At 44.4% G+C, this 103,906-nt stretch overlaps 6 protein-coding genes across 9 annotated transcripts; 2 read left to right on the forward strand and 4 right to left on the reverse strand.

Moving 5' to 3' along the window:
* Positions 1-10,970: 10,970 nt before the first annotated feature.
* Positions 10,971-46,636, reverse strand: fam207a (family with sequence similarity 207 member A). Its single transcript, XM_036545325.1, has 6 exons — positions 46,264-46,636; positions 45,988-46,099; positions 19,877-19,945; positions 15,391-15,550; positions 12,709-12,777; positions 10,971-11,563 (listed from the first exon to the last, which is right to left on the reverse strand). The coding sequence occupies exons 1-6, from the start codon at positions 46,486-46,488 to the stop codon at positions 11,437-11,439; spliced, it is 762 nt and encodes a 253-aa protein (XP_036401218.1). The 5' UTR covers positions 46,489-46,636; the 3' UTR covers positions 10,971-11,436.
* A 3,263-nt stretch (positions 46,637-49,899) lies between these two features.
* On the forward strand, positions 49,900-60,968 carry LOC118788884 (integrin beta-2-like). 2 transcript variants are annotated; one of them, XM_036545066.1, is made up of 16 exons: positions 49,900-50,159; positions 53,021-53,078; positions 53,654-53,748; positions 54,122-54,323; positions 54,573-54,743; positions 54,868-55,109; positions 55,745-55,903; positions 56,245-56,340; positions 56,453-56,542; positions 56,863-56,997; positions 57,790-57,980; positions 58,725-58,957; positions 59,426-59,648; positions 59,877-60,097; positions 60,321-60,487; positions 60,634-60,968. In XM_036545066.1, the coding sequence occupies exons 1-16, from the start codon at positions 50,028-50,030 to the stop codon at positions 60,694-60,696; spliced, it is 2,478 nt and encodes an 825-aa protein (XP_036400959.1). In that variant the 5' UTR covers positions 49,900-50,027; the 3' UTR covers positions 60,697-60,968. The 2 variants fall into 2 exon arrangements, with proteins under 2 accessions (XP_036400959.1, XP_036400960.1); XM_036545067.1 differs by having other exon boundaries at positions 50,090-50,111.
* A 1,324-nt stretch (positions 60,969-62,292) lies between these two features.
* vil1 (villin 1) lies at positions 62,293-76,507 on the forward strand. Its single transcript, XM_036545029.1, has 20 exons — positions 62,293-62,304; positions 67,068-67,170; positions 67,449-67,523; positions 67,870-68,066; positions 68,718-68,826; positions 69,251-69,361; positions 69,525-69,727; positions 69,836-69,914; positions 71,352-71,450; positions 71,800-71,953; positions 72,227-72,327; positions 72,534-72,671; positions 73,120-73,278; positions 73,573-73,752; positions 74,138-74,283; positions 74,386-74,530; positions 75,403-75,591; positions 75,778-75,846; positions 76,028-76,138; positions 76,394-76,507. The coding sequence occupies exons 2-20, from the start codon at positions 67,090-67,092 to the stop codon at positions 76,505-76,507; spliced, it is 2,460 nt and encodes an 819-aa protein (XP_036400922.1). The 5' UTR covers positions 62,293-62,304; positions 67,068-67,089.
* A 694-nt stretch (positions 76,508-77,201) lies between these two features.
* On the reverse strand, positions 77,202-80,982 carry zgc:66484 (uncharacterized protein LOC327557 homolog). Of its 3 annotated transcripts, none has more exons than XM_036545711.1 (4): positions 80,714-80,982; positions 78,769-79,960; positions 78,105-78,288; positions 77,202-77,591 (listed from the first exon to the last, which is right to left on the reverse strand). In XM_036545711.1, exons 2-4 carry the CDS (start codon positions 79,941-79,943, stop codon positions 77,469-77,471), a joined length of 1,482 nt encoding a protein of 493 aa, XP_036401604.1. In that variant the 5' UTR covers positions 79,944-79,960; positions 80,714-80,982; the 3' UTR covers positions 77,202-77,468. The 3 variants fall into 3 exon arrangements, with proteins under 3 accessions (XP_036401604.1, XP_036401602.1, XP_036401603.1); XM_036545709.1 differs by having other exon boundaries at positions 78,769-79,963; XM_036545710.1 differs by lacking the exon at positions 80,714-80,982 and having other exon boundaries at positions 78,769-80,102.
* A 2,352-nt stretch (positions 80,983-83,334) lies between these two features.
* LOC118789283 (sterol 26-hydroxylase, mitochondrial-like) lies at positions 83,335-92,532 on the reverse strand. Its single transcript, XM_036545628.1, has 9 exons — positions 92,302-92,532; positions 90,024-90,214; positions 89,322-89,521; positions 87,761-87,958; positions 87,176-87,339; positions 86,359-86,525; positions 85,009-85,090; positions 84,190-84,390; positions 83,335-84,077 (listed from the first exon to the last, which is right to left on the reverse strand). Exons 1-9 carry the CDS (start codon positions 92,527-92,529, stop codon positions 83,946-83,948), a joined length of 1,563 nt encoding a protein of 520 aa, XP_036401521.1. The 5' UTR covers positions 92,530-92,532; the 3' UTR covers positions 83,335-83,945.
* A 965-nt stretch (positions 92,533-93,497) lies between these two features.
* LOC118789286 (sterol 26-hydroxylase, mitochondrial-like) lies at positions 93,498-102,125 on the reverse strand. The gene is made up of 9 exons (XM_036545631.1): positions 101,898-102,125; positions 99,755-99,945; positions 99,048-99,247; positions 96,914-97,111; positions 96,321-96,484; positions 95,504-95,670; positions 94,598-94,679; positions 93,806-94,006; positions 93,498-93,689 (listed from the first exon to the last, which is right to left on the reverse strand). The coding sequence occupies exons 1-9, from the start codon at positions 102,123-102,125 to the stop codon at positions 93,558-93,560; spliced, it is 1,563 nt and encodes a 520-aa protein (XP_036401524.1). The 3' UTR covers positions 93,498-93,557.
* Between the last annotated feature and the right edge of the window lie 1,781 nt (positions 102,126-103,906).

Genomic DNA, 103,906 nt, shown 5'->3' on the forward strand with positions numbered 1-103,906 from the left:
TGATAATTTTAATCTGTGGGGCACTTATGATGCATTCAAAGTGTCAAAAGAGAGATGTGTTATTAAAAAATGCACAAGATGACACACATCATAACACCACTGACACATTACTATAACAAATCCACTGGAGTTTAATCTAAATTTGAATAATGGTGTTTTTATTGCTCATTCAGTAAGTTCTCTCTCTCTGCCTCTCTCTAGCTAATACCATTAGGAATCTGTCGGAGAGATTCAGGTCTAAAGAAAGGGTATCTCCATTTCTCTCTCTATTGATCTGTAAGTGCTCGTTTGGGGAGGCAATACTCCATAGACAGAGCAGCAGGGTCTCAAAAATCATTATGATCATTTGTCTGTCACAGATCCAAATGTACTCTCATTAATCTACATAATTCTATGCAAAAGCACATGGTCATAACTGAGTATACATAGCATGCACAAAATTATAGTACTGTACTAACAAATTGAATTGTGATAGGGCAGAACCATGTTCACAGACATTGCTCTTATATTAACACTTGGTTTGTCAGTATCGTTGTACCAAAAGGCACAAAAAGGTGTCATCAAAGAATGATTAAGCTTAGTATTGTATAATGGCTCGCTCATTGATCTGTGAGACCCTATGAAGTGGAAAAGAGAGGGAAAAGGATCAAATGATTGTGAAAAGAACAGATTGTGTGAGTGAGAGCACATGTTATTTTTCTTTCCCTAATTGTAGTCTCTGTTGTCTGTGATCTGCCTCAGACAAAGGAACAAAACAAGAAAGACCTGTTCTCCATTATTCTCCAACCCCGCTGAATTATAGGTAAACATTATAATCAAGTTCTTCACGCCTTGTGCAGGACAAAGAGCATTCCCCTGGAAAAGAAATGTCAATGATTTTCGTTTTCTGTTCATTGCTGCTTTGGTGAGGGGAAAAAAATGCTGTATAATTGGCTGGACACTCTAAACTGTGCAAGAGAAAATGGTCAGATGTGGAGAACGGTACACTGCACAATGAAGACATTTACTGGTGTTACACAACCTGTGTGTCTCTGGTCCAACCTCGATGAGGTCTGGACCAGAGTTTTAGACCCCCTCCAATTCCTAATTCAGACTGAAAACAGCGATCTGACATTCCACCACGTTGTCTCACACTCCAATAAGGTCATTACTAATTTGTTACATAAAATGACACCAGAACGGATGTTGACAGAGAGCAATTTGGGGTCGTTAATGTTATGAACGTCAGAGACTGCGCATAAATATTTCCTCCGTTGTCATGGCTCAGTTTATCTTGATAACTGTGTACTGGGAAGCAGAGCTTGGCTGCTCCATCCATGCAATGGCTACACCAGCTTATAATGGCAAAGATCCCTTATTGTGTCCAGAAACATCTGCCATGCCTGTCAAAATGGAGCATTTAAAATTTCAGTGGAGATTTGCCAACAACAAAGCACGTGACCAAAAAAGAAGGTTTTGACAAAAGTCAGTACAGACTACAATAAAACATTTTTGATTAGTCTCTGGGCTTCATGGCCCACTAAGGAACATTCATTTTCTGGTGGGTAAGTCCCATCACCCTATTGTTCCAGCTGACCCAATATGCCCATAGGAGTACTAATGAGTTTATGTGGTCTTTATCCCTATGTAAATACAATTACCAAATCTTGCTCTCTTAGTATGGAGTTGTCCCTAATGAGGAATCCGATTTTCTGTGGGCTGCATGTCTGGATCGATCTTGGCAAAAGATTATTTCAGGTCACCATTGATTCTTATTCACTCAATCGAGTCGTTTACAATCCCACTCGGCATGCCTCTGTGTGTCTCTGCCTCCTCTAAGCAGACTCACACATTTGGTATGTGAGCCAGCGCATGGCTAAATGCACCCTTGTTACAAGCTGCCTCCCTATTCATTATAAATGACTCCCCTGTGCATTTCCCATAACACCAATGCCCAGCACAAAACCTCTTCTTTTCAATAAGACAAAAAGGTTTCTTATCACCTGATGGTGTTATTGTGCCTGGGTAGACAGCATCCCAGTATAAACATCTCTTTGTTTTCTCAGCTCAGGTAAGATCAAGGTAAACAAGGTGACCCTGTTGCCTGGCACATTTAGAAGCTCTTTGTTGTCGCCCTCGTCTGTAGCTGATTGCGGACGGGGCCGTGACAGGGCCGCTCCTTGAGTGCTTGGAGAAAGGACAGAAGACGAAAGTGCAACGTGACCTTGGCTGTAATCTTGCAGCCATTGTTGTGCTGTTTTCTTGCACCCTTTTAAAGACCTCACGACTTCCCTTGGAAGAATGCGACCAGTATGGCTTGGCCTCCACCACTTCCTGGCACCCTGGTTTATTTATTCTCTTTTGTTCCCTTTATGTCTCCATGACTGAGGACTGTAAGCGTGATCGGTGGCAGCATGCTCAGAGCCACCAGAGTGACAATACGCCTACAGACCCTTCATCTAAACATGTGCCGATCCAGCCTCCTTCAGTTCCCCGCATCACAGCACAGAGATCATTTTCAACTCCCAGAGTGCTCGGCAAAGCAAGCAAGTGCAGCCTTGAGGAAGAGTAAGACAGGAGAGACATGAAATGAACAATGGTCTCCGTGGGCAGCAAGTATCACAGTTATATCCAGGAGGCCATTTTTAACTGAGACCACAGTCAGCTTACAGTCTGACTTCTCATCCAACCTGGGAAAGGTGCTTCAGGTATACAGATACCCTGGTAACTAAAGAGGCACTGTCATCACGATGACTCTGAGTAGATCTCTGGGTGGATTCCCGGGCATATGGTTTGTGGGCCACAAGAGAACACACTGAACTTCCTCCTATAAACACAGCCACAGCAGACAGGCTCATAACCCTAACCGCAGCTCACAGCTACAGCCAATGTGGGCACTGTGGGCATTTACTGGGGTGGGGGCAGTACAGCTGGAGGGCATGCAGACTCATTGTTGAGTTTCCCTTACATTTGAAATGTGCAAGCTGACCCCGTTGCTGCCTTGAGCTCAAATCTACCTCCAGCATCACAAAAAGGGAGGGCTTAATCAAAATAGCCCAACTTTGGCACTGAGAATGTTCTGGAAACACCCCCAGCACGAGTGCCATAACTCCTCTATTCTTATCCAGCAGCACTTCTCAGGGAGCTGTGAGATCAGGAGAAAGCTTCCTGTATTGTATACACTATTTCTTCCTAATGGAGGTGTGTGCCTTTGTGCAGTGCCTGGTTTGTCTCTGAGTCACCCGCCTAGAGGGGGCAGGTGCGTGTGCATGGACTGACGAGTCCCTGCACCCAGACAACCACAAGCGCCATAAATACTGATGAACAGGCGGATAGGTGTTTGGGTAGCATGTTCTCCAACAATGGCTTTGTGCGTGACTCACAGAGTGGGTACACTGGAGTGTGCGTGCAAGTATATACATGCCTGTGTACACGTGTGCATTTGTGCTTGTGTGGGTATGTGTATGCAGGCATACATGTGTGCATGTATGTGTGTTTGTGTGCGAGGTAACTGACATCTTCCTGAGGCAGGAGCAGATGAGGCATGTTATGCTGGACACTGAGCCCGGCAGGGGACCTCATATTGAGCCTCATAGTATTCTCGGGAATGCCTGGAGGAGTAGAAACCTGCATCTCCTCAACAGACTAATAATAATTATGCACCCTGTCCCTCATGTATCAGTACTGGGCAGTGCCAACATAGAATGTTTGCCTGTTGAAAACGGTTGTGCTGAACCTACCACAGAAAAAGTAACCAAGATAGGAAGAGAAAAAGAGAGAGGGAGAGAGGGATACAGAGATGGATGACAGGGAATTTTGGATAGGGGTATTCTGGAGACAAAAGCGCTAGGAGCATTAACACATCCTGGTTCTTTTGTGCATATTAACTGGAATGACTTTACACAAACACTAGAATTACTGGTAGTTGACTTTTGATCTTGTGCTCAGAACTGCACCCATTTGCGTGGAACGGTTTTGTGCCAACACATGAAATCTTTATTTGGTGTTAATTAGATGATTTCAAAGAGTCAGATCTCTGAACAAATGTGTGATGTCAGATGTAAAAGCAGTCACTGAGTCTCCCATGAAGGCTGCATGAGAAAACTGCACAAACAGGGTCACCCTACATAACCCAAATCACCGGAAACGAGTATAACGCATAAGAGCGCTAACAAGAACCGTTTGTTACATGTTGGCCATATGAAGTTCTGGTTCATATCAAAACCATTTGACCGCCAGGATTGCCTTTTATCTTTGGCCACAGTAACAGAGCGTTTCATTATCTCCTGTCCCGGGATGTCGCTGAAACGATATCACAGTTGCATCTCAACAAAACCCCATGCCATGACGCAACCGGGAGGATAGATTCAAAACATAAGGTCAAGAAACATAGCCTCAAGGTGGGAAACAAAAGGTTTAAGGTTTCCCATCTGCACCCTTTCTGCATGAACTAGTCCAGAGGCATTTCATGGCTTACTTAAGTAGACCTGCCCATAAGACGCCCTTTGTATTTGACCTGCCCTGAGATTGCACAGAAAAAAACAGTTGGCTTTAAAATACTGTCTTTTACTCAGCCAAAAAATAACAATGACAACAATACTGTCACACACACAAAGATTTATGAAACGGTGCTTCACAGCTCCAGAGCTGCCACTGTATCTCCTGAAGTAAAGGTCTTTCCGGGGCCCATGAAAGCAAGGGGGAGGATACAGGTGTGTTCTATAAGCAGGGTGGGGCAGTGTGTGGAAAAGTACCGACCAGTGGCTTTGATTTGTAACTTTATCATCTTGTATATGGGAGGAGATGCCCATGTGTGGACAGACATGCCTTTCCTGAAGAAGATCTGTTAAACGAAGATGTCCCCTGCCACATGCAGGGCCACACGGCGTATTCAGAATCCCAACCGCACATGAACGTTGTTTTCCGTTCTCAAGTGACACAACCATTGCTCAGAGGCATTTCCTTTGCATATGACTCCAGCAGCTCCCTCTGAAAACAATAAAAAGCAGCATGTTGTTGAGAACAGGCTGTACACCGCTGTGTTTACGAGGACATGAGGAGACACAAAGGGCGTGTCTCTGTTAGGGCCAGGTGTGGTGTCGATCAAGCCCCAACTCACCTGCCTGGAAATCTGACAGGCCACAGGAATTTAGCAGTTAGATACCACATGGACTCAAGCCAACCCACCAACTCACCACATGGTTTTACCTAAGATCAGCCAGTAACCATAGCGATTTTACTGTCTGTTTTCATGGTAAACCATGCCATCATTTGGTCTTGAGACGAGGTGTGTGTGGGCTAATGGTCAATAAAGGGTTAATCGTAAATCAGGCTGAATGCTTTTCATAAAAAAATGCAAATGGCATTGAAAGAGGGGTCTGCCTTGAACAGTCTTGTTCTTCCTGTCATGAGAAAGGTACCTGTATTCTGTCTCACAAGCTTGCTGTTACCCTGGTTTCAGCACACTACCCCGCTTTATCATGGAGCCATTTACTGGCCCGTTCACTTGCAGTTAGTATTGAAGTGTGTTTCATGGTACAAAGCTTCATTTTACAGGAGGAGGTTGTCATTATCACCTAAGAGGCAATTAACATCGTATCTTTCTGTGCTGCTGGTTATTCCATATTTGTGTGATGTGATATTGCCTCAGTCACATGCAATACCTCCATTACCAGTAATGCTAACAGCACAAACAGAGAGAAAGATATGATGTCGTTTGTGAGGAAGATTGTTTTAAAATGGATTCCACGTTTCCGTTTTTTACTCCTGAACACAAGGAGACTCTTAGAATCCATAATGATGGGAGCTTATATACCTGTTAAATAATAAAATAACCTGCACTACCATTTATGAATAATTAATATGAACCGCACATTAGTTTCCTCGCTTGATTTTAACTTGTGAAGCAAAGCTGCTTATTTCTTCATGCTAGATTTGGAAAAAAAAAACTTCCTGGCCAACAAAGCAATTGATCTTCATCAAGCATCAAGCCATCAAGCTCCCTTCCCAGACTAAACACTGTGGTGTGTCCTCATCAGCGGCCTCCACAGGTTTCCAGGAGAGGTCTCACCGCTGCAGAGAAGACACCTGTCAGCTCCCATTTCCTCACGGCCTCCGCAGTTCTGAGGACAGCAGGAGACTGCTCCTAGTTGGGCAAGACTGCTCAGCCCATTAACAGAGTCTGAGGCAGGGCGATATGTCTTACTCAACCTTCCGCCGTGAGGCCTCAAAGGTTAGAGGTGACTAAACGAGTTAAAATCACACATGCACGCACATACACGCACACACATACCCACCCCCGAGGAGTTGAAATGGCTGTTCTGGGTTGAGGAGACCACACACGGGTCTCCCTTGGGCCCCCAACTCAAAGTGGCTTGAGGAAAGGGAATAAATTCAAGGAGACGACCGCTCACACGGATCTTTTGTGACGGTCTAGGATTTCTGCTGATGTGCCTCAACCTTAATAGCTGAGCCCCAGGGCACCATTCATATCAAAGGGAAACCAGACAGCCCCCTTTGGACAAGGGCTTTTTTTGTCTACAGTCAAACAATGCCCTTCCCTCCAGATAAAGTGAAGTGAACCCTCTGCTCACTAGTGCACACCAGAGCAGCTTTGTAGGTGGGCATCTCTTGCACGGCCTGAGGCAAGAAAGTGTATAAAATAAACGGTGGAAATCTCTTTCCTCTCTACTCTCTTTGCTGCTGTGGAGGTCAGCAGTTTTTCCTCTTGTCCCGCTGCAGTGTCCTCCAGCCGGCCAAACACACACATCAACATGAAACACCAGGGAGCAAAACTCTCCAGCAGTGTGATCATGTTTTTTTTTTTTTTTTTGCAGTATCCTGGGAGACAGATACAACTAGACCACTGTACTCATCTTCCACACATGGCGAATCCAAGAAAGACAGCACTGTTGGACCGACCACACTGCCGACTGCTTCATTCCCACGGTTCTCTGGGTCAAAACAGGACACCATTGCTGCTGCTAAAAGGTCTCCAGCTGACTGCAGATTCAGCTCCATGGTATGTTTGTGTATGTGCTGTACTAGCACTAGACCCTCTACATCTCCGGACCACACAGCAGTCGATTAAATATCATTGTGTGTTCACACTGATCACTTGAGTAGAGGCATTTTAAGAGTCATGAGTTTTCTTGTTACAAAACACCTGAGGGTTCTTCACCGCTGGGCTTTTAGCACTTTTTCTGGGGAACCAGGTGCTTAAACAATGAATGTGTGATTCATTATAGCTGACCGCATATGTTTTTATTTTGCTGTTGCAGCTTGTGTCCAGGAGGTTTTAGTTGCTGGTGTTGCCAGGCAACTGGGAGTTGAAAATGTCATTTTCCTACTCGCACCCGCTCACACCTTGGGGGAGGGTCTAAGGTGAAGTCGGGATTCACTGCGAGTTCACCTCAGAGAACATGAGGCTGTGTTATTCCCCTGGTATAATGTGTGGAGAGGGAGAGAGAGAGAGAGATTGTGGAGAAAGAGCATATGATGGATGGCGTTTTCATCACCGCTCCGACCTTCAGGGCATCCGCTGGCAACGGGCGCAACCATCGGCAGGGAGAACCAACACTGCGGCAGTGTTCCACTCCATGCGCAGATCTGCCTGCCCGTGTGTGTGTGTGATGGAGTGTGTGTGTGTGCGTGTGAACGGAACCCCGGGGGGTCTCTGTGCACTGAGTGGCAGTGCCTCACCGCTTGCATCGGCCTATCCGCTTCTATGGCGATGAGATCCCCACTCCCACAGCTCCATTGCTGCCGCGGTGCCTTGAAATGCATTTTTACCCCCCCCCAAGGCCATCCTGTACTCAAGCAAGACTAAATTAAGTATAAAAAGGCTGCAACCAGAGTGGTTGGTTTCCTTCCACTTTCCTCACGCTGGGTGATCCCCTGCAAAAATAATGCTGGTCTATGTGATGGGAGTGACTAACAGAGCCCCTCCCATTAATGAAAAAATGGGGGAACCAGTCACTACAGACAAGACTATGGCCTTCCCAGCACTGGGAGAAACTTCAGGTAATGGCGACTGTACTACAGGGAGACAGTGTGAAGCCATGAGGGCTCTACCAGGCCTGAGCCAAGACAGGTGCCCTCCTCATCAGCAACAGTAATAAAACAGCAGCCTTTCAGTTTGAGAGCCCACCACTGCGCCCCGTCTGCTAAAGACAGCCCAGTCAAAGCACCCGCCCTCCCCCGATGTCTCTTTGAACGCTCCGCTCTTGTACGGCGTGGGGTTTGTTTTTTGCAGAATAAAAGACGGGCTGGTTTCTGGTATCAGAGGAACGTGTCTCCGCTGTTCTTCGGAGAGCGGCAGCCTCGCCGGCTGACATTCGCCATCAGACTTTCATCAGTAAAAAGCCACTCGATGCTAAAACGCACAGAACCCCCCCTCGGCACGGTGCTGTTTGGATGTTAGAGCTTTCCTGAGTCATGTCACAAAAGGAGCACATCAAAGACTGCACACAGAAAAATCACAGAGGGGGTTTGGCAATGGGGTTGCAAGGTATTGCAATATTTGAAACATGGATTTCATAAAAATACACGCAACACCAGAGTTTCTCAGGCGCCTGGTAAAAGTGGAATAATAAACAGCAATAAATGAAAAAATGCCCTTCGCACTGATGTGCAGCTGCCAGAATAATTCATTTTAAGGTAGTAAACAGAAAGATTTTTTGCCAAAGTCCATCTGAGAGAGACCCCACTTAGGTCAAAACATTGTCCGTTTACCCACTTAGGATGAAATCATTTCTGCTGGGAGTTAGGCATCAGAGCGTGGGTTTTTTAATATTTGAAACACAGTGCCAGTAACGCCCAGTGGCCCACGGTTCCACCAAAGTATGACGGTTAAAAGATACATATTCAGTGCAGGCTCAGCCAGCCACACTATTAGCAAAGAAGCCTCCGTACGCAGACTAAACACGAGCACACGCCCTTCGTTGTAGACACGGAGAAGGTGTCGGGGCGGGGTGGAGATGCACGCTCCACACTCCAGTGACTGCGCCCCCAAACCCCCCCCCCCCCGGTTGAACAGCCATTTTGTCGAATTACGCCTCCTCCCTCGAGGTGTCACACGCCACACGGCTGCGGGCCGCGCTCAGCCTCTGGTGTGAGTCAAACGAGGTGGAGGGCGGGGCGGGAGGGGGGCAGTGAACCGTGCTGCACTGCTGTCCCAGATAGTGCGAACGCTGTGCCCACAGCAATGCAACGCTGCTCATTTAGAGTGAGAGAAAGACAGGAGGAGAGGGAGGGAGAGAGAGAGGAGGACAGAGAGAGAGGGGAGGGAGGGGAGAGAGAGGAGGACGGAGAGAGAGGGGAGGGAGGGGGGAGAGAGGAGGACGGAGAGAGAGGGGAGGGAGGGGAGAGAGAGGAGGATGGAGAGAGAGAGAGAGAGAGAGAGAGGAGGATGGAGAGAGAGAGAGAGAGAGAGGATGATGGAGAGAGAGAGAGAGAGAGAGGGCAGAGAGAGAGGGGGACGGAGGAGAGAGGGGAAGGAAGAGAGAGAGGAGGACAGTGAGACGGGGAGAGAGAGGGAAAGAGAGGAGGACTGAGAGAGAGCAGAGGAGAGGGACAGAGAGAGAAAGGGAAGAGAGGCGGAGAGGGATACAGAGATACGGAGGGGGACAGAGATAAAAAGGGGAGAGAGGAGGACAGAAGAGAAAGAAAGGCTGTCACCATACCCTTATGATAGTCACATCAGCACTGCACAACACCTCATACAAACACACACATACACTCACGCACACGCCTTTCTCTCACTCACATACACAAGCCAGCAGGCACTGACACAAGCCGTTACGTCTTTGTTGAGTCTATCCTTGGATTCGATAATCTTCAATAAAACCTAACCGTAACAGTAAAAGATTCACACCTTTGCTTTTTATATGCTAATCTTGACATACCTTAACACGAGGCTTACTCAGACATGAAAAAAACGTGTTTAAAACCATACTTTTAAATTTACTGTGAAATTCCAGTACACCGTCTCTCCACTCTATAGACTTTTAGTACAACCCACATTTTACACTCTGATTTTTGTACTGGTGCTAGGCGCTCTGTCGTTCTCTGCTCCAGACCGGGGCAGTAGTCTCCAGACCTGCATCTGCCTGATTAAACCATAAGCTCTTTATGAAAAGGCAATAGCATGTAATATTTCCACCGCAAGCTTATCCATAATCCCCTTTAATGCAATAACCTCTCAGCGAACAGTGAAGATGACATTGTTCGTGAAAACATGCTCTATTTCACATAAATCCACACCAGTCTTTCCACGCATTGAGTTCATCTCCATTCAGGGATGACAGTATAGGAGGTAGCCTCATTAGCAGAGCAGTGGTCACTCGCGTAAAGCAGAGAGCGCTCTGAATATCCATCAGACACAGAGCCTTACTCCCATGATGCATCATTAGCGAGGACTGATGGCCCTAAGAAGGCATGGAGACCTCCGTTGTTCGGATCCTCCCAAACTGAATTTGCCAGGCCCGTTACTGGTCATCGCCTTACTGTCAGCCACCCCTCCCCACCCTCCCTGCCCCCGCCATCCAATCCCCTCTCCCTCCCTGAGGTCACCCTCGCAAGCGGACGTGTCATTACCACCACATCCCAGTTAATTAGCCGCCCGGGCCATCTAAAGGCTGGGGCCATTTTCCTGCCGTTCCCTCCCCCTCTCTCTCTGCCACTGTTGACTGTTATGTTTCCATGGCGACCCTGGACGTCTAGGGCCCGTGGGGCGTGTTTGCTCAGAGGTTAGGATGAGTGGAACTGGCACGGTGGGCGGGGCCCAGCTGGGGGGTGGGGGAAAATCAAATCCACGCAAACCTCGCCCCGTTCCTCAGCCAGATCCCGCTCTCCTCAGCGCTACTTTAAAATGCTTTCATTAATCATTCAAAATGCACTGGAGGAGCGCTAACGTATCACAAAGAAAACATCAAATGCACCAGAACAAGGCGTCGGAGGACAACAGACGGCGGGATGAAGCACTGTGCGAGGCAGAGGGTTTCAGCGCTTAGTTTAATATGGGCAAAGAAACACAGCACAACAGATGATCTAACTTATGTTCCTTCGCTCCATTATCAAAGACAGTGTTCAACACGGAGCCGTTACCATTGAGACTCCTGATGCCAAAGTCCTTGAGAAAACAGTGTTAAAAACAGAGTGGAAGACCATGGAGAGAATCTCTGATGTTAATCAAGCAATGGCCAAGATTCCCTGCTGACTAGTGTCAGGGCCTAAGAGTAAGGGGCTATAGAGCAACACAGCACTACCTCCCCTCCTCCATCTGTCCATACTTTTTTTAAAATCTACAAGTGTTGCTCTCTCAAAGCTCCAGCTTCAAAGGGGGCTTCAGGGAGCCAGGTGTTACTCATGCGGGTCTTAGTTATGTATGGCTTTTTTTTCTCTTCGGGTGAACAGAGCTTCGAGTCCCACTCCACTCCTGCTCCGGCAGCTCGGGGGTTAACTGGGGCCCTGCTCCTCTTCCTGTTTCAGTCTCTTTCGCAGGTGCTCTCCAATGGCAGCGAGGGAGTTGGATTTGAAGGCGGGGTTTTTCACAGCCTCGCTAAACCTGGAGATTTCAGTGTCCCTGAGGGAAAAAAAAATACGCATGGTCTCAGAGGATGTGACCTTGAAGGTGGAAGAGTATTCAAGAAGACACACCTCCACTGCACACATGCACCAAGGGGAACTCTGCATGAATCAATGTCAGACAAAGTACATACATAGAATTCTATAATATATGCATGTACATCATACATATATGTACCACATATGTACAATATATACCATATATTTCGTGGTATGTCAAGAAATTATTTTCTGTTTTGTTTAATCAATAAAGCAATCAAAAGAAACTTGTGGTACTAAAGAGGGGTACCAGCGCTTGAGCAGCTGGTTAAGGCGCTCCACGGCCCAGGTTTGATCCCAGCTGACAAAGGCTGGAAGCCCGCATTAGCAGAACAAATTGGCTTTGCTCCACTTGGGGACAGAGGTGGGCTGGTTGGGCTTTCACGTCTCACGGCTTTCAGGCACCCTGTGATTGTCAGGCACCCGCTCACCTGGGCGACACCAGCAAGGTGGCACCTACCTTTCAATGAACACACTGCAGTGTGCTGTGCAGCTAGTACTGCAACGAATTGGCTGTGTGAGAGTGTTTCTGCATAAGGGTTGGATTAGTTTTACCACAGCTCTCCTGCATGAGTGCAAAGGTTGCCGCAGGGAGACGAGTTTAGTACATAATTGCCGATTCCAAAAATAGGGTTTCACGAAAGGGGAAAAGAGGGGAAAAAGGAAAAGACACAAAAATGAGGTACCAGAGAAACTGGCGTAGTCACAATGACTTCCAAAAATCATGCACGTTCTTGTTGCACAGAGGAAAGTGAGGATGGAGGACAGTCTACCTGCAGTGCACTGCTCTAAATACAATACTGAGGGGACACACATTAACATCTAACTGTCCCTGGGTATGGCATTGCAGACAGAGTCCTGGAGGAGTCTGGGTAGAAGAGAAGCTTCACATGACGGAAATACATCCAGGTCTGCTGAGAAGGGAGTGTTAAACAGAACTGGCCAATGGTCTCCTGCCAGGACAGGGACAGGGACAGGGACTGGGGGCTGGGACTGTCTCATCCTCCAGGATGTCCTAACATATAAGAGTGAACATACGAGTGAAGCAAGGCCCGGCTGGCTCTGGGTGCTGCCATGGCAGAAGGATGCGCATTAATCACTTACAGTAGCTTCCGCTTCTGGGCCGGTTTCATCAAACTGAAGTCTGTGGGTTCTGGCTTCTTCTTCACAGGGCTGGGGGGGGTTGGAGAGACAGAGAAAGACGGAGGAAGATGGGAAAGAGGGATGGAAAGTAGGAAGAGATGGTGAGAGAGAAGGGGAGAGAGAGAGAGAATAGATATTGAAGTCATCCAACTCAGCACAATTGCTTCATTTGCTTTTTAAAACACTAACTTGATCAGCGGTGAATTCCCCCAGCAAGAACTCTACATTACAGACAGAGACAATCAACCACCAACCTTCTCTTTCTTTCTTGAGACAGTACAGGGAAGTAGCTCTGGAAATCCCAGAGATGATTCTTCCTGTACTCAGCTTAATTCAGAGTACAGGCTGTACAGAGGGGCATCAGTAAATCAGAGGGGCGAGATCAGTGAGTACGTGGAGAACCCAGAACATCCAGGCATGCGGAGTCCTACATCCACAGCACTTCTCCTATTCCCTGCACCAGCCACTGAGCAGAGTGCCGGCATAGAAAGCCACCAACAAACAGGGCCTCTCTGCAGAACCAACGAGATATGTGGGCGCTGCAGGCCACTCTGAGCCCTAAGTGATCTCAGTACTGTGGAGACAGGAAAGCAAAGGCACCGTATAGTGTGGAGAACAGTGAGGGATCAAAGGAAAGAAGGGACACAGGCACCTTCAGAGCTACAGCACTGCTGTTGAACCAGCTCATTAAACCACGTAACGTGTGTGTGTGTGTGTGCTGTCTGCAGGCCTCCCAGCTGCACACGGGGAATATTCCCCAAGGACAAAGCCCGCCATCATTTTCCTGCTTAGCTCTGTTCACGTCGATCAGAAAACAGGGGAAAAATGCCTTAGCCGAGGACAAACTCAGCTTTAAAGCCCCGCGTGGCACAGCCCTGGCGCCACAGAGGGGCATCTATTTTTGATGAGATTCGTGTCTTAACCCACATCATTAAAACTGGCCTCTGCGTTCAGGGGGGTCCTGCGGACGCTCGTTTGCAGCGTGACTAACAAGTGCGAGGCGAATGTATGGCTTATAACTACGCAATCAGAGAGGCGTCCGGAGTGCTCATTATCTGCTGAGCGCTCCCACTGCCGGCTAAGGACGACGCAGGCTGAGGAGTGTTTTTTAAATAAACAAACAAAGAAACACAACAAAAAGGATCAGCCCGAGTTAAGCGGTAGAGAGTGTTTCCGGAAACAAGGTGGCATTGGGTCTGACGCGTGAATTTGACAGCTCTGTGTGATTTCGGGATGCAGCGTTCCGATTTCTACGGCATTTGTGCTTCTCGACATTATCGCCTGCTCCCCCCTACCTGGAGTCGTGTGCAGTGGAGTTCATCTTAATGATGCGGGCAGAGCCCAATATATTACACTCAGGTCAGCTACAAAAGGACTATAGATCAAACTGACAACGCTTTCCCAATTTGGGAAGAGTGAGCGCTTTTTTCTGGGGGAGAAAAAAAATAATTCACTCCAGATGCTGCTCCCCTCCATTTGCATATGCATATATAAATTAACAGCCCATTTCCTTTTATTTCAGGACCTCTAAAGAAAAGAACATTTCTAACAGCAGAATAGATTCCAGATGCGCTGGCATACTTACTCTGCCTGTGTGCATGTCATTTTGGGAACAAAACAGGTCTAGAGACATTAAACAAAGGGCCACAGGAGCTGCCTACTGCCTGCGGCAGCGGGACGGTGTATTTGGCAGGACAGAATACCTGCAGGTAGTCAAGGATGGCATCCGATCCAGGGCAAAGGGATTAATGGCGGAAATGTATCAAAAACAACCTTATCAACCAGATCTTAGGTTACACAGGACGTGGTTTATTTAAGACACAACCCCGCACCTCTGCGGTTAGTTTCAGCGCTAATTTGAACAGGTGCCATGCCAGCACAAGGATCATAAAGGCCATTCACACAAATATGGACTGAGACCAGAGATAACCACCCAGAGAAACTCCATAACCATGTCCTCTTCAGGAATGCACTGTGTGAAACACTGCTCCATGGACCACACCACAAGAGAGCAGGTTTTCATGGCATATGTAGGTGATTAATGAGTAGGCCTGGATGATGACATAAAAATAGGTCCAAAGAATATCTACTGAAGAGAGGTCCCGTGGAAACTAATTTCCCCTGGAACTCAGGGGGGAGGGGCAGGAGAACACCCCCTTCATGGTGAGGTAGAGCCAGGGTAAGATGCCACTGTAGATCTGGGCTTGAATAAATAAAGTTTAAAGCTCAGATTTTCTATTCTTACATTTTCGCTCCATTGTCTGTTCTGTCTAAATCTTTTTCCTATGGCGTTCAAGTTCAGAAAGGCCCACCTCAGCGCACCCCTATAGTATGTCCTGACAGGACTGGCGCCCCTCCAGGGGGAGCGGGGGCCACAGACATGAGGTCATGCATTCCTCTGACAAAAATGCTGAGAATGACCAAGGCACCCTGAAATAAGGCATGAAGCGCCTTATAGTGCTGCCCTGAGAGAGAGAGAGAACAAAATTCCTGCACACACACACACACACACACACACACACACACACACACACACACACACACACAGACACGAGCATGTGTGTACACACACACACACACACACACGTGCACAATCCTGCCTGAGGATGTAACATGGAAACAGACCCTCCTCCATACACTCACACTCTGGCCTTCCTGTGTGTGGACGTCCTGCTGGTGGTGACCAACTGGGACAGCTCTGGCAGTGCGTCGGCCAGGGGCTGCATATCCCCCACCACGGGAGTGGCTCTCCTTCGGGCCTGTGCCACCTGCTGCTCCTTCGCCTGCTTAATGACGCTGATCTCTGAAACACAAGACAGGACAGCCCCGGCAGGGCAGGTTAAGGCGCCCTCACTCGCTGGGCAAGAGAGGCACAGCTCGAACCATGTTCTTCTCATTACTGCCACTTGGCTTCTTCCTATTTGTGCCATTTGCTGTGTGGCGTGAGGCTCCCAGCAGAGCAGGACTGAGGTGGGTCCACTGCTTCAGCAGCACTCAGACTCTTAGCTGTACGCAGTTAACTCCATGCAGCCCTGTGGAGTTGTGGGCTCCCAGTGAGCCATCTCCCAACTTCTAATACTTCACCTCTTTCACATAACAAGCCAGGTGTGAGGGGGTGACCCAATCCCTCACATTCTATTCTCCTCTTGTGGCCATTTGCCAAAACTCAAAACCATTAGACGAGGAGCCTGGCTAGGCTTCTGTGATGTGGGGATCCCATCTGCCACCCGCAAGCAGTGGGCAGCACAGGAAGCAGGCAGCAGCATCACTGCTGGAGGAGGCAGATGGATGTTCAGGTGAGTGCAGAAATCTGAAGGCGCTGCCAACCGGAGGCGTTATTGAAAGGGTTGCTTTTCTGTACATCTGTCATGTCTGGCTCAGTGTCATTTTAGCCATGGACTCTGCAGCCACTTTCCAAACACAGGTTTCACTTCTTCTGATGTTTTATGTATGCACAGTCTAATATTCCTCATGAGCGCAACACAGCGCCCCCTGCAGGCCAGGCAGAGCCAGCTGCCAGGTGTGTAAAAAAATGCATCTCATTTCTGAGGGCGCGACCCTGATGTCCTCTGCCAGGGTGAGAAGTTTACATTCTTCCAGACTCACAGCCTCTAGGTTCTATGAGCGGTGGAATGGCATGTGAGACAGTTAGCAGGGCAAAGGGAACGAATGTAAACAACTACTGACCCCCCAGAGCCCTGCAGAAGCACAGTTCGCTAGGATACGGAGGGCTTCCTTTGTGCCAGACGTCAACGGTGTCACAGGGCAACGTCTAACGAGGAGGAGGGAGCGCGGTGATGTCATAGGACAAGCTGTGGAGGCAGGCGAGGTACAACCGGGACGACCGATATAAAAAGGTCAAAAGATGCAGCACAAGAAGAAAGAGGGAGAACTTTCTAATGAGGAGAGATGCACTGTGAGTCATGAGTGCCGGTGCAAGACAGGAGCATATTTCACAATTTTCTGATGACCATCTAAAATCCATATCTTTCACATTACCTGCCCGTTTCCAGAGAATGGCTTTCCAAGCCCTAGAAGTTTAAAGATTTTATTTTTCTGTAAAAAAAAAAGCATAAAGGCATGCAAAATATCTGGACCCCGGCCATATATCTTTGGAAGTGTTTCTTTACAGCTTCAGAATAAATTTCTCCAGTTGACTCTATGACAGTGAGTTCAGGGCAGTATATTAGCCTGTCTGTCTCTATTTCAGTCTATTCTTAAACCTCTCATTTGCTGCACAGGTTAAGTGCCAATCAGCTTCACCCACACACATATGCATGCACTCCATACAGATATGGATGCTGTTCGGGGGTGGGGGAATTCGGTAGGAAAAAAAAAGAAAAAAACTTAGACTTAACAATACTCGTTATCAGTTCAATACTCAATACCAAATAGTACAAATCATGTATCGCTTTTGCCACAACACAACCTGTGCAGCATGGTGGTTTCCATCCCATCGATGAAATCACACGAGTGGTAGGGACATGAGCACAAAGGGGAAACAGGGCTGGGGGAGACTGCTGTGTACTTTCCTACAGCCCCATAAAGACCCCATCAAACAACCGGTTTCCTCTTCAGGTTCCTTCAGGTCTGTGCTACGGCGAGGCGGTGATAGACAATGAAGGGGTGGGGGTGAGAGGGAAAAGAAGCAAAAGAAAAGTAAAGGTGGTTTTTACCGGCCTCCGTTTGGGGGATGGCTGGAGGAGGCCCTAGGCCATCTGCGGCCTCAGCACACAGACAGAGCCCTGCCTTTTCACCGTGTCTCCAGGAAACCTGTCTGACGGCAGGAAATTTGGCGGCGCCTTAGCTGGTGCGGTGAGTCTGGGAACCCCCGCCGACTCGGAGACATAAGGCAGCGCACACAGCAGCCCCTGCGTTTCTTCGCTGAGCTCCGTGACCTTCAAAACACGCGCCGCGGTGCTGCACGTTTGAGATGCGCCCTGCTGACGGAGCGGCCATCATTAATCTGAGCCCTTTAATTAAGGATTAAAACTCCATGAGTCAGACACTGCTGCAAAGCTAGTTATGTAGCCGCTGATGAAAAGATATGACACAGAACAATGGCGTCTATAGAACCAGATCAGCAAGGTGAACTTTGAACTGGGGAATTTCAATACACCACCCCAGGCTCAAAAAAACATCTCGTCCCATTAGGCACTACTGAGAAACTGTAAATTACTACTATAAATCTAGTAGTAACAAACCTTATATCAAAGGAGAAAGAAACTAAAAAAAATGGCTTTCATTTTTCTTTACCCAAACAGAATAATATATTAGAGTGAGTTGAGTTATACTTTGTTCATTCAAGCGTACTAGTCTCTGATATCACAAATATATAACAAATGCTGATCAGTGGAGCAGAGCATATGATGTGATTTGATGCATCATTCCAGAAGTTGAGAGAAGAGATGGCTGATTCATTCCCCCAGCTCGTGAGCATGCTGTCAGGTTGGGTCTGCACAAAATAATGCAAGAATTTCTCTGTGGCATGTCTTCAGAAGCAGCTTGTAGCTGCATTAGCTAAATAACCCCATCAGCTGTCATGAGTACAACTATTTCTCTGCTCAGATGGATGGACATATTGTCCCTGATTATTTTTAACAGGTATTATTCATAATGAATTGGTCAGAATGTTTACAGGGCGTTTTTTTGAATTGTCTAAGAGAGTACAGTGAGGAAGTTAATTTTGCAAGAGAACAGAACGGAAAAAACAAATTGCATCACTTCATGTGATTACGAAAATCAAAAAAAAACATTCTGTAGTATAATTAGAATAATATTAGCCAAGTTATTAAGCTGTAAACCTATAAATGTTTGCTTATGAGAATTCCGGTTTTCTGGGCCAGGTGGATGAAAGAACTGTAAATTTAATGATCAAAGAGCATGCTGGGAAGGGTGCAGCTCTGTGAAGTGACACCGTCAGGGCCTCTGCTGAAAAGAGGAAGGAGTATTCTGATACAGAACGTGACATTCTGTATGTTAGGACACCCAAAAACCCCCCATAGTGACATTCTCTGTGGAGGCCTCCACAGAATGTTGGGAGAGACAGACAAAACTGATTAAACGGAAAACTGCAGAAAACCAGAAGAGAGGAAGGACACGCAGAGCTGTTTAGAACTGAGGCAAAGAGGAACAGCAGGTGTCAAAACCCGCTCCCCGTCTGCAATAATCATTCCCATTTGTGCGCTTTGGTGAGACCTAATTGCATTTAATCGCATAAAATAAACACTGAAAATGAGTTTCAACAGGAGAATAAATCATCTTCACCCCCCCCCCCCCCCCCCCAAAGTTCCTCCCAGCACTGCGCCTCAAAAATGAGCACGTCAGTCCGGGAAACGGCCGACGCCATGAACACAGTGACTTTGTTTCCCTTTACTCGGTCCCACAGACCAGTGCAGCCGCAGCCTTCCTTGGGTTTTGGAGGGGATCAATGGCACTTTCTGATCTGCTAATTATGTTCATGACGCAAACCGGCTGCCTTAGAGAGCTATCGATCCTGTCTGCGGAATTCGTCACTGGCGTGATTACGCAGATGGGCAGTGTGCTGGTCCACGTGAGGGGGCGGCCCTGGCCCCGCAGCTGAGGCCGTGGAGGTCGGCAGGAGCCAACTTTCCTCTGCAACACATCTACACACCACAGACAGGCCTTCAACGGGCCTGCATACCTAACAGCAGTCTGTTTCTAGATTCTGTAAGTAACGACAATCTGTGATGTGTCAAGGGCTCCTAACCAGTGTTGTCCTTTCAGCAGAATTAAGTAAAATGTAATGCTGAGGTAAATAAGCACTGCACTATTAGCTCTCTGTAGCTAACAGTTTCCTCATGTCATCCCCGAGGTTTTCTTTTCCCTCTCCTTCCACAGTGAAGCCCATATACCATAGAATTCCAAAGCAGGACATTAATCAGTGCTCATTCAAATCCTAGGTGCATTTGTGCCCACCCCTACATAAAGGCTGGAACTGTGGACGTCTGTAATATTATCAGTCACATGGCAAAGAAAAAAATACATACTTATATTTTGCAATAACATGCTGGGAGGGTGACATGTAGCACAGGGAAGGTGCAGATGTCACAGCAGTGCAGCACGATAGCATACCATGTAAACCCATGTCCCTGTGCCTCATACTCACTGTTCAGCCACCTCTCTCTCCGCTCCTTCATCTTCTCCTTCTTCGTCTGTTGCTTCTTCCCCTCCGCCCCTGAAAAACGAGACACAAATGCTGGGTTACTTCCTGTGCGGTGGCACGTGGGGCAGGAACGGAGTCCCAAACTACACGTCGTAGGCCATGCTGGTGAGGTCAGAGGTAACTGTCAACGGGGACCCCTCAACTAAGGCAGCTGGAAGGATGCCTCTGTGCTCCATGCAAGCGCCTTTAGGTTTTGAGGGGCAAACTATATCAAGTGTGCCGGACCGATGGACAGATGAGAAAAGGAAGCCATTATAAATAGAGGTTTAAACCACACAGCCCTGTGTATTCGTCCCATCCCTACTGATCTGTCCATCACGTTCACGGAATAGCCAATCCTGCTCTGCTTTTGACAGGTATATTGGACACATCTCCTTTGGTTAACACCCCCAGTGGATCCAGGCCCAAGGGCTGCCTCTCAAGTGAATATTTGTTGTTGCCTGTGTCATTTCTCAAAACAAAGCGGCCACATGAAGGAGACACATGGGACAGATGCCTGGATATGCTTATTATGTGAGAATAAAAACATTCTTTTCTAAAGCAGCCTCTGTATCTCACTCTCTCATTTTGGAGGGGGAATTTTTAACCAATTTCCCACTAAAACATGATCTATTACGGCTCACTCAGCACCCAGCTGATGGAGAGGAACTGCTGGGCTAAATGGTCTTTCTGATCTTTTTCAGATGCCGCATTTGGTGTCTCATGAAGACAAAACGGCCTGTTTCTAATTTTCCAAAATAGAACCACAACAGCAGGGCAGACCATGGAGCCAGGAAGCCCAAAGCCACACGCCATCTCAGCCAGAGCATCACTGTGGCTCTGCAGTGCGACTGAACCCTGACAGGCTGAGGCCACAAGAGGGAACAGCAGGAGAATGATTCACACACAGACCAGACACCACACGTGAAATCCACTGATCTCAGTCCAGCCTTCCTTAGAGAGAAAAGCACGGTCAAACACGCGAGAACCGGTGAAAACATGCTGCAGTGGATTTAGTAAACGGGATCGGTACTGATTTGCCTGAACTCCTTTAAAGAGTTCTTTGGACCTTAGTTCATGGAGGGACAATGTGCATGCCACTTACTGTTCCAATTAACCCTGGCTAATGGTTCAATTAGTTCATTTGCTATTAATTAGCTATTGGCACAAAATCATGTTGCACTAAACTATTTTATTTGCTTAAAAGACACCCTTTTCCTGGGCAACATAAACAACTCCAAAGTTTACCGAAGTAATTTACATTAAGTACTTTGCTCAAAGTTTAGGTTACAAGCCCAGTTCCTTAACCTCCACACTACACTAGCATTTTTTTTCCACACAGCATTTCCCACAATGCACCACAGTAAAATATCTGAGTAGAGACTGCAGGCTATGTCTATTAAACTGTTGTGCATCACATATACGGGAAAAAAGCAAACAAAATAAATGATTAATTAAGTAATTAAGAGCTGATGTTGGAGCGAAACCCAGCATGCATGCATGCAAGCACACACACACACACACACACACACACCCACACACAGCTGGTCATCCAAGAATTTGACACAACAAATCACACAGCAACACGACAAATCAAACGTGCCGCTTTCGCTGGGGAGGGAGGGGCCAAACTGCCTCGGGGGTGCGTGTATGTGTTTATGTGTGCGTGCATGTCCGTGTATGGGAAATGCAGCAAACGCATAACGCGCCATTTGGAAAAGGCGCTGTGAATCTGTGCCATTCGTTTCTGTAGCAATCTCTCTGAATTGGAGCATGATGATATACCACGCTCTGCTCCGCGAGTCACTCCCATCACTTAGCCCTGCAGCTTTGCGCTCTGTTGCGACTCGGTCCCTCTGCTTCCTCTCCTATGCATCATACATGAAGTGGCAGGTCAATGTACGGACACTCACGGCATTACATTTTCACTGTGGAGGGAGTTGTCCCAGAGAGGTTTGCATAACATATATAGTGTGTGTGTGTGTGTGTGTTATAGTAATAATAATGAGTGTGCTATAATGTCAGGTCGACCTCTGAAGATGAAAATTAAGACAGGGGTCTTGCTGAATTACAACTATATTTAGAGTTAGAAAATAAAGTCTAATTTTAAAACTAACTGAACACAAGAACGCCTGCAAACACGCCCTCACCCTTGCCGCTAACAGGGGAGAGTTAGATCAATGCTTCAGGATCTCTTTGACTTTGCAGAATGAAGTGTCAGGGTTCCTGCAGTCTATTTATAGAGCCCTGCTGGGAGTGGTGTGGTAATTAGCGATGAGGATCCCGGCCCTCGACTGTCAGTTCTGGATGTACAGGGTAAACTGGATCCTCGACAGGGGAGGACAGCGCCGATATGCCTGTCTCGTGAGGGCACGAGAGGCGCTCTCTGTTCTTTCAATTCTGCCTACTGTCGGAGACCGGAGCGCGCGTCGGCTTGCATTACATTCGCCCGCCCCGGCGTCTCCGCGAGGAGCGGAGACGCATTAGCATTCGCCCCCCCCACCACCCCCGCCTCTTAATGCGCGCGCTGCTGCGTCCTGCCAAACGGAACGGGAAGCGCTGCTCCGCGGCTGATCGAGCGGGAAGGATGTGCTGCGTATCTAAACGCCCTGCTCGGGCTGTCTCTCACCTGACTGATGGTTCGAACGGGAGAGGCTCGTCCTTCTGGTCCGGTTGTGCGCGCGAGCGCTTAAACACACACTTCTTTCAATGTCAGCGCTTGGCTCTAGTCAGATGATGTCATTTACTCCTTCTCAGCCATTATTGTTACATTAATGCCATTTAGCAGATGCTCTTATCCGGAGCAACTTCTAATTTATGCACATTACACGTTATCCATTTACACAGCTGGATATTTACAGCAGTGTCCCAGCAGGGACCTGAACTGGCAACCTTTTGGTTACAAGCCCTGCTCCTTACCACTATGCTACACTGCTGCCCCATCACCTGAAGCATTGTAGTAGCAGACAGCATTCAGAGGTTCATAGGTAAGAGATAGAAGGTCTCACAGCAGACCCGTCTGCAGCCCCTCCTGTGGGCCCGCCTGGCTGCTGTGCATGGTTTCCCGGGGTATGACCTTCCTCGGCACCCGACGTTCTAAAGTGGAGGACGAGCAGAGGGCGAGCGATGTGCGTTTCTGGCCCAATCGATCACGGCACGACTCCAGGTGCGTTCAAGGGCCGCCACGCGGAGCCTGCTGTGTCGGACACGAAAGCCGGGCCCGACGGAGGGGACCGGTGACACCGGTCTCGTCACACATGCCACCCCTGTCAGAGATGCCTCCTCTCAGAGCAGGGAGCAGAAGGAATGTCTCACCATCATGATGATTCGACAGGAGGGGAGAGAGAGAGAGAGAATAAAGGAAAATCGAAGAGCCATATAAAGCAGAGGGCTAACAGAGGCTCAGTGAGACCTGACTACAAAAAGCTACTACTGCCAACCGGCGCTCTCAAAGACCAGCTCAGAGCCAGCGTCTTCGCTTTTTAGAATTTCACACAGAAGGTGAGGAGACAGGGACTGAAAGGTGAAGCCTTGGAAGTGCCTTTCCCACTGCGCTGTGCTGGGACACTGTTCCCGATCTTGGCAGAAATCCAACGCAGGGCAGCGCAAACGGCAGCGCCCGAATGAAAACAGCCCACTGTTTTCCAAATGTGTGACTAATACACAGCAACGCAGTCCTGACAGGCAAAGACACTCGCCTTGTGAGATGATTAAGTGAGCTTACTGTGCCATTTCTAGCTTTCCTCTGTCCTTATACAATCATTCACGTAGTCTATGAACCGCAACCGAAAGGGGAATTATTGTACTTAAGAGGCAAGGAAACCCTGTACGTTCATCTGTGTTATTACAGATGTTAACAGGATACATTCTTAAGATGCATGTTCTTACACTGCTGTTGCAATCAAAGCCCCCAATCACAGTCTTTTGCAGCAAAATGTGCACCCACAGACCAGTGTTCAACAGCAACATAAGGCTAAAATTAAGTCAATTAATAAGTCAGAAAGTATTTGAAGATGAACACTTGAGGAAAATATTTAATTGCTCGCGCCTCTACCAAGCACCATCCCTAAGACCTTGCACACACATTAATGAATTTCTGATACATCCAGCAAAATACTTTCCCTGGACTTAATGGTCATACTGCAACAAAGGGGTTTTCTGCTGGGTCTTCTGGGTTTTCTCGTCAAGTTTTCTTTCCGTCTTGGGATTTGTTTAAAGCCGGGCACATTTTAAACAGAACAGTGTGTATGTCTGTGACCGACATCCACGTGATGCTGCAGCAGCCCCATCCATTTTCATCATGCAAAACTGTCAGTTTCGAAGCAAAACGCACAACACGGGCACATGAGCGCCGGGAAGACAGGCACACGGGCTACATTAGCATGAAGCGCGGCTCTCGCAAATGCCATCTGAACCGTGCAGAAGCACGGGAAAGCTCCCGAAGCCCAGCCTATTTCTATTTAAAATTAAGCAAACAAAACCGATCTCATTTCCAACGGAGGCATTCATTAGAGTCCTGCCCGCGGCTGCGTATGCCTGGCTCCACGGGCGTCTGAAACGGACCGGCGTGGGGGGAGCCCGGTCCGTGCAGCTCTGTAACCGACTCAGCTTTAATCACGAGACCGCGCCAGATTGGTTTTTCCCTCCTCGCAATAACCACCCCGACAAGTATATATGTGAATGCATTATTGCTCAATATGAGTTCGAGAAAGGCACAAAATTGACTGCAGAAAAAATCAGCACTGTGATGCGGGGAGTGTCTGTCAGGTTAAATGCTTCCTGGCTGGGTCTCGCTGGTGGAGCAATCGGAGGTCTGAAACTCCGCAGGACGGAGGTACGAGTTGTGAAAAGAAAAAAAAAAAAAAAAAAAACACTTGACAATCTGACAGGATTTCAAATCTTTACTGTCATCCTGAGGAGAGCCTTCCCAAGTGGTGAGGGTGCTAGAGTCAAAAACATAAACATGACCCACGTTCCTCACCAGCTGTGATCCGGGCACAGAAATACTGTTTTTGTGAAACGTCGCTGGAAAATACGCTGATGAACTGACAACGTAAACAAATACACACAGTGCAGAGACAGTATAATGGAGGGGAAAAGCATGCCTCTGACCAGAACGTGAAGGGCCCAGGATTTTAGACCCGGCCTCAAATGATTCCCGTATGCTCAGTGGTTTGGGCTCTGGCTTGGTGTCATTTCCAAAGCTTTCCTTTTCCTTACAAAAACACACAAATTACTGGAAAAAACTACAAAAATAACACACTCCAGAGTCTGAATGGCTTGATAACTTACAAGCTATGTGGCAGGACAGGAGTGTGTAGCCGCAGACCATGTGGACTCAAGCCTGGCAACAAAACTGACCCGAAGAGAACAGCCCTGGAAGGACAGGGAGAATCCAACCCAGCTTGGTCAGAGACATCTGGAAAAAGACTGAGAAAAGGGTTCTCCCGGGATTTGAGGAGCGAGACGCAGGGACTTCCTGACCGCTCCGTGTCACGTGTTGCCCGGAGCCCAAACAGTGGCGCAACATACTGGACATTCATCTCGCGGCGAATCGACTGAAAGGAACACGAATTGCTTAGAAAAACAGGAAAGAAACAACCACAAAACCCAACACTCAGCTCTGCCCTAATGACGATGATCAGCAAAGGCTGCAGAGGCCAGTCTAATTTGAGATGCAAAGAGAACGGCTTTTTATTTCATTCCACTCATCAGGACCTCATCATCGGCGACCTCTTGGCGGAAACACAGAGGCAAATACCATGGAGAAGGACATTCCCAGGGCTTCCCCGCAGCCAATACCAATTATACTTAGTCAATACCCTCCGTTGGCGGCCTTAGATACTGTACAGCAAAGGCAAGATGGCAACAATTATGGGTTTTTTGGCTTTTGCTGCTTTCTTGTCTCTAAGGCATTCATTAATGTCCATCAAAATCCTCTCATTCATTCACTCTGGAGGGCTTAGCTCCAACCCACCGAGGGGCCTGCTCCAAACAGAGGCTCATGATTGGGCCACCTGAAAATGAAATCAGACACTCACATTTTAACACAACATTCCTTCCGCCGCCAACCATTCACGCATTCTGTTCACTACAAATTCGGGTATCAGAACCCTGAGTGAACTGAGTGAACATAAACTTAACACACAGACAGGGGTGTGAAGCTCGCTCCTTCTCCATTTGATATTGTGTGTCAACAGGTTAGACAGGTCGCTACTCTGTGGAAACGACAGCACCACGCTGAGAGAGTGGTGTTAGTTACGAAAGCGCAGCTGGTGAAGGCCTGCCAGCACACATCTGTAAGTGGGTAGAGAAGACAAATTTTCCATGTGTTATGATTAATCAACAGCCTAGAGCATGTTCAGCTCTGGTCTGCATTCCGGCAGGGTTTCTAGTTCTCCCTAAACCGCTAACACTCTCAGTACTAAATCAGCTCAATCAAGATGATGATTAGTTTATACAGGTGGGTAAGCGCTCAGCCTGAATGCGAGCCAGCAGACACTGCAGCCCGGCAGGACCGACTTTCAATGGTCCTGCAGACACTGTAGACTTCCAGGACCAGAGCTGAGTGGTCCCACTAACACTATGGACTTGCAAGACCAAGGTTTAGCAGTCCTACAGACATTTTGGGCCTCCAAGACTATGGCTGAGTTTCCCTACAGACATTGCGGCCCTGAAGGACCAGGGCTGAGCAGGCCCACAGACACTGTGGCTCTTCGGGAGCGGGGTGGTGCCCATACAAACTGTACATTTCCACTTTAAATTTCCAGTGTTATGCTACTGCAACATGAGAGGCCAAAGCCACCCAGCTCCAGCAACATATTTAATTTCCTTCATTTCTATGGAGTGTAACCTCAATAGCCCTGAGAGTGTTTTTGTATAACTTGCGCCACTGGCATAGAGCCACTCGGATTCGGTTTCACCTTTGAGTGAAACTGTTTCAGGACACCAGCGGTGAGCAATCGCGCATGTTAAACGCTCCGACGACCTGCCTTCAGTTCCGCGAACAAAAGCTCCGCAAAACTTCCTGTTTTCAAAACCCACCTATGAAAAGCATCACATGACGCATTAAGACTGAAGTGCTCCCTGGGACCAGAGTTGCGGATATAAATAGCCAGGCTTTGCCCACACAGCCTTCCCACAGTTCACTTCAGAGCGTTTCCATTAAAATTCTGCCCCTGGGCGTTGCTCGCTCAGCCAACCCACTCTCTCTGTCTGCCTCTCTCTCTCTGTGCATCCATGTTATTCTCCTTGGGCCGGGGAGAGCTGCGGTGCAGTCATGGCTGGTAACTGATTGCAAATAAATCGCTCTTCCTCACCATGGCAACGTTCCTATGCCAAACCATGACCAGGCGGTGCCTTCCAAATTTTCGACTGTCCACTCAACCACATTATAAAAAGCCAGGGCGGTTCTAAGATATCCTCAGAGTGCCTTTTGAACAGAGCGCTGTACACTGTTATAGAGTGGGGGCAGTGCATTTCCTGCTGGATGGAGTTGAGAGCATTTTGCCTGTGACGGCTGTTCCAGAGCTCCATGTTCCTGCGTTTGAGCAGCTGGGTAGCTTGGGGCAGGGGCAGGTGTTGACTCTAAGGACAGACTGGCTGGGTGTCAACCAGGGTCAGATCAGGTCAGATGACCGATCTGTGTGTGTGTGTGTGTGTGTGTGTGTGTGTGTGTGTGTGTGTGTGTGTGTGTATGTAAATGAAGGGGGTTGGGCTCGTTACAGTCTGCCCAAGCAGCTTTTCCCCCCCATCTGCCAAGCAACCAGAGGAGACACAGGTCAGAGGTCGCCAGAGAGTGGTGTGCAGGGCTGGCTGCACCCTTCTGGCGAGTGGGGGAGACTGCCTGCGGACGTGAAGCGTGGCAGCAGAGGGCTGTCACCGTGAACGCGGCTGGGCTGCAGCTACAACTGTGGAAGAGCAGCCCCACTGCAACCAATAACCAGAAAAATGGAGGAGCACAAGCTGTAAAAAGATGCCCAGCCAGAGAGCCTGGCGGCTTTCATCCAGGCTCCGAGGCCTGAACCACTGACGGGAGGCTAAACGGCACAGACTGCTGTCCTTCTAAAGGCTTTGTGTGTCTCACAAGCACTTCCCTTAATTAGACATCAATTTGACACAGCTGCAAGTTTGGGGAAGGCAGTATTCTTTGCTCAAGGCCAAATCAAATCAGGAGGATTTTACTCACTCGGACGCAGGCCATAGCCACTGCCTCAGACACAATGAATCATGATCCTAGAAATATAACCCCATCTTCCTTGCAAATCTCACAAATCTACATATTCTCCTACATTATATCCTCTCTCTTAAACCATATGACTTGTTGTGGCCCCCTGGGTATTGTAGTTCATTCCAGCCTGTGGCGCTCCCGCTCCTATGCCTCACTTACCTGAATGGCAGTTTTTTAACTGCTCTGAACTCTCGTTGTGTTCTGCAAACATTTGATTTATGGAGTCTGTCATGAGAGCGCCACCTGGGTTGTGTGGCCAGAAGGGGCTGACTGAGGGTGCTAATTCCCTCTCAGAGAAATGTACAGCCTCAAACAGTCCTGTCATTCTGCCTTTTTGCAAGCCTGAAAAAAATAATCAATAAGTAATAACTGCTTAATGTGCCACTGTCATAGTCAGCAAGGCTATAATGGAGGATCCGGGAAATGCTGACACGATTCACAACTCCTAGCTTTTTTCTCACTGTACTATGTGAGATTGCAAGAAATCCAAAGGAATGAATGATAAAAAGGAGTTGCAGAAAAATCCACAGCTATAAGCAGATATACCACTGCTGATAGGAGCTTAGAGAGATCTGACTCTACTAACTGTAAACTGCAGGAGAAAGCAAGAGCTGAGCTTTAATAGGTCCCCATGTGCCATAAAAACAGAGGACTGCTGTGGCATGTTTCGGCCACCAGGGGGCCGGGAGTCCAAGCGTGTAACAACCTCCATTCTCTCCATTACTCATAACCTCAAGGGTCAACCAAAGGTCAACGACATGGTCTGAGCGCTGCGGGTTTAAACTGGACAGCACCTCCGAACACCCACGACATTACTGCAGACGGCATGCCTTTTCTGTGACCTCGCAATCATAGACCTCAAAAGTAAAGCCTGCCCAACAATAATTAGCAAACAGCACCGACAGCGGCTGTAATTACTGCAATTAGTGGAGTGCTGTCCCTACTGCAGGGCTGCACTGGCTGCAGGACTCTCCTACCGATGAATGACAGAACTGCTGTGAGGCAGAGAGACAGCTGCCAGCTGCCTACAAATTAGCAGAAGGATACACTCAGGGGTCAGGGTGAGGGAGAGGTCAAAGGTCACAGCTTCGGGACAGGAAACGGGGAGTATGCTCGGAGTGAAATTAACAACGGCACATGTCAAAGCCTGAGTGTAGTGCCATCTTCCTTTTAACTGTGACCCAAAGCCCCCCTCTTCAGCACAAACGATAGCAAGTAATTAGTAGTAGTAGTAGTAGTGGCTATCTCACTACTAAAGACTGCACAGAAAACAAAGGCAATGAATTAAACAAGCTGGGTCACTGCTTCAGGGCAAATGCTGTAGGGCACTGCTAACAACGGGTATTCGGCTCAAGCTTCTTAAACACCTATTATGATACTGCTCCTCAGAGGAGAGGAGGGATGGCTAAACGTATGTCAATCTATTAAGAATGGCAAATTAAGAGAGCCAGTGTGCATCTGGCAGACAGAACATTAAACAGTCATCCTCTGAAATGACTCACCAGCGCTAACCAGGAGCTCAGAGCGCAGGACTGAGCGTGTCAGAGGACACTGCAAAGTAAAAGAGGGAAAGGGGGGGGGAATGCTGGCAAACAAGACAGATGTGACCGCTACTGCCAAAAGACTAGCAACAGGCATTTTAGAACTGTAAAGTAATTAGCATTGTCTGATAAACTGACGCGCTTAGGTGTGGTCTGTCATTTTCTGTATGTACCTTTGCTCACGTGCCTTATATGCACTTTTGTGCCTCTTGCTTTGTAGGTCTATGTGGATAAAAATGTATTCCAAGTGACTAAATGTAAATGTGTGTAGAACAACCTACAGGATGGATAGGAACACATCAAACACTTGGAAGAGATCTTGGTTAAAATCAGAATGCGGCATTTTCTACCCCTGAAGCATAGCACTTTCCCGCAGAAAATGAATGATATAAACACCCTCCATCAGTGAAGGGAGCAGATAGCAGCAAGATCTCTCGCAGAACACAGAATTTGTACCTGAGAGAAGCGGCCGAGACAGAACATTGATTTATCATCATGCCGACTAAAAGACCGTATCCCTTCCTCCATCAAATGAAAGGGCAACGCAGTCATCGCTCTAATTAATACAGCAACCCCCTCCCGTAGAGGCAATAAGACAGTAACTCTGTTACCATCTGGCACAAGCAGGCCCTGGAAGTTCCCTCCAAATGCCCTCCTGCTCGTCAAATTTAATAAACCGGGCCCCGGGGGGCCTTTGAGACAGCAACGTGGAAGTGACTGGTGGAATGACACATCTCCGGCCTGTTCCGCAGCAAGACAGAGCAAGGTAGAAAGGTCTCATACAAAGCCCGTACACGAGGGCCGGGCAGCAAGCTACCTCCACACCTTTCCGCCAGGCGAAAAACATGACTTTCTAAACGAGACTGCCCTACTTTTACCATCCTCGGCTTGGCTCGTGACGGAAACAAGCCGCCTTCCAGACAAAAAAAAAAAATGAGCAGTTTCGTCAGAGAGGAGCAGCACCCAGCCCTCCTGTTCAAAGCCCCCCCTGAGAGTTAAAGCAGCGGATCGAATCCGGGCCCCACTCCTGTCTGTGCTCCCAAAGCAGGGCTAATTAGAGCTTCAGACAGACACGGTAATATCTGCCCCGCCGAGTCCCGCAGGGCTTAACTGGGACTCCGGTTTCACCGCCTCTCGCAAACAAAGCTCAACAAAACAGGAGACGAGAATCCAGTGTTATTCAGTAAAAGGGCCAATTAAAGCTGGCAGCGGGGAGATTAAACATGTCATTTGACCGTCGACTAGCGTTGCGCTCAGACTGTGTAATCCTGTACATCCTCTCATAAGGAAATATTTAATGCTCGAATAAATCACAAAGTTGCCATTTTAGATTATGTGAGGAAAACATGTCCGGGAATACTGATCATGATTTATGGCTGTGATTATGATTCGCGATTAGATAAGGGATCAAGCATTAGAGAGCAAGAGGAAATTTAGCACCGGTGCATTCAGGCTGGGGATGAAATCAAACCACAAAAAAAAAAAAAAAACAGGAATGAAAACACAAAAAAATTCCCACAGTGCCCTCTGTAACTGTGCTGTTGACGGCTCCCGCTAATTCGCAATTAACAACGGATGCCGGTCCAAGTCACACTGACACAGAGTTCCTGTGCCACACGCCAACGGTACTCTGGAGAGCTGAGAGCTGATGCCAGTTCCCTTCAGCGTGATAGGACTATCAATAGACCTGCAGGCAATAAACCAGCTCCTCCATGTCTCCATTACGTCACGGTGTTCAGTCAGGGAGTTCAGAGCTAAAGCGTTTGAGGGCAGGATGAAGCACATACACAGCCCTTTTTGAAATGCAGTTATCACTGAAAGGCCACACTCCTGTGTTAATTATTCATTCTAAATGTTTTGAAGCTTTTGTTAGGGCTGAACATTTAAGAACATAAGAAGAACATAAGAACATATGATGACGAGAACAGGCCATTCGGCCCAACAACATTCAGCCCATTTCTTAATTAAAGAGTATCCAAAACTGCATCAAGTCTAGACTTGAACACAGCAAGGGTCTCTGCCTCAACTACATGACCTGGCAACCTATTCCATGTATTGATAACTCTTTGTGTAAAATAATATTTCCTTACATCAGTGCGGAACTTACTCTTAACTAGTTTCCATTTATGTCCTCTTGTTTTACAGACTGAACTCACCCTAAAGAATCTATTATAGTTAACCTTATTGATTCCTTTTATAAATTTAAATACCTCAATTAAATCACCCCTAAGCCTCCTCTCGCTTAATCTAAATAGGTTCAGTAACTTGAGTCTTTCCTCATAGCATTTATATTTCATGCCAGGAACTAATTTAGTTGCCCTTCTTTGAACCTTTTCTAAAGCTTCAGTATCTTTTTTATAGTGCGGTGCCCAGAACTGCACACAGTATTCCAGGTGCGGTCTGACTAAGGCATTGTATAATTTCAATATAACCTCTTTAGATTTATACTCAATACTTTTGGCTATATATCCCAGCATCCTGTTGGCCTTTTTTACTGCTACAGCACACTGCCTAGATCCTGTTAAGCTTGGGTCAACCATTACTCCCAAGTCCTTTTCAAATTGAGCACATTCTAGTTTTTTTCCACCCATGAAGTAGTCTTGTTTAAGGTTCTTATTTCCTACATGCAAGATTTTACATTTATCTAAATTGAAAGTCATCTGCCAGGTATCTGCCCACTTTTGGATGCTGTTTAGGTGTTCCTGTATTACCTTAGTTGATTCTATACTGTTGGCTAGACCCCCTAGTTTTGTGTCATCTGCAAATTTTACTATTTTACTTCTAACCTCTGTATCAAGATCATTTATGTATATAAGAAATAGCAAAGGCCCCAACACCGATCCCTGCGGGACTCCACTTCGTACAGGACCCTGCTCCGATACAATTCCTCCCACAGTTACAGTCTGCTTTCTATTAGACAGCCAACTTTGAACCCACTCGGTGATGGCTCCTGTAATTCCCGCAGATGTCATTTTCAATATGAGTCTCTCATGCGGAACTTTGTCAAATGCCTTTTGAAAGTCCAAATAGATAATATCATAAGCCTGGTTTGAGTCCAGACATGCTGTAGCTGATGTTTCATGAACAGGTTCTGATGGGTCACAGGTCCCCAGCCTAGAACTGGTTCTGGGACCACTCTCTGAACAGGTGACAATGTTTCCTGTGGATTGGCTCCTGAGGGCCCTACAAGCTGTGTGGATGACACACGAGGCACCGCTGACTCCGCCCAGCGTTGATACGAGTCTCCGCCTTCTCCCGCACAACCCCAGCCCCCGAAGGGGAAGAGATGGCAGCCGCCGTCAGTAACAGAGCCAGCTCTCTCTCTCTCCGTTTTCCTTTTTAAATTGCTCCCGAAATAGAACGTGCCGCTCCCCTGGCGAGCCTCGAAGAGGAGACCCATCTGTTAGTGCTCCGCAGCTTCCTGTTACCGCGAACGCTCCGGCTCGGCCATTACGGCACATGGGCACCTTGTCCCCGAGGGGCGGGTCGCCAGCCAACGAGCCAAGACACACGGAGGAAGGCAGGACCGAATCGTTTCTCTGCGGGGGGAGAACAACAACATTTCCTAAATGATGAGCTTATTAAAAATATAAGATTTCCTTAAACCAATTCCCGAGTCTCCCAGCACATCTGAATAAAGCGAGATCAGGGGGAGGGTGAGGAGGCTGTTCTGTGTGCCCGCCGTTATTATTATTCACAGTGAGTCGCTGGAGCAATAAAATTGCCTCACCCACTACCTTCAGTGTGGGAGTCAGATAGTCACGCATGGAGTTATTCACGGTGCGTTCACCCTCCCTGTCTCTCCTGTCACCCAGTGCTGTTAAACTATCCACTATCCACTGTGCGTTTGCCCACACACAGACACACACGCACGCACGCACGCACACACACTATGTTTCTTGCTAAAGAGCTTCATTTGGCTTGTTCACAACAGGCACAGGCACATTTTCCATCCAATTAGAAATCTTGGCTCTTCACAGCAAAACACTAGAATTGGTTCAAATCAGCCAGTCGTTATTCACAAACATAATGGCTCAACCCATTTTGTGGTTCATGAAGCCTCAGTTTCATAATACTCACTCAGGGGGAAAAAATAAGTGGGTCACCTCTCAGACATCGCTCTCAAATTCTCATATGTAATCTGCCAATGACCAACATCACACCAGTGTGGAACACACTGGCTTTGTTTTGCTGGGAATAGGGGTGAGTGGGTCCTCCAGGGTTTCCTCATCTCGCCCCTCTTTAACACACTGTACTTCATTGGGCACCACATGCCATCAGAGGAGCAGTGACAATCCCAACGAGTGCCCACCCCACAGCAGTGCGCATAAAAACATAAAAAAATAATAAAATTCACAAGTAAAACACACCCTTCCGTGCTCGTGCCAATCATGGATAATGTTGCATGAGCTCTGAAATAAATAGCACTTCATACAAAAAAATAATGAAGGAAGTTATTGCTATGCTGACATTACTGATGTTCTGCTGCCAGACATCATATTCTGCAGTGTATGGCCTTCATTCCAGTAGACTGAGAGAGATAACACCCGCCCCTCCCTGTCCCCCACCCTGCATTGCAACAGACTTTCTAATGCCCACATCCCACTAGTCTAATACCCAATCCCCCACCCCACTCAAAACAGCACATACAGAGCACTATATTGATTTTCTTTAGGTGATTTTTTCTGCACCATCCTAAATCCTCAAGATACAGCATCTCTTTATTGAGGGAGTACTGGGGAATCAGCAGGGATGACACAAACACATTCTGACAACATATATCTTACAAACAATCATTTACAAGACCAAATAAGCAATATAAAGGGGGTTAAAAAAGATCTTTCACAATGTTCTTAAAGGTTTCCCAACTTGCTAGAACAATGCTTTAAAGTTTTATTCCAGTTACTTGCGACAGCACAGCCCAATGGAAAAGGCCCGCTGGCCACTGTCTGTCAGGGGAGTCTGGGTACCGATTCTAAGTACAATGAACTCTGCCGCATTTGGGGCCAGGCAACACCAGACTGCTGCAGATGGAAGATGCCGGATGACAGGTGCCACTCAAACCTTTCGTACAGCATGCGGGAGGGTGGCTGCAGAGGCATCTAGGGCGTGGTCACCGGAGGTGTCGTCAGGAGGACCCTGGCATGACGGCGCAGCTGGATAACTCTGTCCTTGTCTCAGTGTGTGACGCGCCCTTGCTGTGGAACAAACACCCGGGAGAACTGTCCACGCCCGCGTCCTTCGGTGACGCAGGTACCGACCTTCTTTTATTCACACCTCCCAGGCGACCTCGGTGTTCCTGCCAGGTCTGTCTTGGGACAGGCTGTACACAGGAAGGGGGCATGGTATGTGGAATGATGCACTGCGTGCTCCCAGGCTCTCTACTGCCCCCTGAAGGCCACAGCCTGTTACATCACTATAAGATGTGCGGAGTAAGATGTAAGGGGAAGTCGGTCATCAGCTGTAGATATTAACACCAGAATTATTAATTCTTGATACCAGCCCTAACTGACAAACCAGACGTGAATCAATGAACAGTCGTGCATTTCATTTAAATTAGCAGCCGGCTGAGATTTCATTACATATAACATATCTAAAATGTTGCTGTGCTGTTTAGCATGTAGTTCAATGGTTGAGACTTTGGTCCACTGTTTTGAAATGGTGATTTAAATGGCAGTGTAGCATGGTGGTAAGGAGCAGGACTCATAACCAAAAGGCTGCTGCTTCGATTCCCCACTGGGGCACAGCTGCTGTACCATTGGGCAAAGTAAATATCCAGCTGTAAAATGGATAACTTGTAAAAACTGTAACCTATGTAAGTTGCTCTGGATAGCAGTGTCTGCTAAAAGACTGTAATGTAATGAGATTAAATACACACTAAATCACTTCGCTGTGTTGTTAATTTCTGAGGTGCTGATTTCATGTTAAACCAAAAATAGAAAAGATGATGTCAATCAGCAATGAAAAGAGCCATTTCTTTCGGCAAGTTTTGACTGGCACACTTATCCACCACCTTCTGCCCTGCGCTCTTCAAGCTTTTAACGTAATTTGTTCTCCCCTACCACAGTGAGTGCATGTATAAACCTGATTCTGGTGTAGCACATTTAAGGAAGCAAGGTCAGCAGATATTCTCGATCCATCCCTTGGCAAAAGCCTTTGGAATGCTGCCAGCCACCTTGTTCTTGAGCAGTGGGTCACCTCCACAATTGCACGGGGAGCCGCAGGGGGCGGGGGAGGAGGGGCTCCTGTCATGGAGGACCACCCAAAGCCGTCAGCTTCTCTGTGGGGCCGGTGACATTGTTGGGGGGTGTGGGGGTGAGTGTATGGTGCACAAAGCAGGAAATTGACAAGAGTCAGCAGTAAGTGGGACAAAACTTGCAACCAAAGAGGTGCCTGCAGCTCATCTGGAGCTCCGCCTTCAGGAAGGGGTGGGCGGAGAGGGTGGGTGTGGCCTATAGGAAAAACACTTCTGCTTTACTCATAATGCTCACCTTCATCCTGACAGCACCAGACTCGCATGTCAAATGCGATTAACATTTGAAACCCAGTATGGCTGCGAGTGACTTCTAATTGGAGGATGACTTCAGTGGAGGTTGGGCTCTGTCCTGTGTCACCCGGGTCATAAGGACATAAGGAAAGTTCGATGGAAAAACCACACAAGGACAAAACAGCTGGCGGGTCATCTGTGGTCACTCTCACCAGGAAAAAAAAAAAAAAACTTGTCCTCTATATAGGATTTGCACAGATCGCAGCACCCAAGGACGAGCAGGCATCGGACCACTGGACCACTTCATTTCCATTATGGATACCCAGCAGACTGAGAGAAGTGTGGCAGGTCCAGAGGCTACCACACTAAGCCCATAAACACACCTGGATTCACTCCAGACCAAGCGGAGCACTTCAGATTTACCGCCGTTTAAAGTTCAGCAAAGGTGAGTTTTAGGGCAACTGTTCAATAATGTATTGATGAGCAGTGAGCCATGAATACTGATCAACCTCAAGGGACGGACAGTAGAGGAAGATGACAATACAAGGGGCTCTCTGTGGATTTGTAGCTATTTTTTGCAGAGAGACACAGACATACTCAGACAATGAAAAAGTCCTTGTGAAGAAGAATGGCTATGAAATTCATAAACACAGCAGCATACTAATAACTCAAGGGAGCTTCCACGCCATAGACTTTTCCTCTGAATTGGTCTTATTCTTTTCCATTTATGGTGTAGAAAAGAATCAGGGTTGACACAAGCAGAGGACCTTTAGTGACACAGGCAGGACTCAAGGAAGGAGGGATGACATCATTAGTTTTTCAACGCTAATTTCAGATAATGTTCAAAAACAGCACACTTCAAGGGCATTCACTACAGATCTCTCAAAGGTTCCAAGAATCCACACTGATTATGACATGGCACATCTCTCACGTTTTCTTTCCTCTCACAAAAAAAGCAAATCCTCAAGGAAATGTTTGGAAAATGAACCAAACACCAGATCAGAACAGTTAAAAATCCTAAAAACCCCCTCTGCCCTGAAAAGTAGGGGGAATTGAGCCTAACCAATGCCTCCCATGGGAAGAGGCCTTGCTCTCGCCCTCAGTGATGACTCAATATGTCGACCACAGCCTCACCTGATTCACATCGAGCGCTCCCTCGTGTGACACTTCCACAGAGAGAGAATGGCTTGTGTTGTCACCAGGCTGCCTGCACTCTTGACTAAGAGAGAGGGTCTCCTTTGTCTCATTCTGCAATTATGCAGAAGCGCCTCCTCTCTTCACAGACGACCAGAATCTGGGTCTCCCTCATCGTGACACAACTGGCTGCCCCTGCAGACAGGGAGCGGCACTTCAACCCCGTCCATCTGGTGGAGCAGCGGTCGCCATGACAACTTATGCCCTAACCAGCTCGCAAGAGACGGAGGGGTCTCTGATATCAGACTGAGGACCTCAAGTAACTGGCAAATTTCACCAGGGACCTTAAGGCTGCAGAACAACTGGCTCTTTCTCTCTCTCTCTCCCTCCATCTTCAGCTGCCACCACCGTCATCCTCTGTCTCATCCACTTGCTTTTCCAGTGTCCTGTGCCTTCTTTGACCAATACAAAGTTACAAATAACCATGTAAGCTCTGTTCTGCTGGTCCATTCCGTGCTGCATGCTAGGTAAAACACAATAAGGATAAAGCAGACTGCCTTGGTTTTACTATTGGTCCCATTACTCCAAATGTCCATGACTTTACTCTGTTACTTGTTCAGACTAATAGTATCAACAGAAACACAGTCAGAAAGTCAGTCCATTAGCAGTTGGCCGTGATACCACAAACGGGGCACCCTCCCAAAGCCCTTCAGTACCAAAGCCCTTTACCAGCTGCATTTTTGTGAGATGTTTGACTAGTTTAGCTTCACAGTGGTCAGGATGGTCATTACCATCCCCTGCTGCAGGAATAGCTATCTTTCTGTGTAAAGAGCCATGTCGTATGATTGTAATCCTGTAAAAAAAAAAAAAAAAAAAAAAAAAAAAACAAAGACCCAGCAGGGTTCCCATGACAACATTACAAAGGAGAGTGCATCATGAAATCGGCAATTCATCTGTGAAGTGTTCTTTGCTTTGTGTGAAGCACTTGTGTTAACTGATATCCGCTTGCGTGCTTTCAAATGAGAAACTTCTTTCAAAGACAAGTAGGGGAGCAGACGGTCAAAGCAGTCTGATCCAAAATGCAAAAAGCACAGCCGGCAGACTGTGGGGAGAGCCGAAATCCACTGGCTGCACACAAAGGTGGATGTCACTGAAATGCTATGTTTAAGAAGACTGCTGGAAACCAAAGTCCTGAAAGGCAGCGATGACATGTTAATCCCGCCTTTGTTTGAATTTGCTGTTATTCAGTTGCCAGGATGTTCTCATTGTGCTTATACTGTGTGGGGTTGATTTGACCTTCTCAAAAGAAATTCACTCAAAAATGTCTGAGCAACTTACCCCTTCCTCTCTTTCACAACAGGGCTTTTAAAATATAGTCAAATTACTGACATCAGTAAAAACCAAACCGGTTAAATACAACTACAGTGCCTTTAAAAGAGGACATCATGCGATTAGAAGACTCAGAAAAAAGTACCCAAAAACCCACTGTCAGACTGCAACAGTCAAGAACACCAGGAATGTTGACCAGTCAGGACGCAGGCTTTGGCTAAACACTCCATGCCTGACACACCAATCCATAACTGTGTCACCATACAAAGGGCATACTTGTCACTGCCAAGCCTCCCGGGACAAAATCACCCTGACGGTGAATGTATTGAGGACTTAATTGACCGCTACAGCCCGAGTCACGGTGACGCAGGCTTTCTGAGTCACATTAGCGTGCCGTGCTGGTGTCCAGAGGTCACTCCGATCTGTCTCACGCTCCGCTGCAGAGACCCGCCTGCGTTCACACTCCTCCCCTTGCATAGCTGGCTGCTAATTCCATTAATGAAAACGACCCTAGTTTAATCGCCCTCGCTACGCTGTCCCAATGCGCTCTTGTTCGTTTGTTCAAGGTTCATTTAATTAGGCCCTCCGTCGGTCCAAGGAGAGAGCTCCAAGCTGCTACTGTCTGTCAGGTCTGTCCCTTTCAAAAGAAGGCAGGAACTCATACCTACCTGCTTAGGTGTGAACAAACTCCTTTCCCACCCCTTAAAAAAAAAAATCATATCTATTTCTTGATGTTTATATCTCAAGAACCTCCTAGCAGTTACTGGGCTGGGAAAACCAAACAATATGCACTGTGTTGGAGAGGCCAGGGAACAGAGAGGTCTTTGTAAGAGAAGATCAGGTCTATCTGCATTGCAGGCAGGTCACGAGTGCACAGCCCTGGAGGTACTGCAAATGAATGGGCCAAATGACTTTCACACAGTGGAAATGAAAGTAAATGGATAAAAAACAAACTGCCAAGTGTATGTTTTTCTTCTCCTGCCTCAACTCAAGCCGCACACAGAATTCTGAAGAGAACGCCAGCCCTGGTCACATTAAATGATCATTACATAAAATATGCTACGCACACGATCACATTAAATGTAGGAACACAAAATCAGCTTAAATCAAAACAACCGTTACTGCTCATTACAAGGAAGGGCTGCTAGATTGCTAGATTCTGCTGACAGATGTTTAAGAGGCCAACAGGGACTCACTGAGGTCCTTCAAATGAGTAGTCTTGGCGTACAGTCATTTTTGTGAGGCTGCAACTGGCGCATGTGTGGTAGTGTTCACAGGTCCAGTCCCAGTAAAACAGTATGGTCTTTGTAGCTGTGACTTTTCAAAATGGCTGCCAAGGCAACACACACGTTGTCAGCTGCCTAATGGACGACAGGTACCCACCGACCGAATGAGGGGTCGTCCTGCAGCCCTCGAAATGGACACGCTTCAGGTCATTATAGGGTAGTGGGCAGCAGCAGCAGCAGACCCACAAAGCAATTTCTGAACAGCAAGGAAAAGGCCAGCCTTGCGTACCTGGCCCACACAGAGAGACGTGTGCGGTGTCCTAGGCTGGCCTCTTTATCAGCAGTCACAGCGCAAACCACTCAGTCCTCCTGTCCTCACAGCACACAACAGGCAGATAGGCATCTGGAAGCAGCCATTATCTGCTCCCGGGCACTGGAACCAGCCCCCCAAGGCAGGTCACACAGGAAGACTGCGGCTCTGCAAGCAAGCTAGACTGACCATGCTCACTATGTAGTATGTCACTGAGATCACGCGTTGGATATGACCTTCCTTTGCTGAAGTCCATTAAAGTCAAAAGCTGCATACTCATTCATAAGAATAAAGGATTAGCAGAGCACAAAGAAGGTACTCCTGCTGATATAACAGGTGCAATAGTGTACAAAAGAATCATTGGTAATATGCCTGGACAGGAGCAGCAATAGTGTATGTATTTGCATGTCAACCTGTCAAATAGAAACAGGCCATATTTTTTGGAATGTCTTAATCAACTGAGAAAGGACATGACACAACAGGTATACCAGGCGATTTTTTGTTTTTTTTGCAGTGTGCTTGCTGCTGTTTAATAATGCAATGCATGTTTTCATTTTGCAGGACCATTTACTCGTACCCTGTCCTGGGGTGAACTGCTTATTTTGCAACCCACTTTTTGGAAAGCTAATTTGAAACATGACAAAACAGACGAGGTGAGGTCGGCCGAGCTTATATTTAACTTCACGCTTCCTGTTGTCTGTCAGATGTTTAATGCGAAATGTGGGGCTCCTTTCACTGATGAAACATCAGCTCTGTCACAAAGCATTAGCCAGCACTCGTACTGAGCAGGTCTGACGTAACCTCAGAGGCCCTCGTGATGGAATGAGAAGGCAAGGAGCTCGAGGGATAGTTCACGAGTGAAACCAGGTCTTTACGTTATCTTTCTGTCTCCCCCACTCCAAGAAATGATCACATCCGGAAGTGCAATGAAAGCACAACCATTATCCACACAGTTCCAGCTGGCCTTTATATAGTTATAACAAGGAATCTTCCTTTGGAAAAAGGTTTTCCCAAAAAGGAAAAAATGAAGTAAACATGGTGATGTCTCACTGTGGATGACACCCTATGCTTATTTTTCAATGAGAATACCTCACCGGTGGCAATCTGAGGAGCTGTGGAGCTGGATTAGCGATGTTTACATTACCCACGCTGCCGTGCGAATCCGCCAGAAAGATCATTTCCGCGCAGCATCTCACTTTATTCTACTGCTTGCCAACTGCACGTCACGCAAACCGCCCGCTTCTTCAAATCAGACCAAAAACCCACACACTTTCCTGGCTGCCAGTGTTTTGCGTACTCTTGGAAAAAAACAATGGTGCTGCCATACACACTTGGTTGCTTTAATCCCCGTTAACCCATGTGAACATTCACCACTGACACCTCTTCTCTGAACTCACAGGGGCTTTCCAACGCTGATTCACACCTCAGGGCTCACAAGCGATCAAACGTGTTGCAGTGAGGACTATAAAGATGCAGGCTCCTTCACCAACAAGGCCGGGCTGCGGTGGTCCTCACAGCGCGATTCACAAAAACCTTCAGCGACAAGCCGCAGTTTACCCAACATTCCATGTGATCCTGGCATTCCTTACTCAGAGGAAATGGGTTTGGCTGGCCCCGAGATCCGGCTCTCATGAGGTTTACCGCCATTTTCGCCGCACTTCTTTCAGAGGACTTGGCAGCGCCTTAAAGGCAGCCACGCTCTAAAATTACGAATTCCGTTTATTTCACTGTAATTAAACTCCCTCCTGGATCCCGCTATAAGATGTGTGCGACCGGTGAGCGTGCTTGGTATGAGGGAGGATTACGCACATGAGACGGCAGCCAATCGGTGGTGGACCACAGGAATCCAAAGCTGTGGCAAGGAAAGAGGAAAAGCGCGGAATGTGCGGGAACTGCCGCTGGCAGCCGGTCCAACTGGGGAAAACAGATACCTAGGAATTATTTCATTATTCGTTCCAGCATAAAATCGATACCAATTCAAATGCGCGCAGGCAAGCCCTTATTTAGTCATGTGCTCTTCGATGTGGTTTAACTGGGGTGCATTTTATTTCGATACAACCCACGCTGTGCCAACTTATCTGGAAAAGGTGCCGGCGGAACACTGTTTTCTGCACATTTGAAGGATTCCGTCATCCTGTTCTCTGGCAAAGGCGCTGAGCGTGTTGGCTTTGACAGCGCAGTATGCGGCAGTGCGACATGGTGCAGAGCAGGGAGGTACGCGGCTGTAGTTCACAGGAACCTTCAGAGATGCACGTGGAGGCCGCCCAGGCAGACAGAGGGAGAGGTGCAAATGCATTCTATCTGCCAATAAATATGCTGAGCAATAACACTGAGACTCTGTCCGGTAATTAAATTGATCCAATTAAAACCGTCTGACAAGAGTGTATTGGCACAGCCACCAGCAGCACCCTGTGGGGAATTCAAAAACAGGGCAGAGGATGATTCAGAAAAAGCACCAGATTAAGAGGGTAAAATCTGCTACGTGGATTCGTGACCAGAGGGCCATAGGTTCACATCCCATTTTCTGCTCTTCTCTGACTCCTTGTGGAGCACTGAGGAACACCACTGTAATACTCCAGATAGGCTCCTTAGAACTTAGGCCTCCTCAGTGAAGACACAAAATCATCAAAGATGTCATCTAAGATGCCAGAGTCAAATGCACTGTAATAAAGTTGGTGCTGAACATAGTGCTCCTCCCAGTACATGTGCCACTGTGCTCAGTTAATCTGAAAAGGTTTTTTTTTTTCTTCTGAACAGCACTTTCCCATAAGATTACATGGCGGTTTTGATTGAGGAGAGGGGTTAAATCAAATGGAACAAATGGTAACAAATGGAAGAACTGTTCCTCTTTTGCTCAAGTTAAAAAACAGTTTATTAGAAGCTGTAGCACCAGGCATTTCTCTCACAAACTGTTCCCTTTACTGGTTTGAAGTAAAAATTTCAACGTACGGATTCCCCCAAAGCTTTCACCCTCTCTTGCTGTCATACTTCAGAAATGCAATGTCTGTGTTCATGAAGCTCTTTCATAAGTGAAAGTTAGCACTGAGGCTGAGGATGGAAAAACAATCCCTCCACATATGGAGTGCTGGAGGAAAAAGCACATTAATCGAGCACCTCCTGTATTAAAACACCACCCACCCCTGTCAGCCTATGGCTTCAGTTCAGGGGACCTTCTATTACAGGCTTCCTCCTGACAGAGAGGTACCTGAATCATACCATACCACTTTCCCCAGAGAGCGTTCAATTCCCTGTCAGAGAGGAGCGACCCACGCACACAGCATCCACATCTCACCTGTTTCAAGCTCCTGACAGGTACCACCAAGCCCAGTGCAACTTCTAGCTCCAATCACGACCCCATTTTCACACTCACTCTTGGAAGCGAGCTACATCTTGGACCGTCCTCACAGAGGAGTTAAACGGAAAACTGCATCGCCTTGAACTTGCGAAGACAGAGGGAGTTAGTCCTCCTTAAATCAATCTCCTTTCTCCCACTTCTTCCCTGGCTATAGAACTCCACTCCAGCTAGCTCCCAGGTGAGAGACGAGCTACATGGGAGTGTTACTTGGACAGCAGCATGGCATACACATTAGGGACCAGGGCTGCAGGTTCTACCACCTGTTACTCTTTGAGCAAGATAATTAAACTGCACCAGAAACATACAAGCTGTAAAAACTAGAAATGAGAGGCAGGGACAGTTATTTCAGAAGTGCGTCAGCTACCCCACTACAATAAGAGCAGTATCTGGGGCATATACCTCACTCTCCATGAAGGCCTGGTTCTCCTTAATGAGGACATATAATGGAAAGAGTGCTGCTGTTCCACATCTGGACATAACCCATGAAGTTACTTGCCCCAAATGTGTAGGCCAAATATATGCTTTATTTTATATGAATAAATTTTTTAAAAAATGTATTGTAAAAGTGTGTAAAAACATTATCCCGATTCCAGCGCAATGGTAAATGTATTATGCAAAATGTTCAACAAATTAAAAAAGCTAACTTAGGGAGTAGCAGGTGTGTTGGCTTCAATGTAACACCAATGGAAGTTCCAGGCCAGCTCTGCCAGTAAATATTTAGGTGTTCACTTCAAATGCTGCCAAGATCAACACTGTTGTAAAACAGTTGCTGCCACCACCTGGCTATTAGATTGAAATGCTCACACAACATCAATACTTCCCTTTCATCATGGGTAAATACGACCTACAATAATCTCCTTATTATCCTCCTCTTTGATTCTTACACAGGCTATATGTACGTGGACAGATCGTACATCACAGCACTCTCTCAGCAGCTCGTAAACAGTGCAATTATTGCACTCTCAGATTTAATGCCATAATCAAAGCAGTTAACATCATAAAAGGTTGAGCTGATTATTCACAATTACTCTGCAATTAAACTGTTTTCATAATAGGGCGAGCAGAAACACTTTGAAGCAGACTGCTCCTCCTCCTAACCTGCAAATCCCAGGAGCGGAGACATGTTTGTGTTTGTCTACTCAGGGTTAATCTACAATCCTTCATACAGGAGCACTGATCCTAAAGATGCTGAATGAATTATAACCTCTGAACAACAGGATTTGCCACACACAAATGCACTGTAACAGTTTTAAATAAATGCATCTTGCAGTCTAGCTAGAAGTAAGATCTGATTGAAAACTTTTTAATCATGCTGTGTTCCCAGTGCTTAATGTTTGAACAATGCAGCAGACCTGGAATGAGGTAAGGAGTGCTAACAGACATGCTAGAAGCACAAAAAACTCAGGGAGCAAGCAGTTAAATTAAATGTTACTACAGCACATTTAGGTGTTTGGAGTTAACTTCAGAGAAGCAGTGAGAAGATAACAGCTTTGTAGAGGACCCGAGGATGAAGAGGCAAAGAGCACCAGGTTAAATATATCCTTACACCCAACCTTGACCAGGGCAGTACAGAAGCAACTCAGATCACCTGTAAAAATGACACAGTTTAGTAACCTGTATCACCAGGATCACCAGGGGATTTTGCATGGAGAGGAGATTGCCTCAACTTCTATGACAGAACAGCGCGACTGTCCAGAGGAAGATTTTTTTTTTTTTTTGAAGGAACGACACGCAACCAATCTATAAGTTAAACAAAACATGGAAACCTCTGTTTTAAAACGCTGCCACCTAGTGTCTACAACACTGTCTTTAGAGTTAGAGATCGTAGTAAGGCACCTAGCTCTGGATCCATTGCATTAGAAATCTGTCTCTGCCCACTGTTGCGTCTTGTTCAACCACCGGATCTGCTTCGTTCAAGACTTACGCAGAGACTTTTTAGCGTTGCCGAACCAAGAACAGACTCATTGTGTGTGCAAAGGTGATAAATGATCTCTACAGAATCTAACAGGATTGTGCACAGTAGTACAGCACTGCTTTACAGTACGCAATGTTGGGACAGGACTTGGATCCTCATATCATCCACCGACCGCAAAAGTATAATTACTGACTATAAGAGAGACAAGTATATAGAGTATTGACATTAAAGTATAAACTTTATAATAACTGTAAAGTTAAAAAATAACATTAAATTCAATACTCACAATATAATGCTATACAGGCATAAACTACGTACATTACATGTTTTCCAATCGATTCTTCTCAGTCAAGCACTTAATGCCACAGCTCTTCATGCATGTCTCGTAAGTTTTGTGCAGATACTCCGAGTTCTGTTTATCTTTTAAGCTGTGGAAGTTCCTACCTAGTCAGCTAACTATTTGAAAGTCGACGTTGGCTTTTAGGTGCGAGCAAAAACCATTAGTGAAATGTATATGGGCGAAACGGCTACAACATGGTCAGACTCACCTGACTGGACTGGAGTTACACTGGGTGCATCTTCAAACTTCAACGTCTGCACTAAAGCTTCGGGACTGATTTTGGTTCCCGAAAAGACTGATGAGGGAAAAACATCGAAACGCTATGGAGAGAAAACGGTTAATTACGAACCACTGCGGTTTAACTGGATATTCTGTTTGGTCATAGTTAACTTTAAAACCGAACACACGATCCGCTAACTTCGCGAAAACAAAGCTAGCCAATGTTACTGCACGTGTCGGTAAATAGGTTAACCAACCTTCTCACCTTTTCATTGTCGTTTTCACGCCTCTGTGTCTGTTTTTCCGAGGCGTCATCTGCAATGCTCGTCTTTATAAATTTGGGGAATAACGTTGAAGATTCTTTAGTGCCCACTGGTATCGGCGCTTCGTCCTGGCCCAACAACGATGTGGACCTCACTCCGCTGTCAGAACCAAGCTTCACTGCTGCCTGGTGAAGTTTCTGTCGTGTTCGCTTGATTTTCCCGACCATTTTACTCACACTCTTCGATCTTCTAATTGCACCAAAACGGTCTTTTGTCACGTCAGATCTCCCTAAAGTTTACAAAGAATATGTCAATACGATCACATACATACCTATCAACGTGGGAAGCAGAACATGAGCGCTACATATAATAGTGACCGGGGTAGACTAGGGTAGTTGTTAAGAGTTCCGCTGCGATTTCTTGCTGCTGATTATTCATTACTGCCCATATCCGGTAGGTAGAGTAGAATACTAAAATAAACCGGCGGTGTGAACGCAGGCCGCATCTCCACAAATCTTGAAGCGGTGTAGTGAAGAAGCAGACCACAAGGCAGATTTGTACCAATCATGCTGAAATCCATAAACCCCAACACCAACGTGTCAAGTCAGTGGAGAGGGGACAAAAAGAAAACAAAAGTGGTCAATATTATGGATGGACTGTGTATGGTTTTGTTTACTGTAGGAGTAACTTCAACGACAGCTGTAGATCCTCTTACATTGAAACAGCAGCGAAAACCTACTGAAGTGAATAATAATTACACAATTCAAAGATTTCAGTTCACATCCACTCTCACATTATTAATTTAACAATTTCAGATGGAGTATGGTTACAGTGGAAGTCAGTGTGTAGCCTATGGCCTAACAAAACGTAGCTCCAGTCGTGGAAGCTGTGTTATTTGACTGTAACAGAGAGTGAAGATTGATGAATGTATTGAAGTCTGTACAGTACGTTAACATTAAGTTAAGTTAGCGGTGTTGTGTCAGAAAGTCAAGTGTATTATGGGAAGGAGAGGCAATGAAGTAAAAAGGTTTCCTAACAAAACTGATATCCGTGATAACAATAACGTAATTACATTCCGGTGCTCATAATGAATGCAGTAAGGTGGTCCACAACAAAGAGGAGTAAGCGTGCCATTTCTCCTAAAACCTCTCTGTCCAAAGCACAGATCTAGAGTTAACAAATCTTGCCCAAGAATTTTAAATACTCTGAAATGCTCTGGAATTATGCTTTACTGAAGTAATTTATTGTTGGGGCCTCTACAAGCCCACATTTACCATTAGCAGTATTCATGAGGTATTGCTATCATGCTGTCCCTGTTTAAAGAAATCTATCCAAGGAGAATTTTTTTCTTCTTTATCTTTTCTTCATTTTAATATTTTAACTCCATGCCCACCATTTTGAATAACTGAAGTAGTCAGTGATGTGATCATGCTTGTGTTTTGCATAAATAGTATTATTTAGTTAATTGAGCATGCTGTCATGTAATGGTTGACTATGCTTGCAGTATCTACAACAGTTGTAGACAATTATATAATTTGGCACTTGAAAATTTGAAAAACTGTTTTGTTCTTCTTGTTGTTGATGTTAATGTTGTTGTTGCTGATGCTGCGTTAAAAGTCAATACACAGTAATTTGCAAGCTGCTGCTTGGCAAGAAAATGTAAATTAAAAAGTCATGTCTGCCATGGTGCTTTGTTGATAAAGGACTGGTTTTAGTGTAGGGAGGGAGTTAAAGTGATCTTTATCTGGTTATAAAAAGATTTAGGTGCCAGCTGTTAAATGGTATTATTGAGATATTTGGGATGTATGTAATGTTTTTAAAAGCAAATAGTTTTCCAGTGATTCATGTAAAATGTCTCCCTTCAGCTTGATGTTCAGTAAAAATAATTAATCATTGTATACGTCTGATTGGGGAAAGGAGTGTCACAAATTTAGAGCGCCAAAATGTTTTAGAACACTTCTTGCAACTGGTGGATTTATTGCTGTTGTGCAATTTGCAGGTAACATGTAACTACTTGAAAAAAGCAAATAAAAGCAAATTTTCTTTTCAAATTAATGTTTTAATTCATTTTAATTATTATTTTTTTGTCTTTGAAAATGCACCTGTCAAAAGTCACACACCTTGAAAACCTCTGTGCTGTGAATTGTCTCTGCTAATGGTGGGAAAGCACATCTATTTCAGTAAAGTATTTTAATCTTGATGCAAAACAGGAAGTAAGAGCTATCGACACTTGCTCTGTAGGTGTCAAGAGAAAGACTTTCCGCTAAATGTGCAACAATGCAGAATCCTGAACTTGGTGCTAGAACATGTTCATTCACATGAGCTGATCACAGACATACAGCAGATATTAAACAGTGTCATTTAAAATTTAAATGTGTTGATAATCAAGAAGTATTAGATTATGTAAAAGCGATTTTTTTAAGCTCTGTCTAACAGTTCAGTACTATAATTCAATGTAACTAAAACTGTGGGAACAAAAAATCTACCAGTGCTGCATATGTGCAGGTTTAGCTGAAATGTCACCACAACCAATGAGAATGACATAGGAGATGTAGCACTGTGTTATAGTTTCATTACATATATCATATAGCATATATCCTTATTCTTTCAATACTCCAGAGCTCAGTCAGTCATATTGTTAATATCAAATGTTCACAATTTCTCTGATGATTATATACATATCTCCATAAGTGGAAGAAAAATACCTATGAAAATCTTTCATAATGGATTTTAATTACCTGTTTTACAGTATTGGCAAATAAAAGTGAATCCATTCTAAACATGAATTAATGCCTACAAAGGTCTCCACACTGTTATGGATCTAAATTTTTATCTGCTGTTGCTGTTTAATGGTTTCTTGATAATATCCAGCACTGACCAAATTTAGGTTGTGCCTCAGAAAGTCATAAAACTGGAATACTAAAAATATATGTAATACTTAATTCAAAGAACCCATCAAAATTTTTTGCACATTTTTGAAAACATTATGAGTCATCAAAGAAATGAATGCTGATATTTGGTTTAATTCAATGTTAACTTGGTTTCCTCAGTTTGTCTGACTGTATTTTACTGTCATGTTTCTAAAATGCAATGATTTTCAAATATTACATATGTTCTTAGTTAATGTTGGCTAATGTTCAGATGTGCTACATCATCCCAACACATTAAAAAGTTCAGTCTCATCTATCATATGTCTATATTGTCTTATTATTAAACATAGTGTAATATATACCATATATACTACAATATATGTTGATGGTCTATGCTAAGTTCCCATAAACATTGCACCTTTGCAGCATATATCTTGCTGTGTCGGTTGCCAGGGAGACACGGAAAGTGATCAGGGTGCACTATTTACCACTATGATACACTTTTAGAGTAGAAACAAGGCCAAACACAGGTCAAGATATATCATCACAGTGGAAATTTGAGGAAGAAATGCTATTTCCTGGCTACGAAATGTCATAATGCTATACACAAGTTTTCCTCTCGATTTGCACTCAGAATATGCGCATGTCAGGTGTATGTGGGTGTGTGGGCGGGTTGGGGGTCGCTGGAGCTGTAACGTTCAACGGAAGTTTTGCATGTTGACTCCCAGCTCCACCTGCCTAGTTTCATTTGTCTTAAGTTTAGCTGCGTATTTGTTCATTCGAAAAAAGATTCATACTGTGAAGCTAATTTTGCTCACTTTCCGAACAGCCGCCGCTCCCTACCATGTGCTAACTCATGTGTTGTTTCTCCTTCTGCTCTTTCCTGTCATGGGTGTATGAATTTCGACAGTATCAAACCACAGCACAGCCCTGTCAACCGACAAGTACGAGAGGAAGTTTGGAGCTTGAGTGAAACACTGGTGAGAGATCTTAGGGGTGAAGCGCTGACCTTCATCGCTCTAATTTTCGTGAGTACACTACATACAAATCCAGGCTGCGGAATCATCTTAAATGTAAAGGGTATCCAGCCGAGTATTACTCAATCGTCATCTTTCAAAAAAGTAAAGCAAAAAATTTGAGGAAATGCTGAAATGATGAGATTACCTCTTGAGAGTAAACTAGTTATACACATACAACAAACATAAACGGCTCGTAACAATGTAAGGCAAAGATAACAGTTTTGATCATATTACATTTAATGCAAAGAACATTGTGTACAAGGACATGATTATATGTGATGTATATGATGCACAAATAATGTATGAAATTATCTTATTTGATTGAGTAAATTTTTAATGGAAAAAGCCATTATATTCCGTGATACAGTCACAGTTGTATATGTTAATTACTGGGTGTCATTTCCAAATAGTCAGAAAATATGAGTAGTACTTTGTACGAGGATTATTCAGCCAGGCCTGTTTGAAGTTTGTGCATGTGCTGTTGTGGATCGTCCTATTCTGAAAATTTTAGGAAAAACTCAATGAAATGTGAGTGTGGAATGTAAAAATGTGGTATAACTTAATAGAGAGCTGTTCGTATGTAGGGTCATCAGAGTGTATTTAGATGCGATTGATGCTGATTTCTGTGCATGACTTGTAAGCGATTGATTTTGCTTCATTCCTATTTTGCTGAACTGTTGCTACAACACACACTGTTGGGGGAAATTCATTACAACTCAGCAATGATCAGTCGCAAGTGGCATTTCTCAGCAAGATGCAATTAGTTTTTTATTTATTTCTTTATTTGGTTTCCAGTCTCACTAAGGAGAAGGTATTTATTTTTCAGCAGATTTGAATCACTTCCAATACAGACATAAGAAATGTATTTTTACATACTGCACACCGACAAGCATTTTGAAAATGAACAAAAGTATGTACATGAATTCAGAAGTCGGTACACTTCACACCCAAGCTCAGAAACCACACGTTTAAGTGTAGAAAAATAGGGTGGCTCCCTTGTGACACAAGGAAGGAAGTCCTCAGCCTACAAGAACGCCAGAAAAAAAAATAGCGTGAGAAAAGATGTTTTTGTACTCATAAGCTTCTGTCTCCCCAAATGGGGGAGATGGACAGAACCCCCAGGCCAGGGTTTTGATTTGCTTGCTCCCTGCTTGTCCCTTTGTGATAGGGATACAGGAAGTCTGAGGATGGGAATTTCTGCTAGAGTTGATGGATACATACAAATGGAGGAACATATGACAACCAATAATAGAGTTAATATAATATACAGTTAATATTCACTGTATTCATTTGTGGTGAAGTCACTCCACTTTGTGAGGGTTTCTTGCCACATAACTGTTATGATCAGCGAGACAGAGAGAAAGACAAAGATGCTAGCCCAAGAATGAAAGAGCCAGTCATACAACCACCAGAATAATGAACAGTAACTGAAGCAGGGTGACACATTTCAAGATCCTGACAACACTTATAGGTACTTACTGATTACTCCAGAATGGACACGTAATAGTACGTCTGACAAAACGGGTGATTTCATATTGGTGCCCAACAGCAGCGTTGTGCATGAACGCGTTAAAAGAGCGCGTTCATTGAACGTACTGATTTTTGAACTTGAACTTGAACGTATCCGTTTGCAACTAAAGTACGTGACCTTGAGCTCGTTCAGGTTTGTGCGAGATTCGGAATCCTTGGGTGTGTTAAAGTTACTGCTTGATGAATAAACACGGACGGCGTTACTACTTGAGACGTTTGTATTAGCGCAACTCATCAGATACACAGCTCGACAGCTTGCAACCAACTGCCAATATCACCCGTAACAATCACTGCGCATGTAGACGTACTCATAAAATAGTCCCCGGAGCAGCTCATTTAAAAGAATAAAAGGAATGAATTGGGTCTGTGAACTTGTTCAAAATTCAGAATTGTGACCTATGTTTTGTTCATTTTAATCTGTGTGACCTGAACTTGTGAAGTGTGAACTAGCACAACACTGCCCAACAGTGAACAAAGTTAGGCTTGATAAGTGTTTGTGGTAAATGTGGTAATCTAGAACCTCTGCCCGCTATGTGTACACTGCAACATATCAAAAGATTAGAACATGACCAGAAACTAGTTATGTTACTGAAAATTAGGCCCATCTTGCTTCATTGAAAGATTCTTGCTACTGTGAAATGTCACTGTTTCCTCTGAACGCCTTCCCCTAAAGTTGTTACCAGGGTAACATTTTATCTGAATCTCTCATCATTGTTCAAGAAGATTTTTGGGTGGAGTCCTGGGGTGCACTGCGGATAAAGATCTCACTATACATTTTCTTTGGCCAGGATATGTAGTGCTGTGCAGCATGTAGATTTTTACTGACATTCAGTTTTTACTTGTGTATAAAACAGGCACTCGCCAGTAATTTTCAAAGGCAGCCAAGAGGCATGAAATAATATATATAGTTGTACTACAGACTTATTAGAGTATTTTCTTTTAATTCAGATCAAGTGTACCAAGTTCTGCAATCAGCAGTTGCTCTTGACATTTTTTCCTTTATTGAATTTTTAACTATACATGTATTTATTGTTGATCATTAAAAAGTAAGTATATTTAAATCTATAGACAATTCAGTAGATCTACAGACAGATACAAAGAGATTGGTGAAAGGATGTTAATCCACTGTCTATTAAACTCCCAAGAGACAGGGAGAACTGCATTCCTTCAGTCCTCTGTATCTGGGAGGTCCTGGTTCATAATGAGATACTAGCATACTGTCTCCACATGCATGCAAGCTTCTGGTACAGTTCTGTCTTTTGCAGGACCCCTTTCACTATGAGGTGTAGGTTGACAGAATTTTCAGTATCAAACAATATGTGCGATTTTTGTTTCATCAGGAAATGTATCAACGTGTTGCTGTCCTTCTGCAGATTTTGTTGCTGTTAAGAAGAGGTGGTGAGTTTAAAAAATGACATGTCAAAACTGTGACTTTTTTTTTTCTAAACCAAGGACACCAGGGGTGGCTTTTGAGGGGAAAATGATACCTGCTCTGTCTACTATAATTCATAATTAATACCTGTATTTAACTGAATTTTGAAATAAATACAAATTGTTTGGAAATAAGAATTCAATGAAACCAGTTAAGAGTTTGTATAGTGTTGACTTATATATTGCACACTCACTAGAAAGATGACACTCAACAGACTGTGTTCAAAGCACAGAACCAGCTCCTAGCAGCCTACACCTCGGGAAGTGTAGACTGTGATTAAACTATTAAAATACATAGTTAACAAGCTACTGCCTCTGTAGTTCAACGAAATGCCTGATAGTACTGAAACAAATTAGGTCTGGAACATTTTTAGAGATGGCCACCAAAACATATATATGTCAGAGGACATCAAAACTCTTTACCAGGGTTTCTTTTTTTCTTTTTCAGAAAATGACTATAGGTTAACTTAACAAAAAGTCATGAATTGATTGTGTTTGACTTTGGACTGTGGCTTCAGCCATGTTTCCTCTCTGTATTCTAGCCCATTCTGAGAAGGAGGAATGCCTCAAGACAATTGTCAATTCATGTGCAGATTGCATCAGATCTGGCCCGTTCTGTATGTGGTGCAAACAACCGGTAAGGAAAAAATGCTGGGCTGTGAAGGTGACGAGGTTCATTTCCCCTTCAGTCTCTCACTTCTCTTAAGTAAGCTCATCTCATAGAGGAACACTCCAGTTTTATTATTGTTAAGATTATCATTATTATTAGTTCATTCAGTCATAACTCAGAAGTGCAGTTTGCTGCTTCTCTGCTATGCCACATCACTGCCCCTTTTAAGGGAAACCTGGATGTCTGGTACGTACTGGATCATCAATGAAAACATTGCTCCAGGCACGCTGCTTTGTTCACATATAGATGAAAATGTATGCATGCATTTAATAGGAATTCCGGAACGTCACGGACAAAGCGGCTTTCCCATCACTCTCTTGATTTTGTGCCTCGTTGCTAGAACTTCACCAAGACCGGCGAGCCAGATGCAACGCGTTGCGACACCTGGTCTCTGCTGGCGGAGAAAGGCTGCCTCGAATCCAATATTATTTCACCCAAAAGCCACCATATCCCAGTTGAGGACAGGCCCCTGTCAAAGGCCACGCCTTCTCAGCAGCCTGTCCAGCTCCGCCCACAGGAGGTGAAGCTTGCACTTAGACCTGGTACGTGCTTTGAAAATGGGAACTGTTTTCATAATAGATTTTTACTGATATTTTCATAAATACACATCTGTTCAAGGGCAATGGGGCATTAAAGACAAACATACACAACCACAAAATTACTACATGCACTGAAAAAATCAGTTACTGGTAATTATTACAAAAAATATGTAAGAAGGGCATACGGTTTTTGTTGGAGTTGTGAAGTGCTGCAGCACTGCTTAAAGAGAAAACCTGGTGCTGTTTGTCTAGGCCTGCCATACACCTTCCAGTTCAACTTCAAACGGGCTGAAGACTACCCAGTGGACCTTTATTACCTGATGGACCTGTCTTACTCTATGAAAGACGATTTGTTGAAGGTGAAGCGGCTGGGGAGAGACTTATGGACAGCTCTGGGGAAAACCACCTCTCGAGCCCGCATAGGTAATGTCACTCTCCCTGTATGAAACTATAACTGTATGCTATAAACATGGCACTAAGACGTTTGTCAAAATTAACATGATTGTGTACTTAAGGTGGCAGTTTTTGTTTCTTTTTTTTTTTGTAGGCTTCGGTGCATTCGTGGATAAGACGGTCCTGCCCTTTACAGACACCAACCAGAAGAAGCTGAAGAAGCCCTGCCCAGAGGAAGAGCAGTACTGCCAGCCGCCATTCGGCTACCGGCATGTGCTGAACTTGACAGACAAATATGATCTTTTCAACGAGATGGTGGCCTCTCAGCACATCTCAGGAAATCTGGACCCACCTGAGGGGAGCTTAGATGCCATCATGCAGGCAGCTGTCTGTGGGGTAAGCTCTCCAACAACTGTCACAGTCTTCAGTTGCACTTCCCTCAGCATGAAGCTTGCTGGGAAAAGAAGCCGCGTTTCAACAAAGTGCACATTTCATCTGCTCTCATTTCCTCTGCAGCACAGATACATACTGTCGTTTTTTTTGTTGTTGTTTTTTTTTTTTTTAAATTTGGCTTCTCTAGGTTATTTGCTTTCCTTTGTCAGCTGATCACAACTGCTACTTTTCCATCCATTTCATATTGTTTAACATGACAATTTTCTTTATTTAGCACTGTTTCCCTGCAATGTTGGGAAGGTAGGGCTTGAATAGTGTTATGCTCACACTCGCTGGTTTGGGAATCTTGTTAGCCTGGTGTGATACTGTTGCTCATTCAACTAGAATGGATGTACTTACTTATGTTCTATTGTGTTGGAAGTCACTCTGGATATGAACATCTGCTAAATGAATGTAATGTAATGCAACATAATATAATGCAATAGGTGCTGTGGTTTCCTTCATTTAGCTTTCACTGAAATGTGAGCAGTTTGATTGGTCAGTGTGATTTATTCTGTGGAACCCATTATTTAGACTCAGTTTATGAGAGGCTTCAAAGAGGCAACAAAATGACAATGAGCTCTCTTGTTTCCCAACAGGATAAAATCGGCTGGGGGAACAGCACTCGTCTCCTTGTCCTCACCACAGATGCTGGTTTCCACATGGCTGGGGATGGGAAACTGGGCTCTATTCTTTTACCCAATGACTGTGAATGTCACCTGGATGAAAATTTGATGTACAGCAAAAGCAACAAACTGGTATGTAGAGCAATGTGAATTATTTACCTAGTTTATATTTTTTCTTGATTTAAGCTTCTAAAGAAAGAGTAGGCTATGGCACCAGCTACAGGACTGTGACTTTTGCTGAGCAAGGCTTATACACAAGCTTGAGTGTAATAGCCATTGACAATATTAGTCGTCAAAGCTTTCCTTGTAAAGGTTGAACAAAATGTAGCATCAGTGTTTTTTTTTTTCACAGATATGCCTTGCTTTTTGTTCAAGTCCATGTTCTGTCATTGAACCACAAGATGTCAGCATCTATAAATGTCCTGGACTCATACTAATCAATGTAACATAGATGACTTCATTTTCTTTTTTAGGACTACCCTTCTGTGGGACAAGTGGCACGCAAGTTAGCAGAGAACAACATCCAGCCCATCTTTGCTGTGACTAGTAACATGGAGCAGATTTACAGGGCAAGTCTCTTGTAATGTGTGTTTGCGCGTGTGTGTTTAAATTACACTACTTCATTTCCAGCACAACAGGTGGCACTTGGGTTGTCTAAGTTGTGTGTCTAAACATTCACAGAAACTGAAAGAGATCATTCCCAAGTCTGAGGTCGGTGTGCTATCAGACGATTCAAGCAACGTTGTGACCCTTATTGAAAATGCATACAAGGTAAAGCATTGCTTGTTTTTAGGAAGAAGGTATACGAGTAAAGAGTAAAGTAGAACAGAGTAGTTGAGTAATAAAGAGTAAATGTGGTTTTTAACATGATGACATTAAAGAACAGACTAAATGCAAGTTCCAGGCAAACAACAATGCCTACTGTTAAAGTTGCACAAATTTTCAATATCTCCTCTTTGACAAATAGAGGAATGAATGATGGCTTAATAGGATTACATACAACAGGTGCATAATGAGAGCGTATGTCACAAGGTAGCAGGTAAAATGCACACATGTATTGTTTGCACTAAGGTGGTATTCCGTGTTGCCAGAGTCTATCTTCCAATGTGATTGTGACACACGAGGCACTGCCGCAACACGTCACCGTCACATACACATCAAACTGCGCCAACGGACACCAGCCGAGCCCCCAAGGCACTTGTGACAACGTGGGGCTTGATAAGGAGGTGGGCACCACATTTTTTGAAATGTGTTTCTTTAACTATGATATGAAGTAATTCTTCCTCTTTTTATCTGCTGACCCAGCGTTGCTCTTCATTGCTCAACTTTGGTGTGACCAACCAAGTTTTTTTTTCAAAAGCAACATCACTAAACCATGATGTTGGCACCAGTCATTTTACTCTATTAATATTATTTGCATTTGTTTAGCTGAATTTTTAATTTCCACAAAACTGCCAAGTTACTGAAGTGTACATTATCTGTAAGTAATAAATAAATATGTCTGCCATTAAACTTAAACTTATATCAAAATGAACCCAACTTCCATTAAAAAACATTAATGCTTCATAAAGTATTTTGTAACTTTGTTCTATGCTTTCTCATTTTGCCTTCTGGAGAGAATGTGGCCTTTCAAACTTGGTACATCCAAGTGTAAGATTTAAATTTTAAAAAAGGCAATGTCAAATCTAAGTGTTAAATGCGGAAAAGTGTCAGCAGAGGAAGGTAACTATGATTCAGCATGTTTGTTGGGGAGAATTTTTCTAAATGTTGTAGCCGTTACTCAGACTCTTTTAGAAGAAATCGTGCCAATGTTCTGCCATTCATGTGTCTATTAAGGGAACTAAAGCAAATACGAAAAATGGGCTTCATAGTGGCCCAGTCAGCTGAGCCCTGCATTCTGGGGTTGACTGGGAGACAATGGCATTGGAACACATTTGCTTAATTCCACCAGAGATAGAGGTGGGTAGCTTGGCCAGGGTGTTCACACATTGACATGTATGTATATGTGTTCTTTTCAGGTGGAATTTAATGTGACGGTGACGGCTAAGCAGTGCATAGATGAGACGTCTTTTCTCATTGGAGCTCTGGGCTTCACGGAGAAGATGAAAGTTAGCTTGACTACTCAATGCAACTGCGAATGTGACGAACCCAAGAACGCTAGCCACCCGGGTTGCAATGGACACGGCCAGATCGTGTGTGGCATGTGCAGGTGTGTTATACCCCGTCAGAGTCTGATGACAAACCGCTTTCAGAATACACAGTGAACAGACAAAACTGTATGTTCACTGTGTATTCTAAAACTCATGTACTCATGATTGCAAAGAGCTCCATCAAAGAAGATCTGTGACTTTTAGAATGGCAGACGTGTTGGTTTTTGCCAAAGTACTTCCCCAAAATTTTAGAAGTATTTGAAACCCTGATGTAATAAGTAATATTAAAATGAAACATTCATGTCATTTGTGTGAAGTTGGCCTCATAGGGTCACTTTTCCATTTAATGTAACAGAATATATCCCTCCTCTTATGGAATTTCACTGATAATGCCACTCTGAACTATGCTATTTTCAACATGAACCTCATGCTTAGCATTACAGCCATCTTCCAAAAATCAGTGGTCATCCAGTAAAATGCAAGACATGCAATACCAACTTCAGAGTGGTTTACACCAGATCCTCAGAATATTCACTCAGACAAATAAGTCAATTAGTATCTTTATGATTATCGTTAGGCTACATCTGAAGCCTTTTCAGCACAGGATTTTCCTTCCTGTTCCCAAATGTATATTTGCTCACAGCTAGCTCTCTGATGAGCTCTTTACTTTCACATACACCTGTGTTCAAAACCCTAAAATTCCCAAACAGGGCTGACTGGTAGAACTACCGGGATGGAGATGCTTGTGCCATGTCGTTGTTATTGTTATTATTTCATCTCTCATCTGTGCCTTCCTCCCAAAGTTGCAATGCAGGCTACCTGGGTCAGAGGTGCGAGTGCCATGTCGGAGACAAGGATGAGAGCCACCTGAGGGCGGCGTGTCAGAAGGACAATGGGACAGAGTGCTCAGGGCTGGGGGAGTGTGTGTGTGGAGTCTGCCAGTGCCACACCAGTGAGGACGGCAAGACCATCTACGGAAAGTACTGCGAGTGCGATGACAAGAGCTGCGAGGTGCACCACAACAAGCTGTGTGGAGGTAGCTCACCCCCCATACCCGCACACTCCAACCCCCCCCTTAGCAGAGTGCTAAAGAGCAGGACACCTGGCCCTCAGCAATCGCATGCTTCTCCCTCTTGGAGATGATGTCAGCCAGAGTTTTTCCCATCTCCCTCTCATCTCCACTGCAGCCCTACAGGATTAGGTATATTTATCCATTACCCCATGTATGAGCAACAATGTAGTATAGTGGTAAGGAGCAGGACTCGTACACAAAAGGTTGCCGGTTTGATTCCCCTCTGGGGCACTGCTGTACCCTTGGGCAAGGTACTTAACCCAAAACTGCCACAGTAAATATACAGCTGTATAATTGATAACATGTACATATTGCAATCTATGTCAGTCGCTCTTGATAAGACTGTCTGATAAATACCAGTAATGTAATGTAACGGTGAATGGATGGCTCTCTCTCTTTACACTTTCGTTTTCCTCTCGCCCCTGCTACCAGGCCATGGGAAGTGTGACTGCGGAACGTGCAAGTGTGACCAGGGTTACCAGGGCAGCGCATGTCAGTGCGAGAAATCCACCAAAAGCTGTACGCCCACTAATGCCAGCCAGGTGTGCTATGGCAGGGGCGACTGCCTGTGCAACATGTGCCAGTGTAAGGAGGGGTACAAGCCGCCCTTCTGCAAGGAATGCCCTGGATGTCCGTCACCTTGTGCGGCGGCTGCGTAAGTCCTCAACGGAATCACTACAAAAGACAAAAAAAAATGAAAACTGTGTCAACTTCGTCTCATTGTTCATTATTAAATTTACCTATTCACATCCTATCATATATGTACTATTTTTGCATACTGTTTTTTGTGTGTGAAACCTGAAACCGCACCTGCTTCTGTCTCATGAAGGGGATAGTATGGGTTTGGATGAAAAGATGTGAAAATCAAATTTTGACTTTTCAGGAGCTGTATTGAGTGTCTGGGATTTCAGACTGGCCCCCTCAGTAAGAACTGCAGTGAGTCTTGTTCACATATACAGCACAAAATGGTGGACAAGCTGATGAAGAGACACACCTCTAAGAAGCATTGCAAAGAAAGAGATGTGGAAAACTGCTGGATGGTCTTCACCATGGAAGAGCAGGATGGTTTTAACAGCTACATGGCTGAGATCCAGACAGAAAGAGGTGCGGGCTATGTGTACGAACACAAAATGTATTTGTTCTACGTGTTTTGTGTCAAAATTTGGCCAGACAGATTAAGAGAGGGATAGACAGATTTGTCCACAGACCCTGTTTCTCCTCAACTGCTGATGTCATGCTATGTCCTTATGTTACAACCCTTACTGTACAAAGAAACAAGAAACACATTGTGTTGAATGACAGATTTATCTCTCTTTATGTCTTTTAGAATGTCCTGAGCCACCAAACGTTGCCAGAATTATTGGGGGTGCCTTCATGGGCGTGGCTCTGGTCGGCATCATCATTCTTGCCATCATCAAAGCAATTATTTACATGCGCGACCGAAAAGAATACAAAAAATTTTTAAAAGAGCAACAGAAATCAAGGTGGAAAAATGTAAGTGGGTGGGAGTCTTTTCTGAAAAAAATACAAGTTTGTCTAAAATTGTCATTAATAGGTATAATTAAATGGTACTTAAAATGAATTTTATATTGAAATTATTTAGAAACCTTTTGTTCACACTCTATTTGTTCTCCCCACAGGCTAATCCTTTGTTCAGTGCTGCCACGACCACAGTACAGAACCCCTTCTTCAGTGGCGAGTAATCTAGACAAGAGTATTGGTGTCATGTTTGTTACTGTGTCACAGCAGTCCTTGGTTACTCTTACTGTATATTTCGCAATAAAAAGTATGTTTTTTCAGTTATTCATAAGATGGTATTCCAGCCAGGTAACTATAGCAGCAAGTGTAAAGTAAAGTAAATTGTAAATTGCAAAGTAAATTGCACTGCAGGTTCTTGTTTCTTGAATGCTGTCATTTTTGTAAAGTGTTGAATTATAGCATACAATTTATAACATAATATTTATGAATAAACTCAAGCACACATTCAAATGTTGAACCAGTATGTAAAAACATTGTCAAAATAAATCAATGTTACAGTATCTTATGACTTGACTTTGCTTTGCCTGACTAAAAATACCTTGTAGGGAAGAAAGTGTTGACTAACCAAAAATTAAACCATAAAACCAAATAATCCCAGACTGCAAACCTGATATTTAGGTTTTAAAATTCAGTGTGCTAAAGACAACTGAACTAAATGGCCAAGCATGGAAATGCATATTTGGTGCTCTCAGCCAGCTGTCAGAGCCAAATTTAAGAAGTTGAAACTCCTTGAAGGTTAAAAGGTCAAAGGTAAACTACACCTGTTCTCACTGATCTCAGAGTTTACTCAGCTGTTCCTACCTGAGATGCTCTGACAAGCTGCAGAATAATATTTAAACATTAGCAAAATTCTGACTTTATTCTAAAACAGTGTGCTCTGCTCGTTGAACATTTGTGGTCCAGTTTAGGTGACAAGCTTGCTAATCAGTATAGTTTACCTGATAATATTCCTGGATGGTTACCTTTTCAACACCATCCCTTGGACTATGATTGGCTCAGTACAATGTTTATACAGTATGTTAGTTTTGGTTAAATTAATCATTTTTAAAACTATATAGCTGAAGGGCAAAGAGCTATCATTGGCTACAATGAATGTGATAATAAACATGTTTCCTGGTGATATTGAATCCATTTTACATTGACACTAATGATCAGTGGCTATTGATTTTGAAAAAGAAATGTGGCATTTGTAACATTAAGCCACTTTATATTATCTGAATTTGTCTATGTACCAGGGGATGATCACATTTCAGTGTGTCTAAAGTTCAAGCCTGTTCCCTTTGACAGGATCTAATCGTTCATAATGAGAAATGAACAATCCAGAAAGAACAGGTGTGTCTGGTAGTCTCACTATGCAAGAGAGGAGAAGCGCTCAGAAAGGAGCAAGCTCCGGAGGGAGTGGGAGGACTTTGTCCTCTTCTTTGACCCTGCCCAACACAAAAGGAGTACTCCCAAAGCCCCACCCCACACAACAGGAGCACACCCTCTGGCCCTATCTCATATAAAAGCAACACCTTGAGGCCGAACCTGCATCATGACTGGCATCTAACTCTTATCCAATCAGTTGTGCACACAGGCAGCCGGGTTAATGAGTTTAGGGAAGGCAAGAGAGGGGGCTGAAGTTCAGTCAGGAATAACACGGACAGAGGAAGAGGAGGAGACAGAGACGGTGAGACAGAAAAAGAAAGAGTGAGAGGGGGAAAGTGGGGGAGAAAAAGGAGAAAGCTTAATTTTTGCGCTACCAAGGGGACGCCCACCTTTTCCCACACCTGGTAGGTGAAGTCTCTTCAGTGAAACAAATGCATTTCATCACTGCTCTCTTCTTTAATATGGGCTGCTGTCCTTTGCTGCTTCACCTGATTTTAATTACATTTAAACAGGCAGGTACAGTCTGGTTCTGTAGCACTAGAATACGGATCAGTGGCTGAATGTGTGCAGGTGCCAGAGGGTGTCATTTCAGCCTCAAGTCAAAAACTATGAGGCTGAATTGACACCTGGACCACTGTTTATGTCTTCTTGCAGCTCCCATAATACCCTGAACACACCTTGTTATCACAGCCTTATAATGTGCTCTGGACAGCGTGGCCCTCATGAACAAGTAATAATAATTATATTAATAATAAGTGATTAATAAAAGACGGGAGCTTATAGATCAGGCAGTCTGCACATTTAGCAATCTTCATTTCTGTCTTGGATCTGATGATGCTTTGAACCAGTTGAAGATCTGAACTCTTAAGGAATCCAATAGTTTCTCAAGCTGTTTGTAAGGACAAAGAGGAGACCCCCCCTCCCTCCCCAACACACACACACACACACACACACACACACACACACACACACACACACCACACACCTCAGTTATCACATGCACTTTATCATCTACGCCCGTGGGAGGAGGGGATCTGTGCCATTCGGGCATCTTAATCAGATGAGTGCATATGGGGGCAAATTTCACCGAGCTAATTATTCCTTTAGTCCATCCAAGATTTTCACCTGCTCAGCAGACCTTGTGCATTCCATGAATTCTCTTGGAAGGTGAAAATCAGAAGAGCTTATACGCTTGGAGCTCTTGGAGTCACTGTAGTGGTCTAGAGCCCTGAGGATGTCCGTCAGTCCCTCTCTTTGTTCATTTCTTCATCTGCAACATGTTTTTAGATCCCAGAGTACTAAACTGTCACTAAACGTCTCACACATGGGGAGGGAGGAAGCAGTGGCTAATGAAGACAGGGAGCCTCTGGGAGAGGCAGAGGGCAGACATGCTTCGAGACAGCCAGTGAGGGAACGGACCGGATGGCAGTGTTGTTTATCGATGCGGCTCGCTACCGCCAGAGATGATCCGCCGCCAACTCCCTCCCTGTCCTGTTTGCACATCACCTCCGTTTGTCCTTATATGGGAGATGGGAGTGCCGGCGGGCAATCAGAGAGGGTGAGAGGCAAAGTTCAGGTGCAGTAAATAGAGAAGCGAGCGTCGTGGGCACTCACCCGCCATTCACTCGATCCCACAGCACCTCGCCCTCTCGCTCCTTTGATCCCCTCACAGGTGAGTCTGCTCAGCAGGGCCCCACCTGCCTCTAATTTGGTGGATCCGCATTCTGGATGCGGAGGTGTGGACGGAGAAGCTGGGGCCACGGCACATCGACCGGGGGGCTCGGGTTTAAACCCCTCTGGTGAGACTGTACCGGCTGCACTGGTGACATAGGGATTCGGGTTGCTGCCTGTGAAGCAGGCTCTGAGAATGGCTGGAAAAAAAGAACGGTTCTGCAATATGTGTGAGAAGGCCATGCCCGGTCTATCCAGGATGTGACCAGTATATTTTTTGGGAATAGTTTGACTAGGCCTCTTTAGCACTACCACCGATCTGTCTTTACATTCATAAAGCGTTCTCATCGTTTGATGATCAGCAGCTGTATTTGTTGAAAAGAAGGAAAGGTGCTGTTTGGTTGCTGCATGAGTCTCTCGGGCTGATTGAATGCTCATGATGCCTCTGGTGTGGGATGGTCAGATTTGTAGAGTGTTGCAGGTGCTCTGTCATTGAAAGAAAGGAGGCATGGAGAGGAAGGGTGTGGTCACTCCCAGTGCACTGTAGTGCTTTCTCATTGAACTCAGTAAAGAGGGATGAGATTATGCTGGCTAAGCATTATGTCTGACATATGAGCAGTGTAGCATAGTGGTAAGGAGCAGGACTCGTAACTGGAAAGTTGCTGGTTTGATTCTCCACTGGTGCACTGCTGTTGTATCCTTGGGCAATGTATGTAACCCAGAATTGCCTCAGGAAATAGCCAACTGTACAAATGGAGCAAAAGCAAGCATTTATAGATTCTCACCCATTTATTGACTGGGGTAATGTTTTTGGAAATTGGGGCTGGATCCAATTTTGATTCCATGTTGATTGGGGGAGGGTGAAGGGGAACACATTACTGCAGTGCCAAGCACATCCAAGAGTCAGTGTTCACTGTGGGGAAGCAGACACATGTCCCCATTACTGGGACTCACAACATGGTATACAATGAGAATGTACATACAGACACACCATCTTTGCAGATGGGCTCTGGGTGTACGTCATATAGTTGCTGCTTAGCAGATGCATTTAAGGCACAGACTTTGGGAGAGTTTTTTCATAGATTTTATAATATAATGCCAACTTTGTGCTTCACAAATTACTGTGCTGGAAAGAAAATTGATTTATTCCTCTGCTGGCACTGTAACAATGAACCCTTTGGTTGTAAAGTTGCTTGTCCGGCCTCCCTTATGATGCTGAGCCAATCACTGTCATGCAAAGAGATTGTCCCTCTCTCAGAAAAGTGTTGTCTCCAGTCAAGTTTAGGGAATGATAAATGGGAGTATGAGATAGTATTGCAGTTATATATTAAGACACTTATTGACAGCATTAAAAAATACAGCTCAGTAAACTCATAAAAAATTATTGTTTTATTCTCAGCAAAAGCAAACATTAAAAGACAGCACAGAAGGTTCTGTATGAACACAGTGATGTACAGGATTAAACAAATACTCTTTGTATTTGAACAATTGAAAATACTATGAGGATTCATTTGTTTTGTGGTCAGATGGTGGCACAAAATGCACTCAGAAAGCTTAAAGCTACTGCATTCATCAAGGTGAAACTGTAGGAATGAGAAACTGTGCCCATGAGCAACTGGGGTAAACAAAGTGTTGGTGACACACTTAACACAGTGCTCGGAAATGTACCACAGAATCAAAAGTGAATCCACTAGTGCTCTAGTCTGAGTGTGTCTGCATATCCTCTGTGTTATGATCACAATAAGCAGAAAGCAGGGATTTTTTTTTGGATGAAAATAGAGGCTGCTGAATAATAATTTCCATTTGTCACATCTAAATTGTAATTGAATTAATTACAATTAATTACAACTAATCATCATTGTTTCTCATACATGTGTAGCTCACAAAAGTGACTGAAACGGCAAGGCAAACGCTTGTGCCATTTACACGCAAGCACACATTTTCATGTTAAAGACAGTAATGTTCAAATGTCCTTTGTTTTTGGTGCCATGTATATAAAATTCCCTAGTGATGAATATGGTTTTATGATCTCATTTTAAATGGTGCTGGGTTCGTAAATTCAAATTCCGAATTTAGCACCTTTTCAAAGCACACAGATGCGAAATGCATGTGGTGTGGTGTTAATCATGCCACATCCTCTGTAAGTGTTTGTAAAAAGGCAACAGGAGGCAACACCACTCACTAAAAGATAGACGATTGGGTTTCCATGACAGTGCGATGTAGGCAATTCCACTGAGCTCCGCTGAAGGTACACAGTAACCAGGCAATAAAGGGCAGACAGGAGTCGGAGTCACCTGTTCCCTCTATCAGTAGAACAAAACACTGTTTAATTAGTGGGTGCAGCTGGGAGAAGGGGCTGTTAGTGTATTTGTGTGTGTGTGTGTGTGTGTGTGTGTGTGTGTGTGTGTGTGCCAGTTTATAAAGTGTGTACATATTTCCTTAGCCAGTGAAGGATCCTTCCTGGAGGCACTTTTCTCAAAGGCTGAATTCAGGCCCTGTGGGGAAAACTGCTGGAAGACCTAAGTTTATTAGAAAAAAACATATGAACACAGTCATAAATCAAGGATCCATAAAATGTGTAATTTACAGTATAATTCCTGGCATCTGCAGTATGGTCTCACAGTGCCCAAGTCAGGACTGGTCATTCAGACTGGTAATTATACTTAAACTTCAGTTATGAATAGCAGAATTGCGTAATGCTTTTCATATAAGCATGCTATTTTTCACAGCCCCACAGCCCTGTTTAGCTGGCGTGTCTTGTGGTTTCCCATGATGCTTTCATTGCCTGTCATGTTGGCACTATGCTCTTGGTGCTCAATTGAGATTACAGCACAGTGCCAGGTCATCGGTGGTTGGCTGCTATGTCAGTGTACAATCCATTTCCACGTGGGAGCATTACAGCACGCAGGCTCAGTTTATACGAACTTTCTGATTCAGTGCTGGAGAGTTAGAGCATGCAGACTTGGCTTGTACAAACTTTCCAATTCAGTGCTGAGCTGTTACAGCATGTGGGCTTAGTTCATTTTCTATGTGCAACCAGCTGGAATTGTAAACTCAGATCATAACCTCAATGACAAAAAGGCCAAAAGGTTAAGGCAGAGAACCAGACTGTCAATTCATTTCAGCACTTCAGCTGACATCTCATTTTGACTAGAGGAGAGGCAAGAGCTACAGGCTGTGCATGTGTGCTAGGTCCTGGCTTCAAAACCTCATTCACATTGTTCAAATGTATTAATATCTTACATTGACTTTTAGTGGTTCTTCAACTAGTCTAGTTCCTGCTTTTATTTTTGTTTCAGTCAGAGCCCCTTCTAAAAACCACTTGACCGCTGACACTGTTTTTCAACAACCGTGTATGTCACATGTGCAGCCTTCACTAGATTCTCATAATTACAAAAGACGAGAAAGCGAAATGTTTGAGAGGAGTAGACCATTGACTCATTCATCTCTCTCTTCTCTCTCTACCCTATCTCTCATTCCCTCCCTTGTCCCTAAGGTTTCTCCCAGAAGCTGGCAAGATGCCCTCAGTCGAAGTCAAAAGCCAGGTTTCAAAAGTCCTCAATAAAACCACCCCAGGGCTTCAGATATGGAGAGTGGAGGTGAGAGATTACCGTGATAGTGCTTTGTCATCACATCCCCACGCCTTCACACAGCAGTCGTCTGCTGAGGGTCAAACTCAAGCCCTCGCAGTCCAAGCAGCTAGTGTCATGTGGCATCTGCTGTCAACACGGCCTCAGTCATTTTATCAAGATATGTGGTGTGGGATTTCTAATTCATGTTTTCCTGTCATTTGCGATAGCAGGAACCTGTGTGTTTTAAAGACAAAGAAATGTTGCATTCATTTTTGCTTTCATATTCCTCTTTTTCTGTTTCTCAGAACATGGAGTTGGTGCCTGTCCCCTCAAAAACCTATGGGCACTTTTTTGAAGGAGACAGCTACATCATTTTATACGTATGTACTGGATGTAGAACCTCTTCGTCAGCACTTCTCAGGCGCCTTTGCTTTCAAAATGGCCGACACTATAATTTAAATGATATGTGCCGAATACCGAATTGATAAATGTAAGGACATAAATTCAAGATAAATTACATTCAAGTAGTAAAGTCATCTGTTTTATTCCACAATATCCCACAAGAGTTAAGTACCCACACATAAAACCAGAGTTTTCAATGTTTTTTCAACCATAATTGTTCAAAAGGTTCAAACCAAATCCACTGCCAGTGTAGGAATTTTCAATTATTTCAGTTTCATGTGTTTGAGCCTGCAATTTCAAATGCATCCCTGTGCTTTTCCATAGACCCACAAGACCAGCAATAAGTTCTCCTACGACATCCACTTCTGGCTGGGCAAGGCCACTTCCCAGGATGAGCAAGGGGCGGCGGCCATCTACACCACCCTGATGGATGAGCACCTGGGAGGCGTGGCTATCCAACACCGCGAGACACAGGGCTATGAGAGTGACATCTTCCGAGGATATTTCAAACAGGGCATCATGTGAGCCACCCTCACCCCTTAGCCCTAAATTCCATTAGTTCTCTTCAGGCTGCCTGCAACCTCTCCACCCCATAATTTCAAACCCTACTCTTATCCTTATTTGTAAATTTCAATTTTACATTATACCCCTTAGCAGACACTCTCATCAACCTTTGCACCACAAAACCTGCTCTTTGCCACGAAGCCATTCATAACATGGTATCTGCATGTTATCTTGGAGTTGTGTCCATCTATGCAGTATTGCAGTGCCCACAGATTCTAGTTTTTGCATTTGGTGGAAGCAGGGGAGAACACTGTGCCAATCAACAGAATACATATGAATGAACAATGCATTTCACAAAACTCAGTATAATAACTTCTAGGAGAGTAAGGATTCATTTACCTACTTCTGCCCGCAGACTGCATTTTTCAACATGATCATATGTACTGATTTTTATAAAATCACAATTGTAGGCATATTTTATTGAAGCATTTTGGATCAGCAGGTATGGTGTCATGATACCATTGCGCCTGTCTTCACATACATACTGAACAGCAGCCACAAGCTAAGCCTTTAAGCCTTTTGTGGCTAATAACCTGAGATAAGAGCTGTGAGAATGTGGTGTCTTCACTGTACAGTTATCTTCTGACAGTGTCTTTCATTTCCTGCAGTTACAAGAAGGGAGGGGTGGCCTCGGGCATGAAGCAAGTGGAGACAAACACATACAACATCCGCAGGCTGCTGCACGTCAAAGGCCGCAAGAACGTGGTGGCAGGAGAGGTGAGAAAGACATACCCTGAACTCTCCGCTGATCTCACGCCTCCCTGTCCTGCAACGATGCTCAGCACACCACACACCCGAGAATAAAATCCTACACCACGGCTTGGGCTTTTGTCTTCTCACTTCGCTGCTAACATGTTTGACGCGCTGCATGTGTTACGTATGGGAGCAGTAGTGTAGTATAGTGGTAAGGAGCAGGGCTTGTACCCAAAAGGTTGCTGGTTCACTTCCTCTGCTGATGTACCCTTGGGCAAGGTACTTAAGTCACAGTTGCCTCAGTAAATACCCAGCTGTATAAATGGATAAAATTTTAATCTATGTAAGTTACTGTGGATAAGAGTGTCTGCTAAATAACGATAATGTATGGTGCTACAGCATTCTGAGAGGGGGGTTACAAACGATTGTCAATTCCATATGTGCTCAGGTGGACATGAACTGGAACAGTTTCAACAAGGGCGACGTATTCCTGCTGGACCTGGGCAACCTGATCATTCAGTGGAATGGGCCCAAAAGTAACCGCATGGAGAGGCTCAAGGTATGGCAGTGATCAAATCCCAGGGAAACTCACCAATGCACCTCAGAGGTCTACCAGCCAGAAGATGTTATTTCACTAAAGGGCCTAAGCTTTCCATACATGCCCCTTTTGTGCATGCTGTTCTGTGACCGGTTGTGGTGTGTGACTGGGGCTGTCCTTGCAGGGGATGAATCTGGCAAAAGACATCCGGGACAGGGAGAGAGGGGGACGAGCACAGGTGACCGTGGTGGAGGGAGAGGATGAGAAGTCCTCGGAGGAGGCAATGAAGCTCATGCGGCAGGCACTCGGTGAGAGGAGGGAGCTCAAAGATCCAATTCCTGATGAGGTGGTCGACCAGACGCTGAAATCCAACATCAAGCTCTTTCAGTGAGTGGCCTTCAGCTCTTTCCTTGTGTTTCAACCCAGGACTGGTTGGGAATGCTTGAAATGGGCCAAGTAATCTGACTAAAGAATCTAATATGGACTCTCTCCTAGGATCTCGGACGCACAGGGGAATCTGGTGGTGCACGAGGTAGCTGTGAAGCCACTGACTCAGGACCTGCTCAAACACGAGGTGGGGGTACCGGCCAATCAGACAAGGGGAGGAATCAAAATGAGGGGCACTACCAAGGGAAGGTGGGACTAAACGGAGGGGAGACATCATGGAAGTTCCTTCCACACAAGATTAGAATCAAAAGTCTGCTCAAAGTCCCTCACCATGCTCAATCAAATTCCATAGCGCTTCCAAAGGCATTAACATATGGTGAATTCAATAATCAGTAAGATTATAAAATGTGTCTTACAACATCAGCATGTCATTTGTGAAACTAAATTGCATGAATTTATAAAAGGGGAAGCTGATAAGGGAATATAAGCCACACCTTTGTCCTTTACAATGACAACTGATAAGAAGATAAAAATCCAGTGCTGATAGCTGGAGTCATGATAATCATGCTTCACTATAAGGCCACTCCAGTTGTGGATTTGCCAGCACATTACACGCGCAGGTCTTGTTGCTCACACATGAGTAAGGCTGGCCTTTCCAAGAACAGAGCTTAACCAGAAAAGGGAAAATAAATACAGAGCACAGGCTGCAGCTGTGCTCTCAAGAAGACAGAAACAACACAAGAGCAATCAAGTCACAATGAAGCTTAAGCATTAGCTTTGCAGATGGATGATCATAAAGCCAAGTCAACGCCCTGCTTATTAGAAAGAGCAGTTTTTTCCTTTACAGAATAGTAACACCCCCTGCATGATCTGGCACCTCAAGGGCATCTAACACTATTTGCTTATCTGCAGTGCCTGACATATCGGCAATTTCATTTTTTTATTATGTATTTAATATAGCCAGATAACTACGGAAGAAATCTGGGTTAGGTACCTTGCCTTAAGGGTACAACAGTAGAACCCACAAAGTAATGGAACATCTGGGGTTACAAGCCCTGCTCCTTGCAGCTAGTGGCAACTAATGCCTAATTGGACATTAAAGGTTTTCTGGAAAAAATATTAATGTAAAATTGACCACAGGGAGAGTTTTTGGTTGAACATATCAGGTTCACATGCACCGTGCCAATGGCCATTATCAGGCTCATTTAAAATACCCAACTTTAATTTAGTTGTGCACCCCACCAGATGCCTTTTGAATCTGGTCACTTGTGTATTCTGCCATTAATTGGTTTAACAAAATAAGTTGTTGCAGTTGACAAATGATGCATCCATAAACCCATTCACCACTTTGTCAGCATGGGTGAACCCACTCTGTCACAAATGCCATGCCCTGTGTGATAAACACTTAACTTAGGGTCGGGCTTGAGTAGTGTTATGCTCGCTGGGGTTTGTGAGCAGTCTGAGAATGTTGTTAGCCTGGTCTGACACTGTTCATTCAACTTGAATGGATACACTTATGTTCTATTGCGCTAGATGTCACTCTGGATAAGAGCATCTGCTAAATGAATGTAATGTAATGTAATGTAAACACATAGGGTTGACACTGACCTTCCACATATAACAGGACTGCTACCTATTGGACCAAGGTGGAATCAGGATCTTCATCTGGAAAGGAAAGAAGGCATCCAAGACAGAGAGAGCTGAATGCATGGAGAAAGCAGAGGTTAGAGGTGTTTCCTCATGTTTTTTGTTAAGGATGCTTATCTAGGAGGATTTACACAAGTCACACTTTTGTATACTATCAATTTATACAGCTTTGCCCTCACTAAAACAATTCAGGTTAATGACCCTGCCCAAAGGCATGGCACCATCAAGCACAATGCACTGCCTGGGATTTGAACTCGTGTATCTGCCCTGTACAGTATTTTTATTAAAGGGCTTTGTAAATGCAATTAATGATTCTCAATACAATTGGTAGTAGATTTTAGGAAATGTCTTTCCCAGATATTAGAAAAGTTAAAGACAAAATGCAATTGAATCAAGCTTGCCAAACATGTCCATTTTTATTTCAGCACTACAAAAAAGCAAAGGGCTATCCGCCCTCCACCTACGTGGAGATGGTGAACGACGGTGCTGAGTCTTCTGTCTTCAAACAGCTGTTCCAGAAATGGACAGTGAAGGGCCAGACAGTAGGCCTGGGGACGACACACAGTCCAGGGAAGATCGGTGAGCCTGGCTTTCATGCTGACCACGGCAGAGTGCTCTCAGTATGGCCCTCATACTGAGCAATACAGAGTGTGCTGAGCATGGCTTTAACACTGAGCATGGCCCTCACACTGAGCATGGCCCTAACAGTGAATATGGCCCTTGTGCTATAATTCTCCTCAGTATCTGCCAAATAAATGATAATGATAGTAGTAATCAAAATACAAATGTAATGCACACCAAAACACAAAATGCAAGCACGTGACCCCAGATTTCCCAAAATTCTCCCTGCAGCCAAAGTGGAGCAGATCAAGTTTGATGCCACCTCCATGCATGCACGACCTGACCTGGCAGCCCAGCAAAGGATGGTGGATGACGGGAGCGGTGAAGCAGAGGTCAGGACACTAAGACTCACAGGGCACCTGGGAGTCACCTCTGAAAATAATGATGGATATAGACTACAGGATAAACTACTATAGTTTTCAAAAACAGTAAAAAGCTGTTTTGGGTGTTTTTTCTTCTGCAAATTTCCAAACCATGGTGATGTAGCTTGTATATACGAGCATGTGCATTTAAATATTCTGTGTTTTCTCCTGCTCAGGTTTGGAGGATAGAGGACAATGAGCTGGTTCCTGTTGACAGGAAGTGGCTGGGCCACTTCTATGGTGGTGACTGTTACCTTATTCTCTACAAGTATGAAGTTAGCAACAGGATGCATTACATCCTGTACATCTGGCAGGTCAGAGTCACTGTGAACCCCCCCCCCACCCCCCACCCCCACACACACACCATCTTAAAGCGGCTCCCTGCATCACTCATAGCACTGCTTAGCAACCACGATAACATCATGAATGAAACTGCTTTCAATGAAGATGTTCCATGATGCTCTCCCAGAAGCAGGTATTGTCTGCAGTCTTGTATTTAAGATGAACTGATGAACTGTATAAGTGCAGTGCAGTTTTTTATCTTAATATGTGTTCTCAAGACCTGGACGTTCTTCATTTTTATCATTGGTTTTACCTGATATTGTGTTACAGCTGTTTTAGTCACCCCAGATAAAGGAATCAGAATGTCTTGCATGAAAAAATATTATAACTATTATTATGATGTCCTGTGGTGTTTTAATGCTCTGCACTGACAGTGCTAGAAGTGCAGAAACTGCTTCATAATAATAATATGACCTACAGGGGCGTCACGCCAGCACTGCAGAGCTAACCGCATCTGCTTACCAAGCTGTGATCCTGGACCAGCAGTACGATGGCCAGCCGGTGCAGGTGCGGGTGCCTATGGGCAAGGAGCCACTCCACCTCATGGCCATTTTCAAGGGCAAGATGGTGGTTTATGAGGTAAACCACTTTCATAAACCCCAATTTTTTTTTCAATTGGTTTACAATAGAGGAGGTCTTCCAATAGAGGTCTTCCAATTGTGACAATGCACTTCATTTATTATATACTGGTATACAATACCAGAACTCTGCATGAACTCTGAATAAACTGATTGCAAGACAGTAAAGTAGTCTGTACCCTTTGAAGTGGAGAAAGGCTCTGCTGCCCATGCAAAAGGTTCAAAAGAGGTGCTTGGCCAGGTCTGTTTCCACTGTTACCTCCTTACCTGTGTGCATATGCCTCTTTTTTCCCAGGAGGGGAGTTCACGTGCAGGCTCCGCCAATCCAAAGAGTGGCCCAAGGCTCTTCCACGTCCATGGCACCAACGAGTTCAACACTCGCGCCATCGAGGTGCTTCCCCAGTGCTCCTCTCTGAACTCCAATGACGTCTTTGTGCTCAAGACTGACACTTGCTGCTACCTGTGGTATGGAAAGGTGAGGGGCTCTCACAGATTCCATTTTTCCACCTATCACATGTACTCTCTCACCTTAAAGTGCACCCAGAACTGATTATACAGTATGTATATGCTTCTTGGTCTATGGCAACACTAAACTTAAACCTAGAGAAAGTTTTGGATTTGCTTTCAAAATTCAGCATTGACCTGGTTTATGTTTAGTATGTTATGCTTCGTATGTACAATTATATCCATTTATACAGCTGGATATTTACGGAGTCAATTGTGACTTAAGTACCTTGCCCAAGGGTACATCAGCGGGCAAATTGAACCAGCAACCGTTTGGGTTCAAGCCCTGCTCCTTACCACTATTCTACACTACTGCTCATACATGAGGTAATGGATAAATATGTCTAACCTTGTAGGGCTGCAGTGGAGACGAGAGGGAGATGGGAAAAACTCTGGCTGACATCATCTCAAAGAGGGAGAAACATGTGATTGCTGAGGGCCAGGAGCCTGCGGACTTCTGGGTAAACCTGGGAGGGAAGTCCCAATACTCCAACAGCAAAAGGTAAAAGTACCTTAGACTCTCTTTCTCTTTCTCCCTCTCTTTCTTTCTCTGTCTCTGTTTTCTTTTTTCCTCAACAAATGTCTGTGTTCTGTACATGACAAGGCTACAGGAGGAAAACAACAACATCACTCCCCGCCTCTTTGAATGCTCAAATCAGACTGGCCGCTTCATTGCCACGGAGATAACCAACTTCACCCAGGAAGACCTGGACGAGGACGATGTCATGCTCCTGGATATCTGGGACCAGGTGAGACCCAATGGCTTTTCAGCATTATTTGCATAAAATGGCGCCTCCACACTTTGGTTGTTTGACCATTTAGAGCTTTTTGTGAAACCCTGACACAACTATAATCGCCCCCAGATGAAAATAATCACAGTGTTACCCACACCACCAAAGGGGTAGCATCTGACTGATTTCTGCCAACCACAAACTGGTATGCTTGGCAGTATGACAACAAATCTGCTAAGTTTCAGACGCAAAGATACTGCTCATGCTTTTGTTTTTTGTCACTTCTGCTGCCTCACATCTCCAAAATAACAGTGTTCTGCACAGGCAGACAAAACTATTTATACTGTTGTATCAACTGCAGTTAAAAATACAGGTATGGACAGTTGACAAAGCACTTGTCTTGACTGCAAACTCAGCCCTATGGCCTGTGTTGAAAAGTGGTCATGTCATCTGCTGACAGTAATCAGGACCTCAGAGCAGTAGAGCAAACTGGCTACTGGCTGGTGCAGACGGGGCTGGGTATGTGGGTATGTGGTGTCCTCCTCTCATCTCTCTCAGGCACTGTGTGATTTGCCAAGCAATTGCAAGTTGAGTAAAACTGAAAGTGAACTTGGTGTGAATGATTCCTTATAAACAGCATGCACACTCTCATTTCAGCCACCAGAGTGTGTGTGTGTGTGTGTGTGTGTTTGCATTAAAAAAATGCCAAGTGTGCAGCAATAAAAGATTAAAATAAATGAAATGTGGAGATTGGTATAATTGAATTTGCCGACACTGAGTCAGACCAACATGTATGTGAAAACAAAAGGCATTCTGGTCTAGCTCCAGACCAGTGCCTGGCCACAGTGCAAAAGCAGTTTATGGCATAACATTTTCTCTCTCCATTACAGGTGTTCCTGTGGATAGGGAAGGGTGCAAACGAGACAGAGAAGGAGGCAGCAATCACTACAGCACAGGAATACCTGCGGACTCACCCCGGGGGGCGGGACGTGGAGACGCCCATTCTTCTGATCAAACAGGGGTTCGAACCGCCCAACTTCACGGGCTGGTTCCACGCCTGGGATCCCAACATGTGGAGTGTAAGTTGCTCATCACCACCAGGTCCTTCCAGGGAGGTCCAGGCAGCACACTGTCTCTGTTCACTCACACATCTTAGGATAGATACCTGGGAATTCATTCCAGCTTTCAAAGCAGGAAAACAAACCTAATCACAGTAAAAAGGAAGTTACTTTACACTGTACGAATAAAGTTTAATGCATCATCAGGGTGGGAAATCTTACGAGCAGCTGAAGGCTGAATTGGGAGATGCCACTGAAATCATCAAGGTCACAGTGGTGAGTATCCAATCCAATTACATGCATATGGATGCTTTCATGGTACAGTCCCATCATGATTAAATGACCAGTGGCAATGCCATGACTCATAGACAAACTGTATGTTTTATTCATATATATATACATATGCTATACATCCAATCCCTAGGACATATCGAAACCCACCTCCACCCATACTCAGTCCCAGCCCATTGGCCTAACTCCCTCCAACCTGCCGAACTTCCCTGCTGACAAACTGGTGAACTGCCTGGCTGACGACCTGCCAGAGGGGGTGGACCCCACCAAGAAGGAGGTAAAGTCCCAGCCCTGAGATCCGGGCTCCAAGTTCTTACTGAGAGGCGCAACAGGGCCTGGAGGAAGCCTGAGATTTCATTTAAAACACGTGCGCTTCCCTGCCGGAGAGAGCCGAAACAGCAGCTGGGGTGTAAGACAAAGACCCATCAGGCCTCATGTCCAGACCAAACCCCGTCATTTGTTCTTCATAAATGATCCTCGAATAGTTCTACCTGTCCTTAATGCCTAAATGTTCCATCTTCCTTCAATGCAGGAATACCTTTCCCATGAAGACTTCGCACTGGTCCTTGGCATGTCCCGACTCGACTTCTACTCCATGCCTCTTTGGAAACAGCAGAACCTGAAGAAGGAAAAGGGCTTGTTCTAGGAAGGGGAGTGGGGGGAACCCCTGCCACTGTGTGCCTTTATTTATGAGATTCAAATCAATAAACTGATCTTAAATTTTTAACTTATTCAATTCTATCTGGACTAAAATGCTGAGAAATTCCCATACAATCAATATAAGAGCTTTAAGTATAGTTTTAGGCTTGTGCATCCTTTTAATTTTTTATGAGCAGAGTATATTTTGGACTACATATCAAAAGATAATGTGAGGTCTCTGGGAGAGGGCAGTCTTATCACACCAGCAATTGATGATTTTTGAATTGAATGTAAATAATTTATATGAAACTTATTTGTTGTCTACACTGTAATGTTTGTAATTCGGTCTTCATCACACTATCCAAGCTCCAGTAATTCAGTAAGTCAGTGAAACTATTTGTTTTGATGATTTTTGAATGCACATGTGCCTTAACTTTGGAAATATGTCTTTATGTGAACTCAACCCTGTCTACTGGGACCTTACAAGGATGGTGTTATAATCTTACTGTGAGTCATTATATGAGTTAAAACTGTGCAGCTGTGCAAATAAATGTGCCTATCAAACTACATCAAATGTTTCAGAGGGAAGGATTTATCTAATTATGTTTTGTTATACTGTTTGAGATAAGAGAACATGAGAACTTATTCATATTAATGTGTATTCCTGTTTTATTAAAGCCACTCCAGGAAATGTGCGGAGAAGAAGCCAATACAATAAATATTTTTCTGTTCAGTGCTGATTGGCAGTATCCTGATTATTTTCAGTGATTAAATCCTAGTAGGAAAGCATGTACAATGAAATACACACATTTCTACAAAAAAAAATACTCAATCAATGCTTGATCAATAAACAAACAACAACAAACTCCGCTTTCATACAAGTGGCTGGCAGCTTGAATTCCTGCATAGAGTTACATTCACTTTATAGCTCTGCACTATATTGCTTCTTCGAAGAATCTTGCTTCTGTTCAGAGGTCGATGTAGAGGTCGATGAGCCGCTGAGCTTCTCTGATCCCTGTGATGTAAGCACCATGGGTGGTGGTGTAAAACTTCACATGCGTGGCCTCACCCGCAAATAGCACCTGGAGAGGCTGGGGGGGGGGGGGGGCAGGAACATGGGACACCGTGACGCTCCAACCAAACTGACCATACATTTTTACCTGTACACCCACTCATATATGCCAACCAACACCAGAAACTCCTCTTTCAGACAGAGCACTAAGACTTTCTCTGCTAAGCTGGCCTCTAACAAAGTGATGACAATTGACTAACTGGACTCTTCATCTGCTATTCAGTTCAGTGTATCAGTATCAGTATCTCAGTATCTTACCTCCTGCCAAGGACGTCACCTTCACACTTTCACCCTATTTCCTGCCCAGGACCTTCACTTTTTACTCTCTCTAGACATAGATATTGCCTTCAAACTTATCTCTAGTCCACAACTGCACCTTTCACCTCACCTTCACTTCGCCTTTCACCTGCAGTTTCTTAAAGACAGCACCACTGCACCTCTACATGAAGAACCACTCACTGTACGGACTGAGGTTGTTGTTCAGGTCACTGCAGTGTTACAGAATAGTGGTGTGAGTTACAGAGCGTGGTACCTTTGTGCTGGTGTGGGTGGCAGTGGGTGGCAGCGGTGCAGCCAGGGCCTTGTGCTCCCTGACCCCGCTCACACCATGAGGGATGAATGTGTACGACCCCTTCACATACGGGTTACTCCACCACGTGGACAGCAGCACCTGCTTGGGCTCGGGGACCTGCCAGCCAGTAAAGGACCTCAGCAACCTGTCAAAAGGAAAGCAGCCCAGTTTACTTATGCATACTGCGAGGGGGTAAGCACATCTGACATGCTGCTTGCATCTGTCATAGGAACATCAAATTGGACTCATTCTGATAAAAATGGATGAAAATTATACTGTATAGCATTTACAGATTCCATGCAAAATACCACAGGGAATCATGGGGACAGTTTTTTCCAAGTAAATTTTCAAGTACAAATTGTCCGTGATATATAATATAGTGTAATGGAAGCACACTACACAAACAACTATACTACCCTTTAGTCTACATGGACTGCTAGTATATCCACCATAAAAACAAACTCAAGGTGTCACTGCTGGACAGCAAAACATAACTGATGCAGTCAGATGCTGATTTTTACATCAGGGAGGTGGTGGGAAGCATGTATCATTTCAGCATGTCACAAAACCTACAGAAAATATCTGCGGCGTGTTTTCTCCTAAAAAGCGTGTCACAGGCACCCACCTCACACAAACCTCGCCAACCTCCTTCTCCCCCAGGGTCTCCATATACTGGGCCTCCCGCCCTGTGATCCACCCGCACAGGACAGTGGGGTGACGGGCCACAATATCAAAACCACAGATCTTCTTGTACCATGTGGCCTTCCAGGCATCCCCCTCAGACATCAGACGGTGCACGCCCTGGTCCTCCGGCCCTTCCTCCCACACCAGCTGGATCCCAGCGCAGTCCTCCGGCCAGAACCTCTCGCCGAAGTCCAGGAAGATCTTGTCCACCGTGCCGAAGCCCAGCCTCTCGATGGCCCTCATCTTGGCGTCCGGCAGGGCGGGCTCGAACAGGGCCGACGCCCTCTCCTTCAGGAACCCCAGGGAGGCGGTCACGATGACATGGTCGGCCTTGAGCTCCTGGCCGTCTGCGCACAGCACCCTCACCGGGTGGGCCTCTCCCTCCAGCCCCCACTGGATGCGCGTCACCTGCCTGTCACACAGCAGCACTCCCGGGTGAAGGCTTCTGAGGAGAACGTCAGCCACCGCCTGGTAGCCCCCGGGACCCAGGCAGTTAAAGAAGCCACCGGGCAGGGCAGTGTACTCGCTGATCTGCAGGGCAGACACCTCGTACAGGGACGAGCTGGCCTCGTCCGTGCACTCGCTCCTCTTGCACCACTCGAAGATCTTCGCCGCGTCCTTGACGGCGGAGGCGAGGGGCGACGCTGCGAAGGCCTCGTCCAGGTAGCGGCCAAGGCTTTCCGAGTGGTACCTCTTCTCCAGCTTGTTGTCGAAAGCACGGGACGTCAGCTTGCTGAAGAGGGAGCACACCTGCTCCACGTCCCCCGGGGGGAGCTGTCTCCCGCCCTCATCGAAGAAGTAGTCGCGCGGCGTAACCGAGGCGGGCAGGCACATGGTGGTGGCGGAGGTGCCCTCCGACAGCAGGCTGTGTTTCTTGGCCAGGTCGAACAAGGGGTTTCCTTTCTGCCCGTGGATCCAGTTGGCGCCAAGTTCGATGACGTCTGGGCCGAAGGGCCTCGTGGTGTTAATCCGGCCCCCGGGCCTGGACATAGCCTCCAGGACCTGGACGTTGTTAAAACCCGCCTGAACCAATGTGGACGCTGCGGCCAAGCCTGCCAGCCCAGCACCAACCACCACCACCCTGGCAGAGCTCGTCACAGTGGGAGGTGAATTCATGGTTGTGTCTCATCAATCTGCTGAAGGGAACAGACACTCCATTGACACTGAAGAGTATTACAATACAATATTACTTTAATTCTCCTGGAAATAGCTACATGGAAAAAGCAGCTATGTGGTAAGTACTAATCTGCTCCAATGGCCTGCAAAGCTATTCAAACTTTTTAATGCTGTCCTCACAATGCAAGGTCTCAGGCTCAAAAGCAGCTTGTAGTTGGTAGCTCACTTTTGATGACTTTAGTCTGACACATTTTTTAACTCATATGTGGGGTACTTATACTGATAGGATGTTCAATATACTGAGGTTTTAATTCATCAGCATCAGAAGATCATAAAATGCCTTGCATCTCATTGCATTCACATGGTCTATGAAAGGAATACATGATTCAGACTTTTAAAACTTTACCCATAATACCTTAATCAAGGCTGTGCGTATTGTTTATTTTTAAGTTAATACACAGTGTTATTATAATAACAATGCACATTTTAATCTGGTCAATATGTTATAAAAATAATTACTTTAATCAGCTAAATACAGAAGCACTTACCGGTCTGTGCCTCTAAGCTATCAACAGCAGCAATGAGGATATGACAACGATATCAAATCCTTAGCTGAGGTACGACCTTTGTACTCATAAACCTGGTGTTATAACTAAACATCGATGTCAAAATAGACAGTTATGCCCTCTCCCCCCATATCATATAATAGGTTATTCATTCTCATATTTGCTCATGCATTTCTAAGAAAGGAATGACTCGACAATATTTACCCGTTACTAGTGTATGTTTAGTGAGATCGTGAGACTGAGAGATTTTTCCATCAGCACCGTACTTAACCTGTTCTTGTACAATTCGAAATAACTGGTAGGCATAACCTCCTATCTATCAGAGGGAAAGCTCGGACACCGCTGTGTCAGTTGGCGTAAAATCCATTTTGTCCAGGCTAAGCACCGTTTCAAAACACGAGGAGCGGTCCCTTGAAAATCTCCTCGCCACATTTAGGGACTGGAAGGAGAGTAATTTTTTTCCAATACCAGCAATCCCGTACTGTAGTTCACAACTACAGTACTTCCTGCTCACGTCATCATGTATGCAGCAAAGAATACCGCACAAAAACGTGTGGACGCCATCTAGTGGCCATTCAGGACGCAAACAAATAAAGTGGGCGAAGCGTGCATGTTACTCTATGCCCTGGGCGACAAATTTAAAATCAGCTTCCCTAACTCCACGATAAACAGCATCCAATTAGTGTAGCATTTTATTCTGATCCAGGATCGGTTACAAAAACGTAATCTAATGGTTTAACGAAGTCGTTAGCTTTACATGCTATTGTTGACTCCGTATGACTCTTCGCTTGTTTGCACTGTACTTCACTTGTATGGATTTGAATGTATTTATTCTATGGATAAAAACGTCTGCCAAATGAATAAATGTAAATGTAAATATGAATGTACAGACATTGTAACATTGTCGCCAGAAATAAGAGAAGAGAGAAGAGAACAGTGCGTGCAGAGCAAGTCCAATGTCATTACATTACAGTACATTTATTTAGCAGACGCTCTTATCCAGAGCGACCTCCAGCACAATAAACAGAAGTGTATCAATTCAAGTTAAATGAGCAACAGTGTCAGACCAGGCTAACAACATTGCCAGATCAGATCATTGAAAAAGCTGTTGAGGGCAGAGAAATAAGTCTGATGAAATGTATTCCACTAAGAGTTAATACAGAGCCAACCCGTGGCATAGGCGGTATAGGCAAATGCTAGGGGCGCCGTCCATCCATAGGGGCGTGTGGTAGAGTTTCTCCCAGCCTGGGCCGAATGGACTCAGAGCTTCCCTCCACGCTTCAAAAAGTACAATTCACAGAGTCTGATGTAATTAGGTTTATTGCATATGTTTCAAATAGCATACAGTAAATCAGGCTGGTCTGCAGAGCAGTCTAACACTTACTCCCTCATTCAATCATTCATACCCCATTTTCCCCCTCTGCATACATTTCTCTTTTACTACTTTCCCCTAGCTCCTCCTGTCATACACAAAACGTCATTGCTGAATAAGATGAAAACTTTCTCACAGTGGTCAGAGGCCAGGGGAGGGGGTATCAGGTGTATCCCTAACACAAGACACCAGGAGAAGTGAAGGTCAGGTGAAGATTTGCACCCGCACCACGAGAAGCAACATTATTTCGGCTTCTCTGTCACATGCACCCTAACTCAGTCTCAATACAGAAACCTATTGTTCCCGCTCCATATCTGCCTTAGCTGCTTAAAAAAATATAACTGACTATCCACTTTAACCTAGAATAACCCTAACCTAAAGTAACCCACTGGCAATGCATGCTTATGAAACTCAAACTCCTCGCTTAGAGTCACCACATCTTCTCTGTACACTGTTGTTGCTTCTTCATGGTCACACCACATTCTCCTGTTATCTCTCCCCCCTCCAGCATGCCTCTGTGGTCCACCAGCACATTTCTTTTTTTAAAATAAATATCCCACCTTAATTTTACATTATTCCCAGGGTTCACACACCATAAAAATAAAAATAACTGAATACTTGCTTTAGCCTAACTGACAGCTACTGGCAATGCTTATGAACTACACATGGATTTACTGCATGTGGATATACAATTTGTCACGTTTCCCCACCACAATAGCGCTGAACAAACAAGGAACCCCGCCTCACAGAGTCCAATTCTTTATCTTACTCTCATGGTTACATCTCCTGGGAAATGTCCGGACAGTGTCTAATTCCCACAACAACAGGTCTTACTTTGTAACTCACAACACACATATGGAATTGTTCTCTTCTCTACTCCCTCTCGGCTTTACGTCATAATATCTCACTGCTGCATACCTTCCCACAGTCTCCTGCACACAGGTTTTACTTTGTAACTTAGGGTACACAGAAATCTCACAGCTGCATACCTTCCCACAGTCTTCTGCACACCTCCGAACCCCCGTCTCAGTCTTTGCTCACATGCATACAAAGTACAATAGGATATGTGCATTTTAAGGGTAACATATTGGATTTTCTGGTTCCCTTATACACCTCCAGAACTCCACATGCTTTGTAAAGACAGAGTAAATTGCTAATTTAATATATCAATAACTGTGGTTAAAATGAAAAACTAACACCTACTAGGAATGCTTATAATTTACATATGGAGTATACACTTAGTCAAAAATTTTCCACCACAGGGTCCCCAAATGAGGGAGGAAATTTTTTTATTTTATTTTATCTTTTACTATTTTTCACTATTTTACTATTCTATTTTTAAGAAAAAGAAATATGATGTTTGTGATTATACAGAGAAATGGTTTCTCACTTAAAGAAAAAATAAAATGAGTGAACTGGAAATTACAGCAGCAACATCATTAGCAAAGGGCACTGTATGAGCAAGGATGGCTTTCAAGTTGTAAGTGATGGATATTCCCAAAAGAACAAATAAAACGTGTAAAACATAACGGTCTTTCCTGTGTATTTATGCATCTGATTATAGATACACTGTCAGATGTTTTGATCAGTTCTTTTAATTTCTTTGAATACAAGTGGACTGTCTGTAGAAAATAATTCAAATTATTGTCTCATAGAAGTTCCCCGCATTTTATTACATGCTTATGCACTCTTTCGCTCAAAGATATCCTCTTTGTTGTGGATGCTCTTAACCCTCTTTCAGTAATTCCTCCTTGTAGGCTAAATGATTGTTTTTATTTCAGTAAGGTCACAATTAGCCTCTTGCAAACTGTATAATTTGACTGTACAAATTGATTTAATAGCGGGGAAGAATAACAAATACATGTTCTTAATGATTCCATTATTATACATAGAAATATGTATAATGGAACAAGTGAAAAACAGGAAATTACAGGAATGACATCATTAGCAAAGGGTCATTTATCTTCACTTAATCCTCACCACTGAATCTCAGGACCCACTGAAGTTTCTGGCAGTCTGATTTCTTTTCATCTGTCACCTATTGCTTGAAAACCTTGGACTGAATCAACGAGCAGAGATTCCATCCCTTTCCTGGAAGTGCAGATTCACTTGTCTGTCTGCCACCAGGACAGTCCGAGTTAGAGCTTTGACTTCTCCCACACTGGGGTCTGGTCTTATTTCAAACAGTCTGATTATCTGTGGGGGAGGGTATGATTGTTAGTATCTGCCTTCATTTTCACAGCATCTGCTATTTTTGTAAAAATGGCAGACACCCTCAGTGACCTCTGACCCCATCCCAGGTTCTTACCCGTGACAGAGCCAGGTACATCTCCAGCTCAGCAATCCTTCGGCCGACGCAGCCTCGCACCCCATACCCAAAAGGGATGGAGCCAAAGGGGTGGGGCCGCTTCTGTCCGTCCCTCAGCCAGCGCTCCGGTTTGAATTTCCACGGCTCTGGGAAGATCTTCTCATCTTGGCTCATTGCATAATGGCAGAGCGAGAACGCGGTCTGAGAAAAAAAAACAGGGCCGACACAAAAGAACACCTCTGTCTCACTGAGAATATTGCCTGTGCTCTACACACCCAGATATGACACACTGGGCTACACTGCAGTATCATTTTTCATCATACATTTTATCTTCCACGATACTTTCTGTTTCTGATGTGGTGTAGAGAATACAAGGTGTAGCTCGTGACTGAAAGGTTTCATGTACAAGTCCAATGTGATACACTGCAGTTATACAGTTGAGTAAAGATTATCAGCTGTAATTGTCAGTTACTTCAGTAAATATTCAACTGTGCAGTTACGTAATGTTTTATGTGTCTACAATCACTAAATGTAGCTTTGCATTGAATTTCTGAAATGTGCACTGTAACATTGTTTTGCGAGGAATCAATCATGGGCGTTATTTGAAGCCGATTTCAAATACGAATGTCTGAAAATAAGGTCCTCTTTCCTCAAAAATAATATTTGTAAAATATTATCTAATATTGCTTTTATGAGAAATATTGGTATAAGGTTGTAAGGTGAAATATTGTACTACACACCGTTCGTCCCTCGGTCAACGTGTCAGATATTTATACAGCCAATGTACACCGGCATCTTACGGACAAAAAAAAGATCTACCTTCTTTGGAAAAAAATATCCTCCGATTGACACATCACTTTCAGTCATGAGCCGAGCATTCATGGGAACAACAGGATGCCGCCTGCAATGTGACCAAGAGACACACAATGAGGAATTCAACCACCAGATGGCGCACACTGGTAATATAGAAATCTGGGTAAATGTTAGAGTGTAATCTACTACTGAATTCTAAAAGGCAAAAAGCCTACTATTCGGGACCTTCTGAGTAATGTAGTGGCCATGGTGTTTGCTTTGAAAGCAAACTTAATGTTATGGCCTGGTCATGATCCCGCCATGTAATCAGCCAACGAAATTGGACCTTTTCCACCAGAAAATAGTGGTACGTAGGTTGGCCAGGTGTTTATTTGTCTCATTGCATTGTCTCATTCCCAATGCAAAACCATTGGGAATTCTACATTTTTAGTAAGTCTAAACCTGTGTGCAAGGACTTGTCAGGGCACAGGCAAGGACTCGGGCGCGGACCACGAGAACTCCAGATTCCAAGTGCCTTAATAAGGACACCGGGCAGAAATCGTGACCAAAAAACAGGCAGGGTAGAGACCAGGCAGGCAGTCCAAACGCAGTCAGGAATCAAAGCCGGGGACAGGCAGGGTCAAACCAGGTAGTCAGGAAGATCGGGTGAACAAGGCAGGGCAGCAGGCAGGAGCAAGGTCAAAGTGCAGGCAGGGTCAATTCAGATAACAGCAATCAGGCAGAAACCACAGCAGGAACAAGACAGGTACAAACACACTGCAACAAACTGGCAACAAGACAGAGACAAGCAGGGTAGATATAGGGCTGGGCTGATGAGAAGATGGGAAGCAGGTGTGTAGGCAGGCAGGATGAGATGATCAGGTGGGCGGAGACAGGGCGGAGAGTGGGACAGGGCTAGAACACAAGGAAAACAAAAGCACATGGACAGGGAAAAACAAAAACACAATAGCTAGGGGGCAGGAGCACTGTCACTTGTTTTAATCTGAATATTTCAAAAGTGCTTCTCTTGACTCTATAAGAAGATGAAACGCTGCTCAAAGTGACTGGTTGGATGTTCCAAATCAGCCCAAATCAATGAAATCACTTGCAATTTTAAACTCAGATATACATGTAAAATGAGTATGAGTTTAACAATACAGCAAAAAAACACCCTTACATACCTGCCTAGGTTACTGGTAATAACTGGGATACATTCATATCATTGAACACTACCAGCCCCTGCTGCTCTATCAGGTACACATTGTTGAGCTGGCAGAAGTTAAGCAGCAGTGTGGCAAATCTGCTGTGTGGCAATCCTGCAGACCTCCTCAGAATGTCCAGTAACTGTTCCCAGGCGGTTATTGCGGCACCCCTTACCTCAGTGTCTCCTTAATGACTGCCTTGAGGTACGGCATGCGGGCAAAGTCCTGAGCTGTGGGGATCCTGTCCGCAGAAACACAACTGGACACCTCCTTATGCAGCCTGTCCTGTACTTCTGGTGCCCGGGACAGCTCATAGAGGGCCCACATCATGGTGTTGGACGTCTGTACGACGTAGGCAAAATAATGTACGTGCATAAATATTATACATGCGAGTAATTTTATTATAAATAATTTTATTGTTGTCCTATACCTTCAAACATCAAATTTAATGAGGTAAGTATTCACTTCCTTCTTATTTATATTTTGGCATCTCCTCTCTTTTTCATCCAGTGTCAGTAGTTGCCAATTCCGCATTTATGTTCATCACCACAGCAACAACAACAGATGAACTCACATAGGAGCATGGGGTGAGGTCCATGCAATGATCCAAAACACATACATGTCTAACAACAATTTTTCACATTAAGGTGCAACAGGAGAAAAGTATCATTAGAAGGTAGACACATCCTCATGATGCTAAATGAATTACTCATAGGTGCCCAAACGAGACCCAGGGTTCTGACAGTAACGTGATGAGGGAACCCTGACGGACTAGGGGTGAAGACAATCTGTTTTGCTGATGTCGGCTGCTCATCGTTGCCAGCTAATTACATGACAACGATATGGCAATAGGCATCATCCTCCACTTAAAACAAACACTTTTACTGTTGGAGCCAGTTGAGAGCCAATTATACATTCCATAAAAGCTAGCATGACTGTATTTTGTAGTTTCACATGTCTTTTAATCTACCACATTGCTACAGGATGCTCACCGAATCTACTCCAGCTAATAGCAGCTCTGCAATGCTGCCATACACATCCTTTTTGGTCAGTTTCTTGTTGGACAGCAGGTAGGTGAGGTACTCCCCCTCTACCTCCTGGCCCAGGTCCACACGGTGCTGAATGGCCTTCATTTTGCTGTCAATCAGTTTCCTGGCTGGAAATTATACACTGTATTATAGAATCAGGTGCATTGACCCCACTGGACTCATTAACGGTATAAGTCATCTGATCTGGAAGGCATTTATATGGTCCTGGAAGGAATGGATCAATACTCTAAGATTCTGTATTGAATTATATCTTATGTTATGTGACATTTGTAACTAAGAGGGTCTATGGGTTCAAAGGATATGACTACTGAATCCTAAATCTAATTCCCAAACTGGGAAAAGGTTCCTGCTTCAGTTTATGAGCTTTGATGAGGACACAGCCTATGCTTACAGTACAGTAGATTTACAACAGTGAGCTGTTACTCAGGTTTTATGATTTTTTGAGATCGGCTTCCTTATAAATTTAATGAGAATAATTCCAATGGTAACATGCAGTGACACAAATCATTTTAAAAGTTATTCACTGACCAAATCTGAATATGCCATCCCAGCCAGAGATGTACTGGCCCCAGAAGGGCAGGAGGTTACGTGTCCACTTGGGCAGCAAATCCACTATCATGCTGTAGGAGAACATCCTGCCGATGGAATCAATGAAGTCTTGAGTCTCTGCAGGGATTTCATTCTCCAGGCACCCGATGCGTGTCTCGAACAGAATGGTGGAGATTCCTGGATCCACAAATAGGAGGAGGAAATTATCTGCAAATCCCTCAACACAGCAACATAAAATATTTTTGTAATAATGCGTTTTGTAATTTTGAATTTTTTTGTCCTCAATCAAAATACATTCCACTCCAGGACACCCTGCAAGAACAACCAGAGAGCTAGGATTCAATCCAAAGGAGAGCTCTGTCAACGATCCCCATTGTAGCCAGAGCAGATTGAAGTAGTGTGGTCCACTTTGTCAAAGGCTGCAGAAAGGCATGAAAGAATCAAGACCGAGGAGTGGGAGGAAGCGTTGGCTGATTGAAGAGTTTCAGTAATGGAGAACAGGGCAGTCTCTGTGGAATGACCAGACCTAAAGCAAGACTGAAGAGTGTAAAGAAGGTTGTTCCAGCAGAGAAAGGAGGATAGCTGGTTAGCTATAGCTCATTCAAGTGTTTTAGACAGAAAGGGAAGGAGAGGGACAGGTCGATAGTTCTGGACAGCAGATGGGTCCAGAATCCCTTTCTTCAGCAGGAATGTGACTTGCACCTCTTTGCAGGCTGCAGGCACACTGCCCATGTAGAGTGACAAATTCATCAGACCAGTGATGGATGGAAGAAGACTGGGAATGATGGTCTACAGAGGAGGTGAGGGACTGGGATGCAGGGCACAGGTAGCAGGTCAATGCAATGCAAGAAGATGAGTGACAACATCTGAAAGTTGGGAGAATTTAGAGAGAGAAGGGGTGGGAGGGGGAGGGAGGAAGAAGAGGAAGAGGTGAGAGATCAATGTGGTGGGGACTGGAGGGAGTTTCAAATGCTTATAATCTTTTGGTTGAAATGATCTGCAGTCATCCACAGAGAGATCAGAGGGGGGGTGGAGGCAACAGAGGATTGAGGAGGGAAGAGAAGGTAGACGACAGTCTGAGTGGATTAGTAAGGGAGTTCTAAATTTTGTGTTCATTAAGGGAAGCCTTAGCAGACCTCATACTTGCAGAGAAGGCAGAGAGGAGTGCTTGATAGTTCAGCAGATCAGCGGAAGAGCTGGATTTTCTCCACTTCCATTCTGCAGCACCAACCTTTGCCCTATTCTCATGGAGTGAATCCATTATGCCCAGGATGTAGCAGAGTGGGTCATGCAGGCCTGGAAGTAAGAGGACAGAGAGAATCAAGGGAAGATGGCAGAGAGGAGAGAAGGGTGGATGCAGCAGAATCAGAAGTCAGCTTAATAAAAGAATCAAAGGGCAGGAGAGAAGCAAGAACGTTGGAAGAGAAAGCTGAAGGTGAGAGGTTACTTATGTTACAGGGAGAGGTGAGAGGGGTAGGCACCAGGGTGGGTAATCGAGGAGGAGGTAGAGAAAAGGAGACAAAGTAGTGGTCCCTCATACCCTCCAGAGCAAATCGGTACAGCTCATTGGACAGGTCGGTCACCAGGTCTCCTGAAGAGCTGGCTTGGCGTATGTGGTATATTCTTTTGACAAAGTCTGTGACGACCTCATTGATCACATCACCATACTGCACAGAGTCTTTGGGATGGAGCATGCGCTTGTTGAGAATGGCTCGCAGCTGGTACCATCTCTCCCCCTCCCTGGATTTGACACACAGAAAGGATTATGTCGCTACATCTTTTTGTTAAGATGCCATTGAAAAACATTCAAAACCTGTGAGAAAATAGCCCTATGGAGCCTAAATAGAAACAAAATGAGAAGCTCAATTTCTCAAACTGCTTTTCAAGTCTTATGACTGAACTTTGGCATCCAGAGGCATTCCTACATGGCCCAACAGTACATGGAGGATTTGGAATGCAATAAACAACAAATGGGATGGAAAAAATCTCCAAACAAATTGTCTCTGTTTGTATATGCTTACATATATTGCAAATACTGCATGTTCTGACAAAATATCCCACAGGCAAAATGATGATTCAAAGGAGGGTGTAAAGAAGTGTCAAGAAATGTCTGGCTACAGACAGGTAGGTCTGCACAAAAAAATCATTTCATGTAAAGCCATCTTGCCCATGGATATGATTCCCCTAACTCCAATCCCTGGGTACCCTTGGTGCTGACAGAGGTTGTGCAGGTGGCTCTTACTCAGTAAAAGGGCCGTAGCCGATTCCCTTCAGGTCACGGTACTCAGTCCAGATGGTCATGTCTCCCCGACAGGGGAACTTTTCATCCTTTCTCAAAAGCTCCTCCATGAACTCCACGCTGTTCAGGGCAATGAAGTGATGACCTCCAGCTTTGACCTTGTAAATGGATCCGTACAGCTGCTTCTCATGGACCTGGGTTTATGCATTTCATGAGACACACTTACAATTTTTGGTAGCAAGATACCTGGAAAGTAGGCCCTTTGAATGAATGCAAACATGTCTGTGACATAACAGAACAAGTGAACATCTGTTTTAGAGCTCTAACAAGTTTGAGTTTCTTACATACAAATTACTATTTTTCCCATTATTGGTCAATTATTTATTAAATCAACTAATATTGACCAGGCACAAATACAAGGACAAGGTGCAAGGTTCCTAACTTTATGTACAGAGCATTCAGAAAGTATTCAGACCCAATGAGATGTCAGTGTGATATTTCAGTTTTTGTATTTTTAATACATTTGCAAAAGTTTCTAAAATCCTGTTTTTGCTTTGTCATTATGGGGTATTGAGTGTAGACTGATGAGGGAAAAATGAATTTAAACAATTTTAGCATAAGGCTGCAACATAACAAAATGTGAAAAAAGTGAAGGGGTCTGAATACTTTCTGAATGCACTGTATTCACCTTCACCAAGTCTCCACCAAGTTGTTTCAATATTGTATTCCTTACAGATCTTCCAGTGTAGATATGTTGCTATTTTGTTGTGTCTGGAAATATATTCTGTTTTTTTCCAGTTCTCAGACAGAGATTTATGATTATTATTATTATTATTAATAGTAGTAGTAGTAGTAGTAGTAGTAGCAGTAGTAGTAGTCATTGCTTTTGGCTGGAAAAAAGTCCTCTGTGAATAGCAAAACTGATAGTAAATTTTATGTTACCGAAAATAACTATTTCATAAATACAAAGTTTTCACACAATCATTTTATTTTGTTTAAACAGGAGACATTGTGGAAAAAAACAAAATCCCCTTGCTGCCCCTGTGTGCCAACTCAGTTTAAGGGTAACTGTCGAAACAATAACACTGTGTTTGAATGCTCTTGTCCTTCGAGGTCCTTCTCCTTTATACACCATTAGCACTGTGGCTTTCACAGTTACGTATGTGCACACATATGCTAAAAAAGGTTTGACCCACATGTCTGGGTAAAGGTTTTCAGGCGGTAGATGGGAGCTTCTGGGTTGATGACTTAGCTAAAACAACCACACAATCCTGGGATCTACTGCATACAGTGGAATGAAACTGTACAGGACATTCAGCATTGCAGGGCACTTGACCCAGTGAATCAGTTTATTGAATACGCTGATAACACAACTACTGTTGGGCTGCTGTATCAGTGCCAATTGTCACTTAACTGCCTCTCTGATGAAAATTTGTGGTTAGTGTGGTGCAAAAGAAATTTTCTAAAGATTAATGTCAAGAAATGTGACATAGTGATTTGTTTCAAGTGACACACTGTTGCCATTCCCCAAATAATTGCAGAAGGTGAACCAAATAAACGCATGACAGGGTAGAAATACTGTCAATCATCTGAGTTTTGAAAAATGTGCCCAATAAAAATTTACTAAGTTTGTATAGCATTTGTATTTTCTGAGAAGACTACACGATTTTTGTGGATATGGTAATATTGGAAGTATTCTTTAGGTCTGTCATTCAGAGCACAATCAATTTGGCCTTAAACATGTAAGGGAACATGCATGCGCATGACCAAAACAAACTGGAACATGTGAGACAGGGAAGCAGGGGCAAGTCAGATTTCATGTACAATTGATGGGGAATGAAGCCAGTCGCATTCCTGTGGACATGTGCCACCCACAGCATGGTAAACTTAACAGGCACAGTTCCCATGGTAGTGCTGACACTTGCAACATCTGGACACAGCACTGTTTTAACACATTTATTCAGGCTGGAAAATAATTTTTCAGCAAACACTACGAATTACAAAACATTTTGCATTTACTGTCACTATCATTGATGAATTCAGTGTATAGGTCTTCTTACTCTGCAGTAGCCTTCTTCTGCAGTGTTCTTAATTGTGATAAATTTGTTGTTTTTTTGTTTATGCACAAATGTATGCATTGTCTGTATGGCATAAAATGATGCCATATGTGAGGATAATAAACAACCTAATTAACAAAACAAGCACAGTAACACCCAACAGTACAGAAACCCACAAAAGACTGGGGACAGACAAGTAATCAAAATGGCTAAACTGTGCATACCTGCAGCTCATGCATGCGTTTGAGGTATCCCTGAAAGACAACTCTGTACAGCAGCTGTAGGCTTCCTATGCAAGGGAGGTCGTCCTCAGTCCTGAACTTGCCCTGGTTGGCAGGGACGGAGACTGAGGCAGAGGCAGAAGTCCCTATCTTTCTCCACCCAGCGAAGACTCCCTTCACGGGCCTCAGCAGCTCCTTCTTTGCCGAGCTCAGAGCTAAGCGCACTGCCATGACTGAAACTGCAAGAAGAATGCCAGCAGAGCTCCCATGCCACTGCTGAGAGGGAAAGAGGCGTGGCTGCTCTTTTGGATTAGACAGGCAAGGGGGAGTGGGCGGGGTGGGGGGTGAGTTCAACCTAATCAGTCCAGTTTGAACTCCTCTTAACAATCGATGTGGTGGAAAGTTTAAACACATTATGTGTAAACACCAAGCAAATCTAAAAATATGTGTATATGTAATTTTCTTTTGTCTTATGTATGTCAATCCGCGCAGGTATTTAGAATACACAGGGAAACAGGGACTGTTCGCTACCGCTGTCAGAGAGTATGTTAGGGGTTGCATGTTATTATTGTTTTGCCTCTGATAGCTAACTTTATGATGTGTTAAATGTTTCTTTCAATGAATGCCTGACTGGGTCTCTATGTGCATTTTTTTCAGTTCTGTCTCTCTGTATTTGTTTAACTATGTTCATTTAATGCATTGTGTGCACGGCAACACTTTCAAAATTCAGAGACAAATTTCCACCCTGCAGTAAACATACTGTATCTTATCTCTTATCTCTCTTTCTCTGTATATTATCTCTCTCTGTTTCTAGGTCCTGAAACTAGAGCTAATTAATATCTGAAGAGATGAAATTCCTGATGGATGTTTAGGGGTCATATTCAGAGAAGGCTTTAGACTGAGGCATGGACCGATTAACAATTGGTGCCACTAGTGTGCAACAGAGTGGGCAATTTGCTGCTAAGTGCATAAATTGACTGTTTAATTTGATTTTATTGCAGGGAAGAATAATGAATACATGATCTTAATGATTCCATTGTGATTATACATACAAATAGTTAATCACTTCACAAAGAAAAATAAAACAAGTAAAAAAATATAACTGGAAATTCCAAGAATGACATCATTAGCAAAAAGTCAACAAACAGCGTCATTTATCTTCACTTAATCCTCACCATTGAATCTCAGGACCCACTGTAGTTTGTGGCAGTCTGATTTCTTTTCATCTGTCACATGTTGCTTGGAAACCTTTTACTGAATCAGTGAGCAGAAATTCCATCCCTTTCCAGGAAGTGCAAATTCACCTGTCTGTCTGCCACCAGGACAGACCGGTTTAGAGCTTTGACTTCCCCCACACTGCTGTCTGGTCTTATTTCAAACAGTCTGATTATCTGCGGGGGAGGGTATGATTGTTAGTATCTGCCTTCATTTTCACAGCATCTGCTATTTTTGTAAAAACGTCACACAGACACCCTCAGTGACTTCTGACCCCATCCCAGGTTCTTACCCGTGACAGAGCCAGGTACATCTCCAGCTCAGCAATCCTGCGGCCGACGCAGCCTCGCACCCCATACCCAAAAGGGATGGAGCCAAAGGGGTGGGGCCGCTTCCGTCCGTCCCTCAGCCAGCGCTCTGGTTTGAATTTCCACGGCTCTGGGAAGATCTTCTCATCTTGGCTCATGGCGTAATGGCAGAGCGAGAACGTGGTCTGAGAAAAAAAACAGGGCCGACACAAAAGAACACCTCTGTCTCACTGAGAATATTGCCTGTGCTCTACACACCCAGATATGACACACTGGGCTACACTGCTGTGTCATTTTTCATCATACATTTTATCTGCCACAAAACGTACCTATGTTTCTGATGTGGTGTAGAGGATACAAGGTGTGGCTTGAGACTGAAAGGTTTCATGTACAAGTCCAATGTGACACACTGCAGTTATATACTTGAGTAAAGATTGTCAGTTGGAATTGTCAGTTACTTCTGTAAATATTCAGCTGTGCAGTTAGGTAATGTTTTATGTAGCTTACTATCAAATTTCTGAAATGTGCACTGTAACACAACATGTTTTTGCTAGGGATTTTATATGACGTACATGGGCGGACATTTGAAGCTGATTTCAAATATGAATGTCTGAAAATGAGGTCTCTTGTCCTAAAAAATATATATTTTTTAATCTAATATTGCTTTTATAAGGCAGGTGAAATATTGTACTACACACTATTCGTCGCTCGGTCAACGTGTCAGATATTTATACAGCCAATGTACACTAGCATCAAAGGACAAAGGAAAGCTCTACCTTCTTTGGAAAAAAATATCCTCCGATTGACACATCACTTTCAGTCATGAGCCGAGCATTCATGGGAACAACAGGATACCGCCTGCAATGTGACCAAGACACACAATGAGGAATTCAACCACCAGATGGCGCACACTGGTAATATAGAAATCTGGGTAAATGTTAGAGTGTAGTCTACTACTGAATTCTAAAAGGCAAAAAGCCTACAATCAGAGAGCTTCTGAGCAGTGTAGTGGCCATGGTGTTTGCTTTGAAAGCAAACTTAATGTTATGGCCTGGTCATAATCCGGCCATGTAATCAGCCAACGAAATTGGACCTTTTCCACCAGAAAATAGTCTGCTAAATGAATAAATGTAAATGTAAATGTAAAATAGTGGTACGTAGGTTGGCCAGGTGTTTATTTGTCTCATTGCACACTAGCAACCCCTGCTGGTCAATCAGATACCTGTGGTCTGCTTGCTCGAAACTGCACGTTATTTCTTCCTCTTACTCATGCATGCAAGCTTGGCATGGAGACTTTGGTGCAAATAGAAACAGTGCTTGGCATCATGTGTTTCAGAGCAGAGCACATGCTTGCCTGCATCCTCCCAGAATGTTAACAGATGAGCATCACCTCTAATATACAATATGCATTTCAATAAAGAAAAAAAACCATTGGGAATTCAACATTTTTAGTAATTCTACACCTGTATATAAGGACTTGTTTTAATTTAAATATTTCAAAAGTGCTTCTCTTGACTTGACATATCATTGAACACTACCAGCCCCTGCTGCTCTATCAGGTACACATTGTTGAGCAGGTAGAAGTTAAGCAGCAGTGTGGCAAATCTGCTGTGTGGCAATCCTGCAGACCTCCTCAGAATGTCCAGTAACTGTTCCCAGGCGGTTATTGCGGCACCCCTTACCTCAGTGTCTCCTTAATGACTGCCTTGAGGTACGGCATGCGGGCAAAGTCCTGAGCTGTGGGGATCCTGTCCGCAGAAACACAACTGGACACCTCCTTATGCAGCCTGTCCTGTACTTCTGGTGCCCGGGACAACTCATAGAGGGCCCACATCATGGTGTTGGACGTCTGTATGATGTAGGTAAAATAATGTACGTGCATAAATATTATACATGCAAGTAATTTTATTAGAAATAATTTTATTGTTGTCCCATACCTTCAAATATCAAATTTATTGAGGTAAGTATTCACTTCCTTCTTATTTATATTTTGGCATCTCCTCTCTTTTTCATCCAGTGTCAGTAGTTGCCAATTCCGCATTTACGTCCATCACCATTGCAATAACAACAGATGAACTCACATAGGAGCATGGAGTGAGGTCCATGCAATCATTTAATACATATACATGTCTAACTACAATTTTTTACATTAAGGTGCAACAAGAGGAAAGTACCATTAGAAGGTAAGCACATCCTCATGATGCTACCTGTGTTACTCATAGGTGCCCAAACCAGACCCAGGGTGCAGACAGTAACGTGACGAGGGAACCCTGACGGACTATGGGTGAAGACAATCTGTTTTGCTGATGTCGACTGCCCTTCATTGTCGACTAATAACATGACAACAATGTGGCAATAGGCCTCATCCTCCACTTAAAACAAACACTTTTACTGTTGGAGCCAGTTGAGAGCCAATTATACATTCCATAAAAGCTAGCATGACTGTATTTTGTAGTTTCACATGTCTTTTAATCTACCACATTGCTGCAGGATGCTCACCGTATCTACTCCAGCTAATAGCAGCTCTGCAATGCTGCCATACACATCCTCATTGGTCAGTTTCTTGTTGGACAGCAGGTAGGTGAGGTACTCCCCCTCCACCTCCTGGCCCAGGTCCACACGGTGCTGAATGGCCTTCATTTTGCTGTCAATCAGTTTCCTGGCTGGAAATTATACACTGTATTATAGAATCAGGCACATTGACCCCACTGGACTCACATTAACGGTATAAGTCATCTGATCTGGAAGGTATTTATATGGTTCTGGAAGGAATGGATCAGACCTCTAGGATTCTGTGTTGAATTATATCTTATGTTATGTGACATTTGAACCATTTGAAAGGTTTATGGATTCAAAGGATATGACCACTGAATCCTGAATCTAAATTTCCATACTGGGAAAAGGTTCTTGCTTCAGTTTATGAGCTGTGATGAGGACACAGCCTATGATTACAATACAGTAGATTTACAACAGTGAGCTGTTACTCAGGTTTTATGATTTTTTGAGATAGGCTTCCTTATATGTTTTCATGAGAATAATTCCAATGGTAACATGCAGTGACACAAATCATTTTAAAACAGTTACTCACTGACCAAATCTGAATATGCCATCCCAGCCAGAGATGTACTGGCCCCAGAAGGGCAGGAGGTTACGTGTCCACTTGGGCAGGAAAACAACTATCATAATGTAGGAGAACATCCTGTCGATGGAATCAATGAAGTCTTGAGTCTCTGCAGGGATTTCATTCTCCAGGCACCCGATGCGCGTCTCGAACAGAATGGTGGAGATTCCTGAATCCACAAATAGGAGGAGGAAATTACCTACACATCTCTCAACACAGCAACATAAAATATTTTTGTAATAATACATTTTGTAATTTTGAATTCTGACATTTTTTGTCCTCAATCAAAATGCAGCTAATGTTGGGATTCTGATTTAAACTGGCCAGTCCAAATTAGGACGTTAAACATTTTGACCACAGCAAATGCGGGAATCCATGTCAAAAGGTATCAGAGGACGTCAGTTTATAGAGCTGATCACAGTACCTGACTGACTTGTGCAATCTGACTTGGCAACGGAAACCAAGTGCAATACCATATATCAGGTGTAACCAAGAAGTAAGTCTTCAGTCTGTGCCTTAAGACGGCCACTGTTTCCACTGTCCTGACCCCTGCGGGCAGTTCATTTCACCACTGAGGTTAAAAGAAATGAGAAATGCATTGTGTTTGAGAGGAGTGACCCCACCAGGACGGCACAGTCAGTTGCCCCATAATTGCACAGTATAGCAATCTTGGCAAAATATAGGGCTTGAAGACTGAATGTAAGTATGAGGAAGCTGTCCCATTTACTGTCCTGTATGCCAGCTCCAAGGCTTTGAACTTAATGCGTGTGATAATAGGAAGGCGATGAAGTGAAGTAAGGAGGCGAGTAATGACTAAGATTTTGGGAGATGTTGGACAAGTTGTGCAGCTGTATTCTGGAATGGTGAAGATTCCTGGATCCAAAAATAGGAGGAGACAATAGACAAGGTTTAGACAACCCACCACTCCAGGACACCCTGCAAGAACATCCAGAGAGCTGGGATTCAATCCACAGAAGAGTTGTGTCAATGATCACCAATGTAGCCAGGGCAGATTGAAGTAGTGTGGACCACAAAGGCTGCAGAAAGGCAGGAAAGAATCAATACTGAAGAGTGGGAGAAGGCGCTGGCTCATTGAAGAGCCTCGGTGATGGAGAACAGGGCAATCTCTGTGGAATGACCAGACCTGAAGCAAGACTGAAGAAAGAAAGGAAGGATAGCTGGTTAGCTATAGCTCATTCAAGTGTTTTAGACAGAAAGAGAAGGAGAGGGACAGGTCGATAGTTCTGGACAGCAGAAGGGTCTTCTTCAGCAGGAATGTGACTTGCACCTCTTTGCAGGCTGCAGGCACACTGCCCATGTAGAGCGGCAAATTCATCAGACCGGTGATGGATGGAAGAAGACTGGGAATGCTGGTATGCAGGAGAGGTGAGGGACTGGGATCCAGGGCACAGGTAGCAGGTTAATGCAATGTAAGAAGATGAGGGACAACATCTGAAAGTTGGGAGAATTTAGAGAGAGGAGGGGTGGGAGGGGGAGGGAGGAAGAGGAGGAAGAGGTGAGAGATCAATGTGGTGGGGACTGGAGGGAGTTTCAAATGCTTATAATCTTTTGGTTGAAATGATCTGCAAAGTCATCCACAGAGAGATCAGAAGGGGGGTGGAGGCGACAGAGGATTGAGGAGGGAAGAGAAGGTAGACGACAGTCTGAGTGGATTAGTAAGGGAGTTCTAAATTTTGTATTCATTAAGGGAAGCCTTAGCAGACCTCATACTTGCAGAGAAGGCAGAGAGGAGTGCTTGATAGTTCAGCAGATCAGCGGAAGAGCTGGATTTTCTCCACTTCCATTCTGCAGCACCAAGCTTTGTCCTATTCACTCTCTCGGAGTGAATCCGTTAGCCCAGGATGTAGCAGAGTGGGTCGTGCAGGCCTGGAAGTTAGAGGACAGAGAGAATCAAGGGAAGATGGCAGAGAGGAGAGAAGGGTGGATTCAGCAGAACCAGAAGTCCGTTTAATAAAAGAATCAAAGGGCAGGAGAGAAGCAAAAACTGTGGAAGAGAAAGCTGAAGGTGCAAGGGAGTCTTCAAGGGGGGGAGGTGGTCTGTAAACAACAACAATAAATATTCTAGAGGAGAGCAAGGTGCATACCCTCCAGAGCAAATCGGTACAGCTCATTGGACAGGTTGGTCACCAGGTCTCCTGAAGAGCTGGCTTGGCGTATGTGGTATATTCTTTTGACAAAATCTGTGACGACCTCATTGATCACATCACCATACTGCACAGAGTCTTTGGGATGGAGCATGCGCTTGTTGAGAATGGCTCGCAGCTGGTACCATCTCTCCCCCTCCCTGGATTTGACACACAGAAAGGATTATGTCGCTACATCTTGTTGTTAAGATGCCATTGAAAAACATTCAAAATCTGTGAGAAAATAGCCTTAAGGAGCCTAAATAGAAACAAAATGAGAAGCTCAATTTCTCAAACTGCTTTTCAAGTCTTATGACTGAACTTTGGCATCCAGAGGCATTCCTACATGGACCAACAGTACATGGAGGATTTGGAATGCAATAAACAACAAATGGGATGGAAAAAATCTCCAAACAAATTGTCTCTGTTTGTATATGCTTACATATATTGTAAATACTACATGTTCTGAAAAAATATCCCACAGGCAAAATGATGATTCAAAGGAGGGTGTAAGGAAGTGTCAAGAAATGTCTGGCTACAGACAGGTAGGCTACGTCTGCACAAAAAAATCATTTCATGTAAAGCCATCTTGCCCATGGATATGATTCCCCTAACTCCAATCCCTGGGTACCCTTCGTGCTGACAGAGGTTGTGCAGGTGGCTCTTACTCAGTGAAAGGGCCGTAGCTGATTCCCCTCAGGTCACGATACTCAGTCCAGGCGGTCATGTCTCCCCGACAGGGGAACTTTTCATCCTTTCTCAAAAGCTCCTCCATGAACTCCACGCTGTTCAGGACAATGGAGTGATGACCTCCAGCTCTGACCTTGTAAATGGATCCGTACAGCTGCTTCTCATGGACCTGGGTTTATGCATTTCATGAGACACACTTACAATTTTTGGTAGCAAGATACCTGGAAAGTAGGCCCTTTGAATGAATGCAAACATGTCTGTGACATAACAGAACAAGTGAACATCTGTTTTAGAGCTCTGACAAGTTTGAGTTTCTTACGTACGAATTGCTATTTTTCCCATTATTGGTCAAATATTTATTAAATCAATCAATATTGACCAGGCACAAATGCAAGGACAAGGTGCAAGGTTCCTAACTTTATGTGCAGAGCATTCAGAAAGTATTCAGACCCAATGAGATGTCAGTGTGATATTTCAGTTTTTGTATTTCTAATAAATTTGCAAAAATTTCTAAAATCCTGTTTTCGCTTTGTCATCATGGGGTACTGAGTGTAGATTGATGAGAGAAAAAATGAATTTAAACAATTTTAGCATGACTGCAACATGACAAAATGTGAAAAAAGTGAAGGGGTCTGAATACTTTCTGAATGCACTGTATTCACCTTCACCAAGTCTCCACCAAGTTGTTTCAATATTGTATTCCTTACAGATCTTCCGGTGCAGATATGTTGCTATTTTGTCGTGTCTGGAAATACATTCTGTTTTTTTTTAAGTTCTCAGACAGAGATTTATTATTTTTAGTAGTAGTAATAGTAGTAGTAGCAGTAGTAGTAGTCATTGCTTTTGGCTGGAAAAAAGTCCTCTGTGAATAGCAAAACTGATAGTAAAATTTATGTTACCGAAAATAACTATTTTATAAATACAAAGTTTTCACACAATCATTTTATTTTGTTTAAACAGGAGACATTGTGGAAAAAACAAAATCCCCTTGCTGTCCCTCTGTGCGAACTCAGTTTAAGGGTAACTGTGGAAACGATTACACTGTGTTTGAATGCTCTTGCCCTTTGAGGTCTTTCTCCTTTATACACCATTAGCACTGTGGCTTTCATGTGCAAACACATGCTGAAAAAAGGACCCACATGTCTGGGTAAAGGTTTTCAGGTAGTAGATGGCAGCTTCCGGGTTGATGACTACTACAACTACTGTTGGGCTGCTGTATCAGTGCCAATTGTCACTAAACTGCCTCTCCGATGAAAATTTGTGGTTAGTGTGGTGCAAAAGAAATTGTCTAAAGATTAATGTCAAGAAATGTGACATAGTGATTTGTTTCAAGTGAGACACTGTTGCCATTCCCCAAATAATTGCAGAAGGTGAACCAAATAAACGCATGACAGGGTAGAAATACTGTCAATCATCTGAGTTTTGAAAAATGTTCCCAATGAAAATTTACTAAGTTGCTATAGCATTTGTATTTTCTAAGAAGACTACACGATTTTTGTGGATATGGTAATATTGGAAGTATTCTTTAGGTCTGTCATTCAGAGCACAATCAATTTGGCCTTAAACATGTAAGGGAACATGCATGCGCATGACCAAAACAAACTGGAACATGTGAGACAGGGAAGCAGGGGCAAGTCAGATTTCAGTGGGTGAACTCTATGTACAATTGATGGGGAATGAAGCCAGTCGCATTCCTGAGGACGTGTGCCACCCACAGCATGGTAAACTTAACAGGCACAATTCCCATGATAGTGCTGACACCTGCAACATCTGGACACAGCACTGTTTTAACGCATTTATTCCAGCTGGAATATAATTTTTCAGCAAACACTACGAATTACAAAACATTTTGCATTTACTGTCACTATCATTGATGAATTCAGTGTATAGGTCTTCTTACTCTGCAGTAGCCTTCTTCTGCAGTGTACTTAATTGTGATAAATTTGTTGTTTTTTTGTTTATGCACAAATGTATGCATTGTCTGTATGGCATAAAATGATGCCATATGTGAGGATAATAAACAACCTAATTAACAAAACAAGCACAGTAACACCCAACAGTACAGAAACCCCCAAAAGACTGGGGACAGACAAGTAATCAAAATGGCTAAACTGTGCATACCTGCAGCTCATGCATGCGTTTGAGGTATCCCTGAAAGACAACTCTGTACAGCAGCTGTAGGCTTCCTATGCAAGGGAGGTCGTCCTCAGTCCTGAACTTGCCCTGGTTGGCAGGGACGGAGACTGAGGCAGAGGCAGAAGTCCCTGTCTTTCTCCACCCAGCGAAGACTCCCTTCTCGGGCCTCAGCAGCTCCTTCTTTGCCAAGCTCAGAGCTAAGCGCACTGCCATGACTGAAACTGCAAGAAGAATGCCAGCAGAGCTCATAGTTCACTGCTGAGAGGGAAAGGGGTGCGGCTACTCTTTCAGAGTGGGTGGGGTGGGGGATGGGTTTAACCTAATCAGTCCAGTTCAAACTCCTCTTAACAATCGATTTAAATGTGTTTAAATTAAAGTTTAAACACATTATGTGTAAACACCAAGCAAATCTAAAAATATGTGTATATGTAATTTTCTTTTGTCTTATGTATGTCAATCTGTGCAGGTATTTAGAATACGCAGGGAAACAGAGACTGTTCGCTACCGCTGTCAGAGAGTATGTTAGGGGTTGCATGTTATTATTGTTTTGCCTCTGATAGCTAACTTTATGATGTGTTAAATGTTTCTTTCAATGAATGCCTGACTGGGTCTCTATGTGCATTTTTTTTCAGTTCTGTCTCTCTGTATTAGTTTAACTATGTTCATTTAATGCATTGTGTGCACAGCAACCCTTTCAAAATTCAGAGACAAATTTCCACCCTGCAGTAAACATACTGTATCTTATCTCTTATCTCTCTTTCTCTGTATATTATCTCTCTCTGTTTCTAGTTCCTGAAACTAATTAATATCTGAAGAGATGAAATTCCTGATGGATGTTTAGGGGTCATATTCAGAGAAGGCTTTAGACTGAGGCATGGAACTGACAGTGTACCAACATTTTCTCTATACAGCCTGAAACATCACTGTCTCTGTGTTCAACAGAACATGACAGCAGTGAGTGTAATGGCGGGACTTCTGTCAGATTTTCCTTTTCCCTGACCACTGAAAATGAGCTAATATGAGAGGGAAGTTACATATAAGCAGAGAACAAGGAAAGCCTGAAAAATACGCTTTCTTGATAAAAAAGCAGAAGTCCCATTCTTTGGAGAAAAATAGCCCTTTTACTTTAGGACATGAAGCCCAAGTTGAAGACAGAAGGGCTCTTTAGGTGGAAAGGGACATCATGTCTCCAGCTCAGTTGAAACAAGGTTATATGGTCCCATGAATTAGAGCAAGAAAGAAAAAGATTTCTGTTTCTCACGGGGTACGTCTATGCAGTTATTCGTCTTTAAGAGACAAAAAAGAAGCACTGAAATTCTTACATATCTGTTTAACAAATGTATGCATATCCTAGTGCTTTATAAATATCTATTTTGAACTTTTACATCCACATCTTACTGCTTTGACAGAATTAGGAACAAAAGACAAGTATCGTTTGCCTGTGTTGGATCTGGAAACAATTTTTTTCAGATTTACCCCACAGTTCACCCAAAGACTTCGCACCTGCATTTTTTGAGCATGTATATTCTCAGTTTAGATGTACAGTCCTCTTAAAAGCCTGGCACAGAATTCAACAGGGAATGTGTACATTTAGGCTGCAAATGTGTTGGGAGACAAAAATCCTGCCAGAGCTGCTGGGCTTAAACTTGTTCTTGAATTGATATTCCATGGTTGGAATATGCCTTTGGTGGTTGATTGTTTTGTCAGTGCTGTGTATTCACGGGTCTAGTGTTCTACAGTGTACTCATGTGTCAGCTGTTCAATTTTTTTGAACATTTTGTGGACTTTGAAAGTTTTTTTTTTTTTTTTTTTTAAATTGACCGGTGCTTTTTCTCATTTTCTTCAAATTTGGAATTGTGTCATAGATAAATTACTCTCATTGCTGAAACCCCTACCGTCATGCCCAGGGTGCAAAACAGATTCTCTCCTCCAAGACACCAACTGTCACCAGCTGATTAACCATTGGTGCCACTAGTGGGCAACAAAGTGGACAA

This window comes from Megalops cyprinoides, chromosome 14, assembly GCF_013368585.1.
Source record: "Megalops cyprinoides isolate fMegCyp1 chromosome 14, fMegCyp1.pri, whole genome shotgun sequence".
Taxonomy (NCBI): Eukaryota; Metazoa; Chordata; class Actinopteri; order Elopiformes; family Megalopidae; genus Megalops; species Megalops cyprinoides.

Coding starts and splice junctions, on each gene's coding strand:
- fam207a (XM_036545325.1), bottom strand. CDS start 46,488: ATGGTCGGGAAAATCAAGCGAACACGACAGAAACTTCACCAGGCAGCA. Junction 12,778..15,390: donor ACACACAGGAAGGCCAGAGT/GTGAGTGTATGG, acceptor AACCCCCCCCAG/CCCTGTGAAGAAGAAGCCAG. Junction 11,564..12,708: donor GCCCAGAAGCGGAAGCTACT/GTAAGTGATTAA, acceptor TTTTTCCCTCAG/GGACACTGAAATCTCCAGGT.
- LOC118788884 (XM_036545066.1), top strand. CDS start 50,028: ATGAATTTCGACAGTATCAAACCACAGCACAGCCCTGTCAACCGACAA. Junction 50,160..53,020: donor CCTTCATCGCTCTAATTTTC/GTGAGTACACTA, acceptor TTGTTTCATCAG/GAAATGTATCAACGTGTTGC. Junction 57,981..58,724: donor ATCGTGTGTGGCATGTGCAG/GTGTGTTATACC, acceptor TTCCTCCCAAAG/TTGCAATGCAGGCTACCTGG.
- vil1 (XM_036545029.1), top strand. CDS start 67,090: ATGCCCTCAGTCGAAGTCAAAAGCCAGGTTTCAAAAGTCCTCAATAAA. Junction 67,171..67,448: donor TTCAGATATGGAGAGTGGAG/GTGAGAGATTAC, acceptor TCTGTTTCTCAG/AACATGGAGTTGGTGCCTGT. Junction 75,847..76,027: donor AAATCATCAAGGTCACAGTG/GTGAGTATCCAA, acceptor ACCCATACTCAG/TCCCAGCCCATTGGCCTAAC.
- zgc:66484 (XM_036545711.1), bottom strand. CDS start 79,943: ATGAATTCACCTCCCACTGTGACGAGCTCTGCCAGGGTGGTGGTGGTT. Junction 78,289..78,768: donor GTTGGCGAGGTTTGTGTGAG/GTGGGTGCCTGT, acceptor TCCTTTTGACAG/GTTGCTGAGGTCCTTTACTG. Junction 77,592..78,104: donor CCACCCACACCAGCACAAAG/GTACCACGCTCT, acceptor CCCCCCCCCCAG/CCTCTCCAGGTGCTATTTGC.
- LOC118789283 (XM_036545628.1), bottom strand. CDS start 92,529: ATGGCAGTGCGCTTAGCTCTGAGCTCGGCAAAGAAGGAGCTGCTGAGG. Junction 87,959..89,321: donor GTACCGATTTGCTCTGGAGG/GTATGAGGGACC, acceptor TTGTGGATCCAG/GAATCTCCACCATTCTGTTC. Junction 86,526..87,175: donor TATTAGCTGGAGTAGATTCG/GTGAGCATCCTG, acceptor TACGTCGTACAG/ACGTCCAACACCATGATGTG.
- LOC118789286 (XM_036545631.1), bottom strand. CDS start 102,125: ATGGCAGTGCGCTTAGCTCTGAGCTTGGCAAAGAAGGAGCTGCTGAGG. Junction 99,946..101,897: donor AACGCATGCATGAGCTGCAG/GTATGCACAGTT, acceptor GCATAAACCCAG/GTCCATGAGAAGCAGCTGTA. Junction 96,485..96,913: donor GGATGGCATATTCAGATTTG/GTCAGTGAGTAA, acceptor TATAATTTCCAG/CCAGGAAACTGATTGACAGC.